Below are 116,343 nucleotides of genomic sequence, written 5' to 3'. Positions count from 1 at the left end.
CCTCCTGCAGTCGGAGGCCTCTAAACAGCAGTTTAGGAGGCACTGCAGCTCAGCGGTTTCTACGCAGAATGTTTCTGTCTCAGTATATAAGTCTGTCTCTTTTGAGCAGTCTGAATCCAGGAGCGCGATCTGTGAAAAGTCAAGGCCTACTGAGATTCCGATTGCTGCTTTGCAGTTATCCCACCTTGTGAGTGGCGAACACTTGTCATCTTCATATCTGGTGGCCGGTTCAGAGCAAACAGCGGGGAAGAATGCTGCAGGTGAGTGGATAGACCGAGCATTGCTGGCGGCTGTGTATTAGATGATTAGCGTAAGTCAGGGCCGATTCTAAGATCTGACCTTTAGAGGTGCTTAGCCCCCTGCAGGGCTAAGGACCAAAGGGAGTTATTTGTTGGTGTATTTTTCTAAACATCACTGCTTATTTAGATACACTCACAAAAGAAATTAAATAGTTTAGTCCAACTAAAACTGTCAATAACCTCTTATAGATCTGGAAAAAATTTAGAGACCACTGCACTGAACCCCATTGAACTATTCCACCAAAAATTGATTTCTGAACTCTTCTTGAGTTAAAACATTTGTTTTGCTGTTTCTAAATGAATATAAACTTGAATAATAATAATAAATAAAAAAACAAGTCTGAAAGCACTGCATCTTTTTTGTTATTTTCACCTTTTCTCATTTTCTGGAAATAAATATCAAGTTTGTACTTGGAATTTCATGTTGTCAGTAGTTCAACAAACTTCATTTTACTTAAACAAGTACCTATAAAGAGTAAAATCAGAGGAATGCTAGTTTTTTCCAGAGCTGTATATATATGAAACAGAATCAGACTACATCATGCCTGCCAACATCTTCTAACATTAATGAGACACAAGCAGCTGTGGAGTGACACAGTCCTAATGCGGTCTGCTCACCTGGAAATTAAAATAAAATCTACTCAAAACTATGCATTTCCTGTCATTTTAAGAGCATTTTACTAAACCTTAAATCAGTTTATTATCAAGGTAGAAGGTCACTTTATTTGAAAATCATGCTTAGAATTTGCATTACCATTATTTTTATCTGAACATTATGCAGCTGTTGGTCTTTTTTCTTTAAACAAGAATGTTTGTCCATCTATGGAAAAGTGAACATTAAGAGTCAGGGTTTTACTATTTCAGTTCACAGTTCACAAGGTGTTTTTTTTTTTTTCATAATTTAAGTACAAAATACCTTTTTTCTTCACAAAGAAACAGCCACATTCTGTGCTGTTCTTTAATTTTACCTTATTTAAGTGACCCCAGAGAAGTTTCTGAAAGTAATTACAAAACAACACAACAGTCACTAATCAAACTTTAAAATGGAGCGACGAGAGTAATTAACAAGGCCAAGGACCAGGATCAGACTAACCCATTATTTATCCAAATATTTTGCACACTTGCAACATTTTGTACTGAACAACAACAAAATAATATTCAAATAAATAAAGCCAATGCTGTACACAATTTCTATTCATAAATATCACAAACATAATTCTGAATTAAGTACTGCATTGCCCATTGCAAAAAAATCACTAAGCATAATACTGTGCATTACAAGTTGCCATCTGAATAAAGGTGCTGATGATATACAAGTCTGGCCCTTATAGCTGGTTAAAATATTCTATACAATGTTCTTTACTGTTTTCTTTGGAGGCTGGTTCTTGACCAGATTTACCACAGGGGACATTGTAGTCAATGTGTTCTATGGGGAACACTTAAAAATAAGTTACACAAAAAACAAAAAGCATAGCAATATATGATGATATATACATATACTGAGTCAGTGAAAGAGCCACTTTTGTCTCCAGAGATTCAGGTTGCAGATTCCTGACCTACCAGATGGGAAATGTGATTCTATCTAGGGCTGTTGTAAAAGAATATTTTAGTAATCGAGTAATCTATTGATTATTCTTACGATTGAGTCATCGGATAAAGCAAACATTGGTAAATCTAACATAACAGCAGTATTACTATTGCATATCAATATCAGTCTAATTTTTCAAATTTGAATTTTCCTTACAATAACTTTTCTGTAGTTTAGAAAATTAACCTGTAACAATAATAGCTCACTTTCTTAGTTAACCTGAAGAGAAGATGTACAAAAATCTGAAATTATATTCAAGTTAATAATAAAGAGGCATCCTCACAAATACCCTCATGAAAACTAATAGTAAGAATAATCAATAGATTACTCAATTACTAAAATATTCGTTGACAACAGCCCTACACTTTTCATCCAGCTTTTAAAGCAGTTTGTTTTTTTATGGCAAGTAGGCGAACATTGACCCATGGTAACCCTGCTTCAGCATGCTCAAAAACTCACCGTTTTGTCCCACCGTTTCAGATGGAACATGCCTTATGAACAGACTGACTGAGTTTGAAGCCAAGCAATCAAAATCCCTAGGAGGAGTTTGATCAAACACGAAGGCTGTAAACGGCAAAAATGGGGTCAAAATCGGAACTTCAATCCAAAATGGCCGACATTCTGTGATACTTGCACTATAACATTAATTGTAACTCATTGTAGCTCAACAAGTGTACCAAATTCCATGTCTCTACGATAAAATAAGTGAATAGCAAAAGGTCCTTTGAAAATTGCTAGGTGGCATCGTTGAGCCGTTTCTTGTGCGATTTTTGCGATGACCTTAAGATACGAAATTGTTAAACTCCCTTGATGCGTGCGCCAAGTTTGGTGAGTTTTTGACTATGATAAAGCTCCCAAAAAGGCCCCTCTGCTGCTTGGGCCAAATAATGAGAAACAGTAATAGGCCTTCGCAGCGCTTTGTTGCTCGTGCCTAATAATAAGAAAATACAAAAACAATAGGCCTTCGCAGCGCTTTGCTGCTCAGGCCTAATAATAAGAAAATATCAAAACAATAGGCTTTCGCAGCGCTTTGCTGCTCGTGCCTAATAATAAGAAAATACAAAAACAATAGGCCTTTGCAGCGCTTTGCTGCTCAGGCCTAATAATAAGAAAATATCAAAACAATAGGCTTTCGCAGCGCTTTGCTGCTCGTGCCTAATAATAAGAAAATACAAAAACAATAGGCCTTCGCAGCGCTTTGCTGCTCAGGCCTAATAATAAGAAAATATCAAAACAATAGGCTTTCGCAGCGCTTTGCTGCTCGTGCCTAATAATAAGAAAATACAAAAACAATAGGCCTTCGCAGCGCTTTGCTGCTCAGGCCTAATAATAAGAAAATATCAAAACAATAGGCTTTCGCAGCGCTTTGCTGCTCGTGCCTAATAATAAGAAAATACAAAAACAATAGGCCTTTGCAGCGCTTTGCTGCTCAGGCCTAATAATAAGAAAATATCAAAACAATAGGCTTTCGCAGCGCTTTGCTGCTCGTGCCTAATAATAAGAAAATACAAAAACAATAGGCCTTCGCAGCGCTTTGCTGCTCAGGCCTAATAATAAGAAAATATCTAAACAATAGGCTTTCGCAGCGCTTTGCTGCTCGGGCCTAATAATAAGAAAATACAAAAACAATAGGCCTTCACAGCGCTTTGCTGCTATTGGAGAATCAAAAGGCGCAAAACTCTCAAATATATGGGTAAACAAATAAAACTCAGAGATGAATCCTTTACTGCCAGCCATAACGGGTCGGGAGATTTATTAATACGTCTACCACATATGCATCAATACAAAAACATTGTTCCAAAGTCTTTCCCCAAAATCCCACAAAATCGCTCCATTCTTTGTCAACAGGCACTTTTATAGCTTCTTAATGACATTAATGTGTATGTGGGGGTGTTTTGACCAATCCAGATAACTATGTTGGTTTGCATCAAGATTCTTGGCTGCCCATTGACTGAGTCTGAACATCTGCTCCACATCAGAACTGCTGAATAAGCCAATTAATCACAATTGTTGCTCTTATCTATCTAAACAGCTTACTTTCTAACCCGTGTTTTGGTCCAACTTTGTGCTTTGCAAGCAAAGTCAGGTTAGATCGACCTTACTGGCGCCAACAATCTTTCTGCAAAAACAACTCCTTAAAAAGTATTTCCGCGCTAACAGTGCTCGGGCCTAATGAGTACTTTACTTTAAATCTTATCTAATTACTCAAAATGTTTAGATTTCATTCTTTAAAACTTTCATGCTTTGAAACAAGGAATAGTCTCAGCTATTTTTATACATCTGCAAGCTGGAAACTCACTTCCTCTTTTTTCAGGAAACCTGCTCTTCCTGTCTCATCTCTCTCTCTCTGACTATGATTTCTTATGATTAGGTAGAAAAAATAAGTATAATTAAAGCTAAGTTTGCAGGAGACAAAACAACACACACAACCAGATTTATTTTATTGCAGCCTGGGTCTACTGTTGGATCTAGATGTCACCTGTGTGACTAATTTTAAAGGTAACTTTATTTATTGTAACTGTTAACTAAAATCTCCAGCATGGGGAAGTGGGATAATCTCGGATTTTCTTGACAAACTGCAGCCTCAGGAGATGCAAAGACAGTACCTTGAGAATGTGTATTCCGTTTGCCATTCCTTCTATGAAAATGTTTGTAATTAAGCTACGCCTCAATGTAATAAAATATGCAGTTGCAGAGGAGCACTTTAGAATTGGTCCCGAGACAGAGATAACAAGATGTCTTTGGGCAGAGTTCTACATTCAACTGGAAGATTGCATAAAAAAATTCAACCGCCTCCCTGTGTGCTTGTTAATGTCCAGCAAGAGTGTTGGGTACCCTAGTGTCACAACCTGATTGGGAATGAATGTGGAGCAAGGCTGGTGGTGATGCGGGCAACGTGCCTGTAAAGGGTGTTACAGGCAGCCAGTGAAGTGAAGCTAAGACCGGGGTTACATGCTCTCTCTTTCGAGTTCCTGTCAAAAGTCGTGCAACCACATTCTGAACCAGTTGCAGACGTGAAAGCAGTGACTGAGTGACTCCCAGATATAGAGAGTTACAATAATCCAGTCGAGTTGAAATAAAAGCGTGGATCACTGTTTCAAAATGCTACCTGGAAAGAAAAGATTTTACTGATGCCAATCGTCTTAACCCTCTCCAGGCAGGTGTTGCAGATTTGCAACAACTTAAACAGTCTTTTCAAGTAATTTGAGCCTGTGAGGGTTAAGTGATAAAAACTGGACTTAACCACAGCTCTAATTTGGCTGTCCAATTTAAAATCACTGTCCACCTTAAAACCAAGATCTGTAATAACAGGTTTAAAATACTCCTCCAAGGGTCCCAGGTCAACAGAGGAGGGCTCACAGGAGCCACTGGGTCCAAACACCTTCACCTCTGTTTTCTTTTCGCTAAAATTTAAAAAGTTCAAACCGACCAAGCTTTAATATCACCTCGACATGCCAGGAGATGTTTGATTGACTGGACATCTTTCTGCTTCTGGGGCAAGTAAATCTGGCAATCGTCAGCATAACAATGAAATGAAATCCCATATTTCCTGAGGATAGAACCTAGAGGCAGTAAATAAAGACAGAAAAGCAGTGGGCCCAGAATTGAGCCCTGTGGTACACCATATGGCATAGAAGCAGTAGATGATTCAGAGTCTCTAATATTTACTGAAAATGTTCTGTCCTTCAGGTAGGACCTGAACCAATTAAGAACAGTGTCACCAATACCTACAATATGCTGTAATCGCAATATTAAAATGTCGTGGTCGACTGTATCAAAGGCAGCAGTTTGGTGAAGTAAAATCAGAACAACATGATTACCAGAATCACATGCTAAAAGGATGTTATTAAAAACTCTTATTAAAGCAGATTCTGTGCTATGAAGAGTTTTAAAACTTGAATACCATCCTCATCTAAAAACTGTTTCAGCTGATGGTATACCATTTTTTCTAAAACCTTAGAAAGAAAAGGCAACTTCAAAATAGGCCGATAATTTGCCAGAACAGAAGGATCAATGTCAGGTTTTTTAAGCAGTGGCTGCACTGCTGCATGTTTGAAACTAGCAGGGACCACACCTGAGGACAGACTGCTATTTATAATTGCACAAACAGGCTGCACTATGCTAGATAAAATATCTTTAAAAAGTCGTGGAGGGACAGGATCACGGGGGGAACCTGCTGGCTTAATATGGCCAACCACATCCTCTAAAAGTGAGACAGTCACAGGCTCAACCTGAGTGAAAGCAGCAGAGCGAGGACCGAAACAGAGGGGTCAGAGTCAGGAGCTATGGTAAGAGCCCTGGCACTACCAACCTTCTGAATAAAGAAACACAGAAAATTCTCACACATGTCAGGAGAAGCTTCCAAACAGGCATTCTGTGGAGTATTAAGAATAGAGTCAATGGTGTTGAATAAGACACGTGGGTTATGGCTGTTTGAGGAGATAATATTAGCCAAATATTCCCTTTTTGCCTCTTTAACTGTGCTCTGCTAGAGTCGCCAACAGTCTTTTAAAATTTGAAAAGTAACCTGCAGTGTATCCTTCTTCCACCTGCGTTCAACACGGCAACATTCCTTTCTTACAGCACGAGTTCTGTCATTAAACCAAGGCTCAGGGTTAATCTTTGGTTGTCTAGTTTTTAATGGAGCAACCGAGTCCAGGATTGTTTGACAGGAGGAATAGAACCAGGACCAGAGCTCTTCAGTATCAAAGTGGAGGAAATCAGATGATCCATGAAGTTGAAGAAAAGCAGTAGAGAACTGAGTGGCCGTGGTGGGGTTAATAATCCGACAACGCCGAGCCGCAGCGCGGGTTTTAACTGCAGTAGGTGTCAAACTAACACTGAATAAAACAGGCAGGTGATCTGAGAACACAGAGTCACAGATTTCCAGGTGATCCTAAATATGTTCTTGGGGCATTGTGCGTGGGTGCAGGGCAGAACAAGGTATTGTTCAAAAAGGCAAACAGCCACATAATGTTCAGGTAAAAATAATGGTAATTGTGGAGGTTCCTCCATCTTTTCCTCAATGTTAGTATTTATTTTAATGTTTTTACATTGATCATTTCACTTTTTCTTTGGTGGTGGGTTTTGTATTGGGTTGTTTACTAATTTGGGTGTGCACATTTAGTAAACATCTTGTGTTCATCTGATATAATAGTTATATAAAACTGTTGTTTTGCTGAGTTTGAAGGACTTGCTGGGAGAAGACGATTGGTTTAAGTGTAACAGGTAATAGATACAGATGAAATTCTTGCTAAAATATGTTTTGTAATTACCATGTGATGAATGATTTTTGGTGCCCCCTACTGGTTGCCTATAAATAGGGAGATAAACTGTAAATTCCAAGCAGTCTGTTCAGCGCTCTACTATGGTAAGTCACCAAATCCAGTTCTTTTCTGAACAGTCATGGGTGTGCTCAAAGACTGACGTGGAGTTTTATTACAGTATGTGGAGAACTGGTGGACCAGTAGAGAAGCTCACTGTGCTAATTTGTGTTAACCATTTATTACAAGTAATTATGTTGTATTATTTATTAGTAATTTATGTTGTCAGTTATGTTTGTCAGTTTTTCTTCAGTTGAGTTTGTCGGTTTGTCTATTATATTGTCGGTTTGCTGTATTTACCAGCTTGTCAGTTTGTTTGTTCCCTGTTTCAGTTACAGGTTACTGTTAAATAGTTTATTAGTTAAATTTGACTGCTGTCTGTTTATTTATTTATTTATTTTTTTTATTTATTTATAAGAGATAGACCAGATTGTGTTAAATTAATTTGAAAGAAGTATCAGTAATCAAATATCTGTTAGAAAAATATGTTGTTAAGCCAGATTGTAATAATTGTTTGTGACGCAGTCTGTTCAGCGCTCTACTGTGTATGCGGAGAACTGGTGGACCAGTAGAGAAGCTCACTCTGCTAATTTGTGTTGACCATTTATTACAGAAAATTCAACCAACTGGCCTCCTCTGTGTGTATGACGGGACGGGCATAAGGGGAAGCTGTCACATAAGCAGGAAATGGAACAAACCATCAGGCTGCTGGAAGCAGGGGACTTGATAATTAAGATTCTTCCTCTCGCTCTACTAATAGCATAACTGCTAAAACATTGATAGCATTAGGTTGTTTTGTTTTTATGGTTGTGTTAATGTTTTGATTTGAATTCGTTATTTATGTTTATGTACCTGTAAATTTATGTCTTTGTCTTCTCCCCCAACCCTCCTCGTTTGTGTAGGCTAGCCTTTGTGCATAAATTCCCCTGTGTGTTCATTGTGTGAGGTCAGTTTCTGGTTTGTCATATTAAGTTGGTATGCTTTAGTTGATTTCTTATAGGCCTATTTTTCTTATATTTTTGAGATTTGTTGTAGAAAGTCTTTTGTAAGATCTTTTGGGAAAATTATTTAGAAATTATTTTTTTATATATGCCTTTGTCCTTGTTCTTTGCTGGTTGGACTGTTACAGTAATGCAATTTCTAAGTATGATTTTCAAATAAAGTTTGTGTTAAGAACTAGTAAGAACTAGTCATTAATTTTACCTTTTACCTTGATAATAAACTGGTTTTAGGTTTATTAATCCCATGGTTTGAATAAAATGTTCGTCAAATGAAATGCATAGTATTGAGTAGATTTTATTTTAATTTGTGGGGCAGGAGACCCTACCAGGAGTGTGTGACTCTAGAGCTGCATGTATCTCATTAATTGTAGCAGATGTTGGGAGATATGATATAGTCTGATTCTGTTTCATATATTTACAGCTCTGGAAAAAGCTATCATTCCTCTGATTTGACTCTATACATGTTTAAGTAAAATGAAGATTGTTGAACTACTGAGAACATGTTTCTGATATTCCAAGCAAAAACTTAGTACTTATTTACAGAAAATAAGACAAGGTCAAAATAATGAAAAAAAGATGCAATGCTTTCAGACCTTGAATAATGCAAAGAAAACAAGTTAATAAGACAAAAACTGTACTAATGTTTTAACTCAGAAGAGTTCAGAAATCAATATTTGGAGGAATAAGTAGGAGATTTTCAATGGGGTTCAATGCAGTGGTCTCTTAATTTTTTCCAGACCTGCATATAGATGTTAAATTTTAGTTGGACAAAACTATTTAATTTCTAATGTGAATGTATGTAAATAAGCAGTGACTTTTAGAAAAATGCACTGACAAATAACTTCTCTCAGGCCTTAGTCCTACTGCACTCCTAAAAGTCAGATCCTAGTGTGGCAGGGGCATCTTGTCCCAGAAGTATGGTGCTGCGCACACTTCCTCTTTCCCATATAAGAAAGACGGTGTGTTGGAGCGCAGCTGGTTTATTAGGGAGACAGGTAATCGGCATTTACAATTAAAAGATCAGTAGATCGCTGAAGGGATCAGAGCCCAGGCTGATTCAGCTGGAGGTATATTGAACATTAAGCGTGAGGCGGGTTAGAATTATTTCTGATGCCTCCACTTGATTATTTACTCTTAGAGAGATGTACAGAGTTCCATTGACTCTTTCAGTTTAGAGAAGGTAAAGGCAGTTTATTATTATTATCTGGCTACTTATGGTGCTTGTCTAACTCTGTCTCTTTTGTGTGCAGGTTGGCCTGCTACTGTTTTAGTTTTGTTTCAATTTCAGTGTTATATTAGTTTAGAATTTCTTTTCTGGATAGTTATTATTGATCAAAGCATTTTCTTTATTTTGGGGGGTTTTTGTCTAGGGAAGGGGAGTTTTTATCGTCCAGCGCTCTGGCTTGTTTGTAAAATAAAAGGACCTATGCTGTCCCTGGGTGCCAGGCTGTTCTCTTCCACTAGTCAGAAGACTAGTGGAAGACTTTTCTTTGCTTCATTCATCAGGGATTTTTGTGTGAGTGTGTTTTTGTTGGGGAACACTCAAGTGCATTTAGTTATATTTGTGTTTTCTTTATTATTATTCCTCCCCCTAGCAGTCAAACTTTATTTAATTGGATTTTAATTATGGGATGGACCAACATCATATTGAATCCTATGGATTAGGAATGGGATGTCACTTAAGCTCATATGTGAGTCAAGGCAGGTGTGCAAATACTTTTGGCATTATAGTGTATGTATGTAGAGAGAGAAAAGTGAATAAATAAACAGCAGCACTTTGCTTTATTCTGCTTTTATTAAGGTAACAGCTGAGGTCTGTCCTACTTTCACAACACAAACTTGCTCAATGTTGCAAATTTAAATGCACATATACTGAGCATCAGACATAGCAATCCCTCACACATCTTTTTGAAACAGTTTTAAATTAACAAAATGGTAGTCTTGTATCATAAGTTCATAGGGTGAATGCAGTCACAATAACAGAGGGAGGGAAAAGCCACCAGCACCCAAAGAGAACCACCACAGTACATATTGACTCAGCACTCAGCTGAATCTCCAAATCATATCTGATTGTCACAACATGAGTGAATCTCATAGCAACCCTTAAAACATGTTCACTCAGTTAAACATGGAACACTTTTTGAAAAAAGTAACTTAAAGGACCAGAATGTTTAACTGACAATTGACTCTCATTTGGACTACATCAATCAGAGTTCCAGCATTTTTTAAGTTCTCCTAAATAAAACTTCTGCAAACGAGAACTGCCAAAAGTAACTGCTCATTTTGATATCCTTATGAAAAACTCACTGAGAGGATCCAATGCAGAGAGGATTTGTCAGGTTTTACCTGAAACAAACAAAATTTACTTTAATTATGCCACACTAACAGTTTTCTCTTCTACGAATCATGTTTTTGGAAGAAAATGCATTCATTAGTTGGAGAACAACAAATAAATGTTTGTTTTATATCTATATCAGAATACAGGTATTCTGATATAAAGACATAAATAGATATAGATATTACATTATACTCCATACAGCGCTCTATAACCTAAGACCAGGGGAATGCATTGTAATCCTCAACGTTACCCATGAGGTACTGTTCTTCCCCCTATGTGGCAGGGGGGTGGAATGGTATCTGACAGCTAAAAATCATCCATCAGATACTGTCCATCAGATGATTTTTGATCATCAGAGACCGTTCCCCCTGTGAGAGCAACCCTAAAGTCTGCAGAGTGTCAGGCTTGCTCATGCTAACTGAACTTTTAAAGTTTCACCATAAAAGTAAAGAACAAAATGCTTCTTTGCTTTCTATTCTGATTTTCCCTTAATGACTTTCCAAAGAGCTGACTTTTTCATCTTGAAAATGAAATAAAATAAAATGAGTGAGAAGTCATGCACTGAAGGAATGGATGGGAGAGTCGATCACTCATAAAATGTCTCTGGTATTTATTACAGAGAATTAAACTCTTAAGAAAAGTATGAGGAGAAACTCCCTGACATCTCTCCAGGTATTCCAGCTTCATCCCACAGTTCAAAAACATGACTGTGAGGTTAATAGGGTTCTCTAAATTCTCCTTTGGTGTGAGTGCTTGGATGCATTGTGGTTTGTCAGTGGACTGTGACCTGTCCAGGATGTACCCCACCTCTCATCTGAAATGTCTCGCTGGAAATAGGCACCAGCACCCCTCCCAACCCCACTAGGGATAAGAGTGTAAGAAAATGCATGGATGGATGGATGAAAACCATGGTACGATAGAACCCCGCCTATTCAGTATTTGAGGATTCACCTATTTGCAGATTTTCCAATACCAAAAATCTAAAATATGCAAAAGAAACTATAGTTTGAGAAATTAAAAAAACGGTACCTAAAAGCAATGTCACTTAAACTAATGATATAGTCCATGAAATATACGTTTTAGTGGGGGTCTCAAGTCTTTGCTGATTTCAATAATTTACAGGCGACCCCCATGTATACCCACTCCATGAGGCCTGTAACACATGGTGTACAGTGGTTCATCCCTGTCAATTGTTAGGAAAGAGATAAGTGTGATGATTAGATTTATTACATAAAACATTTAACATCTTTATAACCTTCTCCAAAAATTGTGCACTGACCACACTCTGAAGGTCAGGTTACATCATGCGATAAATCTTTAACAGTAGAAATCCAGTTCTACTGCTGAGCTAAAATTCAGCAGTAGAACTTTGTGTTCTACTGCTATAGTTATTTGTGTCTTCATAGCCATGAATTCAAAATCTGGATACTACACAATTTCATTCTGACTTTCACTTCTTTCTGTAAGAAAGCAGAAACCGGGGGAATATATGATTTAAAAGACAAAAAACACTGGTTCCTTGAAGAACCTTCCACTTTTTGAAAAAAATTTTAAAGAAAAAAATTCCAAACTCTCATCTCAGTTTAATTGAAATGATGCCTTGATTATTATTACTTTAATGCAAGCAGGAAAAAATGCAACTTGTTGGTTCTATGCATTCAGCTGAGCTGCAGCTAAAACCTGGGGCCTGGATAAAAACCAGTTCCTTCTACTATACTTTGCTTTGTACAGCATAGTACTGTTGAAATGTTGAAATGAGTTTTTCATTTCTCAACAGCTTGGTTGAGAAATGATTACTTGTTGGAGGCGTGGACGGTGCTAAGGTTTTAAATTTCATCTAAACGCTAACGTTTGTGTATGTAATCCTCTCAGTTTGACACTAAGAAGCTAACCGGAAATTGCCAACAACTGTGAAGAGAGATTTGCCGATCCGAATGATTTGGCTGTTAATATTGATTCAATATTTGGAATTGTGGCCAATATAGACTGAATGACTATATTCAAAAATCAAAAATATGCAAAAGAAACTGTAGTTTGAGAAATTAAAAAACCGGTACCTAAAAGCAATGTCACTTAAACTAACGATATAGTCCATGAAATATATGTTTTTGAGACCCCCACTATCGTCAGTCACCGAAAATTGACGTCAATAAAATTGACATTATTGATTTTGTGGTGAACTTCTTCTGTTCTACCCTAGTCAAAAATTGAGCAGGTTCAACTCAAGGGGAGCAAGACTAGAAAGAGTGAGTGCTGGAAGTGAAAACTTTTTTGAGCGGAAATGCAGAGGAAGGCTAGCTGAAACCATGACATGGCCATCTAAAAATAACCTACTCTGGTTTATAATGGTGGCGCCTGACACCAGGGCAAAGGGAAGAAAACACTAATGTCTGATTCAAAATGAGAGGAAACCCCTCCAGAGATTTCTGAATTATTGGGACGTATTTCCTGCTTTGCTTCATCTGGCCTTCTATCAATTAATCTGTGGTGGTTTCTTCAGCTCCTCTTTTTTCACAGCTCTTCCTAAGCTCTGTCCTGAAGGAAAGATACACTCACTCACAATATCATTTTACAGCCACAAAATATGTCAGTGGTCTTAGAAATGTGATAAGACATTAATTCTCTCCTCTTCTTTCCGAGTTCATGATGAACTGCACAGTTGGCCCACACAGTCTGTCACCACAAAAGAGCAATCCTCAATAATCATCACTTCTACTCACACATAATCATAAAATATGTCAAGGTTGCTCAGACTAAAATCTTCTTTTAAAGTTTCAGGTTCTCAAGTCTCACAAAATCCAAAGGGCCCCATTTAAGTAATTCAATTGTGTGTTTAACTTTCCTACCCCATGAATATTTTCCTACCCCATGAACTGGAGTAGTTCTTCTTCAGAGGAGTTTGAGCCTGGAGTGCTGACTAGCTGTTATTTTCAACTGTCATGTACTTCAGAGCAGCAAAGCCAAAGCGACGAGACATGTTCTGCTGGAACTCCTCCTTCAAGGTTTTAAGGCAGACCCGGTACTGCTTATTGGAGCGAAACTTTGTGATGTCAAAGCTGGGAGCATGGGGCATATGAATCATATAGGCATTTGGCAGGACCACAAACTCATACTCCTGGAGACAGAGAGAGAGAGAAAGAACATTGCAGTTACTGTAAATATCGCTGGCAAAACCTGGTTGAGTCAAAACATTTGAAAATTAAATGGTACATGAACTGAACAAAACAATAAAATTCTTGAAAGATTTATTGGATATAAAGACCTCACTCTCAAACACTGTATCAAACACTGCTCACAAAATTAAAGGGATCATTAAAATAACATCTTAGATCTCAATAAATTAAATATTTTCATTAAAAACTTTAAGACAGTGTAAATGATCAAGAGAAAAGCAACACAAAAATAATCAACATAAATCAAAATTATTACACTAGGACTTCATACTCAGTATGAAAATGGAAACTAATAGTGAATGTTCTTCAAGACTAGAGGAGGCTAAGTAGAGTATATGGCCTCCAAATTGCGTTGTCAAGCATGCTCCTACAACATCTGGGCATGCTCCTGATGAGACAGCAGATGTTCTCCTTACGGATCTCTTCCCAGATCTGATCAGAGAATATCAGGTAGTTTCTGGGTAGTCTATGATGTGATGAAGATGGGGATTGACCGAAACATAATGTTCTAGATGTGCTGAATTAGATTCAGGTCTGGGGAACAGGCAAGCCAATTCATCATACAAGAACTGCTGACATGCACATGAGGTTTAGCATTGTGATGCATAAAAAGGAACACTGCACCTACATATGGTCTTGCAATGTGTTTGAGAATCTCATCCTGATACCTTATGGCATCCAGGGAACCTCTGACTTGCTAGGAGGGCTGTGCAGCTACCAAAAGAAATGCAAACCCATATCACGACTGACCCATCACAAAACTAGCCATGCTGGAGTATGTTGCATTTTGGTGTTCCCTAGTACATGGCAATCATCCTGCACGGTACTGGGCTGTAAGCACAGGCCCTACATATGCATGAGCTTACAGGCGAAGGCACATATAGGGTGGTGTGAGGGATTTCTCCATGGGCTCCAACAACACCTCATAGAGACTGTTTCTGACAATTTGGGTTGGAACTTTAGTGGCCTGCTGGAGGTCATTTTGAGGTCATTGTGCAAGGAGACCTCCCATTCCTCCTTGCTCAATTTGGTACCTTAAGGCAGTCAGGACACCTCTGGCTAGCACTTTGAGGGCGAGGAGGACCAAAGAAATGCCTTCCAACACCATAGGGACAAGGTAGCTACTGTAGCCCTCTATTTGCTCACACTCCAAAGCATCTGAGGAGAGTATTTGTCATCAGCAATGGCTGAAATAAATGGAACTTTGACCAACATAATTGATCTTTGGAGTATGATAAAGTTAGGTAAGCAATCCTATATTGAGATTTCAATCACTAGAAGTAAAACTGACAAGAATTTAAAAGAACTATATGCAAGATTAGAGGAGTTGTATAGAAAGTGGGTAATGCCAAAGGAAAAAAAATATGCATGAGGTTGGTGAAATAATCATTTCAGAACAATACTTGAGAATGCTGTCTCCTGCATGATGTGATATGTTTGTGGCTGCACAGAAAAAGGAACAACCATGGAGTCATACACAGCATGGAAAATGAGGGGTGTTTCAAAACCTGTTCCCCACTACCAAAAGGTAGGGGGGAGTAAACCTCCAAAGAGTGTCTAAATGTGCCATCAAGATCCCCAGCGAAGACTGTGATTTGTGTGGGATGGAGGGTCACACAAAATCAATGTGCCCGAAGAATTTTATAAAAATAACCCAGACAAAGTGTGGAATCTGAAATGGAGTTTGAGACAACCTCAACTGAAGTTGAGGGCCTTTTGTTATCAACCTTATTGCAGTCGGGGCACCACTAGCTTGCATAAGCTCCTCAATACACAATAAAAGGCCCTCATTAATTCAGAAAGTACTAATTCAGGAAGTACTTAATTCAGAAAGTTCTCTGCACTGTTGTGCAGAGAAATTTTGTTCCAGCAAACAAGGTTAATATAAAAACAATCTCTGTCTGTGCCATTCAAGGATATGAGCTACCATGTCCAACAGCAGACATGGACATTAAAAGTACATGGACATCTTGTCATCTTTGTGTTGCTCAGAATCTACCATTTCCAGCAGTGCTGGGTTAAGATCTGCTTGTGTTTTGTGACTTGTTGAACTGCAGCATTGCATTAACCAGATCTCGGACGAGAAAGAGAGGGATTTTTGCAACCACTTTGCCTTGACCTTTTATGATCCGGACCAGGAGACTGAGCTGTAAACTGCTGTCTCTTATGTTGTTCAGATGCAGGAATGACCGGAAAGAATGACAGCATTGGGCCAAGCTTATAAGGAAGTTTGTAAGCTTCATTAAAAAGCCTGGTACGATCAGTTACCTTGCCAGAGATCTTTCATTCCTTGCCAGACAGCATTGGATAGGACTGCTCACTGTCCAAGTGCTGACAGTATGCTGTTAACAAAATGGCAAGGGTCATATGAAATCCAGAACAAATTGGGATAAACAATCTGAAAGATTGCCATTCCAGATCAACCTCAGACCAGAAAGCAAATGATTTTCTTATTCAGGAAGTTACAGAGGAGGAGGAACAGGATAATCAACACCTGCCAAAACCCCCACCTCTGTTTCTGGATTTGAACCAAGTTTATGAAGAAAAACCAGCTCTGGTGAGAAATGTGTGCAAATCAAATATGTTCCAGAAAAACTCTGGTGAAACAGACATTGTAGAACATGACATTGTGTTAAAAGATTGAACCTTTGAGAGAAGAATGAGTTACATAATACCTGAGTGCTTGCTGGTTGTGGTAAAGTCAAGTCAAAGAGTTATGTCAAAGAAGGCATGTCTTTGTGACACAATTTTAAAGGCTTGCAACTGCCTTGGTTTCTTTGGCCCAATACTGATACTAGCACCGTATTCACTGCTGGTGAATTTTGCATGCAACAGTCCACATACAGCATGCAAATAGGTTGCTTACACTTTTTAAAATTAGTTTTAGCTTATTGAAATGTCTCTCTCCACCAGCAAGTTACAGGCAATGTGCAAAATATACATGAAGCAATTCAGACTTCTCAAAAAATGCTATTGTTGCATTTTGTTCAAGCTGCAGAATATAACTTTAATTAAAAATATGTTTTTTCCACATTTGTTAAAGTTGTCACCATGTTGTGACAGTTTGCTATGAAACAGATGAAAAGATCAATCTCCTCCACCTCCTCTCTGATTTGCTACTGCTTTCTAAAGAAATGCATCGTTCTGACCAAAAAAACCAAAAACAATCAGAACCAGGAGGAGGGTCTTAGCGTTGTCAATCAACTCATTCACTCACTGCTAAGTGTGCTAATGGAAAATTTTTAAAAAATTGTTTGAATTTTTGAGTAATAAATACATTGTTTTTTTGTGTGTGTAACTGTAAAAAGAATGGAGAAACAGAAAAAAATCCACAGACTCCTGTAATGATACTAACTATATTGTCACTGGACATAGAGTTCCTCACCTTTTTTACTGGGACAGAGGGGAGGGGTTATGCTGGTATGCTGTTGTTAAGTGTGGTAAGAGGTACAGGGACAAGTGAAATATGTTGTTAAATTCTTCCCTGAATTAATTTAATGTTAGTGAAATGGAGGCAAACTGTAGTCTGAAACCAAGCTAATTATGCGAAATGATTGCTAATCTCACACAGTCTACCCACCTCTTTCGGAGAAAAACTGGGCTATAAATTGACACTCTTGTCTTTTTCCCTTTCTCTTTTTGAAAACCTGACTATTATTTTTCTAGGCAACATAGTAACTGCCATAGCCATTCTGACTTATTCTGACTGCTGGTGGTCACTGTCAAGCACGCTAGGCAGGAATTAACTATTTCATGTGGCTCCAGGAGGGTTTTCAGGGCAAATATAAATGTGTGCTTTTTGGTCGGGGAGGGATAAAATTATTCTTTTTTCTGCTAAAACAATAAAAAAACCCACTATGATTAATTTTGTAATTGATGGGGCCCCTGATATTTTTCTATTTCTGTAAGATATAGAAACAATTTTTTGTGAGAGCAACCCCTGTGGGTCAGGGGCCCTTGGAATTGTCCTAACTCCCCCCTATCCTATTTACAGCGATCCTGTTTACACATAAAGGTCACCTTTCTGGAACAAACCAGGTTGTAAGCTTGGGTTAGACTTGAGTAGAAGGTGGTTCAGTGTTAAAGCTTCCAGATCATTTGGATTGGTGGATTTGAGTGTAATAGGTCTACTGTTAAAGATTGACTCCACTTCACAGAAAGCAGTTTGAAGTCCCTCCTTGTCCAAATGAGGGAGGAATCAAGGGCTTTTCTGATGGACAAGTCCATGTTTCACTTAAATAGAACAAATTGAGCCACAACCAGGGATAGCTATAGATTACAACACATTGTGTGCACTGCTGAGAAAGTCATCGTCTGAAACCTCTGACTTGTAAAAAGGACCTGTTCTCCTCAAGGACTCTAGGTCGTGCAGGTTGGATTGTGGATGACCTTTCTCACACCAGACACAGCCCATTTAAACTCGCCCCCTTAGGCAAGAGACTATGGTTCATCCTGACCAGAACTTCCCACCACAAAAACTGTTTCTTTTCCTCATCCATCACACTGACGAACAATTGTTAAATTACTCTAATATAGCAGTCACTTTATCCACCTGCTACTCAGAATATGTATACATCAGAATGTGTATACATATTGTGTATTTTTCCTTTTTCATATTTTAGTTTATTGTTTTTAATAATAATATTTTTTATTCATTTTTGGATAAAATACTTAGCCAGTGAACTTGTTTACTGGCAATAGGAAAAAAGTGATTCCGATTAACATTATTCCAAGAGAAATTAGTAGTAGCTTCAAAGTATTCAAGCTGTGCAGAAGAAAAAATAACTGAGAAAAACTTCCTCAAACGGAACTATTTATAACAAAAGAATTACATTTTTTTAGCTTAATCATTTCATTTTATGTAAAAAAAAGAAAGTGATGAATAACCTGTGCATCAAGCTCCATGATATGAGCCACCTTGTTCCAGCCAAAGCCCACAAAACGGCGGTCATACTTAGGACTGTCTCTCTTCACCATCACATAGGGCTCAAAATCGGCCTCCCACAGCACTTTGTAAGGTGTGGTGGCTGTCCGCCATTTGGCAAAGTTAGTTGGCGCATGGCCTTTGGTCCACACATGGTATCTACAAGGATCAGAGAATGAAAAGAGGAGAAATTAGACAATGCAATGAGCTGCAAAAAACAATTTTTTTATAAACCAAATTATATTTGATAACTGCTTTATGACAATGCTTTTACTATATCACTATGAACAAGAAAATAACAGGTAAGGACCCCTACATTGCAAAATTTATTTAGTTTCATATTTAACATAACTGCTGTTTTGATTACAAAGTTGGCACATCCATAAGCCAAATAACATAAGCCAGTTTTCATTATTTTTAACCACAATCGTTTTATAAGCAAACTGTTGTGTCACTTTGAGCTCATGTTATGGTAAATAACAATAAATAGTTGTTTACATGCAGTACCTTGCGGATCACTAAGGTGTGCCAGCGAACCGCCAGTGTTCCAGGGACCAAAGTTTGAGAGACTGCTGTAAATGGACTATCAGTCTGGGTCAGTAGGACACAATCATGGGGAAGACTGCTGACTGGACAGATGTGCCGAAGACAATAACACCACCCATAATCAGTGGTAGCCACTGGTTATTCAGAGTGCTGAATCCAATCATATTCATATAAAATTAAGTGGAAAGAAAAAAATCACTTTGCTTTGGGTGCTATCCTTAGAAGAAGTGGTCTTCTAAGGATAATTTGCTCTTCTAAGGATAATTTTTTGATGCGAATGGAGTGTACCCTGGTGAAAATATAGTATACATTAGTATATGAAATTATTTTTTAAATATACTGTATTTTTTGAAGAACACTTTAAATATGTTATCAAGTGGGTATACTTATGCAGATTATATTAAAAGTGTGAACTAATACACTTTTAGAAACATGCTTCTAGTACTTTTTAAAAAATATATATATTTTTGATACACTTTAAAAAAGTATATTTAAAGTGACAGAGGTGTAATTTGGAGTTAAGTGTAGATTACTTTAAACAAGGAACTGTGATGGATGAATGTGAAGAATTAGATGACTCAGAGTAATATCTGGAGTATCAAATGATGTGGAAGAGATTAAAGGAAATGTGAAAGGGGCTCGGGTGATTAAGGTGAAACGCTTGTTTGTTACAAGAGAAGGAGCTAAAAGTCCTAGTAAGTCAGTTACATTAGTCCTAGAAGAGGACAGATTATCCGAAAAGGTGATGATTAGGTATGTCGGTTGTACAATAAGGCATTACATTCCTCCATCAACCAGATGCTATAAATGTCAAAGGTTTGGACATACTGCTGCTGTTTGCAGAGCTAAAGCCAGGTGTGCAAAGTGTGGAGGGGAGCATGAGTGTGGGAAATGTTCTGAAGGAACTAAGTTAAAGTGTTGTAATTGTGGCGGGGAACATAGTGCTGCATTTAAATGATGTGAAGCTCACAAAAGAGCAGTGCAGGTACAAAATATACACACAAAGGAAAAGTTACATATGCATGTAAGTAATTTAAATGTTAATTCTAAAAGTATTTCTGTGCACCAAACTCCATCTCAAAAAACAGAGCAACTGAAGAGTCAAAATACAATGATTGTGGAGAAGAAGACATTTGTTGCATTTATTGTGGAAGTAATAAATTGTTCAGCACAGACAGATAGCCGAACAGAGCAAATTAAAATAATAAAGCAGCAGAAAAATACCTTGAGATGGAAGACTTGTCTTTTCAGTCAATCAGTGAAGTTTTAACAACTGGGATAAATGAAAGTCAGCAATCCAGTAATGGTGAAATTTGATGGTTTTATCCATATCACAGTGGAATGAATGCAAGAAGCTTACTTGCTAATGGCCAAGATTTTAAATATTTTATTGAAAGACAGAATGTTAAACCAAATATAGTCTGCATTCCAGAAACCTGGTTAAAACCATCACTTGATTTTATTCTTAATGGATACACAGCACAACGTAAAGACGGAGATCCAAATGCAGGAGGAGGTGTTGCTATATTTGTTCAGCAGGGTATCAGTTATAGAATTTTGAATATAAATGAAGAAATAGAAGTTATAGGGGTTGAGGTATGGATTAGTAAATCAAAATTCACAGAATATTTTTATACCACTTGTAAAAAAAATGTAGTGAAAATCTTGATAGTATTTATGTGAAGGAAAATGGAAGAAATATTTTAAATATTTTAATGCTCATAATACCTTTTGGGGAAGTAAAGAACTGATAAAAATGGGAACATAATTGAGGAGCTTTTGGATGGTTATAGTTAATTTGTCTAAATGACAGAAGAGGTACTTGATGTAATGGAGCAGAATCTGCAATCGATCTTCCTATAGTGTCAGATCAGATAGCAAGAATTAGTCAATGGGAAGTAATTAATGATAACTCCCTTGAAAGGGAGCATTATCCTATTCTGCTTAAGTTGCATCATTTTAAGGTAGTAGTTTACCCTCTGGTGCATAGTGGCCACTACAGTGGACAGCTGTTTAGAAGGCATTGTTTTCTAAATGCAGTTGTTTCTATGGTGAAATTGCATATCAGTCCTTAGAATACTCTTTACTGTCCCCCTCTACTGAGGTCAATTCAGTGGCAATGTGTTGTAACTACAAGTTAATGTCATCGGAGTCCAAGTTGGCCGGCAGACAGACACACTAGATGACCACTCCAGGAATATCCTCTCAAATATCCTCTCAACCGTCTATTCTCGGAGTAAAAAATATATGCTGACATGCATAGGGAGTATCTAGGTAACAATATTATAAACTTAGTTTGGAAAATTTTGTTTCATGTAAGTAGAAAATTGTGATTAATTATGAGTCCATCACAGTGGACATTATGCATTGCTGACTATATTTTTTCACATAAGTCATGTAGTTGATTTATCTTTCATTATCACTGGTTTGCTTGCAATTAAATTCATTTTGAGTATATCTGTTAGTTTTAAAAATATAATTTTTTATGCAGATCAATTGTAGTTTGTGTTAGTAAATGATAATTTTCTCAAACTTTTAGAGCACCAAGTGCAGCAAAGAAAAAGGATCATTATAGAATAGTCGAGAAAATTTCCTCTGATGACAAGTGTAATGACAGCAGTGATGAGGAGTGGCTGCCAGGGAACACTACAGATATTAGAGATATGGATGATGAAGGAGATGCAGATAGTCAGGAGGCTGAAAGTAGAGATGACAAGGGCCAGGTTGATGAAGGACAGGATGCAGAGGGACGTCAGCAAGATGAGGGAGCTGAGAAAAATGTCCACATGGTACATGCTCAGAGAAAAGTTCACAAGGGCAATGCCTGCACTCAACCCCGCAAATATGTCTGGAAAGTCTAAGACAATAACTTTGATGGAGACTTGATACCTTTTCTAGGAGAAAGAAGAGTAAATGTTGATGGAAGAGAATCAATTTATTTTTTTAGGTATTTGTTTTTCTTAGATCTCATTGATCAGATCGTGAAGATCAAAGACATCTGCATGCAGTGCCATGTGCCCCGGATGCTTTGCCAATTTACATGTAGCCTAGGAGTTAGGAAAATGAGTTAGGAGAGAAGTTAGAAGAGGAGTTCTGGAGATGCAGCTGTTTGATGAAGATTGTTCTCTTGGTTTGGATTAACTGAAGGGCTATAGAATATTAGAGTGTATGTAAGCATGTTCAAGTGCTTTTCAAAGCCCACAATGAAATATGTGGTCATGGATTCATGATAAAACTCAGATGAAATTATTCTTCAGTTAAGTTCATACTTTTCAGTGTTGAGTGCTGAAGCGCATGTAGTCCACTCTAGTGGACATTTCTGTAACTTCCTGGAAAAATACAATTTTTGAAAAAGAAGTTCATATTTGTTTTTTTCATGCCCTAAGAAGAGTAAAAACACATTTTTAAAAAAAATCTTGACCCAAGGATTCATAATTCATGCATCAGAGGGTTTGGTATCCTAAATGGAGAATGAGGGGGGCTAATTTGGTCATGTATAATAAGATAGCGAGTGACAAACTTATGGAGATTGTCAAATTTAAGCAATGATATTGAAGAATTAAATTCAATTATTATATATATAATATGTGAATCTGCAGAAAAGGCCAATGGCAAATCTACTGGATTAAAAAAAGAAAAAGAAAATGGTTTCTTGGTGGAACAATGAATGTAAAGAAGCTATTAATATTAGGATTAAAACATTTAGAAGGTTGAAATTAAATAATTCATTTGATAATTCAACATTATACAAAAAGCACAGTCTAAAATTAAGAGAATAGTTAAATTATATAAAAAGAATTATTGGAGGGGTTTTTGTAGTACAATTGTAACAGATGTTAAATGAGATCTGGGGAACGATTAGAAAGATGGGAGGAATCAGAAGGGATTTTTCTTTACCTATAATAAAAGATAATCAGTGTGAAGTTATAAAAAACAAGGAAAAGCAGAGATTTTTGCTAGGTCCTTTGTGAAACTGCATAGTTGTCAAAATTTATCAAATGAAGAATTATCATGGAGATTGAAAATCATTGAAGATAATAGAGAGATTTTAAATAGGAAAGAGAGAGATGGAGGTGTTTTAAATTAAGATTTTACATTATTTGAAATGAATAGAGCTTTGATTGGAGTTAAGAATACATCTTCAGGTAAAGATGGCGTATGCTACAGGATGATTGAGCAGTTATCAGATGCTGTTAAAGAAGTTGTTCTAAAGTTATACCATAAAATATGAGAACATGTTGAATTGCCCTCCAGTTGGAAACATTCAGTTATTGTACCAATAGTAAAGCCAAGTAAGAATAAAGTAGAGATGAAAAGTTATAGGCCTACAGCTCTTACATCTAATTGATGTAAATTGATGGAGAGAATGAGAACTAAGAGATTAATCTATGAAAAGGAAAAAAATAGGTTTTTTATCTCCTTAGAGTGGTTTTAGGAGTGAACGGACAGCTGTGGATCCAATTGTTTGTTTAGAAAACGAAATAAAGGCTCAGGTAAATAAAGAAATTCTCTTAGTTACATTTGTTGATATTGAAAACTTATATGCTTTGGAATAAATTTATTAATTAAGATGGATAAAATGGGTATAAAAGGGAAAATGTTTCATTGAATTCAGGATTTTTAAAAAAAGAATAGAACAACAGAAGAAAGAATTGTAAATTATTCAAATATTTATGCTATACAAAATGAAACTCCACAACGTAGTGTATGTAGCCTGTTGCTTTTAATATAACGATTAATTATATTTTTGATAAAATATATTTAAGAATTAGTAAAGCATTATATGCAGTTGATGGGGTATTATGGGTAAGAGGAGGCAATATTAGTAATTTCCAATGTCTCTGTGACTCAACTTCATGTTCATTTTAAATTCTACAAAGACTGCATAGTTGTCACTCAACACTAAAACATGCAAAGGAAACATTATTTGCAGATTCTTAAGCAAAAACATTAACAATGCTTAAACTTTATTAGCAACAGCTGACAATGAAGTTACCACCTCAATTTTCCTCTCCTGGTATTTACTATTTCAAGCCAATCTTCTTCCAGGTGGTGTAGGAGAGTTACTCAGCCAGGCTCTCCTTTGGCTTTATCAAGTGAACAGGCAAACCACCCTCGATCATGTCCTTCGTCACCTCTGCTGCTGTCTTGTGGAGAACAAATGTAGGTTCCCTGCTAAGCTACAGTTGTAGTTTAGCAGGGAAGGTCTGGAAGCAAATCTCTGCTTCAGGACCCATTTAATTTCAGAGTATTCCTTGCACTATGGGAAGGGTAGTCATGATCAAAATATATCAGTTTCCCATGTAAAAGTACTTCTTTCTCCCCCCATGCTTTTCATACAACAGCTTCCTTGGTTCTGCTGCGGAGGAATTTAACAACAATACAGTCATGGCCAAAAGTATTGAGAATGACACAAATATTATATTTTCACATGATCTGCTGCCCTCTGGTTTTCATGTGTGTATGTCAGATGTTGTCATCACATACAGAAATACAATTGCAATCATATTATGAGAAACAAAAGCTTTTATTGACAGTTAGAATGAGTTAATGCAGCAAGTCAATATTTGCAGTGTTGAACCCTCTTCTTCAGGACCTCTGCAATTCTCCCTGGTATGCTCTCAATCAACTTCTGGACCAAATCCTGACTGATAGCAGTCCATTCTTGCACAATCAATGCTTTGCATTTTGTCAGAAATCCTAGGTTTTTGTTTGTCCACCCCTCTCTTGATGATTGACCACAAGTTTTCAATGGGATAAGATCTGGGGAGTTTCCAGGCCATGGACCCAAAATCTCTATGTTTTGTTCCCTGAGCCAGTTAGATATCACCTTTGCTTTATGGCAAGGTGCTCCATCATGCTGGAAAAGGCATTGTTCATCACCAAACTGCTCTTGGACGGTTGGGAGAAGTTGCTCTCGGAGGACATTCTGGTACCATTCTTTATTCATGGCTGTGTTTTTAGGTAAGACTGTAAGAGAGCCGACTCCCTTGGCTGAGAAGCAACCCCACACATGAATGGTTTCAGGATGCTTTACAGTTGGCATGAGACAAGACTGGTGGTAGCGCTCACCTCGTCTTCTCCGAACAAGCTGTTTTCCAGATGTCCCAAACAATCGGAAAGGGGATTCATCAGAGAAAATGACTTTACCCCCAGTCCTCAGCAGTCCACTCCCTGTACCTTTTGCAGAATATCAGTCTGTCCCTGATGTTTTTCCTGGAGAGAAGTGGCTTCTTCTTTGCTGCCCTCCTTAAAACCAGGCCTTGCTCCGAGAGTCTCCGCCTCACAGTGCGTGCAGATGCACTCACACCTGCCTGCTGCCATTCCTGAGTAAGCTATGCACTGCTGGTAGCCCGATCCCGCAGCTGAAACACTTTTAAGAGACGGTCCTGGCGCTTGCTGGTCTTTCTTGGGCACCCTGGAGCCTTTTTGGCAACAATGGAACCTCTCTCCTTGAAGTTCTTGATGATACAATAGATTGTTGACTGAGGTGCAATCTTTCTAGCTGTGATTCTCTTTCCTATTGGGCCAATTTTGTGCATTGCAATGATGACTGCACGTGTTTCTTTACTCTAAAGAAACACATGCATGGTTCACAGAAGAGAAACAATGATGCCAAGCACCAGCCTCTTTTCAAAGTGTCCTTCTTACTTAATCATGACAGATTGATCTCCAGTCCTGTCCTCATCACCACCTACACCTGTGTTAATGGAGCAATCACTGAAACGATGTTAGCTGGTCCTTTTAAGGCAGGGCTGCAATGAAGTTGAAATGTGTTTTGGGGGATAAAGTTCATTTTCTAGGCAAATATTGACTTTGCAATTAATTGCTGTTACGCTGATCACTCTTTATAACATTGTGGAGTATATGCAAATTGCCATTATAAAAACTGAAGCAGTAGACTTTGTAAATATTAACATTTGAATCATTCTCAAAACTTTTGGCCATGACTGTAAATTTTCATAATCTCTAAACTATTATCAAAATAAGAAATATCTATGAATCTGAGTTTCACTAAGACAAAAATGTTTAATCTCTATTATATCTCTATTATAGAATGTTTAAAAAGCTATATTCTTAACTCAGAGAAGTTACTTTAGACTATTATAAGAATACTATATTTTTAATAAAAGTAAAGCCAGTTGAAGTAACACTTAAACATGACAAGAAATAGTATAAGTGTTTCTATTTCGCACCTAAAGGTGAAGAGTGTGCCCATATCCAGCTGGGAGAGTAATTCTGCCTTAGACTTTGGGAAGGAAAGTCGATATCGCAGAGTCTCAAAGGCTGGAACTACTAGGGCTTTTTTAGTGTTGGCCATGTCAAGCTGTACCACTGATTTCCTGCAAGCAAAGACAATGAATGCAATGAAAGTAATAAAATTGAAAAAATTAATTCAAAAACTTGTCTTTCTTACCTGAGATACTCATAAAGGCCATACATTGGGAGGAAATCAATGTCTGATAGGAACATATAGTTTGTGTTGACTTGCTGCATGGCCACGTTTCGCAGGAGATTGACCGGATAGAATTGCCCCTCTTTGTAGACTACATGGTAACCTACATTTCCGCGGCCCATCAGTACCTCAGATCCCTGTGCGTATCGCAGGAATTGCTGTGCCTCAGCATCTGAAAGGTATAGGGCCAAACTGATGGGGCCTTCCCAGTGCTTACAGATAGCCTCTAACATCTGGAGCCTACAGAGGGGGAAGGACAAGTATGGTGACCTCATAAAATATGAATCACTATAATCAATTATACTTTCCTAACACTGGCGTTTTATTGGCTTAAAGTGGAATATATACCCTAACAGCTAAAACCTCAAAATCCTTGAGACGTCCACCAAAAACACTAATAGCTGCCTACTATAATAGGGTAAAAACCAAATATACATAAAAAGGCACAGTGGAAATTGTCTTGGCACTAACACAGAAGGTAAACTCCACAGTCTTCCTTTTTGCCACTCTTGGTGAGTCAACCAACCAGTGCCAAGGAAAATACATGACGCTCCTGTATTAGCGACTGTCCAAACAGAAGACAATAGTGTATCAAGTAGAAATGTGTCGAAGTATTTTAGCTTCCCAAGCTGCATTTTTTTCTTTAAGTATTTTAGATCTTGTCACCTTCCTAGAATAATGGCATAAGTCATTTTTGACAAAAGTGATTTTGCAGGGAATGACTTTCCAAATGAAAAAAAAACAATGAAGGCCATTATTTTATGTTTAAAAAAATCTGCAAATAGGTTCATTTTTCACAAATAATTTGGTATTAGGTTCTGCAGAAAAATACTGAACTACCAATGGACGGGGTCCACTGCAAGACAAGTTTTAAGCAAGCAAAAGTGGTGGTTTCATAACAATGAACTTTTCCTTAGACTAGAGCATACTGCAAATGACATAGCACAAAGAAAGTGCATTTAGTACTAGAAAGAATTTTCTGGCACAACATAATGTCTTAGCAGGTCCTTCAAGTCTCCAATCGCTGTTATTTTAGAACTATTTAAAAAACTGTGTTGCCTTTATACATACTAATTCTGGACTGGAATTGTGCCATTCCAATTGTGTAGGACAGAATTATCACAAGAGACCATATTGATAAAATTCTCAAAATATGGAGTTGAACAGTCAGAACAACAGAACAAATGAACACAATTTGGAGTCATAGAAAATCTTCCTCATGTAATCGGTGCTATATATAAAGACGACTGTGGCTGTGTGGCAGAGTTATCGTCTTGCAATTGGAAGGTGGTAGGTTCGATTCCAGCTTCATCCTGCCACATGGCAATGCGCCTCTGGACAAGGCACCTAGCCCCAAATTGCCTACCGGTCTGCATATCGGTGTATGAATATTGGTGTGTGTGTTTGTGAGTGCGAATGGGTGAATGTGACTCTGGTGTAAAGCGCTTTGAGTTGTCAAAATGACCGGAAAAGTTCGATATAAGTTCAGTCCATTTACCATTACCATTTACATATATATCCACTTTAACAGATGTACCAAAAATGTTTAGTGTACATCTCTGAAATGCAAAGATTACATGTCTCAGGTGTACTGCGGTACCTGTCCATAGATAGCTGGGCAACAAGAGTGACATCACTTTGGTCAGAACTGGGCTCATATTCATAGTGGAGAAAGTAAAGATGCGTTCGATGAACTGTAAATCTCTCTCGCCGAAACTCATAACAGGGGTCATCTTCATCAAGCTCTGACAGAGTCTTTTGCAGCTGCAAGCAAAAGAAAAACACAGAAACAATGTAGAGAAATCACCCCGGCACTACATGTTTACATTCTCCATCTTGTTATAAAATGACTGATAGCTAACCATAAATCCTCAATGATCACATTTTGAGAATAACTTTTGCAATTCAGTATATCAGCTTACTAATTTTTTTAAGTTGCTGACTTTGACTGTCAAATAATGGGAAATACATTAAGGAATCTAAATGTATGAAAAAATGTATGCACTATAAGATGGTATATAAATTTCATTTCATTCAATTCCAGCTTCATCAATGGGTTAGGGTTACCAATAACCAAGAGCTTTGTGAAGCAAACATATGCTGTTAGGATTTCATGAGAACACTGAAAAGAAATGTCAAAATTAACACATAGCACATAAGTGCTATGAAGAGTTGGTTTATTCATTTCTTAACGGTCCATAGCTCTAAAGTGTTGCAAAAAGTTTCACCTACATTTTCACTGTTGGGGTCAGTCTCACTTGGGCAGCCAAACAGCTCTCGTCGCAGCAGGTTACCATCGTATTCCAGAAAAGTAAGATAAAGATTTCGAAAGAACTCGACATGCTTATTTTTGACTCGTAGCTTCTTGGGGGAGTTCCAGTGGATCACCTGTTTAGGAGAATCATACAGAAAAGATAAAGCAACTTCCTCCAGCTCAGAAAACACTTAGCCACTGGCTGGTAGTCAGCCTCTTCAACATTTGTTTTATTTCCTACTGTACCACACCTCATCTGATGGATAAGCAAAACGTTAAGTCACATATGTTCCAAGTCATATTATTTTCGTGGTCATTGTTTGGTTACTTGTTTCAAGTAAGAGAAACTATACTGTTCCATAAACAAGCTAATGAACTTCATTATGTTCATTAGCTTGGCTTTTAACCGACATGTTTCTGTTCCACAATGCTCTTGTGCATCAGTTGGTAAAAAATATTTACAATAATTCACACAAAGTCTAATGTACAGTGAAGTTTACTTTCTCTTTGAGCAAATATCAAAACAATTATTCAGTGTTGCACAGTATTCCACAAATAATGGTAAAAAAAACTGCATGGAACCAAGCTAACTATATTACATCAATTTTCCTTTCTGATCTGCTGTCACACAGCACATTTGTATTATTTTTCAAGTCACAAAAATGTGTATGTTTTTGTGTAGTATGTTTTACACAAAAACATACTAATTGAACATACTGCTAAGGAAATATCAAAATGTACAACATTTATACAATAAACATACACAATCATAAGCAATGTAACAAAATTACATTTTTGTTTTTTACAGTCACCTTAAATATTGGCAAAGACTGATTGCAGAAACACCTGATCTCACCTTCAGGTCTGATACATCTTTGTAGCATTTTTCAGAGCGAGTGTGGTCCGATAGTTGAACGTTCCAATAGCAGGGGAGCTGGTGAACAAGGAATGGGTTCTGCTTGATCACTGCATTAAAGATGTCCTAAGGACCAAATGGCATACATGACAGTGACAGATTTGACAAATTTGAATAAAAAACAAACATTTAGTTGTCTACTATCTTCTATTCTTTAAATCAAATAAATTTAGCAAGTTTTAGCTTTTGAACCTTAATGTGAATTTGAAATATAAACTTACAGTAATAATACAGTAATTTGAAGATGATGTCCTGATCACACTAAATGTTTTTAAACATAATTTATTGTGATGTTTAATAAAATTCATTATCAAATTCGAAATTTTGTTTCTGTAATTTGAAACAAGAATTTTAATCATTTTAAAGTAAAAATAAATTGTTATTATTAACTTGATATAATGAGTGAAAATAATAGAGATTGTGTGCTCTTCAACTAGGTGAGGGCAGTTTTTTCTTACATATTTTGAAATAATTGATTCAAAATTCAGCATTAAGTTAAAACTCACAATTCAAAATCAATGAACTTGTTTTTAAACCAACCTTATGAACTTTAATTTCTGAGTTAAAACCAACACAATTTTCTTGTTGGGCAGCAGGTGGACTTTCATTTTTAGGTTAAAATGTTTTACAGTGTCTCTTTAGGATCAATAGAGCATAATTCAATTTACAATGAAATTATAAACACTTCCAACATTTGTTAGATTAGCTATGCATTTTATAAAACATTTGAAAAGTAATAATCAAGTTTGTGCATGTTCAGAAAAGAATATCTATTAATGTAACAACCTGGTCTGCCAATGAGGTGGACAGCATGCTCATTAGTTCTCTTTCTGCTGTCAGTCTCCACATCTGCTCCCATCTGACCTTCCGTAACCGATCCAGGAGAAGTAAAATAACCCCTGAAAAAAATGCAAAAACATACAGGATTATGTTAGTTTCAAATAATGTGCTCCCTGAAGTTCACGCAAAAAGTGGACTTATGAACGAAATGAAAAAATTGGGCAAAACGGTGAGAATAAAAATGTATACACATCAATTGATTTATTTAGATAGATTAGAGCACTATCAACAGTCTTTCATTGACTGCAATATTTTATAACCATTAGGAAAATTAAAAACTCCATAGAACTGAGATTGACAACTATTTTTCCAGAACTTTTTTTGGTAACACTTCATTTGACAGGTGTGAGGACTATCATGACTCTGTGATAAACATGACATAACACCTGTCATAAACATGAGTAAGTCTTCATAAATATTTATGACTGTTGTCATAAAGTGTCATTCGGTAAATCTTGACACTTTTAATACAAAGTTGACATTATTCAAAATGTGTTCGTTATGACACTTGACATTAACCAAGAAAACATGATCTCACATAAATTTGTTAGAAAAGTATCACAGGGGAACTTCCGGTTGGGATGCGTGAGGAGTTCCTTGGACTGCTGCTGCATTTGTGCCTTACATACTTCCTTGTAACCCCTTCTCCTTTGCAAAAGACTGCAGTATTTTATTTTATTTTTGTTGTTATTATTTACCGTAAATTTACTTTATCACGTCTAAGGCCAAAGAAAAATCGTCTGAACGAGAAAAAGACGCGCCTCTGACTGCTGCTAGCATAACAATGGCGGACATTAGCTTGCTCTTTAGTAGTCATAAAGAGGCTCTGTCCGCGGAGTTCAAGTTGTCTTTTGAGTCTCTGAACTGCAAACTGGACAACATCAACTCTACTATGACAGATCACGGTCATAGTAGAGTTTGCCATTTGGAGGATTGTGCAACCGCTTCTGATGCGCGCTTGGGGCAGGTGGAGAAGGTGTGTGTTCATTTTCAAAAGGAAAATGAAATGCTGAGAGCTAAAGTAGTGGATCTGGAGGGGCGCAGCAGGCGCCAGAATATTCGCATTGTCGGTTTACCAGAGGATATAGAAGGTCCCCGGCCATCCTCGTTTTTTTGTCAGCTTTTGCCTGAAGTCTTCGGTAAAGACATGCTCCCTTCCCTTCCTGAGATAGATCGAGCGCACCGCACCCTCGCCCCCAAGCCCACCCCGGGATCCCGTCCTCGCCCTGTCATCCTGCGCTATCACAGATTCCAAGAGAAAGATGTGATTATCCGCGAAGCCCGCAAGAGAGGTGCACTGTTTTATCAGGGGCATAAGATCCGCTTCTATGATGACTACAGTCCAGAGGGAAGCTGACAAAAAGATGACTAATAACAACATCATTAATTCACCAGTCAGGGTCAGTGTCACTGCACCAATGACAAAGAGATCGACAGAGAAACACATGCGGTCATCTCTAAATCATGTATTTATCATCGGATTTCCACGTAACTTTTTATGATTGACCCGTAAATCTCTAAGGAGTCCAATAGCATTGAATTGTAATCTGACTCCACTTTGCCCCCAGGTTAATCGATCAGCTACATCTCCTCACTACATTGACTGATCTGCACCAGATTTTTTGTGTGTCGCCGGGGAGCGCTGCTGAACACATTGATGCATATCACCTGGCCAATGGGCACGGGAACGTGCACGAGTGTGTCTGCGGTGGCAAGCAAGTGGCAGTGCCGGAACTCTGGGGTTGCCAATAGGCCGGAGCGGCACTGAGCTGTGAGGGCTGGTGCAGCCTTTAATTAACTTTACATTTTCTTTGAGAAAATAACATTGACTATGTTCTCATTCTTTGTAATGTTAGCTATGAGCAATTCAACCAATCCTACCTTCCTTTAAGTTAATATTAGCTGAAGTTCTTAAACTCTGAAAGGTTAGCCCATAATCTTAAACAAATTTATAAGGCAGTGTTGGTTATTACGCAATAGCCAGCCCCGCCCTAACCCTCACAACTCCTCTGGGCTGACTACTGACCAGCTCTCTGCCTAACGGTCCGGAAAGTCCCTAAAACCTGGGTATTACCCTACAGAAGGACTGAGAGGGACTATCTGTCTAAGCTGGTGTCGAGAGAGACTCATCTAGCTCTGACTACCTACAATTCAAAAGTTGTGACCCTTTTCATTTCAGAAGCAATGAATTGAGTAGCCCACAACTGCATAATCCCAATAACCACTTCTGTTAATGGTAGCCCTCTCTCTAAGAATAACAAGCACTTGTTAACAGCTAGATTAGTTTTGGTGACTTTGTGAGTCACCGGGTCATTATTTTAATATGTTAACTAAAGGAAAGTCCGAAGCCATCACTTTTCTAGAACCACGAACATGGGTTTTACATTAAATAGGAGAACCATAACTAATAAAATGACTTAATTAATTTCAGTGCCCACAAACTTCATTGGAATTTTAATACATATATTTATTTAAGCAAGCTTTAAGTAGGTGTAATGGCAAACAGATTAATTATCAATGATTACAAGTTTTTAAGAATAAAATTTAAATCCAAGTTAAATCAACAATACCTCTCCTAGCTCCTTTCCCTAAACTGCGCCATCAATTTAATAAGTAAGGCTTTTCGGGGTGCAGGCAACTCAAACCCAGGTGATAGAGGATCTCGGCAACAGAAGGCATGAATCTCCTTGGGCAGAGCCTTGTCTTGGCACGACAAATCCTCCTTTGAACAGGAACAAAGCAGACTGGTACTTATCCTTGAAATGTCCCGAATCTTCATCACTCTCGTGATCTTTGTCCAGTCCCCAAGTCCGTTGTAGCAATTCTTAAGATCTTTGGGTTGAGTGTGGAGCCTCGGTCGAATTAGGAGCGAGAGCTGCTGGGCATCGGGTCCCATTGCTCTTCCAGCGGAGTGTAGGCTTGTCTTCCCTCTGGGTCCGGGGCGAGGCTCCTTGTTGATTTCTTGGCCCGCTGTTGCCTGGTCACTTGCTGAAGACGGAGAACCCAAGCTCTCTGTTTCTCCGCTTATTTATACTCTTTTTCCCCTTGCTGTTGTGTATGGGGAGCAGATTACATAATTTCTCAAGTATTTGATTACTTCATACCAGGCCTCATGCGCTTCCATATTTGGTCACCAGTTGTCCCCTTCTGCTTTTGCTTGATTACATTAGCCTCCCTGGTCTGTTTCCCAGGTTTCTGTTTTTAGCATTCAGGCCAGGCATGTCCACACCCATTACCAGAACATGTCCAGGCTTGCCTTTGCACCCAAAAACTGTCACTATGATTTTTATTATTTGATTTCAGTTACTTATATGTTATACAACTTATAATTCATTAACACAATCACTTCTTAATACATTTCTTCAATCATAACTTAATACTTATTTTTAATCAACTTATGATTTGTCGTTTAACTGATTTATACAATCATCAATAATCAACTTCAGAATTTACTTAAGCATAATCATTAATACCAGTGTTGTATAGTAACAAAGTAAAAATACTTCACTACTTTACTTAAGTATATTTTGGAGTACTTCATACTTTCCTGGAGTAAGAAAATTTTTGATAACTTTCACTTTTACTTCACTACATTTCCGAACTTAATTGCATACTTTTACTCCGATACATTTTCAATGTGGTTTAGTTACTCGTTACAAAAAAGCGAGAGAAAAACGCAAATATTTTGATCCCACCTACTGATCGACTGCAACAAAGCCTGCTTGCCTGGGCTTGTTCATCACCACCAATAGGATGTACAAGTTTCGCACCTCTCCACCTACGTCACAAAGTCCAGGAAACACTCTGATTGGTTAGTGCTCCGTTAGTGCAGGTTTGTGCCATTAAAATGTTCATTTGTGCAGCTTTGGTTTCCGAGATATTAAAATGATTTTTTAGGTCATCCAGAGTTACCATCTCCGCATTTTGCTCCAAAACAAACCAGTGGGCTGGTTCGTTAATGCTCCGCTTGTGCAGGTTTGTGCCGTTAAAAAAAAAATGCAGCAAAGTTGTTTTCAATGTGGATTTTGGCTATTCCAATATCCGTTGTGAGCGGTGCCTAACTCGAGGTTGATCCGATTCATGAACGCTAATTTCGGCCAGTCGTTCTCTAGGTCTCCCCCTTCCTCAAGGTGTCGGAGTTTCACTCAGGGAGAGTCAACAAATTTTACATCCAAACTCTCCTGAAAAACTAATGGAAATAGATTTCTTGCCTTGTGACCAACTGACACAAAATATTGAGTATGAAGTAGTAGTAGTAGTAGTAATTGTAATCTTAAAAAGTATATATTTTGGATGGCCTAAAAAAATATTTTTAATACCTCGGAAACCAAAGCTGCACAAACAAAAATTCTAACGATACAAACGGAGCACTAACCAATTAGAGTATTTGCTGGATCATTTGAGTAGGTGGGGTGTCAGCTTCACGGAGGTCTGTTTCACTTTTCCCATTAAACACCAAGTTAACTAAAAGCTCTCCCTCTTCAGATGTCAATAAGCTGCATTTCCCTCCCAATTCTTTTTCCTTTTGCATAATGACCAGTTGTTGCACCTATAGTTTGTGAAGTAGAGGAATCGTAACGGCTTTTTCTCTTCATGTTGGCCGCATTTTCTGTACTGACTATTTTTCTCATTGTCAGCACTGACCTTACTGAAAGGGAAAACTTGAGGCTTATAGAAACTTTGTATTTTCTGTCCTGGAGGGTTTACTAAGAAGCTGGTTCAGTTGTAAAGCAGGTTAAGTTAACCTGGTAGGTAAAGCATCTAATTTTCTTAACTAAATGATGCCTGCAGGTATACCTATTAGCAGGTTTTATTTTGCCTGCACTTGGTTGTGTACATTATTTTACGTGTATTTAACAAGTTTACCAAAATATAAAAATGTCATTCAAACTGCATTTGCCTTGTTTTACTTTTTACTTGTACTTTTCATTACCTTACTGAGTACATTCATTGTTACAGTAATTTTCAACTTAAGTACAAGACATTTCAGATACTTTAATACTTTAACTCAAGTAACATTTCAATCAGTGACTTTTACTTTTACCAAAGTCATATTTTGGAGCAGTACCTATACTTTTACTTGACTCCGAGATTTCAGTACTTTATACAACACTGATTAATACTTCAACATAATATATATTTCATAATCAACATTTAAATCAGCATGCAAGAATACTTCAGTCTCTCAGGCTCATTATGATCTGTTTTCTGCGTGAACCTGGACAGATCTCACCTCCTCATACCAGTTTTCACGACAGCAGGCAAAGATTTTTTTCCCTCCAATTTTAATCTAGCAAATTAAAAGCTAAAATGTTAGTCAAAGACATCCTTTATGTGCATTATTTAGCAACTTGGCTGATGTGACATGATGCTTGTGTTCTTTGCTTTGCTGACTTTAGCCACATGAAGAACAATTTTAGCCTAAGGAGTGGTGAGGGCAAATGTGATTAATGAAGACATGCTATGGGTGTGGAGGACCAGGCACCACAGAAAGAAGTCCCTATTTGACCACAGAGAAAGCAGATTAAATATTCCCCAAGAAATTTAGGTAAGTCATTTTGTGTTACTATTTTCTCCAGGTAAAGAAGGGTGTGAAGGGACAGGTAAGAGGGGGAAAGGGAGCAGGAATCAACATCCACCAGCTGAGTTAATAAGTTACGTTTTAGACAACTAATTGTTGTCAATTGTATTTATTTATTAATAAACTCCTTGCAAACATCCATAAGCCAGAATATTCAGTTGGAAATAATTATCAACAGTAGTAGTCTGTATGAACTTCTGCCAAACAAATATTTGATTAGAATAACTTTGTTCAGCTCTAGCTACTTGTATTAAGAAATAATTTTATTGCAACCAGTCATGTTAACTCGACATTTGTCTGCCAGTTTACCATTCTAACAGTGTGCAGCAAGGGACATTTCTGGAATCATTTCAAATAAATGCTGAATTAAGATCACATTGTTTCTTGTTTATTTATTTTTGCTCTTTTTAGGCGACCACAATGAATTGAGTCATCACCCACTGTGAGAATGTCCTGAAGAGATTCACCAAGTTTGAATTCATGAAAAGATTTTCACCATGATTAACATTGACCACAAGTATTGCAAGAACAGCAATAATTTCTGAACATTGCGGTTAAAGTTGATATTAATGACACTTAATGACTGTCAAGTGTCTTATAATTTTTTCATGGCTTCCTACACTTGAAAAGGAGGACTTGAAGACATCAGGAATTCACTCAATCTTTTTTATTTTCACCAATGAGTGAGAACCAATGAACAGACCAGGTGAAAAACCTACAAAACACATACAAAATATTTTAACATACATTTTAGACATTTGGTTCAAAGTTAATAATTTATCTTAATGATTAAATTCATTTTTAACCTTAAATTCACAATGTTAAATTATTAAATTTCATGTCTGGTTGAATTTAAATCAAACAAATCACACTTCAGAATTACAGTTTTTTTTCTTAGGACATAAGGTTTTTTACATTAGATATCTTAACATACATTTAGTGGAACCAAACTATAAACTAGCAGTGCAAACTGTTACTTCAATAAATTCTTCATTTAATTTCTCAAATGTAAAACTACAGTCAAATTACATTCAATTGAGCCCAGTTAGTGGCTTACAGGTAGTCCTTATAAGTCCTTTTTCATGAAATGCTGCTTTGGAGGCTGTGTTTGCCTTCCTCAGCTCTGTTGCAAAACCAGTAAAGTGGTTAGTGGATTGCTTATATACCTGAGTTCATGGTGCTGCTTATTGGGCCAGATTTCCTTCACCTGCTGAGAAGTGCTGCAGAGTGGCATACCAATGTGTGTATGTGTGTGTGCACACACAAATGTCTATTCATGCACCCACATCTGAACTAATGAGCAGATCTGCGCAACACCTCCCACTCGATCTTGCAAGGTTTTACCTGGGAAGATCGCATTTTTTTTCTTTAAGCGAGCTGGTTCCCTCTACTTGGTCTTCTGCTGGGATGAGAACTACAAGGCGCCGGACGTCCCGATGGAGTATGATGCCCTGAACCTCCTTAACCAATCCAGAACATTTCTCAGGAGGTTTTGGTGTATTTCCCGAACTATACCCACTTGGAGACACTTTCACATAAACATCCCGGACTATGCCCTTGCAATCAGGATTCACAGCAACAACTCTACCCATCTTGAATTGCCCCCTTAGCGCGTTTTGGTCGGTAAGGTAAGGTAACGCTCTTTTAATGATCTTGACAGCAGCTTCAGCTGCGCCGTTGCGATGTGGTGAATCGGCTGGAAGAATTTTCCATGTCCAGTGAGTCCCATTTTTTGCAGCATACTCTTCAAGTGAGAATTTGTCTTGCTGACTCAGGTAAGCATACATTTCTTGCAGAATGGGTTTTGCCCCAATAAAGTTCGTACCTGGGTCAGACCACACCTTCTGGGGATGACCTCTGATGGACGTAAACCGCTGGTAGGCAAGTATGAAGCTCTCTGTAGATAGTGTGTTTGCCAGTTCAATATGAATGGCTACTTGACATACAGCAGAACAACACACCCCAAACTTTCATGCTTACTCTTTTCTTGACGTCATCTTTCACTTGGTAAGGGCCAAACAAATCAACAGATATGAACTGAAATGGTGCACTTGGACTAGACCTTTCTTCAGGCAGATCCCCATTATTTGCTGACAAGTTTTCCCTCTCACCTTTTTGCACAATACACACTCATCGACAACTTTTCTGGCAATGATTCGTCCTCTGATGACCCATACTTTCTTCCGCATACACAACAAAGTTCCTGCCACTCCATGTCCTTCACTGTGTGCTGCTCGAGCTAGAAGGGTGGAGATCCAAGATTGGAAAGGCAACAGAGGAACAGCTCTGTGGTCCTCCTTAAAAGTCTGAACTCTGCCACCACACATCAAGAGCCCGCTTTTTCCATCTTTGTAGACAACCAGTCTATCAGTCGTTGTGGTTGGAAATTGTACACCTTGTGCTGCTAGGCATACATCTCTGAACACATCTTCTCTTTCGCCAACTGTAATGACACCAGATAAAGGGACCACCTACCACTTTCTTTATCTGTGGCCTTGACATGCAGGAACTTTTTTGCTGCTCTCCAAATCCATGCAACTACTCCTATCAGCTTCCTCAAACTGCTCAAGTCCCTCACGTCCACTAGTTGCTGGACGACTGCAGCTGCAGGTGGCCTCCTCGAGATGATCAATTTATGCTGCACTCTGATTGGATTTTGTTCTTTCTGCTGACTTCGGGTAAGTACAGCAACAAATGTTTTTCTGTATTTTTAAACATTGTCTCTTGCTTGCACAGCGACATCATTTGCAGATTTCTTTGGCCACTCACTTTCAGGAAGTTGAAGGAAACTTGCACCCAACTGCCACTCTGAGTCTTCGGTTAAGTAAACAGGACTTGCTCCTGCTTACTTGACCGAAGAATCTTCTATTTTAGCATCCTCACTATCACGCCACAAAAACCTGTGCAGATGAACCTCTTTCTCTTCTAACCACACAGAGTTGTACATTTTTTGGATGTCACCAAGGGCAGCGAAGACACCAGCTCGGAACCTCAGGAGGACGGCTCTCATCGGATTTAAGACATCAGGACCTTTAATCAACATGTCATTCAAACTCAGACCTTTGTACTTCTGGCTGCTGTTCCACAGTAGCCTCACTGGAGTGGATATGGAATGTGGATTTAGTGCAATCAGATGACTTATATACCACACTGGCCCGGTCCAGCTTTGTAGAACTTCTTTAGACAGTTTCACTGCAGCTTTGCGATCGACCATTTCATGGACTTGTGAAGCATAGGCCAATTTCCACTCTGGATCCTTTGCCAACTGTTTTTTCAGTCCTGAGGAATGTAGTTTCTACTGCTTTCCTATTGTCGGGGAGAGAAGTCAAATCTTCAGTCCATGGATATTTGGCGTGCCAGTGTGATTCAGGAGTGTGGTGGTCACCATTCACATATGTCAAGCCACTTCTCACCGTCTCCATCTCTTTCTCCTCAGCCAAAGACATTTCCTTCCCTCCGGGTTGGCAATTCCCGCAGCGACATCCTCCACATTTTGGTACGCAGGCTGCTCCGATGCTTTCCCATTCCCACCACTTCAGATAATCTTTGCTGGTAGTGGCTGCATTGGATCGGATGAAAGGATGCCTAGGAGACTGACAGGAAACTGAAGATTTGCAGGTGAGTTCACTGTACTTGACAGCTGCAGTCCTCATTGATCTTGCAAAATGTGTCTCTGATGTATGGGCCATTAAGGTAACTTCTTCAAAGAGGTCTGGATGTGTGCCTCCAACCGTCTTGCCGAGTGGTCCATCCCATAGCACCAGGTCCCCGACAGAGCGAACTTTTTGAGGTACAAGTTGACCTTCTTTGTGGCTAATCAGGAGCTGTATCTTTTCAGGTCTTGTAAGGTCTTTTAAGGAGACATCTGGAAAAATCCTCTGTAGCTTTGTGGCAGGGACATGTCTATGAACTTCTGCAATCTTGTCAAGCCCATAGCAGATCAGCTGATGCGATTTGAGAGTCCCTCTTGGAGTATTGACACGTATCTTAAGGAGATAGCGCTTTGTTTCAACAGACACCTGCATTCCTCACATGATGACAACAGTCAAATATATATGAAGACTTACTCATTTTATGACAGGTGTCATGTCATGTTTATGTCAGTGTCATGACAGTCTTGACATGCATATTTATGCAACCAGGTTATTTTAAGTTTTTTATTTTATATTTTTCCACTTTACAGATTTCAATTTGTTTTTCAATTCAATTGTACAAGTCACAATAAAGGTTAAAAAAGGTTAGAAATTATTTGTCTTGTTAATATTTTTTACATCAAGGATATCTGGAACTTGAACATGGTTGTTCGAGTGTCTCTGGATATAAACGTTTTACATCCACTTTAAATTTCAGACATGAAATTGGTTAATGACTCGACCTGCGTAAAGTTGGTCTTTACACAACTTTACATAAAGACCAACTTTACGTAAAGTTGGTCTTTACGTTGGTCTTTACTTTACCAGTTCATTCTAAATAAGAGAATGAACTGGTGCAACACCTTCCAAAACACACTTGGTGACCTGTGTTTGTCCATTTGTCTTTGATGTCCTTCTATCAGATTAGCTGCGGCTGCAGGCATTTTGCTTCTCACAACGACCTGCCACCTGCTGCTCAAATATTTTACACAAAGCACACACATTCCAAGAAGAAAATAAACAGTCAACCAGATCATAAGGATAATGATTATTGTTTATATAGAGTATTAATTTAAACCTATCACCACTCTAGTAAATTTGGTCTAGAACCAGCTGACAAAGAAAACAGGAAAGGCCATTTATATATTTCTTAACCAGCTATATGGGGCAGACTTGTATCATCAGCACCTTTATTCACATGAAAATTTGCAATGCAAAATGTTATGTTTAGTGATCTTTTGCAATGGAAAATTTTAAGTGCAATGCTCTACTTAATTTAGAATTATTTTTATATTTATGAATAAAAATTGTGCACAGCATTGGCTTTATTTATTTGAAGATTGTTTTGTAGTCCAGTACAAAATAGTGCATATGTGCAAAATATTTCGATAAATAATGAGTTAGCGTGATTCCAGTCCTTATGCCTTGTTACTTTTGTTGCTCCTTTTTGAAGTTTGTTTAGTGACTGTTGTGTTTTGTAATTAATTTCACAAACCTCTCTGGAGTCACTTAAATAATATCAAACTATAGAACAGTACCTGCTAGGCTTTTCTGTGTGTGTGAACATACACTATAATAGACTCACTTCATGAACTGTGAACTGAAAAAGTGAAACCCTGACTCGTAATGTCTACTTTCCCATCGATGGACATTCATTCTCATTTAAAGAAAAAGGCCAATAGCCACATAACATTCAGATAAAAATAATGCAATTTCTTTCTTTCTTTTTCTCTCCTCCGAGGATTTGGTTGGCTTGAATGGCCAGTATTTTTTGAAAGTACGCTGATAGGAAAGAGGGGATGGGGAGAGAGGGGAAGACATGTGGCAAATGTCGCCAGGGCCAGGAGTCAAACCCACAACAGCCGTGTCGAGGACTAAGGCCTCCATACGTGGGTTGTGCTAACCCCCTACGTTCTTCAAATGACTGGAGTGCAGTTTTGTGTCATGATTTCAGCCTTTCAGCCCCACCTTGACTGTGCTGATTACTAATTAACTCACCCTAACCTGCATTGTGCTGCTCCCTATTTAAACAGCTGCTCATCACCAGCTCAGTGTGAGATTGTCTGTTGCCCCACTCACAGCTTTCAAGCCTTGTTTCATGTTTCACAGAGTTTTCTGATCTTGCCTGTTTTTTGACCACATATTTTGCCTTGTCCTTCTGCTGCTGGAAGAATTCTGACCTCCTGTTGAAGAACCCTGCCTGTTGCTGACCTTGTCTCCAGCTTGCTAATTACTGGATTGTCTTTACCTGTGGCCCTCCCATGCGGATCGTTTCACGACTCAGTCTCTGGTTGGTGGATTTTGTCCCTGTCTTCTGTTTGTCCCCTAAGCCCCCAAGACCTCCCGTTGTCCATTCATCCTACTACATCTTAAATGTGTGTTTTAGATAGCATATGTAGATATAGTTTTGACTCGTGAAAATGTAATATTTTAAAAGCAAATAATGACTAGGCAAAACTAAAGCTATCTTGAATTATTTATTTAGCTTCCACCACCAACTTTTCATCATGTTATTTCATGGAGGGGTAGAAATTCGCACCCACCACTGGCCAAATGCAGAAAACAATATAAGATTATGAGTAAAAAGAAATAACAAAAAAAAACAGTGGCTGATCAAATGTCTGGGTAAGACTTTATTTGACGGGTTGTGAATAAGACTTTTATGACACCGTCATAAACATGACATAACACCTGTCTTGAACACAACTAAGTCTTCATGAATATTTATGACTGCTGTCATAAAGTGTCATTCAGTAAATTGTGACACTTTTAATACAAAGTTAACATTATTCAAAATGTCTTCATTCTGACAACTTGATATTAATCAAGAAATCATGATCTGACATAAATTTGTTATAAAAAACTTTAAACTTTAGCTTTAATAAAATAAAGCAAAATATTTCTTTTTAAATATGAAGAGACTCAGGGAATTAGAACAGATGATCCAAAGATATCAAGATAATTGATAGAGGAAGATCAAGCAGAATTTGTGTGAAGACGTCAAAAACATGATAATATTAGCAGAGTCCTGCAGAGCAGAACCTTACTGAACTTGCAAATTTGAGATGTTCAGCCAATTCATTCCAGAAGATTTATTTACAGGCGATTTTTTAATTGCTTGATAGATCTCATGAGTTTTGATGGTTTCTACAATACTAACCTTTTCAACTGTGTTGAAGTTGTCTGTACACAGACAACTTGCTGTTGTGGTGTTGCCAAAAATCTATAATCAGATTCGCCCCAGAAGCGCCATCAACAGTACAAGGGAGAGAGCATTTACTAATATTACACAGAATACAAATTATTAATAGTTTTTTACCTCTTTCCAAAAGGATTTTGTATCCTTTTTTATGAGAATTTTCCCCATGAATCAGCCCTCATTGGTGCTCATTCTTGCCAATTAAACATAGTGCATATTTGTAATTTGCAATTGGCAACTTTTTATGTTCAAATACAGTATCCTCAATAGGTTTACTTGTGAGAGCCCAGGAAGTAGTGGCTTCACAGCGTTCACTATGAAGTCACAACTTCACTGTGAAGTCTCATTTGTCTCAAATACTGACACAGATATGTGTCTAATTTTAGTCTTTGGATTAATTTTACTATAAGATGGGCCAGCACCCATTAGTGCTTCAATAATGTCAGAATATTATCCAGGAATATTGGTTCTATGCTCGATATTAGGGCAGTTACAGTTTGTACATGTAGCTGCCTCTCTTGGTAATTTAATGGGACATAACCATTGATCAGTTTGGGTATAGTAACAAGCTATTTGTTCAGTAGTTAAAGAAGACCAGTCGATACGTATCTGATTTGGATTTCTGTTCACATTTACAGTTGTGTCCATGTGATCAAATCTAATTGACACCACTATGTGGATGTAATCAACAGAGGACACTTTGTCTAGAACCCCAGGTCAGTGCAGGAGTGAGTTAAGTGAAGATCTCAAAGTTGAGAAAAACCAGGAAGCACAGGTAACACGACACAGACTGGACAATAGCAGGGAGGACAAAACCACGACAAGGATCCGGTGGGAAGCAGGGAATACGAGTGAGGTTAAATACACAAGGGATAATCAGGGGAATAGCTGGGCTCAAACAGTGGGAGGATACGACAACACAAGGACTAAATTAATATAAGAACATACACAAAAATCCCAGTTCCAACACACTTGAAACCAACAGTTGAATCACCTCCTAAGTGCAGTCAAGTTCTCCAGAGTCCTGCTAATGACCTCATTATTTGACTCAGGTGTGTTGAAGATGCATCTAAAAGTTACAGGAGACCAGCTCTCAAGGCCTGGAGTTCCCCACCCCTAGGATAAGGTCTCCTTCAACATCAATGCTCTATTGAAAACATCATCTTTTAATTGTGTCTGTGTGTGGTTCTCCAGCAGTCCAGCAGCATGGAGAAAGACTCTCCAGAGAATCATAAAATCTGTCCAGAAGACTATCAGCTGTTCTGTTAAACGTGTTGTTTTGATTAGGCATCAGAATATGAGTGGCCTAAAACCCCCATCACCCTCAAAAGACTTACATATCAGACAATGGTTCCAAGAAGACACCGGTGTCCTCAGAACAGTTAAGAGGTTAAAATCCTAAACGTTACCTTGAATGACGGATTTACTCTATTTTACGCCACAGTCACCTGTAAACATAGGCTTTGAAATAAATCAGTTAACCGATAGTACTCACCAGTGTTGAAACCTCTCCCTTGTGCTGGCCAGGGTCGATGGTTCTTCCAGAGATTCCCCAGATACCAGTCACTCTGGTTTTCTACTAGACCGAGAACCTGCTGACCTGAACAAAGCACAAACAGCAGTTTTTCTGTAGAGACAGTCAAGGTAAATTAATTTCTTAGAAATTTAATGTTGCTATTTAATATTAGTATGTCTATTTTTGGCTGAAATTGTCTGAAACCACCACCCAATTTTCCAACAGTTTTGTGTTTAAGTTTCAAGGAGTCTCTGGCTGTAATAATGAAATGCTTTGAGAAAATGGTCATGCAGTTTCTAGATCCAGATTTCATGAAAAAAAATGTATTCCAAACTTTCAGAGCTTTACTCGGTAAACTCCTTCCTATATTTCTATACAACTTAAATAAATACCTCTTCCTGTAGTCTTATGGTTTACATTCGAAGTCTGTGTTGAGGCACGTTGAGGATTGTTGTGGCTTGTTTTGAGTGTCTTGTGTGGTGAGATTTGAACTGTTTGGAGTATTTTGAGGATTTGAGGTGTGAAGAGCAACCAGTGCGTCAAATGGAAAACAATAGCTAGAGCTGACAAGTCTGACATGCCTTCGGCACGCCTCCACATAGACTTTTAACATAAACCAGACACGCGACACGATAGATGTAGAGCAAGAGGTCAAGGGTCTGCATTTAAAGGGCACTCGCATAGCATGACTCTGGCCTCGTAGCGACTGTGGCAACTCCACCCACTCGCCACCATCGATGCTCTCATGCAGTTCCTGCACCCCACGCAAGGCAATATGAAGTGGAGTCGAATTATAATTTAATGGTCTTGGGCTCTTCAGAGGTTCAAAAAGCCAAATTGGAAGTTGCATGTATAACTTATCCCTCGCTTTATGTATGCGTAAAGCGAGGGATTAAAATTTGCCATTCGGCCACAACCACACAGTTCAGCCAGCAGCCAGCATTGACAGAATTCATCATCTTGTCATTTTATGAATGAGAAAGTAAAGTAAGTAAAGTAAGACATCCAGCAGAAAATACACGTGATTTCCTGTTGGAAGTGTTTGACGCTAAGATGATGTCTTCAATTGCCCATTGAATGTGATGAGGGCTGATCTGACATCAGACATAGAAAGTCTGATGCATCTCTAACTTTGTTTGTGGACATTATTGCACCTTGATGTTTCATAGCAACAAGGTGGCTAAGTGTTAGCCACCTTGTCGAAAAATTGCGCACGCATGTCTACTCACTGGATGTATGCTATTCTTATAGCATATGCTGACAGCATTTCAGTTTGTCCCGATATTTTCATTTATGATGTTTAATTTTTCTCGCACTTCGATTAACTGAAATGGTGCTATTTATAATCTTAGAGGGGAGGGGCAGGGCAAAGAGGATTGAGGGATTTCATTGGATAAGCCCAAAGTTCATCAATGAAATCAACCAATGGGCTTTCGTGGTCACTAAAAATGATAATTTAACAAAAAAAAAGTATATTAAATTTGACAGCATAAGACCACCAGATACAGACAGTAAATGTATAAACCAGACGGTCATTCCTCCTCTGGACAGAAGTACAAACAAAAAATCCAGTTTTTTTTTCTGTTCAAATTGTCAACTGCGGCGGGTGCGCTAATTTCCACCCCTGGAATCTTCCACCCAGGGATCCTTCCCATAGTTCTAAAAGTGGTCGTTTGGAGTAAAAAAAAGTTTTTAAAAAAAAAGCTCACCTGAGCTTTTTTTTTTTTTTTACTGTTTATACAGTTCTGGCTGGGTTGTTGGTTCATGAGCTTTTTTTGTGTGGTGACATCTGACATCTGTCGCACTTTTCCTGAGCTAAGGACTGCAGGTGAAACAGTTAAATCTAGTTGAATCATTTGCCAAAAAAGTAGAAATGAATTAAACATTGATGCTTCACCTTCTCCTGTGGAAGTCTCAGACACACCACCTGAACCTTGGAATCTTCATCCTCCACCTCCTGTGCTTTGCTTTATTTATAATTTGTAAAAAAAAAAAAAAAGGATCAGCTGTCTTAGGGCCATGCACACAATGCGCGTGTACCATATTTGGGTGGTTTAGGTATTTGCCGGTGTTCTGTTTATCTGTGCTTTCCGTAAATCCATCCTGTTTCGTCACATACTGCTTACTCAGCAGATTTCTTACAGATACATCCTACCTGTGGAAATATTGTTTCATGTGTTTTATTTCATCGACGATTACGGTAAGTTTGATTTAATTTATTCTGTGCCTGACTTTCATTAAGCTAATGAAAGTCAGGCTTCATTACTTCATGTTTCTGCTTTACATGACAGGAAGCTTGTAAATGGCTTCAGTTTTTTCTTTCTGCAGTCATTACTACTATAAGCAAGTCATTGTTTGGCAGTTGATCAGGACAAAATACTGTTTTGTGGGCTATTTTGTCCATACATTCAAAAAATATTGTGTACAGTGATAGTTTTGTGCATACGTACACTTCGATAATATCTTGCAGGGTCAATGTGCGTTTTTTTTTTTTTTTCTTACCCCCTATGGTGCGGAGCAGATGCTCCATCAACCTACCTTTAAAGTTGTGAAAGACAGCCCAGAGCTCAGCAATGTCAGTGGCAAAAGTGATATCTGTGTCAAGAACAATGACCCTGTGCAGATTCATGGGCAGCGTCTTGGTGAGCACCAGTTTCATTAGTCCGTAGATACCAGAGTAGTGTTTATTAGGTATCCATGACACTTCAGACTGAAACAACAGAGCAAAGACCATCACTTCCATAAGGTCCAAAGAGTACAGAGCTCAAACAAAAAACACAAATATAAAAGTGATAGTGCTCCATTGAGAATTTCTGAAGAAAGTAAGGAATTGCTTAAGTAAGAGGATGATTTTTTTTCTCACCTTAAGCTCATCTGCATCATAGAAGTTCACCCTGACAGCAGGGACCATCCAAGAATGAAACAAATAGGAGAGAATCTTCTTTGCAATAGAGTCTGTGATGAAGTGGAAATGAAGCGCATTCCGTCTGAAGACACAAAAATACAACAAAATGCTAATAGTCATTTTCTGCAGAAGAGTAAAAAACAAACCAGACAAAAAAAAGTCAAGAGTCTTAGATTTTAAAGTCTTAATAATATCCCAATCCCACATCTTCACACCTCATCACAGAGGGATTTGAGTCGCATCTATTTAAAGCAGTAGCTTGGTCTACAAAGGCTTGGAATCAGGCCAATCAGTATACCCAGCCAACCCTCCATACCTCTCCCTAGCCCAGAAGGGTGCCCTGGATCTCGGGTCTGACAGAGGTTGATATCTGAGATCTTTGATATCAGACTGTCCTCAAAACAAGTCATGACTCTTTAAGTTGTAGTAACTATATTGAGAAGCATAAATGTGAATCTTTTTTAGATTAAAAAGTGGAATTCATAGGGGCTTAAAGTAAATGAATGTTGACATACCTGTGGAAAAGAACAGATTTCACCAATGTTACAACATCTCGACTTGCGTTGTAACCTGCACATACGATGGCCACATGGATAGTCTGGGGAGAAAATAGAGAAAACTGTGAAAAAAACTGATTGGATTTATACACTGATTGGATTTATTCCGATATCACGTTCTTTCCCTTTAAACCTTTTGCCTCACATTCTTCCCTGTCTTTTCATCTGTGTCTATTTGAAATAAACCCAAAGCAATTTCAGTTAGGCTTTTTTTGGACCAGGACACTGCCTGGCCAAAAAAAAGTCGCCACCTGGATTTAACTAAGCAAATAGGTACCAGCCTTGATAATTGCTGCATAGATGATTATGTATCAGCTGGCAACAAGTTATTTAAAACTCAACAGGTGCAAAGGTTGCGGAAAAGATGTCAGTCTGTTTGAGAAGGGTCCAAAGCATTGGCATGGATCAAGCAAAGAAAATATCAAAGGAGAATGCAAAAACTTTTAAAATGTTAAGAACTGTCCAACACATTAAAAACTAGATTAGTGGGGATCCATCATCTTTGAGGAAGAAATGTGGCTAGAAGAAAATTCTCAATGATCGTGATTGGCAGTCACTTAAACGTTTGGGAAATTTTTTTTTTTTTTTTTTTAAAACCCAGTAGAACTCCGGGCTATGTTTAATAATGACAGTAAGGGCTTTCAGTTATTTGAAGGGAACTTAACGAATTGGGATTGGAACTGAACAGCTGTGTACCCTTAAGAAAACCATCAATCACTGAGGCTACCCAGAAAAAAGGCTTCAATTTGCTAGGGAGCATAAAGGTTTAACTTTGGAGCATGTGCTCTGATGAATCCAGATTCACCCTGTTCCAAAGTGATGGGTGCATTAGGGTAAGAAGAGAGGCCAGGGAAGTGATGAACCCATCATGCTAAGTATCTATTGTACAAGTCTGTGCGTTCAGTGCTATGATTTGGGCTTTCTGCATATGGTCAGGTCTATGTTCGGCAACAGTATGTGCTCAAAGAATGAGAACAACTAACTACCAGAATATATTGAATGACCATGTTACTCTTTTTTTTTCTTCCCTGATGGCCCGGGTGTATTACAAGATGACAATGCCAACATTTTTGGGATGTTCTGGAGAAGGATTTGTGCAGTAGTCAGACTGTACCATAATCAATCCAAGCTCTTGGTAAAACATTAATGCAGCACTGAATGGAAATAATGCTTGTGATATTGCAGAAGCAAGCGTTATTTATTAATATATTCATATATATATATATATATATATATATATATATATATATATATATATACACCGTTATAAACAATGACACAGCAAATTTATGCCATAATGAAAGCTAAAAGCGGTCCAACAAAATATTAGAGTTCGGCAAGTTTTTTTTTTTTTTTTTTTTTTTTTTTTTATAGCCAGGTACCCTCACCTTGACAAAAAAAAAAAAACGCCAGGCCATGTTAAAAAAAAAAAAAAGACAAAAAAACTCATACATGTGTTTTTTAACTTACAGAATCATGAAGGCAGTGATTTTGTGTTGGGGAAAACAGCCTGAATAGATAATCATTCCACAGTTTTCGTATTTTATTAAATAAATATAAAATGAATTTAGGATTTTTGTTCCACTTGTAGTTTGCCCTGGTCTGTCACAAAAAATTTTCCAATACACAGACATTTATGCAAACCTGAAAAGGTTCAACTCGTATGAAGAGAAAGGTTAACCACCCACTCAACACCTTAATGACCAACGATTGTTGGGCCAAGTACAATATAAATTATATCATTAAGTATGCAGATCACACAACAGTGGTAGGTCTCATCCAGGATGGTGAGAAGTACTGCAGAGAGGAGGTGAAACCTTTTGTAGAATAGTACAGCAACAACAACCTGTTTCTGAATGTGGGAAAAACCAAAGAACTGGTGATTGACTTCAGGAGGAAACGGTATGTGCACACTCTTTTCAAAATCCAGAACACTGCTGTGAAGATTGTCACACACCTAATGTTCCTCAGGGTCCACATAGCAGACACTCTCACCTGGTTGCTGCACACCAACTTCATATTCAAAAGGGCCCACCATTACCAGCACTACCTTATGGAGGCACTTAAGAGTGCACACTTCAGCCCATAAATCTTTTACAGAGGTACCATTGAGAGTGTGCTTACCAGCAGCAGCTTTCCAAGGCATGAGAGCAGCAGTGCCTGACACAGGAAGACACTGGGGAGAGTGATGAGGCCAGGTGAAAAAGTGATTGGGATCCCACTGCCACCCACTGTGGGTAGCAACACTACCTGATGAGGACAAGAATCCCTTTCACCAAGTCATGGACTGTTCTCTCTCCTACTCTGGCAGCAGATCCTGCAGCCAGTCATGCAGAACAGTAAGATTCTGCAACATTGTTTTGCACATATTATTCCTGACACATTTCTTGCACAAATTGCAAACATCATCATCATCCCCCTTTTTTTTTATTTAGGTTTTATTCTATATTATTCTTCTATTCTTCTACAGTTTCTGTTTGTGTCTTAGTATTCACTATAATTTCATTTTGCAGTGCATTTCTGATGTCATGTTGAATGTCAATAAAGATAATTTGACTCTGAATATATTTCTTAATGTCGTAATTTTATTCCTGCTTCAATAACCACTTGTGACTTAATGTAGACATGTTTAGAGTGATGGACCTGAGGCAAACCAAAGACTTACCTCACATTTATCCACTAACTGATGTTGTAAACAGTTGGAGTTGTTCCCCACAGCAGCATTCTTTTGTCCATCATTGTTACTGGTGCCTTCTTCTAAATGAGTTCGACTTTGGTTTCCTTTGCTTGTGAAGTTTGTATAGGAAGAAGACGAGTTCCTGAGAGGACGACTGAGCTCCTGGCGCAGGGCCTTGTTTTCCTCTTCCACCACTCGGATCCTCAGCTCCAAGGCCAGCCGTGCATTAGCATCAACCAGTGGTGGAGGTGACTGTGCTTCCAATGAAGATAGACGTAGGGGCTTCACTGTTGGATTATAGGATGGATCATTTTATTTTACAGGAGGCCCTTAAACTAAACAAGAATGACTTTACGAAAAAAGAGTCTTAGATAAGGGAAACAGTAAAGCTTTTGTAAACCAAAATCTTGACCATTTTTACTGATATACCAAAACACACTACGATAATAAAGCTTTTTTTGATGACCATTTAAAACAGTTGTCACTGCATAGATTTTAAACTCACATAAATGGAAGATGTCTTGTCAGATCATTTGGAAGAGTATTTACAATGTTTCAATCATTTCTTGCTCAATAAAGCTTGGTGAAACGTTCTTTCCTCCAGCAATAATAATGACAAACAGATTGTTCAATAGATTATTTTGAAAATATATAAAGAAAAAATATAAACATTAGCATTTAATGTAAAAGGGTAACTGGTAGCATGTGGAGTAGCGCCCCAAACTGTTCCAAAGAAAAGTATTGTAAAATGTGAATTACAGATGCTTTCTTAAAAATACAAAGAGCACTTTTAGTGCTGAAAAAGAGAGGCTTTCAGATAAACAGAACATTTGCAGAATAAACTTCAAATGAACAAAAAAGGATGCAGACAGCAGAGCTGAACAAAGAGGCCAGAGAAGAGAGATTTAGAGAGATTTGAAATAATTGCAAGAGCAATTATTGCTAAAAATAGATGAAACAAGAAGGAAACCTTTCCAGCCTGACATTTGTTTATTGTTTTTTCTTTTCTTTACTAGTTGACATAATGGACAAAGTAGATACAACTTAACTAGAAAATATCACAGTAACAACTTTAGGCTGCTTTGTACAATAGCGATACTTTTTGTACAATACAATAGCATGACCACACATCTTATTTGTAAAATTTTCATTCAATCGACACTCTTATCATTTATCCATTCTCTACACTTTCTTATCCTTGCAGGGATAAAAGGGGTATGGAAGAGGAAGGGCATAAATATTCACTCTTACCTTGAAAATTTCCAATTGACAGGTAAAGCCAGGTGAGTGTGGGGATGAAAAGCAAGACAAGAGAGGCTGCCAGGAACTTCCTTCGTCCACGAAATATTCCCAGCATCTTTTGAATTGAAGTCAGTGTTGAGAGGTAATTTGACCTCTGTGGAGCATTTTTGTCTCACAATTTTTCTCCAATTGTAACATTTTTACTGAAAGAAAACAAGTCAATGCGTTGAGGTGCCAGAACTATTTCCAGCTCAACAGAAACAAAACTGAAGTAATTATCTTTGGCTCTAAAGAGGAACGATCTAGAGTCTGTTCACCGCTTCAGTTATTACAGCTAGATACTAGCCTGATATCTGGGTGAAGTGATGGTCAGACCTGAAGCCACATAAAGACAACTATATAGTCAGCCTTCTGTCACCAGGAGAACATTACAAGAGCTTGCTGGAAGTGATGCCCCAGCAAGCTCTAGAAAAACTTATCCATGTGTTTAGTTGTATTAATTACTGCAACAGTGTCTCCTAAAAAAGTCAATTGGACAGCTCCAACTTATCCAGAACGCTTATGATTGCATTCTCACTAAAACTAGGAAGACAGAGCACATCCTCCCACTTCTAAAGTTCTTACACATGTTCTCAGATGATACATATCATTGTATCAACCTTCCAGACCCCTGAGATTTTCTTCTTGTGATCTACTCTGCATCCCCAGAACAGAACCAAATATGGAGAAGGAGCATTCAGTTTTTATGCTCCTCTCATCTGGAATTGCAAAACTGCTGAAACAGAGTTCCTTTAAATCAAGGTTAAAAACCCACCTGCTTAGAACTGCCATTGATGAATAACTGGAAAATATATATATTTGATTATAATTATTCTTGATGGCATTTGACAAAATGCAATATTTATGCATATTTCATAACTGATTACTCTGTTTTGTGTTGTTATTAAATGAAGATCATTGAACTGCTCTATCGCTGAAATGTGCTTTAGAAATAAACTTGACTCGAATTCCAAAAACTGGACAAATGTTATAAAAATGTATTCTGAAACAGAATAAGAAGTACTATATTAACCCCGACATTACAAAACTGGAATCTCATTAAAGCTATGAAAATTAACAGTAACAAAAAAAAATTGAGGATTTGAAAAAATTTCAACGAAAGGAATATATTTAAATTATATTTTAAGGCAACCTGTAGAAAAATTAAACTATTCTAACATATTCTGATAGGTGGGTGTCGGAATACTAACTTAGGTTCTGTTTTCATCCTCAACACAACACTCCTTTCTTCCTGATAAATATATTAGATTGTTGGACAAATAAAACCTGTTAAATTTTGTTTTGAAACCGCATCTTGCTACTGCTACATTTGCAATTAAGCCCATGATCCTGATATATTTTAAAAATATTGCATCGTTCTTTTATACGAGACAGTTTATTGTGACAAACTAACAGTTTTGTGAAAATGTTGATCATATTCCCGGTGTTTGAAATGCACCATCTGTGCCCGCCTCAGCAGCAAACTCACTTCTATGTGACACATTTGCGCAATGCTTACGTTTTCAAACTGCTATTTGTAGTGTAAGAGCTACTCGAATTACAAGCTCACCTGATGCAGAGGGTTGAACGGGTTGATTTTAGAAAAAAAACGGAAATCTAAAAGCCGTTATGCAGTTTCAGCACCGGATCTGTTTTCAAGCAGGCGACATGGTGGCTCCACTCTGTGCTGCTCCATGTATCAGTGTTTCCTAGGTTCGACAGCCTCAGGTTACCGGAACCAAAAGCTGGATCGGATAAAGAGCTAAGATAAGCTTCCGTCTGTGTCGCCGCTCGGCCCCATCATGCCTGGTTAAAGCAGCAGCAGGTTTGGAACACAGTGGCGAGAAACAGCGGCCTGTCTGGTCTGACCGCAGGGATCCTGCACCCCAATATTTATTCACAAATCACCCAATATTGTAGAATTATTGCTTGTGATCCTGTTTTCGGACTCATCACAACGCTCCTTTCTTCCTGGCAAGCAGTCAGCATCCAATCACGGCGTTGGAACCGCGGAGGGATTAGGGATAAAAAGGACTGGATCATTGTGGAGCGGAGTGTGGTCGGGTCAAGCTTACGTGGGGGAGGCGTCTTTAGGACCCCCAGTTATCGGAAGGTTATTCTTCTCCTTCTCTGTTTTGATGGTTGGCAAACGAAAAAAAACCGTAAAGTAGCATTCTTCTTCTTCTTTTCCTTTCGGCTTTTTCCCTTTAGGGGTCGCCACAGCGAGTCATCCGTCTCCATGTAACCCTGTCTTCCGCATCGTCTTCTCTCACACCAACTACCTTCACGTCCTCCTTCACTCCATCCAGAAATCTCCTCTTTGGTCCTCTCGTGTCTTTCCTGTCAGGTCCTGGATTCTACATCCTTCCACCGATGTATTCAGTCTCTCTCCTCTGAAATGAACTGTTCCTCTGATGTATTTATTTCTGATTTTATTCATCCTTGTCACTCCCAAAGAGAACCTCAACATCTTCATCACTGCTACATCCAGCGGTGCCTCCTGCCTCTTTGTCATTGCCACTGCCTCTAAACCAAACAGCATAGATGGGTTCTTCACAGGCCTGTCCAACAAATCAATCCTCCAGCTGCAGCTGATCCAGAAGCTGCTGCTCCTGTTCTCACTACAAGCAGGAAGATAGAGACATAACAGCAGTTTTAAAGTCCCTCCACTGGCTCCCTGTAGCTCAAGAATAGATTTTAAAATACTGTTGTTGGTTTACAAATCACTGAACGGTTTAGCACCACAATACATCAAAGATCTGCTGTTGTTGTATCAACCTTCCACTCTCAGGTTCTGGTTCTGGTTCTGGTTCTGGTTCTGCTCTGCTCTGCATCCCCAGAACCAGAACCAAGAGAGGAAAAGCAGCTTTCAGCATCTATGCACCAAAAATTTGGAACAAACTTCCAGAAAACTGTAAAACAGCAGAAACCCTGACTTCCTTTAAATCTTGACTAAAAACACACCTGTTTAGAGTTGTATTTGAAATGTAATCAATTCAAAATGTAGTGATGGAACTTGACTTAATGTATTGTTTATTCTGTTGCATGACTTTGTGTTTTTGTGTTTTATGATGTGAAGCACTTTGAATGCCTTGCTGCTGAAATGTGCTATACTAATAAAATTTGATTTGAATACTGTCTCTTGTACCTCTGCATTCTTACTGATACTCTTTTATCAGACATCACCACTGACATTTTTCTCCACCTGGTCCAACCTGTTTGGACATGTTTCTTCACTTCTTTTCCACACTTGCCATTAATCTGGACTATTGACCACTTACTTACTTGCTTGCTTACTGCCAGCCAGCCTGTTAGTTTATTCTTGTATTCCCCTTCCTCAATATTAACTTCATTTTGTTTCTTATGATCTCCTATCTTTAGGCTCAAAACCAGAAGCAAAGTCACCCTAAATTCTAATAGGCAATAATTGTATGGCGGTTATGTATGTGTATGTATGTTGTAAATACTACCATATTTATGTTTGTATTGTATATACATTGCATTTCTTACACTGCGTTGTTTCTGGAACTAATTATTTTTAACATTAATCTCATTGCACATGAGAATGGTGACAAATAAATAAATTCTTTTTTGTCATGCTCTTACCATATTCTGCTAAGTTTCCTCAATTTTAATTATTGTTTGAAAAGCTTTTGCCACATAGGCTTATTCCTTTGAATTCAGTTTCTTCTTTTATTTTGTTCTTGGTACATTGAGGTTTCTTTAGACATGTTGGCTTTTCTTGATTTGGTGTGTCCTCTATAGCAGTGGTCCCCAACCACCGAGCCGCGGACCGGTACCGGTTCGTGGACCAATTGGTACCGGGCCACGCAAGAAATAAATATTTCCGTTTTATGTAGTATTTGAGTCTGGAGGACCTTTTACTTTGAAAATCCTTTGACCGAATTCTCTCGGTTACGTCTTGCGCGCCGACTTTGAGCTACAAGCAGCTCAAGAATCAGATCAGATTCTTTGGAAAGTTTCTTTGCGAAGGGAGGCCCAAAAAAGAGACAGGAGAATACATTTATCCCGGTAGGTGATTCCCACATTCCAAGCTGCTCTGCATGATATGATGACCGGATGTTAATGAGGCAATGAAGTTTCAAACTGCTTCTCCACTACAGACCAAGTAGCTCCCTGAGCATCAGCAACACTTCAGGAGTCATTGTCTTTCATCACTCCCAGATGGGAGAAACAACCTCAGGGCTCCCATTAAAAACATTTGGTATCAGACATAAAATCAATTCAGCCGACAGAAAATAAAATAAAAACTCCTTTATCCGCACCGGCAGATCATCTGTCTGAGGCACTGAGCGAGAAATCCGTGCTTTGCACCCGGAAGTCACAGACATTACGTTATGGAGAGTTAAAATTTTCATGAAAGTAAAATGTGCGTTTTTATGGCACATCTGTATCTTATTTTGAAGGGATATGTAAACTTGACCATAACGACCAGAGTCAGAGTGCGTTAGCAGTGGTCGGAAAGAGATGAGAGGAGTAGAGCTTGTGAGTTTTAGGTCTGGTTCACACGACACGATTGAAGGATTATCGGCCGATTTTCCAAACTTCTGTGACCACAGAGCCGATAAAAGTCCCAACAGATTCGGTCGGTTCGTGTGTCCAGTCACACGAACCAATTCCACTCACAACATCCAGAAGAAATTCAGTGAAACCACCGATATACCATCCGCGAATTTAGAATAATCAAACACAGATGATGTAGAAGTAGTAGTGATAATTTGTGGACTCATTTTAAGCGATAACAAAAAGAAAAGGCGTTTGATAAAAGATGGCGGGAGCGGCCGCTCTATTTGCTGCTCTGTGATTTGGAGGTGAGTTTTTTAGTAGTTAACATTTTTAAATGAATAAACATAACGACATATAGTAAATGTATATAATAATGACCTTTACATATAGTAATGAACATTTCCACATCCACCGGACTCAGTGGTCATGCCACCTATTTGGGATTCCCTCAGGTCTTACGTCACCGCTCTTTCTGATTGGCTACCTGTCACATTCAACAAGCTGAGTTCTCGCTCCCAGTCGGGAAAAACCCCACAGGCTGCGAAAGAATGACCAAGACAATCAAACATGTCAAATATGTCCAATTTTATATGGGGCAAATTTAACGGACCACACCACCACCACACACTGCAGGACATTGTAAGATAAATCCACCTCCTCGCTGCTGAGGCATCATAGGGCCAGGCATCAGAATGAAGTCCCAGATATACACCTAGGATGAACTCAGATCATCCCAGATGATCAGATCAGCCATTCTATAAATTACTCAGTTGCTTTTTCTACAGCAGGAGAAGCTGTGTCAAAAAAGCATAACAGACTAAATGTCAAAATGTTGGAAAACGGTTTTTTTTTTTTAAATGAAAATTTGTGAGAAAAAAAAAAAGTCCACAAGCATTGTCATTCCAAACACGTCCACTTAAATTTTCACTTTATGGTATGTGTTCACATTATTTATTGACTATATCGAAGAATATCAAATATATTCGGAATTTAATTGAAGATATGACAAAATACAATGCATAATATACAATAAAATATTTTATAGACAGAGTCTGTCAACTACGCTGTCTGTAGGGATTTTTAATGTCCAGCAGGGGTCAGCATTCAGTGACACAGTATCAGATACAGTTTTGCAATGGGTCAATTACTCATCACTATTCAAGACAAAAGGGACACAAATCAAGTTGTACGTTCATGCATGTCTTTAATATATCAGTTTTTCATATTCACAACTAATACATAAAGCCTTCCCCCTATATTTACAACTTTAAATATTTTTTACACTACTATCTCATCAAAATGTCTTAGATTAGAGCATCAATGAATTTGTTACATTTAAATTCTCCATGCCTTCTAGCAAACTGACGGTATATTCTTTTTACAACTATTTACAGATGAAAAAATAGCTGTAAAGGTCACACTTGAAATTAACTAAAGGTGCAAGCTAGAAGGACAGTCGGGAGTTCTTTAAGAAAAACAACACAAGATATGGAAAAGACCAAACTGAAAGTGGGTCAGAGTCAATCTTTACTCCCAGAATGATGTATCCATTCATTTTCTCCCACTTATCTCATTTTGGGTGCTTGTATCTTGTTCTCTTGGTCATTACACAAAGCTTATGATAATAGATGAGGGTAGGAACGTAGATTGACATGTAATTTGAAAGCTTTGCCGATATCCATTATATTTGCAAAAAAAAAGTAACATGACAGAAATTAAAACAGCTCTTGCTTCCTCAGGTCTCATAGTATGTAAGCAGCTGTAGAAAATACAAACACTGAAGGATGCTTCCAAAACCTCGGGACAAGAACAAAAGCTATACTCGGACAAAGGTCAACTAGGAGCTCATAGTTTTACCGCAGTTATGATCTTAAATTGGGTCAAACACTTTACGAGGTAAAGAGCAAAACACACACGTTTGTGAAGTGTATACAAGATGTGATATATCTTTCTGTTTAGACTGTTCTAATTGGATGTGTGTATCTCAATTCAGCTCAACACAATTGTGCTTCACAGAGATTAGCTGCTCAGTGACACAGAAAGCTATTTTCACTTATTTGACTTCACTTTGACTGCAAAAGAAGGATGGTAATGGACAGTGATAAAAAAAGCCAATGTTTTGAGTTTAATTTTCCTCCACAATTTCAAAATGGTTATTTAAAAACCATACCTTCAGTCTTGAACTTAGAACTTGAACTTGTAGAAAAGCTTGGTCAGAAAAGTGATCTGAAGCATCTGAGGAGTAACAAAATAAAACTACACTTAGACAATAACCAGCCAATATGACAGTAATAACTTAGTCTTTATATTGTATGAAGAAACAAAAACTTGAATGAGATTCAGTAGCTTGAAGATCTAACCGACAGACACCCTACCCACTAAATTAAATATGCGCTACTGTAAACCAAGTCTGCCTGTATTTCCTGTAGCAGCAAATGACTGTGTCAAAAACTACTATTGAAAATAATAACATTCTGGCAGCATTCACTAGAAAGTAATTACTATTCTGGTTTTGACCAGTAATGTTTTTCTGATGTGCATGGATCTATGCAAGCACATTCATCCAATAACAGTTACCTGAAACATCCTGCTTCATATGAAGAAGTAACAATACTTTCTTAAAGTCTTCCCTCTTTCATTCTGATTCAAGATTCAGACCATCATAAGTATGTTTTTCTTATGATGGTTCAACTTGGCAACATTAAAATATGTAAACAGTTTAAGGATACTGACACCCTGCCCTAACTATCAACAGTTTTGTTTTTCATCAGAACATAATTTGGTCCTGAATGCCACTTCAAGCTAATGGCGCAGGTGGTAGGGAACTTAAAACCGTGATGAACATAGATAATCAGTCCCTCGTTCATTTTGATCAAAGACTTTGGGTCGGAATAGATGCTGATGCATCTAATTGTCAGGTGAAATATTGATACTGTGTTTTACATATTTGTTGTATGGACAGATACTCTGAAAAAAATAAGCTCATGTGCCTTAGTAGAAGGCAGATGAGCTACAGCTAGTTCTACACTACAATTAGTTCACTACCACAGAGCCTGCCATGAATGCTCAGGATAGTTAGCATAGCCAATGACAACAAAGAGAAGAAGCTTGAACAGGACAAATTTTTCCTCTTCATTCACTTTCATAAAGATCACTCATGTTTCTGAGGATCTTTGGGTTTAGTGAGAGAGCTCAGTAAGTCCTTGTCCTGCATAGCCAGAGAGCATGTCGTGTTTTCTGTCAGACAACAGTGCCCCTGTGGGCCCACATGACATTACCAAGGTATAGACCTGCATATCGGTTCCAAAGGCTCTGACTGTGTAGGAAGTAGATTTTCAGTTCTATATCTGCTTTGAATAATATGCATGATTTACTTCCACTGCTTCTATTCTTTCAAGATTTCCTAGCTTAAAATATATTTAGCTTCCACCATCAACCTTTCATAATGTTATTTCATGGAGGTCATCTACACCTGAAACATTCTCAGTCATATCCCACAGCTGGATGATGACAGACAAATTAAAAAGCTTTTTTGTATTTTTGAAAGTTGGTCAGACTCGTTAATCAGTGTTCTCTCTGAGGATGCTGTTCATGTTAGGGTGATTCAAACACTGATATGTGATTTTTGCAATGGGAATAAGTTGGAAATTTTTTTTCTAGTTATAGATCTCTAGTCAGAGAGTATCACATGATCCTTTTTATAAAAGATGTTGCTTTTTTAGCTTTGTTGCTCCATTTGCCCCTCAATTCTGTGGCTCAGACTGCTAGCTGTTCCATTTAGTATCTACACCAATCACAGTTCTGGACTCTGCTGGGTAGTTTGCAACGAAAGATAGCAGCACTGCGTAGACAAGAGCATATAGCATTAATCCTGTAGATGTTTTATAGTCCTGTGGTGGCTTAATGGAGTTTATTCCAATTCAGCCAGAAAAACTATAAACATTTGATGAGGGAACGAGAACCAAAGCTCAGAGGAAAGTAACAAAAAGAAAAGTGCAAGTAACGGGTAAGATGGATCAAGATCAAGGTTGAAAGCTTTTTGTGCTATGTTAGACTTCACTTTTTGAAACACCATTTCTGAGTGTGTGCAACTCAATATTCACCACACTTCTGTTTCTGTAGATGACTAAGTGGCACTTAAATCAAGATTCATCTGCTTTTCAGATTGTAACTCATTCTTCAGGTAAGAGGAAAAACAAAGGCCAATTGCTTAGTCGCTCTACAAAGTGCAAATACACAGGTCACAATGACTAAAACAAGCATTAAAAGAAAGACTGAACTATTGTGAGTATAAAGCTATCAAAAAACAAAGAAAAAACTATTATAAATATGTCAAAATCTGCAGGCCTGCCTGTATAGTAGAAGGAAAACAATAAAAACAAAATTCAAGGAACCAATATTAACGCCTTCAATCCTTCAACACACAATGACATGAATGATGGAGCATTGTATAGAGAAAATAAAAAAGAAGGTTAGAGACCTGGATTATTATGCAGATAACACTCTTAGCCATCAATCATAGGCAACAAAAAGCTGGGTCCGAAATTTAAAGAGTGTAAATTTCCACTGAATGAACTTTTTCATTCAGTGGAGGAAGGAAGAGATGGTGACTACCTGGGGAAACAATCTGGAAGCCCAAAGAGGCCATCAGCACTGTACACGAGACTTGCATTCAGTGTTCATTCATTCACTCTCTACATAAACCCTCCCGCTTTTAATTTGGGATACTATAACTTGGTGTACTGATACGACTTAACAAAATATTTGAATTTTCCTGCCTTTTTTTCCCTTCATCAATCTTACGAACATTCTCATTCAAAGTAAACAGGAGTCATCGAGAATGAATGAATGGAAAGTTTGAATCGAGGGATAGTGTGGAGGAGCTTCTGCAGTGTAGATACTTCAAAAATGTCTCATCCAGAATGATGAATGGTTCAGTTAGTTGGAGGGCTTCTGACTGCTTTGGGAAACGAGGCTAGATAATCCCAAAGTCGGATAAAAGGTAGAAGGAAATTATCTGCACGAGAACTTTGACTAATAGAATCTGCTGCGAGAAACTGACCAGCAAGTTTACAGAGGAGTTGGAAATTCTTTCAAAAATAACAAAAACTCTAGATTTGAGTTTCTGTTTCTTATCACTGGCATAGTCCAAACGTGAGGGCAAAACAGTATTTTTTCTGTTGCAGAATTAAGATCACAAAGAGTCAAAGAAACACCAGACAGCCTGTGGCACAATTCCGAGCAATTTTTCCTCTAAAATGGCTTTTCAGATGGACAGTGCTCTAAGCAAAAGGTAGCGATAATATGAAAGGGTGAGAAGTGAAAAACAATGTTCATGTTAACATCCTTCAAGAAAATCACACTGGTTTCATTTGGGGGACTAGTGGCAGACAAGAGGTGTCTTCATCTGGCACGGCTGTGCTGTCCATCAGTTCAGCTGCCAGAACAATTTCAGCTTTGCTTCAAAGTTACAAACTGATCTATGGAGTTCAGGGCTTTTCATCGAAAACCAATTTTGTCCAAAAATCTTGCATCTTGTTTTTCTTCAATCCCTTATCTGTCTGGTTTTGTTGTGAAAGAACCTTTAGTGGATGCATCTCCTTTATGGCAGGCCAAGGAAGAAAGTTGCACATTCTTCAAGACCGTTTTTTTTAATATTATTATTTTCCAGGAATAGATGAATCCATTGCAAGAGGACAAGACATTTGAAAGGTGATGAGAGATGGACTATTGTGCTGGCTGTAATTACTTGAATGCAGAAAATTCCCCTGAAAAGACAACAATAGCAATGTTATTACATGTATAACCCATGACATCCTCTGATGAAGTAAGGCACAAAGTAGGAAATGTATGGAGAAAGGATATTAAGTTATTGAAAAATAGAGCTATACTAAAGGTGATTTTTCTACTAGTAGAGGAGAGGTAGACACCTTGGGTTCATCTAAAAGTGTTCTAGAAATGAACCAGAATATTGATTTATCTTTAACTGCAATCTCACTGTTTACCATATATGTTAATGTATTAAGAGAATGACTAGAAGGAAGCACATTTAGAGAATAGTCAAGCCCTGGCACATCTTTGAAGTGTGTTTATTGATTTCATATGGGACTTTTTGCATAGTACGTGGGTATTAGGATGAACAATGTTGTATTGCACCAGCATGCTTTAATATCAATGTCTTTCAGTTTTCTTCACTTTTTAAGGATCAACAAACAATCTGGGGATGAAGGTGATGAAAAGTAGTCAAATATTTATAAGTTGATAAATATTTTTCAACTGTGCATGAATGACTCCAGCACAGTCCTTTTTGATAATAAAGGAGGCTGCCTTGTAGAATTCATTCATGAGTAGCTATCCACGGCTAAGTATTTTCACTGTATCATAATTTATATACTTATTTTCCAACTCCAAGCTGCATAAACTTGAATGCTTAATCGACTGGAGCCTATTATTTAATAAGCATTTGTGTAGTGAGATACTGTTTAAATACAATCTGTGTTATTTGTTTATTTATTGGTCTCCGCCATAGTGGATCCTATTCTTCCTAGGGTCTGCACCAGTTAAACTTCTTAACTCTCATAAATAAAGTTTTTATTTAAGTTCTGCTACTTTTCTTTGTATTTGTAAGTAAAGTTAGATCATATGCTGCCATAATATGATCAGTTGGACTGCAGTATTCAGTCCAACTGGCTGAATATCGCAGTAACATAAAAAATGCTACTTTATAACTTTTAGGAGATCAGTCAACAACAAGCATGCTGGGTGTTCTGCTGTCTGAAGATGGGTTCATGTTATTGTTCATGTTTAATACAAATTCCAAATGTTGGTGAACATATAGATACACCTGCAGTGATACAAAGTTGAGTTCTACAATTAGAATGTGATGATGTGAAATGAGCAGATAACTTTGCCTTTCAGTTTTTAAAGGAGAAAATATGTATTCATTATAACATAAAAATATTGAAATATAACTTGGACAATTTGAAATGTCTTTTTTTTTACTACATCATGATTCCCATGTTTGCTTGAAGTGCTATAAAGTTAGATTTATAGCACTAACATTTTCAGCTTAGTGTCAGTTAAGAGTTCTAGTTTGAAGAAAAATGTGTGTGAAGTTACCATAACCTCCGGCTTGAATAGGAGTTTTAGGTGAGGCGCAGGAGTACAGGCTGAAGTCTTCCGTCTGAAAGCCTGCTCGATTTAAGGAAGGTTCAGAGGCGCTGCGGTGGATTTTGGGTAATGAACGAGCCAGCAGTTCAATGGATGCCAAAATCTGAGAGATGGATGGAGGAACAGTTGTCAGAATCACCATCAACTATTTATCATAATTAATATTCAGTCGATCGCATGGCAACAGAGACATACCAGAAAAACAAACATAAGCACACACAGATACACACACCTAAGGGCAATTTGGAGAGACCAATTCGCCCAATAATCATATTTTTGGAAAGAGGGAAGGAGCTGGATTACCTGGAGACAACCCACACATACACAGGGAAAATATGCTAGCTCCAGGATTTTAACCACAAGATTTGTTTCTGCAAGGCAATAGTCCTACAAACTGTGCAAAATGTAAAACATAAAAAAATAACATAAGAAAGAGTAGACACTAATAATGGGTAAATGTAGCACCCACCTGGGGGAAGAGAGGTCGCTCTTCTCTCTTTTTCTTCAAGCAATCTGCCATTAGTCTCTTCATGGCCTTAGGACAGTTGCTGCGGACCTTGCTCAGGTCTGGAGAAAGGTAACCTCGACCCACCATGAAGATAATCTCCGGGAAAGAAAGGTTACAATAATGTTGAGTAAAAAGTAGGGGTGCACTGACTGCACTAATTCTTGTCAATCCCCAAATGTTTGAAAGACCCAACTCGCTTATTCTAATTTTAGTCAACACCAAGAATTTTTACTTGGCGTTGTAAAAATCCTTTGTGCTTATTAGTGCTTGTTAGTGGTACAAACTTCAAACTCAAGTCTCAGGTCAGGAAGTCTGATAAATAATTGATGGAGTTCTCTATGTTATATATGTGGGATAAAAAAAGTAACATCTAGCTGAATGAAGTGCAGCTTGAGTTCAGCAGTCCAACAGCTGCAGGGAAGAAACTGTTTCTCAGCTTGGTGGTTGTTGGAGTTCATTCATTTTGTCTCTGTTCTCCACCAAGTCCGTAAAGCAGTTTCAGAACCCAACCAGAAGCCCTCAGTGTAAATTACCTTGAGTGTTTTGATTTGGCTTTAATGCCGAAAAATGATCAATGACATATGTGTCATTTATATGGCTATAAATGTCATACAAATGGAACAGATACAGAGTAACATTCACCATCTGGCGTTGCGGCCACACTTAGCAAAACTTATGGATGTAACCAAGTGAGGCAAAGATTATAACGCAAGTTTAGCTTTTTATTCGTCTCTGCTATCTGTACCTTCTTTAAAGGGTAGTCTAATCAGTTTCAGTTTGTCTCAGACTGTTGGCAATCACACATAAACACGATTATGTAAACTGCAGTGTCTATGTGTAAACAGTTAAACGAGGCTAAAAGAGATGGAGGAAAAGATAGAATCTACAACATGGTCTTTCTCTGGATGCTCCTCAGCCTCCTGCCTGAAGAAAGGGGTTGAAATAGACTGTGCAGGATGGGTTAGGCAGCATTAAGGCTTTCTCTGTGTATGTGTTGTGTCTTATGAAATGGACCACAGAATTCTGAGCAACAAATAATCAATAATTTTGACCCGACCCAGACTGAATTTTGGGTCAGGCTACAGATCTAAATTTCAACAAAAAAATATGTCTTTTAATGAGTAATTTGATAAAATATTTGAATACGAAGCAATGTGTATTGCTCCATTTGTAATTTGCTAAAATTACAAATGGATGTGAGCGCATATACAAATTGCTAAAACTGTAGGCTTAAAATGAAGAGCCACCCTGTTCTAAATAAATTTGTGTCCAAAAGGTATTGTGTGAAATATAAGTAATTTGTTAACTACTTGGTATTAGTATTGGCAAGTACCTAAACTGAAGTACTCTTACTAGGTCAGAAAAAAAACTGGTATCGTGATGCCCCTACATAATGATGCATATTATCTGGAAGCCTTTACCTGGTCTCTGTTGTTAATGTTGGAATAGGGCAGAGCTCCTGACATGAGCTCATAGAGCACAATGCCAAAAGCATACACATCTGACTGGAAGCTGTAGGGATTCTTGTCCTGCAACCTGATCACTTCTGGAGCCTGAAAACACCGAGAAACATACACGGCATTTCATTCACTTTATTAGAGACTATGATTGAATTGAATGATAATTATAAGACACTGACCATCCAAAGTATTGACCCAGACAATTGCTCAAACTGGTGGGAGCCGCTCCAGCGAGATTTGACTGTGGCTAGACCAAAGTCGCCAATCTTCACAGTCAGATCCTCATGCAGGAAAATATCTTGGGAGGACATTAGGTTAAGGAATCCCTGGTTCTGAAATGCTTTAAAGCTTACATTCTTTCACTGTCTTTCTGTCTGAACACATCCACGTTAAAGCGGACGGAAACAAGGATACTGTTGCTCTTCAGGTCTCTGTGAATAATGGACTTGGCATGTAGGTAACTGAGAATAAGAAAAAAAGTAATAACACTGCTAAAGAAACGTGACAGTTTTTCTCTATGTTTAGGCGTTACTTACTCCATGCCCTGAGCAGTCTGCCGGGCGATGTCAATCAGCTTGATCATCTCAAATTTGGTTTCAATGATGTGAAGATGGTGGTACAGACTGGAGCCTTCACACCATTGGGTCACAATGGCCAGCTGGGGCTTGGTTGTGTAACCCATGAACAGCAAGATATTCACGTGACGCGTTTTTCTGATGGAAACCACACACTGTAGTTAAACTACAAATCAACTGCAGCTGTATACAAAACTACAGACTTTGATAAAAATGTTTCTGTCAACTCCAAAGTAATTAGCTAGCTTTTTCAATAATTGTTTACTTCTACTTTCTTCTAGTGACTCTGCCTCATCACAGGTGAAGTAAGTGACCCTGCTCGGGTTCCTTAGATAAACTTTTTTACCCATCTGAGGTAAAAAAGTTTGACTGGAGTGTTTAACAACAAGGATCAAATCTGAATGGATGTAAATAGCTTGGACTCTGTCCATAGACTTGAATGGACTTTTTTTTAGATAATATATGGAAAAGTTAAGGCCTGACCATCTGAAAGTTATTACCATTACTCTGACACAAAGCTAAACACCCTCACTTTTCTTCCAAAACTGTACTTCCACTATAACCCTTCTGTTGATGACTGAGCCATTATATTTATGCCAATGCAGTGAGACAGATGTGAGCGCATATATCTAAGTGAACCAATAATTCAAAATCCTAATTCAAATTCCCTAGGGGTTTAATTAATAAAGTATTCATTTAGCCTTTAACACATATGTACTTAAACTTAGATTTTCTCTTATGTCATTGTGCGTGCATGATTGATTGTTCGGTTTGTCTCTGTGTCGTCCTGTGATGGACTGGTGACCTGTGACACCAATTCTCACCCTTTAACTGCTGGAGATAGGCACCAACAACCCTCATGACAACATTAGGGATAAATGTGTAAGATAATGGATGGATTTAGGGATTTTATCTAGGGGCATTTTTTAAGTTTAACCTTCATCTCATTGAAGCACTTTAAACACTTTCATTAAGTTACCCATCTTATGTTACTGTGCTCAAATAGATGATTTATGAATCATTTAAGAATAAATATTGCCTTATTGATTTAAAAGCAATGTTCAATTTGATGCACTCGAAAATTGTGCGCACTTGAGCTGGTTCAAATGAGAGAAAAAAGTTAGACTTACTAGTGCAAAGGTCAGGGTGGATCCCTGTTATATATTTAGTACATTTAGTTGTACTACATGTACCGTAGTTTTAGAAGAAGTCTCTAAGCTGACAAAATGTAAAAAAAAAAAAAAAGTGAAGGGTTGTGAATACTTTCTGGGTGTATTGCTTGTACTGGACTGGATGTCATACAGGCATCCCAGAGGTGTGCCGAATGTCCACCAATCATAATCAGCCAATAACCTTGAAAAAGTGTATGATCAGTGATTGCCGATCACAGTCTCTTGTTGCCGATCACCAACCTGTATCTCACCTGTATTGATGCCATGGTTACCTAGACGCTTTCTGTGTGTTTGAGTTTCTGTGTCTCCAAGTTGTCCTGTATCCCCTTCATGGTTCCCAGGTGTGTCTCGTTTCCGTGATTACCCTCAGTGTATTTAACCCTCAGTGTATTTAACCCTCAGTGTATTTGCCCTCAGTGTATTTAACCTGAGCTGTCGATTCAGTCATTTGTCGTCGTGTGCTGTCTATTCTGTCCAACTGTAAACCCTGTCGCTACCAGTGCTGAGCCTTTGCTTTCCGCTCTGCTGTGCTGCCAGGATTTTGGACTGTTTGAAGCACCCAACCACAAGTACTACGGTGAGAAATGCTAGAGAAAGGTATACAATCATGGACCCAGATGGTTTAAAGGATCTAACACAAACTATTAAGGTCTATGTTTTGCCATTCACATGGTTCTGGCGTTGGAAAATTGAATTCCGCGCCTTCTGCATCTGGGGTTGGTGGAGTTATGGCAGGAGGCAGAGTGGGAACGCCAGACAGCTCTAATCCCCATGGCTGGCGATCCTCTGCCTCCTCGGCTGGACATCCCATTCTTTCGCTCCACCTACACCTCTCCGTTCCAGCACTGCCTCCGGTACCAGCTCCTGCGCTGATAGGGCCCGCGCCTCTTCAAGCTTCAGCGTCTCTGAGGCTGGTGTCACCTCCGCCTCCAGCTTCTGTGCCCACCACATCTCCAGTTACCTCCGCAGCGGTCTTTCACCCCTTGCCACAGCTACTGCCTCCACATATCCAGCCACAGTTCCCATGGCCATCAGGTTCCAGGTGGCCAGGCTGGCTCCTGGTTGACAGGCGGCGAGGCTGATGGCATGGCCCACATCCATAAGTGAGCATTCGGCCCCACCCACTAACTGGGTTATCGATCCCAGTTAGTGGGTGTCTTCCCTGTGTCTCTCTAGAGCCCAAGTTTCCTAGTGTCTCCTCCGAGTTTCCTAGTGCCTCCTCCGTGTTCCAAGTGTTCCCTCGACGCCCCCTTGTAGTCCCAGTGTTGGCTTGTCACCTTCTAGTTCCCCCACTAGTCCCCGTCTCCTAGTCATCATCCTGAATCCCCACCTCCTAGTGCAGGGGTGGGCAAACTTTTTGACTTGCGGGCCAGAATGGGTTCTAAAATTTGACAGAGGGGCCGAGCCAGGAGCATTTGGACATGCAATGTAATTTATTAAACCTGGGTATTGAAATGTATGGAAAACACACAATTGAAGGTGCAAATTTAAAGAAATCAACATTTAGTGGAAAAATCAATGGAATCACTTTCAACATTCAGAACATATTATAATGATGCTAACACTGCAGCTGTAGTCCTGTCAAACAGGATTTATTAGAAATAAGAATAGGAGCTGCTATTATTATGGCTGCAGCTCCTAACAAACTGGTTCACTGCCTGACAGCTTAACTGACAACGGAACTCTTACTGCTCCTCCCCCACATGACAGACCAACCAATCACGTGTGAATGGGAGTCAGCAGAGTCAGACAGGAAAAGTACATAACGCTACATGTAACAATAAGCAACACAATGTAACTTTTAACACATAACCATGTGGACCCCAGCAGAACTAAAACACAGAATCGTTACAATATTATCACCCAATGAAAGAAAGGGGTATTTTAAATGAGAGCGATGTGCGGCATGTTAATTAAGCTACTGTACCGCTGCCGCGTAAATGCTAAAGTTGCTATTTTTTCGTCAGACAGTAAAGAAACTCATATCTCAGTGGGAACAGTGTTGTTGTTCTCCCTTTTTTGCCAGTGCATCAAAGTCTGGAGTTAGTTTCGTTGTGGCAATTCTCAGAATCGATCTGAGGTGTTGGTCAGTTAACCGGATCTGTGACGGGATTTGTTGATTGATGTTCATGTCGCTGAAAGTTGCTCGCACACGTAGGTGCAGCCAAACAATACCAGCATCTTCTGTGCCGTCCTCCGTAGGTTTGGAAATGTGGCTTTGTTAAGAGAAGCATAAAAGTCATTCAGTTTAAGATATCTGAACTTCTCTTTTGAGACGGAGTCAGACTGGAGATCGATCAGCTCCAACTGCAACTCATCAATCTCATAAATCTTCGTCAATCAGTTCCACACGCCGAGTCACTGTCCTGCGTGACAAACTGACTTTTTCAAGCTTGCCTTTGCTTTCTGGACACAAGAGATCTGCTGTCTCTGCATTCTTTCAAAATTCGCCTTTGGAGAAAGGCTTGCTAGCCTTTGCTAACTTGAATGTCAGCAGAAAACTTGTCTTGGTACTTGACTCTTGAATCGCAGATTGTTGCTGAGTCTGTAAATTAGCTGCCAACCTCTGAGCAGTAGCCGCCCGTTCTTGTGTTGACAGCTTGCTAGCGTAATTAGCATGCTTTGTGGCAAAGTGACGGCTGATATTGCACTCTTTGAAAACTGCAACCGTTTCTTGGCATATCAGACATACAGGCGTTGATCGGACATCAGTAAATTGTCCTCTCCTTTTTAAACACTCGGCACTCAGCGTCCACTTTTCTTTTCTTTGGTCCACTCATTTTTACCGAAGGGGGAAACGGCAGCTGGAAAGTTACTCTCCAACAAAGATCAATGACTAGTGCGCCATCTATCGGGGAACGATGGTATTGCAAGGGAAAGGGAAATGAATGAGATTTTTACACATCCCTGGGTTTTTACTATAATTTGGACAAGTTTGGCGGGGCCGGATTAAAAAGACTAACTGGCCGTATATGGCCCGGGGGCCGTAGTTTGCCCATGTTTGTCCTAGTGCCTCTTCCGAGTCCCCCCCTCCAAGTGTTCCTCCCGAGTCCCCGCCTCCTAGTGCCTCTTCCAGCCTCCCAGCGGCCCCAATTCCATGCCTCCACCTCCTGGTGGCCCCAGAGACTCCTCGTCGCCGCCTCTTGGTGGCCTAGGAGCTTCATTGTCACCTCCGAGTGTCTGGCCCCCGTGCCAAAGTCGTCCGCCGGACCTTCCCCATGGGTTTCGCGTTCATGGACGCCCGCCAGACCTCCCACTACCTGCCTCCTGCGCCTCTGCCCACCCAGGTTGGGTAGTGTTTTCTGTTTTGAACTCTTGACCCTTCTTCCGATGCCCCTCCACCTACCCTGATTTATTTGTGGTTTTTTTGTGGACATTTTTTGGGGGCATCTGGTAGCCACCTTTGAGGGGTGGGATACTGTCAGGATTTGAGTTTTCTGTGTGTTTATTTTGAGTTTCTGTGTCTCAGAGTCTCCATGTTGTCCTGTCTCCTCTTGATTATTCCCAGGTGTGTCTCGTTTCTGTGACTGCCCTCTGTGTTTAACCCCACCTGTGTTCTTTGTTCCTCATCGGGTCCTTGTCTCAGGTATCGATAGTCGTTTGTTGTCGTGTGCTGTCTGTTCTGTCTAGTTGTAAACCCTGGTGCTGAGCCTTTGCTTTCTGCTATGCTGTGCCGCCAGGATTTTGGACTGTTTGGATCTGTATTGTACCTTCATTGTTCATTAAACCATCATTTTTCATCTCATCCTGCGTCTACAATGCCTGTCTCACCACCACTCACCACATTCAATGACAGCAGCATGTAATGCTCTTTTACCAGACATTATTTGATATAGACAGTGTTGTGAGATTTATTTGACTCATGTATAATTCAGGGTACAGAGAACCTTACTGTTAAATGTTGTTTAACTGGTTGAAGATTTTTCAGTTATTCTTTTGACTGATTACCTGCTGTATTGTGCCTGCAAATATGTTGCATGTGTGAAGTATTTTTCTTTAAAGAGAAAATCTTTTATTTGCATCATACAGTAGCATAGTAGAGATGTTTTTTCATGCAGCTGCAGAGGGTGTACAAAGTAATTGAACAAGATGTGTATGTTGAAGTTTCCCAGACGGGTTATCTGGGAACTTGCTGTTTTTACCGTGGTCTTCCCCGCATGGAGATAGAGTGTTTAGTTTTCGCATCCCGTAGACAGGATAGTGAATGAGCGTATAAGGTTTAACTGTTCCGTCTGTTTTCCTTTGTTTCCTTTGTTTGGTCCTTGAAGATTGAGTCTCCGCCTCTGTTAGCAGAGAGAGGTGAATAAAGCAACTATGCAACTCTGAGTTCGTTTAAGCAGAATGATTTTCGCCTAATGCATTGTATTTTTGCTCTCCATCTGCAGATGTATTAAAGATTGTTTTTCCTCCTTGACTTTTGTCTGGACCTCAGTCTCTGAATTATGTACTTCACACATGTTTACGTCAATTAAACATGGTGGGTGGGTCTGTGAATTTATTACCAGATAATTTTTTAATTTTGCCAGATCACATAGTAGCATATATAACTAACACAAAAAATAAACAGTCAATTCAGGCGATCAGCAAAGATTGGTGATGGGCAGAGAACGGCTTCATGGGTGATCGGTATTGGAATCGGCAGCAAAAAACCTGATCGGAGCATCCCTACTATGAGCAGATCAAGAATACAATCTTTAAAAAGCCTGACTAGCTATTTCCAAATTTGGTTGATACTGGTTGTTTCTTGTCTGAAAATTCACTAAAGCTGGAAAAGTTGAGCTAACTTTTAACAGCTTTTATGATGTGACCTGGTGGGTGGGTCTGTTAGTCAGCTGTCTCTCATGGAGGAGCAAAAAAGGGATTTTCAGACTTTGGTGGAGGTAGATAAGATTGGATTCTCATGTAAACATCAGCCAGTCACATATGTAGGGTGGTCCAGAGGTGCAAACCGCTTCAACAAATTTAAAAATGCAACATTAACAAAACGGAAAGGGTATGTCCCAATTGGAGGCCTGAGAAATCGCTGATTGGACAATAGGCATGAATACGTATACGCTGAGTCCTACTTACGTCCCGCCATCTTGAAAGTGGCAGTGGAGAAAACGTGCTGCATGGAATAGTTACAACGGTTTTGCAGTACAAAGTGGAGCCACTGCCTTCACAGGTTAATTCTAACCTTTCACAGGTAAGAATTACAGATAATAATAATGTAAATTTATGAGCAGAATTTCTTAACTTTGTGGCCAGTACTGTGCTTTTCTGTGGTGAAACAAACTTCTAAACAACCAATAAATGTTTCCTTTGTAATTACATTGACCCAATTAACTACTCTGATCATTTTCTTGGTTAAGCTAACTTTTTTTATACTGTGATGTTTTTCTAAAGAGGGAGAAGAAATGAGAAACCTGTAACGGGCACTTTTGCCATTTGTTTATTGTTGCCATAGTTATCTGATGTTTGCAAGACAAGTTGTTGTTTGTCTGTGGTCAAACATGGTTACTTTAACGTACGATAGTTGTCTGTAAGATGTTTCTTATAATTTATGTAGATTAAAATAATTTGTTTGATATAACAGCGAATCTGAAGTGGACTGAAAGTCCATTAATTCAGAGAGCAGCACGGAGACTGAACTGGGGGATTTCATCAGGACAGGTCCATAAAGATCAGAGCTGGAGCTGGTTTTCTTCAGACTTCTGTTTCACAGCTAATCTCCACAATGTCTGTGTTTAGACGCTAAGTCAATGCCCACATATGGTGAAGATGTGTTTTTTTTTCCTGAATGTGAAAGAATCAGGGATATAGTTTCTATTACACTGTCAGATAATTTTTATCACTCGCTTTATTTAACCTGTGGCAAGCCAGATGTCTCAGAAGGCCAAGTCACCGAACTGCTCCCAGCTTGACCAGCAGACTGAAGCCCTGCCTGTGTTTTGTGTTGCCTGTATAATATAAATAAATTTGAATTTCCCAAATACACATTTATTTATTGTACTGTACATTTTTTTCTTTCACTTGTTGAGTATTTTAAGTGAAATATCTGAATTTGAAGTACTAGTGTATTATGACAGTTTATGTAAAGAAAATTAAAATTATTTAGATTTTGTTCCCGCTGCTGTCTATGGCACAATTGACATATTACACTGTAATAAATATTTTTTAAAGTAAAAATATGTAGCTAGAGTTTGATAACTATTATCAAACTTTGTCTTTTCAATAAAATGCCTAACAATTTAAATGAAGTTACGTTTCTTTATTTGTACCTTTAAATAGCAAATGCACATTGAATTATGGAATTGTGTTAATATGTTAGTGAATACATCACTGTAAAGGTGTGTGTGTGTGTTCATCAATAAAGACGATCAGAATCAACTGTATCAAATGTAATGATTGTGCCCTCAAACAATTAAATAATCACATCAAAAAGTTTGAAACGTTGTCCTTAGTTTATTATTATTCCTATAAATAATAGTGTGTGAGAGATGGTGTCAGTGACCTTCAACAACTTAATATACTTTGCAGAATGGCACCTTACGAAGCTCGGTCCACTTATTTGTATTAGCTAGCTGGCAGATAAGCCACTTTCAATATGGTGAACACTATAACATATCACAACAAGTGGCCGACTCGCTCAAGTGATGACTTCCGGATCAAAACTACTGCAATCCAATCAACAATTTCTCAGGTCTCCAACTAGGACACACCCTTTCTGTTTTGTTAAGGTTGTTGTGTTTTTGAATTTGTAATTGTGCTCCATTAATGTTGTAGTAGTTTTGTAATTTGTAGTTGTGCTCCATTAATGTTGTAGTAGTTTTGTAATCTGTAGTTGTGCTCCATTAATGTTCTAGTAGTTTTGTAATTTGTAGTTGTGCTCCATTAATGTTCTAGTAGTTTTGTAATTTGTAGTTGTGCTCCATTAATGTTGTAGTAGTTTTGTAATTTGTAGTTGTGCTCCATTAATGTTGTAGTAGTTTTGTAATTTGTAGCCTACTGTGCGCAATTACACTTTATACTAGTAAGGCCAAAAAAAAGCCTGTTCCCCAGGATCACATGCGCCCCCCCAGGTATCGCACCGCGCCCCCAAAGGGGGCCCGCCCCACTATTTGAGAAGCACTGGTCTAACTGTTGATTTTGCATTTGAATGTGATGGCAGGTGAAGACAACCCGTCACCAAATATTGATCAAATAAATTTGATTAATAATGAGAAGCAGAAGTCACCTGAGGACGCCCACTTCATTCTTGAAGGCCTGAAGCTGCTGTGGAGTGGGAGCAGTGACATTCAGCATTTTCACAGCCACATCACCTGGGAGTAAAGGGAAGAGAAATCTTTCAAAACTAAAGACACTAGTTGCTATTTAATAAAGCAGAAATATAGGTCAATGCAGTTGGACCATAATACTATTATGTAAAAGGAATATGGAATTAATGTAAAAATGTACCTAGGTTTTTCTATTCATATTTCACTAAAATGTCATGTTGAAAATTATTTATACACTGTATAAATTAATGAAGAAAGTTATTTTCTAATTCTTGATCAGCTTTTTCAATATTTCCTCCGGTAATTTGTTGATTTATTGTTGATAATGTGTGCCAAGTGTTTGAGATTGGAAGGACTCCAACCATCACCCTAATCTTTGGCCCCATCCAAAAATTCTCTATTCATTTCATGCTTGCACTCTAGTAGAATAAGTGAACAAGATGTCTTGGAATTATTTTCATGAATATAAAAATTAGACAGATGTTCAGAACATTTCTCCTGCTGGTTGGACCGGGTGTTGTTTTGTTTGGTGTTTCTTTGCTACAAAAACTGAAGTGTCTATGCCAGAGTAGAGAACAGTTCCATACAGACCATAACCCAACCTTTCTACTTTGGCAAAGCAAAATGTTGTCTACTCTGATATTAACTAATGGCTACCGGTTTGTTCTAGCTTGTTAAGTGAGTTTTAAAAAGCAAACTTCAGCCAGAATCTTACCATGCCATTTTCCTTTAAAGACAGTTCCAAAGGATCCAGAGCCTATCCTCTGACCCAGAGTGATCTGACCTTCTGGAATCTCCCAGTCATCACTGGAGTCTCTTCTACCCAATGTTTTCTGTTCCACAGGACAAGGGGTTGACAAACAGCACACAGTACCGTGTTGTGCAACATTTAGATCTCTGATGGGCTCTCACCATTTTATTGCGATCTTCAGACGACGACGAAGACTTGCGTTCCCTTTGTTGGCATGGTGATTTCTGTGGTGCTTTGACATTGGTCAGTGAGCCAGGAAGAGATGCTGGAGGTGTGGCAGACAGCCCAGTGGTAGAACCTGGAGGAGAACAAGGAAAATGTAAAAAGGGTTGGAAAAAGGAATCAAATCTTCCGCATTCTGGATGAAGAACTGGAGAGAGCTCTGACTTTAGACTTTAAAGCCAGATTTTTTAAATTATGCTTAAAAGCATTTTCTTAATTCATTGTTATAATCCTTCTGATTTACAGAAGGTTTACACAACAACCAAGTAAATAAGTGCTTTAGAATTTATCCAGAAAAATTTATTTACTGGAAGCTAACTGCACTAAACATTTTCAAAGTTAGTAGAAGAACTAAAGAAAAAAATTGAACCACAACTGTAAATATGGATCATAACAGGGTAAAGTGAATACCGGTAATTTAATCACAGCTAACAGTGTGCATGACATAGATTTCTGATTCTTACCTGCATCTGACTTCTGCAAGCCCTGATCACGAATAAGATCCTGAGAAAAAAAAGAGAACTGTAAAAATGTGAAAAGGTGCAGAATATCTGTTACTGACAGGACACAAATTGACTGTCAAACAATGGACAATTATTGAAGCACTCTCATTATGACATAAATCTCATGTTAAAATAAGAAACTTGTTTTCACGAGTTATATCTTGTTACAATAAACTTTCTCTTTTTCACCAATTTTTTTTCATTAAAATATGGAAGTTTATCATTATAATGAGTTTAACATATTTTGTCTCTCGTAACAATAAACTTTCTTGTTTAAACGTGTTTTCTATGTCGTTAAAACGTGAGTGTTCTATTGTTACAACAATAAACATTATTGTTTTCATTAGTTTTGCATCTTGTTGAAACATAAAAGTTTTCCATTATAACACCTTGTTATATTATGAGACATTATAACAAAATATACTGCTTCTGATTTTATTTCCAAGCTCTTGCAGTTGAACTCTTCTGTACTTTAAGGTAGGAGGTTGTCTGAAGTTATTCAAAGTCCTTTGCTGTCCAAAGAACATGCAATCTCTTGTCTAAAGGCTTGTTGTTTATGTTTAAATCATGTGTTGCTCAATATTGCAGTACATACTTATCATTGGCAAAAAAGAAAAAAATGTGGGGTCAAAAAACAAAATGGAAGTGAATGTTGTCCAAAAAAAAACAACAAAAATCATAATCATAAAAAACAACCAACCAGTCAACTTGGAAAGATTTTAATTGCAGACACACAATCCAAAGCTCCAATCTGCCAGTAACTAAAATATGGTTTATTTTGTAATCTGTCAGTGATATTTCTGAGGTTTTACAAATATTTACTGAAGGGCAAGGGGCGCATAGCACATTGAACAAAATCTTAAAACACAGTACAACACATATCAACAACACATATTAATTAAGAATCTAATATTTAATCAAATTATACTGTATTGTTGTCATCATGTGGGGACAATGCAAAGCAAATTTTGTATATATTTTAACCAGCAGGTATAAAATTGCTGTTTCTGCAGCTGACAGATCTGGAGGTGTTATTAATTCTTCAAGTAGTTCAATATCTCATATCTATGCCTTTATTTTGAAGTGCTTCCTTTTATTTTGAAGAATGTTTGTTTGGTTTATTTTCTTTACGTTCGTCAGCTGATCTGTTTTGTGTTTACTGTTGAGATCGGTGACGCAGTCATTGATGACGTGAGTAGTGGTATTAGTCATGTGACATGAATAGGTAGATTCTAATAATCACTACTGACAGAGTTGATTAGCTTCTGGTATATTTCTATAGTTTGTTAATGTCTGTTTTAGTCTTAGTGTGTTTGATTTTATTAAAACTATCTAGCATTTAACCGTTGGTTTTGAGCTTTGATCAGATAGAGCTAGATTGATTCCAAGTTTTGCATCATTTAAATGTAAACAGCCCTTATCACAGAGCGAATTAAAACTGAAGTTTTTACTTGCTTGTGAATTGTTATATTTACATTTTTGCAATAGTAATTTCGAACCTTTATTTATTATTTTTATATTTTCGGAAACTGCTTCAATTTATTTGCCTTGTTGACATAATTCTACAGTAAACCTATTTAAACACCTGTTGACCACTGTGTTTTCTGACCAAAGCCCTGTGGTCAGTTAACAAAATCCATGAACAAAATCCTCTACAGGAGGGCTGTGTTGATCTGAGATTATAGTTGTTAAAGATATCATACGAGAGAAGGTCGCTGGTTATGAAGTACGTTGTAAACCTTAATAATATCTGACTATTTAACTTCCATAAATGCTCCCTAAATAAATTCTGGCAGAGGTCTACTGAAAGTCTAGGGCCCTAAAAATGCTTGAATTGTAACATAGACCAGGGATGTAAATATTTACCATTTGTTTAGTGAGAATGACAATACAATAAAATGTCATTTAATGGTTTCAGCAAAGATAAATTAAAAGATTAAATTGTACATTTAGGATTTAATTAGGAAGTCTACTTTGTAAAAGTGCAAAAAATTATCTTAATAGTTTGATTGTTGTGTTTGATAGCATCAAATAACAATTTGATGCTATCATCTTTTTGAGTTAGGTTTGTTCACAAATAGATCACAGTAAGTAACAGCCTATAATCATAGATTGTTTTTAAACTTGGTCAACTGATCTGGGCCTCCTCTGATGTTCTCAGTGAGAAGGGGTGGTGTTACGGCCCAAAGCTAGTCCTTTGGGGTATACCATCCTTGCTCCAGATATTCTCATTGGTGCTGATTGGAAGTGGAGGCAGCTGGCCAGTGTCTCCATGAATGACATCAGATCAGCTTAAAATGCACCACCTTTTTCTCATCAACCCAGCCCTTTTCTTTCTGTCTGTCCACTTCTCCTCTTTTTTCCCTTTCCTCTCCAACCAGCTATGATTTTTGTTAAATAAATTCTATTTTAAGTTATCCCACGCGTTGCTTCCTTTAATTTATTATGTCACCAGAGCCAGACCATAACAGTGGCTAAATCAGATTCTGAATGAGGTCACATATTGCCTTGGGCCAGCCCTGCATGAACAGCCAAGAGTAGCTCCGCTGCATGTCTCTGCTGGGTGCGAGATTTTATTAATGAGGCACTAGCAGGGACAGGCCTTCAGGTTTGGAAGTGCGTCGCAGTGACAGTTGTGATAGTGACAGTTTGTTTATATCAGAATATTTTATTCTATTCCACAGCGGTGGGGGACTGATTCAAGTTGCCTGTAGCAAAACCTAGCCTTTAGTTCAGCACTGGGGCAGCCTGATAAAATTTAAGTCAGCCAAACCATTTCTATGTTTGGGGACGAGGAGTTTTTTGTTTTTTTTTTGCTATCATGAGAATAATTACAAAAATAAAAAATTATCTTTCTAACTTCAACATCAGACCTATACTTTTATTCTCAAACAAGTGTATGTTGGAAAAAAAATATTCCTGCCCATAATCTAACAGGTAGAGGATGGAGTTTTGCACCCTTCTTCCAGGGCTTGGTGTCTTAACAACATGGAGGCAGAGGCACTGAGAATCCGTTCAGTCATTTTTAGACCATGGGCAGCCAGCCTAATTTATTATTGCTAAATTGCTTTTATTAGCTAAATACTATTGCTGAAGCCTGTATATGCCCCTCCAAATAAATACATAAAACAACAAATAAATAATTAAAAAATAAAAAGCAACTCAAAAAAGGGCATTTGGGACATTAAGGTTAATAGGGGCAGAGGCTCAAGCTTCCTCTGCTCCCGTCTGCTGCACGTGCCTGCTAAACAGTACTCATTACCTTGTGAAAGTTGGACATAGTTTATCACATTCAGCTTGTCCAGCAGACTCACATCAATGTTGACAGGCTCAATGGTGTTGATATGGACGTTGGGGGCGGAGGACGAACGATCTCGCTGACCAAACTGATTGCGGTGATCTTCCTCACTGGTCCGAAAACTATTTGGAATGGGGATGGACTTGGACGGGGACACTGTAGTGTGGTATATAGAGCTGAAGAAATGATGATGAGGAAAAAGATCAGCAGACTGGCATTAGGAGTACATTTGAAATTCTGACATTGCTCAAAAGTAAAGAGTGCTCTCATCAGGCAGGATATGATCATTGAAACACCAATAATATCCAATATAGCTGTTTGGAGAAAATTCCACAATTATATTTAGCAGATGGCAATAGAGTATCATGAAACTGTAACATTCCAATATTTACACTGTAAGTTTCAGACTATATGGGATCTAGAGGCAGCTGGTTAGAACAAATATTCAAGCGTCTCAGTTATGATAGGATTAATTTTGGGAGCAGTGTGAACTGAAGAAGTGCATACCCGGTGGAGTCCGATGGGGGGAGAGATGGACAGAGCTCAGACACGGGTGTAGTTCCCTCTGAGGAGACCTCTTCCTGGCTGAACGGATGATGCTCGAAGAACTTTGATACAAGCAGCAAGCTGCACAACACAAAAATAAAGACAAAATAATTTCTAAATTTGATTTAGACGATCTGAAGGTAAGTGAGCTCAAAAGCAGAGCCATATTGTCGTTCGGATTGACATTTACCGTTTACATAGGAGAACTAGCAGGAAAAGGGGAGCATATAGACCCACACACAGTTTGTAAATATAAGGCCACAACACCACCATGTGGTCAACATGATGGAAGTTTTGCAATATTGACACAAACAGTGCAGTTAATATTGTGTCATGACACAGATGTTTATGTGTAAAAAAATAACCATGAGAAAAAATATATTTATTATGAAATCCATTTTCAGACGATGTAAAAAGAAAGTTCACCCTCTTTAGCTTTTGTGCATAAAACATAAAATTAATATGGTTTTATACATGTTCTAAAATTATATGTACAGTGGCATAAAAAAGTATTTGCCCCTTGCTGATTTCCTAAACTTCTACAAGTTTGTCACACTTCAGTGCTTCAGAACATCAAACTAATTCAAATATTAGTCAGACAACATAAATGAGCCCTAACCCTAATACTGCATTCACTTTTAATACTGAATGCAGTATTGAACGAACATTTAAAAACGTTTAATAAAAAAATATTCAAAACCACGACAATGGAGACTAGCAATATTAAAGTAATTTATTGACGGTAAGATCATTCTCAGCTCTCAATGAGATATGTAAAGACAGATGGTATAAAGGCAGTGGAATAAGGTTTTCCAAAAATGCAAGTTTTTATTGAAAAAAATTAAAAAATAAAGAATTCATGTGAAGAACAAATGGAATCACTTCTTCCTAGTTTGATCACAATTTAAGGGAAAAATTAAGAAATGAAGCATTTATCAAGGCAGATGATAAACTAAGCCTTCAAAACTTAAAAATGCAGGTGGAATAGGAGGCAGTGTGAAGTACAGAGATGCTGTGCTACAAATAAAACCTCTGACAACTATAGATGCCAGATGCTGCAAATCTTTGCGTGGGAGTTGCACCGAGCAAAAAAAGGTGATCTGTGCTGACTGCAAGTTGTAAATTATTATATTAGGCTAATTATAAATATACTGCTCAAAAAAATAAAGGGAACACTCAAACAACACAATATAACTCCAAGTAAATCAAACTTCTGTGAAATCAAACTGTTCACTTAGAAAGCAACACTGATTGACAATCAATATCACCTGCTGTTGTGCAAATGGAATAGACAACAGGTGAAAATTATTTTCATATTTATTTCATTCATTCAGATCTAGGATGTGTTATTTGACTGTTCCCTTTATTTTTTTTTAGCAGTGTAGTTTAAATAGTTAGAATGATGTATTCTTGCCTGTGTTTTGAAATCAACACGCACATTACAGTGGCTGCTGACGCAACGTGGTGTCGACTGACGGTTAGAAAATGTTTTTGCACTGAGCGAGAACAGTAAGTCCAGCAGAGCCAACTAACATTAGTGAGAAGTAGGAATATGCAAAATAGCATGTAATTTATATCACAATATCTACTTTGATGGGTGGTGGTAACGATATATATTATAATATGTTTTTAGTATAGAAATGAAAAACAAAATCGGATACTAATTGAGTGAAATGTATATGTGAATGTGATAAAACTTTTATTTTGTCCAGTTTTCATGGATGTTATTTGCATTTAATGTTTGTGATAGTTAATTGTTTTTATGGTGTCATTGTCAGGTCTTCCTTAAAAAAAATCTAATGTTGAGGGAGACTTGACAATGAAAATAAAAAGATTGAAAAATATGTCTAGATAGAATCACTAACTTTAATGTATATCTGTGTTGAATCCTACTTTTTCTTTCGAATGTTGTGATTAGAACTTCTAGTCCACTGAAGTGCATGCTTCTTTTAAGGGGGAAAACTAAATTGCTTGTTTTACCGAGCAATTTGTAAAACAAATTGCTGTTGTTGCTGTGGAAATGTGATTTCGGAAAGTCAGACAAATACTCCCCACTTTCTGAATGTGACATTTGCCATGCTCCTTCCTGAGCATCGTGCCAAGACCACGGGAAGATTAAGAAAATTAGTCCATTGGACTTTGCGAGCTTCACTTTCTGTGTATTCCAGCAGAGGTTATACTGATCCCACATGTCCTTTATCCTCTCTTTTCTCCACTGTCTAACCATGGCATCTGCCGCACTCCTCTTGAGCGATGCACTAAGAAAGACTACTGCCGTTTTGGCACCAGCCTTTTTAACAAGCTCTTCCCTTGTGCTCTCTGCCACGCTGCTTCCCGTTTGCCCAGTTTTGATGCCAGTCAATTATGTAATCAACGAGCATTACCGTGGTTAGCCGGCAGAGTGCAGATCACTTTCATAGGCCAAATTTCTATCACTTCTACCATATACTGTATATATTGCACATTCCTCGTGAGAAGTGTATCAGGAATGATTAAAACACAAGCGTCGTGATCTGCTTAAGTAGAGAAAAAAAGTTCCAAGCTGGACAGCTGGATGAAGCCCTCATGTCCAGAACTTACTCTAGCTGGTCATAGTTGACACACATGAGAGGAACCTCTGTGCTGCAGCGCTGATGGAACTTGTAGCCACAGGTCTGACAGCGAAAACCCTGGAACAGCAGCTTTCTACAGAAATCACAGAAGGCCAATGTGAAGAAGGTCTTCCTCACCTGCCAAACACACATAAATACACAATCAGGAGCATGTGGAAGTTCAGTTCTAGCTCCACAGGGGCTAGCAGTGCAGAGTGTCTTTTAAACCAGGTGGCAGCACGGCACTTACAGTATCAGTTTTCGAACAGCAGTACACAGACTCCGTTAGGGACTAGTAATGACCCTGTCTCTGAGGGTTAGTGATTACAACTTTTGTTGAATCAGTTAAAAGTTAATCAGCAAGTATGCAAACCAAATTAAAAAAAAAAAACAATAAAAAGAAAGTTTTCCCTTGAAATAGTGCTGAAACAATAACTTGGATAAACGTGATGGCTCATTTATTTAAATAATCAACAAATTCAGGAATCATTTAATTGTTAACTGGAGTATACAGACTCAAAACATGTCATGTGCTGAAATAACACTGCAGTCAGAGCAGTAATTATTCCAAACTGTTTAAAAATATATACATTTGGTATTCAAGATAAAAAAACACCTTTGTTTGTTAATTTCTTTTACCCACAACTCTTCTCGTTGCAGTTTTAGCTTCATCTGCTTCAAATCTTGTAAAATACCTTCTATTAAGCATCTTTTTGCTATCCAGTTTGTACACTGTATTGACATTAAACCTACCAGAAAGGACTGAGCTTTTCACATATTCATATGAGGAATGTTTTACCTGCAGATGCATCCTTTGCTGCAAATGATTAAGAATTTACGAAAGGAATGCAGTTAATGCATTTTAGGCAATACAATGTCCATTGTCTAGTTCAAAAAAGAATAATTTTCGTCTATTAATGTATTTCTAACATTGTATGTAAAAGGCTTAAGAGGTGAAATGAAAAATCTGCTGAAAGTAAGTTCTCCCCTTATCTGATCAATCAACAGAGTAATCAATCCAATAATCGATTACTAAAATAATCACTAGTTGCAGCCTTGCTGTAAACTGAAACTTGTTTAACGTTTGTTACGTTTAATGGCTTTAATAGTCAAGTTTTAATGTAACACAAAATCCAGAGTTCAGTACACACTTCCCTTAAAGTCACAGTTTGTATGGATGGACGATAAAACTACTTATCAATAGTCAATGATGTTCCTTTCATCTTCTGCTGTTTATCCAGGGTCGTTTCAAGGGAGCAGCAGCCTAAGTAGGGAGGTCCAGACTTCTCTCTCTCCAGCTACTTGAGCCAGCCGAGAAACAGTCCCTACAGTATGTCCTTGGTCTTCCCCTGGCTCTCATCCTGGAGGGACATGTCCAGAATACCTCACCAGGGAGGCATCCTAACTACATGCTTGAGCCACCTCAACTGGCTCCTCTCAACGCGAAGGAGCAGCAGCTCTACTCTGAGACCCTCCTGAATAACTGAGCTCTCTAAGGAAGAGTCCAGATACCCTACGTAGAAAGCTCATTTTAACTGCTTGTGACCCCGTTCTTTTGGTCATGACCCAAAGCTCATAATCAGAAATTAGGGTAGGAATGTAAACCGACCAGTAAATTGAGAGCTTTGCTTTTTGATTGGCCTCTCTCTTCACCACAACAGACTGGTACAACACCCACTTCCCTGTAGATGCTGCGCCAAACTGTCTATTGATCTCCCATTTCATTTTTCCCTCATTTGTGAACAAGATCCCAAGATATTTAAACTCCTCCACTTGGGGCAGGACATCTTTCCTGAACCCGGAAAAGGCACGCAACCCTTTTCCTATTGAAAACCATGGCAGTGGATTTAGAGGCACTGATCCTCATTGTGGCCACTTCAAACCCGTCTGTGAACCACTCAGTCAAAGCTGTAGATCATGACTTGATGAAGCCAGTAGAACCTCATCATCCACAAAAAGTAGAGTTGTCAGGCCACCAAAACGGCCACCTCAACACCTTGGCTGCGCTTAACTTCTGTCCATAAAAGTAATGAACAGAATTGGTGACCACCGGCAGCCTTGGAAGGATCCAACTCTTACCAGAAAAAAAGCCCAACTTACTGCTAGCAATGTGGAGTCTGACAGTGGTCATACAGGGACCTATAACCAAGTATCACATGTCCCAGTACACAATACTCCTGGAGTACCCCTCACAAAGCTCCCTGAGGGTTATGGTCGAACTCCTTCTCCAAGTCCACAAAGAACATGTTGGGCAAATTCCTTTGGACCACTAGGTCCCTGGAGATTGCTCAAAATAAAGGGTGTAGAGCTCCATGACCAAGTTCCATGACCAAGATGAAAGCCACACTGCTCTTTCTGAATCAGAGGTTCAACTATCAACAGACCCTTCTCTACAGGACCCCTGAATAAAACTTCCCAGGAAGGCTAAAGAGTGTTACCCCTCTGGAGTTGGAGAACAAAAATGGTCCCTATTTGTGAATATGGGGACCACTACCCCAGCCTGTCAATCCAGGGGAACTGTCCGCGATGTCCATGCAAATTTGCAGAGTCGCATCAACCAACACAACCTTAAAACATTCAGAGGTACTCTGGGGAATCTCATCCACCCCCAGAGCCTTATCACTGAGGAACTTTTTGACCACTGTGGCCACTTCAAACTTGGCTGTGAACCACTCAGTAAAAGTGTTTCACAGCCTGCTTCCCCTTCCTGAGATATTGGATGGTATATGGGGGAATTTTTCTACCGTAATTTGCTAGAAGGAAAAAAACATACGCAGTACAACACCTTCATTCTATTGGCTGAGAGGTTGTCAGGCAACAGTGCATTTTTGTTTCTGAAGCATGCAGAGAATGTTTCATAAGAGAGCAGAGTTTTGCAAGAGCACGAGAAAAATGGTTTGTGTACACACGTTACAAGTTTTAAGAAGGACATTAACTCCTGCTTTCAAAACGAAAATATAAGCAAAAACATTAAAAGTTTTGAGAACAAAGTCATGGAATCCTGCTTTTAGACTGAAAATGAGTGCTCTCAAATTATGGCAGAAAAATTCCCCTAAAATGGTGGAGCAGAATTGTCTCGAAGCCATCCGAGCCACATGCTGCTTATACACATAAGCCACATTGCTGGCTGTCGAGAAACACAAAGTTCGAGTTTGGTCCACCATTCTTTCTTCACTATCGCTGAATGAGAAACCTTAATGTTCCCAAGTAGCAGAATTTAGTGATAGCTGAGAGTTTCTCTCTGTTTTTAAAGCTGCATAACAGAACATTGTATTGTGCAGTTAGTTCTTGACATAAAGATTCTGATGTGTTCAGATATAAAATAAGGCTCTAGTTAGCATTATTTAGACAGGAATACTTGTACCATGACACCCCTAATGTTTAGCATTTTCATTATAATAAATGCCTAATTGGAGACTTACAAAGTTATGTGTGGTAAGTGGCACATTCTCCAACACTTCCACGTGGAGCTCCTCTCCAGTCAGCCAGGAGATGTCTGTGTCCCAGCCAATAGGCTTCTTTTCTCTAAAACAGAAGTTGAGAGTACAACAGCTGCTGAAAAACAATGACTGCTTAACAGAAAGAAACTAAGCATCCTACTGCTTCAGTATTACTATTTACTTTCACTTCAAGCAATCATGTACTGGAAGACACAACTGATACAAGCAAACCAAATGTTGCTTGCATTAGTGGAATCAGGTTAGAGTTGTAATCCACTCTAACCTGTAATACTAGCTCCAAACACAAATCTGTATCTGATTTCAAATGTACACGTTTTTCATGGCTGCATGCAACACTGACAAAACCAACAACTGAACCCGTCTGCCTTCAGGTTTCTAGAAGTGCTTAGCTTTGCCACAGTTGAGACCAGAGTTCACTTCACACTGCCTTAGACCCTCTGCAGTGTTGTTGTTATCATGCTAAAATTATAAACTCATCACCAAAGACTGGAAGTAATGACATTTGATATTGTGTTTGACACTGCAACATTCTTTTTTGACTGCACAGGGTTACTTTTAATAAAGAGCAGAAACAAATTTGTGAAATTCCCCCCTCAATTAATGAAGTATATTCATTCAAGATCCACAGACTAAGTCATTAGAGCTCTACTTAAGTGTGAAAAAAGTTTATTTTAATTGCAGGACTATAGTTGGTGCTTAAATACTGTAAATAATTTCTTCCTATTGAATAGGAATGAATTACACATTTAATTAAATGTGCAATTAAATTTACACATTTAATTATGTGTGAATGAGGGCAGCCTGTGGCTTAGCTAGTTTTCTGGGAGAATACATCGGCCTTCATGACTGTCTGGTTTTCTTTTACATATTTTATCTAAAATTGAACATTTTCAAAAATAATTTGTTTGAGAAATGCCTCTTACAAATCATAGCCTGAGATCAAGCTATAATTTTGTACTCGACTCAATAATCACACTGCTGATGTTAGCATCCACACTTCAATGGTTGCCATTGACACAGTTAACAACATGCGCTCCAGAGCTCTTCTCACAACAATTGACATCAGTTTCCAATGCTGGAACTAAACTCAATCAGAACTAAAGGCAGGTTTGGGTTCTGACCAAAACCAAGTTGATAGGGACTGTAGCCATGTGCATGCTGTTTTTTGTCATCAAAGTCCAGTCTAGGGCCATTTTCCAGTCACATTTGTTGTCTCTCTTTACCTTGAGCAGTATTTCAGTGAGAATCTAATTGTGTCTTTCCAGCAGGCCATTGCTCCATGGACTGTATGCAGCAGTGATTTTAACCTCAATGTTAAAATGTTCAGCCATGTCTCTGATTTCTTCATTGTTAAATTTACCTCTATTATTAGTGAATAATTTGCGAGGTGAGCCATGAATGCTTATCCAGCAGTAAATAAAATGCTTCACTATCTCTTTGGGTCTTTTTGTGGTGATAATGCTCCCTTCTCTGAATCTTGTAAAATGGTCGACAGCATGTAGAAACCACAGACATTGCTCCAGCTCATATAGGTCCACAGCTACAGTCTCATTATATGTTGAAGCCATGGGTAAACCCACTGCAGGTTTAGACTTCACTCTACTGTACCAGATGCATACAGTTTTTTTACACTTTCTTTCAGGATTGTAATACTTTCATCATCAGTGTTGCCTGAGCAAGACAAGATATTTTGTAGTCTGTCAACCGAGTCATGTCCAAATTATTTATGCAGTGATAGCAGTACCATTTTTTTTCTTTTGTTGTCATGTTTTCTATCATACTGAGAATTTCATCTTCATCATTTGGTGTCTCACTTTATTCAAACTGGCTTTCATTATTGATCCTTTCCTTTCTTAAGTTTACACAATAATGTCCAGCAGATGTCAGCTCAAGTTTTATAGGTTGATCAAACATCATTGCTTTGTCTTTAATAATGTCCAAAACAACTCTCTTCAGTGATGTTTTGCACAAAATCTCCAAGCCATTTTTTACCACACAGTTCTTGTACAGGCAGTGTCAATCACAACATTGACACTGCCTGTACAAGTTTACAGCATGAAGATCTGCATGTCAGATGGGGATTTGTTTGAAAACAGAGTAATATTATCTATCAAATGTTGAAGCTATCAACTTTTGATAACTTCACATGTTCTTTTTTATCGGGGCAGTCTTTTGCCCAGTGATAAGTGCTCTGGCATATTGCACATTTCATTCTTGTCCCGTATTAGTCAAGTGGATTAGTCCCTGCAGGTGTTATGGGGATTGCTGTGAGTTTGAACTCCGTTTGTCTGTGTATTTGGTGAAAAAGGCCGAGTTGCCCTCTCGTGGCGGAAAGACATTATCGCCAAAGATTCTTTTCAAAGCTAATTTCTATTACCAAACGACACAGTGGAACAGGTGGTAAGAGCAAACTATTTGTCTTTAACGTTTAGTCCTGCGGTGTCTAAGCGCTTGAATGCCAACACTGCATCTGGTAGTTCCATTTTGAACCATGTTGTACAGTCATTCAAATTTGATAATGTAATCCAACATGGACACACCGCAACTGTCTCTTGATCCGATCAAACTCAGGCTAAGCTTCGTACTGTCGATCCTTTCTTTCTTTTAAAAATACAGAATCCAGATTGTTTAAAATAACAGTCATTCCTGTATCGTTGTTGAGATGTTCCTCTACGATTTCCAGCGCGCTTTCTCTTGATCTTCTTGATAGCGACAGGGCACCCCAGGGGTGGGCAATTATGGTCCTCGAGGACCGGTGTCCTGCAACTCTTAGATGTCTCCCTGGTCCAACACAGCCGATTCAAATAGCTGAATCACCTCCTAAAGGCAGTCAAGTTCTCCAGAGTTCTGCTAATGACCCCATTATTTGACTCAGGTGTGTTGAAGTAGAAACACATCTAAAATTTGCAGGAGACCAGCTCTCGAGGCCTGGAGTTGCCCACCCCTGGGGTAACCGCTAGGGCTTGCTTATTTTTGTTTAAGTCGGTAACAAGTCTCCATATTTCAATCTCATTTTTCAAACTTTCATAACATGTCTTCTCATCGAACAGAGAGGGAACTTTGTAATTTCCAGCAGCAGCCATACTCTGTTACCACTATTGACTCAATAATCACACTACTGATGTTAGCATCTACACTTCAATGGTCACCAATAACATGCGCTCTAGTGCTCCTCTGACTACAGAATGAAAAATAATAGTCTAGCACTGCCTCCCATTACCTCACATCCAACACATGCCCAGTAAGCTACTTACAACTTAACAGTACTTAGTCTGCAGCCCAGTATGTACACTAACGTACTAACAAAAGCAACCTAGTATCCAGGCTTGCAGACTAAATATTCAGTAAAAATGTAAGAAACTATATTTTCAAAAGGTTTTTTTTTAAAAAACCTATGGAGGGTTCAGGTTTTAATCGGTGAATCTAGACTTATTTTCCTTCTTGAAACATACATGTGATAAATTAAGATCACTTGAAATTTATTCTTGGATGTAGTCTTAAAGATCATACAGTGACATTTTTTTATGTCTACCAATGCAATTCAGCTAAGCATTTTAACAGAAAACTTACCCATCTTGTATTCTATAGACTGCACAGCACTCTGGAATGAGACCCCGCATCATCAGAGCTTTCTTCAGTGAGTCCCTCACAGTCATCCCACAGCGGGCTGGGACCTGAACACAAAACAGCAGCACTTATTGAACTGTCTCTAGGTAATAATCATGAGCTAAAGCAGCAGCAGAAACAATTTATTGTTGAAATTTTCAGGCTTGACTTTATCAGCTGCTTTCATGTCTAAAACTTTGACTCATCTTAGGAAGATGCACTCTGCATTTGGTCAATACAAAATATAATACAGAGCCACATTTGTACATGTATTAAACGTCCACCACTACAATTACTTGAACAAGCTAGGAAAGGTTTGTGAGTTAAACAAAACATGTTCATTACATTTATTACACAAAATTATTCTCAGATATTTAGGTATTACGCGATCATTTCTGCCTCTTTTGAGTGCACATAGGTATGCGCTGTTTTAGGGCTACTTCACGATTATGCAAATAAGCTGCTACTGGTCACACACCCAAAACTCAGTGTTTACATTGGCTCCTCAGATACATGAAAATGGCTACAACAGTGGTACAACTGCACAACCACTGGTCTTTGTACCTGAAGAAGACCTAGAAGCAGAAGTAGTCTACTGAACAACCATCAGCCACAACCATTCAATTATTGCATACTTCAGATCTGACACAAATTTGAATAAATTTTCCAAAAACATGGCTGAATGTTTTTGTTTGGTTGGTTTTTTTACACTTGCACTGTTTCTAGAATCAGTAAGTACTCATATGGAAATACATATCACGCAAAACATTAATGTACAATAGTGGACCTTTAATTATTGATTGAACTTGACTTTTTATTTGAGATAATTGCAGGGTCTGAAGTTAATTTAATAGCATTTTAATAGCAAAAAACACATTCCAACAAAATAAAATATTTGTCGTTTTTAATCTTAAGTTATTTAACCATGAGAAAAGTGCTATGCTAATCATTCAGCTTACTGTTTCAGGAACCCCTGATCATTGATGGAACCTCTTTAGAAATGTGGACTGCGGACGCTGACATAAGCGTTTGGGAAACTAGACCCTCCAAGTGGTGCTGCAACATGTTTAGATTTGAGACACCGTTTTAGGCTTCATAGCATTGTTAATAAGCTAACTCCACAATTCGAACAAAACAATAATATTTCCAGCAACTCATTACATTGTTTTTGAGGCAAAAATTAACCCTTGGTGGGCAATGAAAAACAAAGCCGTTCAGGGGTTGCGTTAATGGAGTATTTGACCTCTTTTTTTTTAATGACAGAAGAATTTGAAGCCCATCTGTCATTTGACAGGTTTTAATTAACCTGTCAAATGCACAGGTTAATCATAAATTATCATTTGAACCTGTCAAATGACAGGTTGATTACTGGCACACATGGGCAGACATTACGCAAGGAGTTCATCACAGAGACAACTACAATCAATTAATAAAAATATCCTTTCATCCTTTATCATCTCATGAACTCTGAACTAAATGTGTCTTGCTGACTGGGAACTGATAGCGTGTTGAAGAGCTATAGACAGGACGCTTTGGAGCATCTGGTTCAGAAGTGCATTCCAAATCTTTGGTTGAAATGGCACATTTAATGCCAGCCTCCACTATGTACTGGATGCTGAACAGAGAAAACCAAGTAGAATTAAATGTTTTGCTAATCTATTTGCAGTCTAAACAGAGGAGCCAGTGTGGTGGTTATAAAACTATTTTAGACAAATAAAAGGGAAAACGAGATCTAGTGATCTGCGATCGATTATTTTGGTCTTTCAAGTTCAGCGCTACAGACAGACACGGTAAAAGGTAGCCTAAATTCAATGAAGTTAAAAAAATTTATTTTTTGTTAATGTTACTTTTCTGGCTATTTTTGTTTATAATTCTTGAAAAGTTCAACCTTTTTAGATTGTAAGTTTTGAGAGTTTGTTAAGTGTTCAAGTCTCGATTGGTTTTGTCTGATCGAATGTAGGAAAACATAACGGTTCTGCTCCATTATAACACTGGACACGAAAATAGTAACATTGTGTCCATGTTTTCATTATTCCTCTTTACAAGGGCGTAACATTTTGGAGGCACCGCTGGGATTGAGTGAGGCAAAGTTTGACTTCTGCTAGGACCAGACGTCTCTAGCTCTCATTCAGTTCTCCTTTAACTTACTTACCCAGGCCGACAACATCTAAAGGACAACTGTGTAGCTGTCTGAGTTTCTGCAATCGAGGGCAAAAGTAATCTGAGGTTAACCTAAGGTGCCAGGAGTGCTGCAACCAAGGTTTAGCAGACAAATTACTATTACAACAGAACACTGATCAGCTACCACAACGAAGATGGGGTCAGCCGAGGTAGAGGCATTACAGCTGGAGATAATAGGACGCTGCCAGCAGAAAGCCTAACAGAACTGTGTGATTTTCTCACCATTGCTGGGTCAAAATTTGAACATGTGACAGGAAAGAATAGAACATCACTCATCTTAATGATTAGTAATCATCTACAGAGTGATGAGTTCCAAAAGTTAAAGGATTTGGGAATGTCAGAGCTTCTCTGCTTTAAAGACAAGATAACTGAGCTCCAATTTCAGGCTACAGCTATCCAAGTAAAGGAACTTAAAGTAGCACGACACGAACAGCAGAATGAATATGAGGTACTGGGCAGTATATAAACAGAAACCAGACCATCTCAGTCTCATGTACCATCCCAAATAAAACATGCTCATGAGGAGGATGTACATAAAGTTCCGATGTCCAGCCTTGGAATTCCAGCTTCAGTCCTACGTCAGACCCCTGCTGTATGGCACAAAAATTCAAAATATCTGGACAAATTGGAGACCCAGGACAAAAGGATCGCCTCACGTTTTCCAGTCTCGCCCAACAAATTGAGCATGGCCTCCAAAAAGGCTTTCCAGAGACTGAGATCGTTGATGCTGTCATAAGGGTAATTGTCCCAGGGATGCAATTACAGAGCTACCTAGAGGGAAAAAACAACCTTACACTGCCCACTCCTAGAAGAATACTGTGCTACCATTATCAGGAAAAAAGTCCAACAGAATTATATAAACAGCTGTCATCAGAAGCACAGGGCGTTAAGGAGACTCCTCAGAGTTTTCTCATCCTCACTACGACAGAAGATTCTGTTTGCATCACAAGAGTCAGAGTCAGGCTTACGTTATGATCCAGTGCTAGTGCAGAACATGTTTCTCTATACAGTTATGACTGGTTTGTTGAACAATAAGACATTCAGCCATCTCTAGAACAAGCTTGTGTTTCTGATTAACTTTTATTTGAAAAATTAAATATTGCATCTGCCTATGAAAGTGAGAGGCAGGACAAGAAAAAAATGCATGCACCACAGCGATCTGTGACTGTTTACTCTGCTCAGACTGACCACACCACCACTGAGAAGAAGAACAAAATAAGCCAGTCGAGTCACAGTAAGAGCCAAACAGATATTCTCTCAGAACTGCAGGAGATGAAAGCAAACATGACTCTGCTTAAAGATCTGAAAGCTGAAGTGTCTTCTATTAAAGAGTCTATGCAGCAGTCCTCTTATCTGCAGAGGCAGCACCCAAACCAGGTATCAGGACCAGATTGCAAACCAGCTCAATCAGCACCAGTTTACCACAACTCATCACAGACACACCAGCCTGCAGTACATCCTGGTTACCATCAAGCTACTCCAGTGCAATACAGCTACTTGCAACCCAGCCTGCAGTACATCCTGGTTACCATCAAGCTACTCCAGTGCAATACAGCTACTTGCAACCCCATTCAACACATCACAATTATTTACCACCACCCCAAGGACAACATGATCATCTCCCACCCAATCAAAGATATGGAAATCAACGCCCCCCTCTCCACCACTTCACTACAGTCTAGGAGGAGGTGCTACGCCTGCCAGCAGGAAAATTTGGAGGATTGCACTCACTGCTTCAGCTGTGGCAGCAGTGAACACTTCTCAGCTGGCTGCAGAATGAGGAGATCAGGCCAATTCAGAGGGAGTGCTTTAAATGAGCAAGGGTTACCCCAGCGGGGCAGGGAGTGACCGCGTCATCAGCAGTGCCCCAACTCTGTGCACACTGTGGTGCAAGTGGATTAAAGGTGAGACTGAGACAATGTTCATCTTGTAAGAGTGTGTTATACTGCTCCGAGGGATGTCAACATGAACACTGGGCTGAATATAAAAATCAATCCTCAACAACTTCCTGCAGTATTGTCCACGAAAGGAAAAGCAAGTTAAATTTGCCCCACTAGTAGGAAAAAAATATCTGGTTGACTGCTATATCCAAGGTCAGCAAATTAGAGCATTGTGGGACTCTGGCTCACAAGTGACTGTAGTCAGTGAACAATGGAAAGTGGAACACCTGCCACATGTGACTTTGAAAGACATTTCTGAGATCATTGAAAACAGTGATACTTTGAATCTCACAGCCAATGGTCATAACATGCTGTACTTGGGATGGATAGAAGTCACATTCAAACTAGCTGCAGATGGAGTCCCAGATGTTGTCCCTTGACTAGTAATTAAAGACAATAGTCTTGCTCGTCCTATTATTGGTTCAAATGTCATTGGCCTGATAGTGGATACTGAGCTGCAGCAAAGCAAAGACACCAATAAACAGCAGTTAATCAAAGCTGTCCAAGCAGCTTTTGCTGACTTTGAAATGGATGATGCTGAAGTGTTTGTGGCTAGAGTTGCTGCTGAACAGCAATTTTTGGAGTATGATGTCAAGACCACCAGAGGACAAGTACATGTCCCAAAAAATACATCAGTAAAAGCAGAGTGCCGTGTTATGATAACCCCTCTACAGGAGACCACTCTGATTTTCGAACCACGTGTCAATCCTCATAAAACTAGAGAAAGGTACAAAATCATCCATGATTGCGGATGTGCAAAACCCAACAGACCATGACATAACACTCTCTGGAAAGGCTGTTATTAGGACAGCACAGCCAGTCCAAGCAGTTTACCCGACAACAATCTTTGAACAGTCCTGCTCCATTTCCCCATTAACAGTAGTTAATGTGGAGATGAGAAAACAAAAAACCTCAGATTGTGACTGGGATCCCCCAGTTGATTTGGATCATCTCAGTCCCCCTGAAATAGATCTTATTAAACAGTTATTATTCTGTTTAACCAGAAGAGAGGAGTCAGATTCCTTTTCCTGTTTCACTTCAATTATATTGGGTGCATCGAGAACCTGCGACTGTCCATCTCACTGAAAGACACAGAACCCGTGGCTAAAACTTACCTCTCAGCTCCAAAACCATTATATCAAGAAATGAAGAGCTATCTACATGACCTGATCACACAAGGTTGGGTGCGCAAATCAAATTCCCCTTATTCTTCTCCAGTGGTGTGTGTTCAAAAAAAAGATAGCTCCCATCTGTGCAAGCTAATAACTGGTACAGTCTTGAACAATAAGACTGTACCAGACCAGCAAGCCCATTCCCACAGGACATTATGGATGGCCTGGTAAAGCTTACCATCCTTATCCTTATGGTAAGCTTTACCAGGCCATCCATAATGTTTTTTTATGGCAGAACACAGTCAGCCCCTCACTGCCTTTATGACCCCTTGGGGTTTATATGAATTGATTCGTATACCATTTGGTTTAATGAACGCACCAGCTGCTTTCCAGCGGTGCATGGAAGAATGTCTCGAGGGACTCAGGGATGATATTTGCATTCAGTACCTTGATGACATCCTTGTTTTCAGTAAGTCATTCAAAAGCCATGTTGAAAATGTCAGAACTGTGCTTAGAAGATTGAGAACGGATAGCATCAAGTTGAAGCCAGCAAAATGTGAAATGTTTCGGCATGAGGTTCACTATCTTGGGTGCGTTGTTTCATCAGAGGGGAGTAAAATCAACCCTGCTGATACCACCAATCCTCACCTTTCCTGATTTTAGTAAACCCTTTGAACTAACACAAATGCTTCCAAAAAGTAGCTTAAGTTTAATGTAGTTAAAAAAAATTTTTTTTTTTTGTTAATGTTGTTTTTCCGGCTGTTTGTTTATAATTCTTGAAAAGTTCAACCTTTTAGATTGTAATTTTTGAGAGTTTATGAATCGTTCGAGTCTCGATTGGTTTTGGCTGATCGAATGCAGGGGTTAGGGTTAGGTTAGGGTTAGGGTTCTGCTCCATTATAACACTGGACACAAAAATAGTAACATTGTGTCCGTGTTTTCATTATTCCCCTTTACAAATAAAGTTCTTACTCATAAGAGATGACTTTAAAACGATGTTTGTTTAATAAACAGAGAGTATTGTGGTGATTGTGATAACTTCAGTCTAAGAGCTACTATACTCACCTTCGCTTCCTGGTTAAGTGCGTACTGTGACTAGATTTGTTTTACTGTGTCAGCATAACCAGAATGTGTGTAATGTTCACACAATATGTAACAGAGTAATGTCTGAAACTGTTTTGAAATTTCATTATAACACTGGATACGACAGTAGTAACATTGTCTCAGTGTTTTCATTATTCCCCTTTACAGGGGCGTAACACCAGCAGTTTATCTTGAGGAAATAAATAAAAGTGAAGTTACTTAGGATGCAACATGTGTACTGCACTGCTGCACAACTAATATGAATGTGGCTCTGCCGCTGTGAAGAATTAAAGTTATCCCACCCTGAGGTTTTAAGAAATGGAGCTGGAAGACATTACCCTCCCGTGCCCAAAATGAGAGCGGCATTCAGATCTAAGATCTTATCCGTTTCGGGGAAGCGAAACTACACAAAAAAAATCCTCGTAAAAGTGAATGCCCAGACCGCAAACAGAGTAGAAGCCTTGCAGTGTTCAATTGATCGGTTTAGATGAGATAAGTCCAACAGACTGAAGAACTTGCTTAGATTTCTCTTTAGGTGCAGAAATTTGTGAGACACTTTGCTTTCAGACCTCAGCAGGTAAAGTGCTTGTAATTTAAGTGTAGTCGTTTAATTTAATGGGTAGCGCTGTTGCCTTGCAGCAAGAAACTTTTTCATTTTCTGACAAGACTTCCTCGTTTTGGTTTGTCTCAACTTTTTCATTTTCTGGTAATGAAAAAGTTCGATTCCCGGCCCGGGGTCTTTCTGCACGGAGTTTGCATGTTCTCCCTGTGCGTGCGTGGGTTCTCTCTGGGTTCTCCGGCTTCCTCCCACAGTCTAAAAACATGACTGTCAGGTTGATTGGCCTTCCCAAATTCTCCCTAGGTGTGAGTGTGTGTGTGCATGGTTGTTTGTCCTGTTTGTCTCTCTGTGTTGCCCTGCGACAGACTGGCGACCTGTCCAGGGTGACCCCCGCCTCTCGCCCGGAACGCAGCTGGAGAGGCACCAGCACCTCCCGACCCCGTTAGGGAGAAGGTTGCTCAGAAAATGGATGGTAAGTTATTGGGGGCACAGTTAGCGGTTTTGGTCACTATGGAGAAAAAAATAGATTTGTTCATCTGCTGTGATGGGCTCTGGAATAACGATGCAACAAGATGAATATTAACTAAACCGCATGAAAAATGTGTTTGAATAGCCTATCTTAATGTGATTATAATTTGACAGGTAAAAATAGTATGGATTATTTTAAATACTGCAACGTCTGTTGTCAATCATCACCTTTGTAGTTCACCCATTTTCCCCTCTGTGTGACATCTGGGTCCGTTTACCAGTTTCAGAACCTGACCAAAACCCCCATGTATCATTACCTCAAGAAATAATGAGATTTGGTGAAGTATAAAATAGGCTTTAATGCCGAAAAAGATCAAATGTTTCAAGTCATGCACGTCACACAAATGGAACAGATACATAGTGACGTTCACTGTCCAGCACTGGGCTAAATTACCCCTAAGTGTGACCTTTTTCGACCTGAAATGAAACTGTTAATCAGTTTCATTTTGTTTATGTGTGACTGTCATCAGGCTTATGTGATATGGCTATGTAAACATGCATCAATGTGCATCTGAGCACATACAAGAAATAGAGGAAAAACAAAGAATCACTTTGTCCATAACTTCACTGTTGTGTGTCAGATTTACCAGTGTATGAGAAATACAATACAAAGGTGCACATAAACAAAATGTGTTAAAATTTTAAATTGTTAAAATCTATGTAATTAACAAGTTAAAGTGCTGGTCCTAATATTTCAATATTAATCAAATGGGAATTAGCATTTCTCTAAACCCAGTGTATTTGCGGCAATTTTGTTTGATTATTGATAAAATAATCATTCTGAACAATGACCAGAACAACCAGTTTAACAATTACTTTTACAATATTTGTCCGAGAAGAAAGTAATGAAACTGCTAAAAGTCCTTCAATCCTAATTTATTCCTCCAATCAAGTATTGGTTTTGTGAAAAAAAGTATAAGGTATTTCACAATCTTGGTAAATTCAGGTTTGTGAATGCAAAATCCCTATTTCTAGCTCTTAAATCCATTGTTTGTGTAATTTCTCGGAGTGCAAAAAAGAAACATTTATTTTGACCCAGTGCTACATAGATATCTATGTTCTTTTGGGTTAGGTTTTCCAGTCAGTTAATTTTTCTCTATTCTCTGTAATGTTTTTCTTGTCTATGACGTCACAGGATTTGCACTTTCTTGTTTTACTTGTTTTTGTTTTGTTGCATGTAGGCAAGTCAAAATATTCAGTTCTAGCATGTATTAATACAAAATTCCTTATATCATCACCTGGCATCAGAGTTGGATGGGTTGATAGGGATGTACTGCATGTTTTAGATATAACTGTTTGGCATTTTTGTCTTGGGACTTGTCTTGGGGAAGCATTTGCATTCTGTGAAGTTCTAGACCCTCATATTATCTAGCTCCTTAATTATGTTGACGCCTTGTTTACTTCATTCATATTGTGGTAGAATTAATATTTTAATAGGCAAATGATATGCATGGACACTATACTTAAACTACACTAAGTAGTTCATATGGATGGAGAGGCTGTAGATACAGTAATAACTCTATTGCAATACATTCATTTCAACACAAGGTTCTGCAGGTTCATTCTACATTCTCCTACTCTGACTCCAACATGGAAGGTTGAATGAACAAGTCTTCTGTTGTTCACATCTTTAATCAACTTTGGAGTAAAAAGTTTATCTGCCAGTAGATAATTATATTATCAAACTACAAAAATAGTAGTGGAATTACTATTTTTGTAGTTTGATAAACTACAAAAATAGATAAAGGATGGGGGATGAAATGTCTCATTCACATTTAAAAGGACTACAGCAAAATGAGTTGCTCTAAAACGTGCCTCCGAACAGAGGTAAACGAGGCATTTGTGGAGCTGTAGTAACAAGGAATTTAGACCAAAGTATTGTAGTTCTATATAAACCATAAGTAAATGATTTACATGCAAAAAGGAAGGATTAAAAAAAAAAAAAAGATTTTAAAACTCTTCATCTCAACTTCCACAAAGCAGGTCATCAGACATACCACTGTTCTCTGTTTGTTTGGCAAGAACACACGAACAATAGGCTTCTGGGGGGAGCGTGGATTGGACCGCCCAGTATCGGTGGGTGTCTGCAGGACTGCTAATGAGTTGGGGACTGAGGGAAGGGCCTGAGCTCCACCTCCAACTCCATCACCTCCCATCTTGACCTCCAACAGGCTTGACATAGAGGAAGTGGTGCAGAAGAGGTCTGTGCCATTCCCCATGGCTTCCAGTAGCTGCTGCTCCCTCTGTTGCAGGGCATCCAGTTTACTGGTGTACTCTTCATATGCCTTAGACAACAAATTAAAAAAATAGCTAATTCTGGCACACTTATAGAATCTTCAATTAATGTGCATTGTCCCTGCCATATAAATTAAATAAAACGATACACACAATACTGACTGAATGACTTCAGAGCCTCCAGACATGTGTAAGAAGGCTCAGACATCTTCCATAGCACGGCATTCTTACCTCCAAATATATGGAGGGAGGATTGTGTTCGCCTCCAAATTTCTCCAGCAGAGCCTCTAAGTGTTCCTGTGTCAACTTTATCATCTGCTTGATGTTCCAGATCTGAGGAGAAAATACAAGAGCTGCAGAATTAAGTGCAAAATAATCCAAGCTTATTTTTATCAACATAATAATAACATTAATAATAATAAAAAAAAACATTTCTAAATAACAAATGTTACTGGCTTTTGGATCATGCATATCATGCTAACTTATTCAATTCACAGGCATCACAGATGTTCACTGGTCACAGCCAGGCACTAAAATCATATGGGCAAAAGATTAGCAAGTGCTAAAGCCGTCCAACCACTCCATTTTCATCTTCCTACGTCATTTTATGGCAGAATATTGAAAGCTGAACCAGTTCTAAGGGGAGCATCAGGGATAGGTGGTGAAAATAGAGAAGACATTATGGTGCACAAAATAAAATAAAAAAATAGAACAAACAAAATGGTTCCATATTAAATGTAATATGGAACTTATTACATTTAAACCTGGGTTCTCAGTCTTTTATTTTCTGGCAAATGTTGATGTTTTCAACCACAGTCTTGACAATGCCAAAAGGTGTCCTATTTAGAATGACCTTCAAATGATGTAAAATATCTGTGGATTAGCTCAGACAAGAATGTTGTATTCTAACGGAGTACACTCCCTGTTGATCTATGCAATGCTATGGTTCTGTGTGTGGCCAAACCTAAGTTTTGTCACAGAAAATGAATTTTTATATGTTTTTGGAAGGTGGGTGGGAGGGGAGTGCATTGAGCATTTTTTAACTATGCATACTTGATTTCTCCAGCTTCCAAACCAAATATATGGTTACTTCGGCTCTAATGTTTGAGAATGTTTTTTATCTTCCATCTCTTTGTCCTGTGATGGGCAAGTGGCCAGTGCCAAACTCATGAGAAAGCCCGTGTGTTATGTCATGGCATTTGTTTAAATATCAATGAAGTCTATCAAACTTGAATTTCAGATCATTTACCTGTTCTGTTCTCTATTGTCATTTCAACCACAGTGGTAAAAAATTAACAAGATCTATTACTTCTCGTAGGATTACGTCGACAACCATCTCTCAGCTCTCTACAGGAACTGGTAATATGTTACCTACCACCTGTGTCACACATCAGCAGCAATTTTGATTTTGATGATCTCATTACCCCATTTAATAACTTGTGCACAAACACTGTGAACTCTATAGCTCCTCTTACAACCATGAAGAAAAATTGATTTTCTGAGCTGTGGTTCAATTAAACCACCCGCGCTCTCAAGCGAGACTGCAGGCAAGGGGAGAGGTGGTGGAAAAAGGATACATTGCAGGTTTGTTTTGACATTCAGAAAAAATATTTACTTAATTATAAATCTACTTAATTATTTTTCAAATAAATCTGTAAAATCTGAAAAATCAAAATACTTGGTTGTTCTGGTTTTCTCAAACAAACATAGGTCTCAAGTTCTTTTTAAAGTGTTAGATAAAGTTATTAACCCTCAAAATGCACCTGCTTTTACAGCTTCTGTTGATCTTTGTATCAAATTCTTAACATTTTTCACAGGCAAAATCTCATTTAAGGGCTTTACTATTCTGCCCTTGTTGGATCCCCAGGAAACACCTCCAGGTGTTGCCAGATTTGAACAGTTTGAGCCAGTTTTTTTGTCCCATTTGTCCACTGTAGTTAAACATCTGCAGACAACAAATTGAACTGTCTCCCTGCTTGTTTATTTGAAGATATTTTTCCTGTCATTGGGCCATATGTCCTCAACTTGATAAATATCTCTGTTTCAACTGGATGTGTCCTGACTGCTTCTAAACATGCTGTGGAACCTCTACTTATTAAAAAAAACATACTTAGACGACAGTATTCTTGCTCATTTTTGACCTATTTCTCATCATATTTGAAAGACAGAGGAAGTTTTTCTGTTCATCTTGATCTCTGTTCCTCTCTGGCAGCACCCCTAAATTATAGAGTACCTCAAGGTTCAAGTTTCGGTCCCATTTTACCATACTTGATCCGAAGCGAAATCGGCTTTCAATGGCATAGTTGCAAGACGAAAATTGCGTCATCTTGTTCTACTTAGTACTAATTTCCTTCTTGACACCCCGCCCAGGTTGTGCAGCATAAAATAAACATAAAATTGGCTTCACCACATTAAAAATATTTTAACTGTATTTTTAGATTAGACATACACACTTCAACTAGAGAAAATGGAATATGAAATGTCTAAGTAAAACTAACTTAGTGATAGGTAGGATTGGATTTTTGATAAGTTAAAAAAATTCTTTTAATAAAGGAATTATAGATATCGAACATTTTTTCAAACTAGATGGCTTTTCTATTTCACATATCTTGATTTAACATTCTGACAAGTCAGAATGATGTTACTGATACCTTAAACAATTACTCTGTCTTGTGAAGATGACCCAGATTTATGAAGTACTTTGAAATCTGATCCATTGGTGGAACTTTTGTGCTTAAACATTTACTTGTGACAGCTTTTCGCACTGCTAAACTTAAGACATGAAATAAGCACAAGCACTGAGACCATGAGTCCAAGTCCACTGAATGCAAAAATCCCAGCAAAAACTCATCCCAGTTAAAAGAAATTTGCATGCCTAAGATTACTTCCATCTCTGTGTGAACGTGTGTCCAAATATGTTGAATCAATCAATGACCAAAAGAAATGAAAATGCTTTACTTACTAGAAGACGCCACAGATTCTCTAACAATGTTAAGTTTGAGCAGTAGTTATAAATTATCTACAAAAGACTTTCCAGTCAAAACATCTCCATGTATTTGAACAACTGATTTTCCACTGGTTTGCACATTGCTGAAACTATATACCATTAGCGGTTACAACATTTACTTCTCCCTCCAATTTTGTTTAATATAAGTTGTGTTTAGACTTTTAACCTCTTGGATAGCCTTATACAATCTTGAGATGTTTGCAAATCCTGAATCTGATTGGTGTACTTTAACGACAATATGTAGTAATTGGATACCCAATATAGCTTTGATGAATTAGTATTTGTAAACAATGTTTACCGAGTTAAAATATTTCAAAAGTGCAGACTCATTTGGCATCCCCAACATACTCCTTTCCTTAAGTTAAAAGATGTAGAAAGGGCTCCATTAAATTTTATTCTCGCTCTTGGGCTTTTAAAGAATTCTTGAATGACTGCGATAAATGATTGATGAAACCCAAATTGACCCAGAACTTTATATAAAACTTCCCATTTAACGTGGTCGAAAGTAGTTCTAGCATCAAGATTCGTAAGCACTACCTAAATGTTATTTTAATTTATATGATCTTTTATATAAAGTTCTATAAATGATATCTTGCATTTGTCTGTTTGATAAATCTAGTCTGATCTAAATCCATCATATCGGTGAGACTATTTTCAAATCTTTTGGAAAGGATGTGTGTAAATGTTTTCTAATCTTGGTTGTGGAACCTGATAGGACGAGAGTTCCCACAATCACACGTATTCTTTCTCCTTTTTGGCCATAAGGAAAATAGAGGGCTCATGCCATACAGTTAGGGCCAGAAATATTTGGACAGTAACACAATTTTCGTGAGTTGGGCTCTGCATGCCACCGCATTGGATTTGAAATGAAACCGCTACAACAGAATTCAAGTGCAGATTGTAACGTTTAATTTAAAGGGTTGAACAAAAATATGTGATAGAAAATGTAGGAATTGTACACATTTGTTTACAAACACTCCACATTTTAGGAGCTCAAAAGTAATTGGACATATAAACATAACCCAAACAAAAAAGTTTTTTCTCAATATTTTGTTGCGAATCCTTTGGAGGCAATCACTGCCTTAAGTCTGGAACCCATGGACATCACCAAACGCTGGGTTTCCTCCTTCTTAATGCTTTGTCAGGCCTTTACAGCCGCAGCCTTCAGGTCTTGCTTGTTAGTGGTCTTTCTGTCTGAAGTCTGGATTTGAGCAAGTGAAATGCATGCTCAATTGGGTTAAGATCTGGTGATTGACTTGGCTATTGCAGAATATTCCACCTTTTTGCTCTCATGAAACTCCTGGGTAGCTTTGGCTGTATGCTTGGGGTCATTATCCATCTGTACTGTGAAGCGCCGTCCGATCAACTTTGCAGCATTTGGCTGAATCTGGGCTGACAGTATATCCCGGTACACTTCAGAATTATCCGGCTACTCTTGTCTGCTGTTATGTCATCAATAAACACAAGTGACCCAGTGCCATTGAAAGCCATGCATGCCCATGCCATCACGTTGCCTCCACCATGTTTTACAGAGGATGTGGTGTGCCTTGGATCATGTGCCGTTCCCTTTCTTCTCCAAACTTTTTTCTTCCCATCATTCTGGTACAGGTTGATCTTTGTCTCATCTGTCCATAGAATACTTTTCCAGATGGCTGGCTTCTTGAGGTGTTTTGGGGCAAATTTAACTCTGGCCTGTCTATTTTTGGAATTGATGAATGGTTTGCATCTACATGTGAACCCTTTGTATTTGCTTTCATGGAGTCTTCTCTTTACTGTTGACTTAGAGACAGATACACCTACTTCTCTGAGAGTGTTCTGGACCTCAGTTGATGTTGTGAACGGGTTCTTCTTCACCAAAGAAAGTATGCGGCGATCATCCACCACCGTTGTCTTCCGTGGACGCCCAGGCCTTTTTGAGTTCCCAAGCTCACCAGTCAATTCCTTTTTCCTCAGAATGTACCAGACTGTTGATTTTGCTACTCCAAGCATGTCTGCTATCTCTCTGATGGATTTTTTCCTTTTTTTCAGCCTCAGGATGTTCTGCTTCACGTCAATTGAGAGCTCCTTTGACCGCATGTTGTCTGGTCACAGCAACAGCTTCCAAATGCAAAACCACACACCTGGAAACCCCAGACCTTTTAACTACTTACTTGATTACAGGTTAACGAGGGAAAGGCCTTTTGAGTTACTTGCAGCCTTTAGAGTCCATTGTCCAATTACTTTTGGTCCCTTGAAAAAGAGGAGGCTCTGCATTACAGAGCTATGATTCCTAAACCCTTTCTCCGATTTGGATGTGGAAACTCTCATATTGCAGCTGGGAGTGTGCACTTTCAGCCCATACTATATATAAATTGTATTTCTGAACATATTTTTGTCAACAGCTAAAATAACAAAACCTGTGTCATTGTCCAAATATTTCTGGCCCTAACTGAATGATGGGAGAATTACACCAGACTTTAAAATGTAATTGAATGTAGTTTTATTATTGGAATTAAAACATCTTTCATTTCCCTATGGATCCTTTGCATGTTATTGTTTACGTCCAAATATTTCAAGCATGCGCCCAATACTGGAGGGCAGAAGGTCTATTCTTATACTACCACTGCTGCAGTAGAAAAATTCTACTAATTAAATAAAACCTACAGATGTAGATACTAATTTAGCGCTATCCCCCATAGCAAAGGGAAAAACAATGTATAAAAACCATTGAAGAACAACTCAGCCACCTTTTTCTCACATTTTGTCAGCCATGCCACACACAGACTCATTGCTATAGCAACTGACAACTAATTCACTATGTCTTTCAGAATTCAACATCATAAAACACTCAACTAAGAACAGAACATTCAGTCCCTTGAAGTTTTTGTTTTGTTTTAGGCTTAATATTTATTTTGCTGCCACTGATATTATATAATCTAACTGTTGTAATTGATTAGCTAACTTAATCACCTACAACATTGCACATTTTTATTTTTTAATTGAACCAAAACACAAATGACACATCACATCTACTTGTTATGATTGTCAAAGTCGAACATTAATAACGGAACTACATCGCTCCCTCTATTTTTTTCTTAATTAAAACTTTTTCCTGGCCTTGTTAGATAACTATGTCAGGAATCAAAGTGTTGACAATTGGTAGCAAAGCACTGCTTTGCTACCAATTTAGTACTTTGCGCATTACATTAATAACTTGACAGCTAAAACCAATAATAGTTATCGTCAGCCAATAGCTTTTTACCCTCCAGCAGGAAAATGGGGCATCACACTGCAAGGGGTCCATACCACTCTGAGGGGAATTCGTTTGGCCTGGTGCTTTATTCAGTTATGAATTAGAAATAGTTATTTAAATTGCAAATTCAGATATTTCAGCTGACAGGCACAAGTTTCTTTCACATTTGGTCAATTTAATGCATGACACTATATGTGTGGCATATTAAATGTGCCAATAGGGAGTTAAGATGCTGAACAGCGCCTACTGCAGCAGGACAAAATCTACTCCAACATCAAGCATGCATTCGGACCACTGAGCTCCACCATTTGTCACATATCACTGCTTCTTATTCCAGCATATCAACCAGTGAAAAAGAGAGCACTCTAAAATAAGAATTGTGAAATCTTGGTTTGACAATACCTCTCAGCAATTGCGGGACTGTCTAATAATCACAGACTGGCACTTTTCATGGCACCTGGACCTGGAGGTATTCATCTCAGCAGTACTTGGCTACATCCATCACTGTGTTAACACCATCACAGTGGACAGGCATATCCAGATGTTTCCCAACCAGAAGCCCTGGATGAACAAGGAGACCAAGGAATTGCTAAGAGACAGAAATAGTGCTTTCAGACCTGGTAACAGGGTCCTGGACAGCTGAGCCTGTCAGAAGAGAGGCATCAGAGAAGCCAAAGTGAATTACAAGCAGAGGATTGAGGAGGAATTCAGCAGCAACAACATCCAGGGGATGTGGCAGAGGGTCCAGCACATCACTAACTTCAGATCCAGCAAAAACACCAAAATCTGTGGCAATGCTTCATTGGAAGCGCTTTGAGAGACTTATTCAGAGTCACATCACTTCCCATCTGTCAGCCAAACTCAACCCCCACCAATTTGCATACAGAACCAACCGGTCTACAGAGGATACCATCCTCTACCATGTAGAATAGCAAAGGAGCTGCGCGAGGCTACTCTTCCTGGACTTCAGCTTGGCTTTTAACACCATCATTCTGAGGAGACTAGTGAGGAAACTTTCATCGGATCTGCAGCTGTATGTCTTGGACACTCGGATGAAGAGAGGCGCGGAGTTGTCCACTGACCACTACCTGACCACTACTCAACTGGTGGTGAGTTGGCTAAGTTGGTGGGGGAGGATGGCGGTCAGACCTGGCAGGCCCAAACATGTTGTGAGGGTCTGCTGGGAACGTATGGCCGAGTCTCCTGTGAGTCGGAGCTTTAACTCCCATCTCCGGCAGAGCTTTGAACACGTCATGTGGGAGTTGGGGGACATTGAGTCTGAGTGGGCCATGTTCCGTGCCTCCATTGTCAAGGCAGCTTATCGGAGCTGTGGTCGCAAGGTTGTCGGTGCCTGTCGTGGCGGCAACCCTCGAACCCGTTGGTGAAAACTTTCGGTGAGGGATGCCATCAGGCTGAAGAAGGAGTCCTATCGGGCCTTTTTGGCCTGTGGGACTTCGGAAGCAGCTGATGGGTACCGGCAGGCAAAGAGGTGTGCGGCTCGGGTGGTTGCTGAGGCAAAAACGTGGGCATGGGAGGAGTTCGGAGAGGCCATGGAGAAAGACTTCTGCATGGCTTCGAAGTGAGGGGGAAGCGGTGTAGCACCAACACTGTTTACAGTGGGGGTGGTGTGCTGCTGACCTCGACTCGGGACGATGTGGGCCGGTGGGCGGAATACTTCAAAGACCCCCTTAACCCCACCGACATGGAAGCTGAGGAAGGTGAGCCTGGGGACTCTGGGTTGGGCTCCCCAATCTCTGGGGACGAGGTCGCCGAGGTGGTTAAAAAGCTCCTCAGTAGCCAAGCCCCGGGGGTGGATGAGATTTGCCCGGAGTTTCTTAAGGCTCTGGATGTTGTAGGGTTGTGTTGGTTAATGCGACTGTGCAGTATCGCATGGACATTGGGGGCAGTTCCCCTGGATTGGCAGACTGGGGTGGTGGTCCCCCTGTTTAAAAAGGGAGATCGGAGGGTGTGCTCCAACTATAGAGGGATCACACTCTTATGCCTCCATGGCAAGGTCTATTCGGGGTCCTGGAGAGGAGGGTCCGTCGGATAGTCAAACCTCGGATTTTGGAAGAGCAGTGTGGTTTTCGTCCTGGTGGTGGAACACTGGACCAGCTCTACACCTTCAGCAAGATCTTGGAGGGTGCATGGGAATTCACCCAACCAGTCCACATGTGTTTTGTGGACTTGGAGAAGGCATTCGACTGTGTCCCTCGGGGTGCCCTGTGGGGGGTTCTCAAGGAGTATGGGGTACCGGGCCCTTTGATGCAGGCTGTCAGGTCCCTGTATGACCGGTGTCAGAGTGAGATCCGCATTGCTGGCAAGAAGTCGGGCTCATTTCTGGTGGGAATTGGACTCCGCCAGGGCTGCCCATTGTCACGGATTCTGTTCATTACTTTTATGGACAGAATTTCTAGGTGCAGCCAAGGTGTTGAGGGGATCTGTTTAGGATTGCATCTCTGCTTTTTGCGGATGATGTGGTCCTGTTGGCTTCATCGGGACATGATCTCCACCTCTCGCTGGAGCGGTTCGCAGCCGAGTGTGAAGCGGCCAGGATGAGAATCAGTTCCTCCAAGTCCGAGGCCATGGTCTTGAGCCGGAAAGGGATTGAGTGCCTTCCCCGGGTCGAGGGGGACGTCCTGCCCCAAGTGGAAGAGTTCAAGTGTCTTTGGATCTTGTTCACGAATGAGGGCAGAAGGGAGCGGGAGATCGGCAAGCAGATTGGCGCAGCGTCCACCGTGAAGTGGGCGCTGTGCCAGTCCGTCATGGTGAAGAGAGAGCTGAGTCAAAAAGCGGTAAATCGTAGATCGATTTACTAGTCGATCTATGTTCCTACCCTCATCCATGGTCATGAGCTTTGGGTCATGATCGAAAGAACGAGATCTTGGATACAGGTAGCCGAAATGGGTTTCCTCCGTAGGGTGGCTGGGCTCTCCCTTAGAGATAGTGTGAGAAGCTCGGTCATCCGGGAGGGACTCAAAATAGAGCTGCTGCTCCTCCACATCGAGAGGAGCTAGTTGAGGTGGCTCGGACATCTGGTCAGGATGCCTCCTGGACGCCTCCCTGGTGAGGTGTTTCGGGCACGTTCCACCGGGAGGAGGCCCCGGGGAAGACCCAGGACACGCTGGAGGGACTATGTCTCTCGGCTGGCCTGGGAACGCCTTGGGATTCCCCCAAAGGAGCTGGAAGAAGTGGCTGGAGAGAGAGAAGTCTGGGCCTCCCGTCTTAAGCTTCTACCACTGCGACCCGACCCTGGATAAGCGGCAAACGATGGATGGATGGAGGTTTGGATCACCGAGAACATTTATGTTTTTAAAAATCAAGTTAAAGCCAGAATAACTTCCGGTTCAAAAGTAAAACGACCTGCAGTCCAATCAACAATTTCTTAGGTCTCCCACTGGGACATACCTCTTCCGTTTTCATTAATGTTGTAGTGTTTTTGCTAATGTTGTAGTGTTTTCGTTCATGTTGTATTGTTTTCGTTCATGTTGTAGCAGTTTTGTTATTTGTAATTGTGCTTTCAATTTGTTGTACCACTTTGCACTTCAGGGCCACCGTACAAAACTGATCAAAATAGCACAAAAAAAGAAATGTCATTTTGGACATGTTTATTTTTGAGGATGTACCAAAAAAACCATTGTACACTAAGGAATCCAAGTGGCACTCCAAAGTGTGCCATTTGGAGTCTCCATTTGGCGTCTCCAAATGACACACTTGGACAACACCTAATATACAAACTTCAAATGACTGTCACTCCTCAGTGCTTCAACATACAGACATCAATGAGGGCGCCAATGAAAGATAATGATCAGAGGACTCCTCTGATAGACATTATTACGGATAGTGAAAATTACTTTTAATTCTATAAATAAAATAGCATACATGGGGAGGTGGAGGGGGTTAGCACACAGTCAGACCTCATCCCCCTTCTTGCAATATACTATCGGTCCATCCTCCCCCTCCATTTGCACCCCCTCAGCACTCAACAATACATAAGCCCCCTCTTCCCCCATTATCTGCCCTTCTTTGCCCCCCCAGTCCACCCTCCACCCCTGCAATCTTCTACTACTCCCCCACCTTCTTCTCTTTTCTTCCTTCCATGCACCCCTCCTTCTTCGCCCCCTTTTAGGCCCCCTCAGTCCGCCAAATCCCCCCCACTTTCCTTCTTCACTCCTCTTAAGTTTAATGAAGTCCCAGCTATGTGTGTAGAAGGTATTCCAAAGATACTCCAAAGAAAATGTGGCTTAGAAAGCTGAAATACCAAGAAACAATAGCATTTGCAACACTATTGGCTGGGGTTTTAAAAAGCAGCCAATTCAGAAGCTTCATTTATGTCCCTTGGCACTGACATTTCCAGACCCTGAAAAGTGTGAAAATTAGGAAGACTGTAGATGTTAGTTTCTGCAATTGTGCTTAGACAGTTTCCACTGTGTGTAATGCATTAATGTATTGAAATGTATTAATGCATTTCAAGATGCATTAATACATTTCAAAATGCATTAATACATTTCAATACGTTAATGCATTACACACAGTGGAAATGCATTAATCACAATTGCAGAAAATTGCAGAAACTAACATCTAGTCTTCCTAATTCAGTGCTGTTTGAACTATTAAATAAGCACATATGAAGGGGTTTCAGGTATTCAGCTTTGAGTGGGTTAGTAGTAGTCACTAACCCCTACCTGAGGCCCTTTTATCTCTAGTAGTTGAAAACATAATACGGTAAGGGACAGCTGGAGTGTTCTCTTTGATTTTTTAATAAGGAGCTGATTTTATGGCCGTGAGAATTTTGAGTTCCAGTGATTTTTTTGCTTGAAAAAAAAACTGTTCATGCAGGACCAGTGATTTAGGAATAGACTGAGCTTCAGAGCACTCAAGACAACTTTTGAGTTTCTCAAAAAAAAAAAAAAAAAAAACTAGGACAGAGTTGGGACAGCAAAATCTAGGATAATAAAATAGAATGCTACATTCATAGATTTTATTATGAAATTGGTTGCATCCATGGTGTACTTCCATATATCACTGTCTTTGTAGTGGGAGCGATGAGTGCAGGCCTGGTTAACAGTGTATTTCTGTGTCAGCTGGGACAGGAAGGCTAGAGTTGGGGAAAACAATCGTTTTTGGAACGCAGCAAATGCTGCCAACCACAAATACCAGAAGCACGACTTCAGCTCCCCTCATCTTTATGAACATCATCATCCCCATCATCGGTCCTCCGGGATCCAAAGCCAGAGTTAATCTGTATGAAATTAAACTTTACTTACAATGTACAAAGCGCAGTAATTGCGTATATATGTTCCAACAACGGTGATAGGTGCTCGTTTTCTTGGCACCAGACTGGGGGTGCTGCAGTGAGCCTGGGAAAGCAAGCAAGCAGCGATTGGAAGACAACAGGCCCCTTCAAATAAAACCTCCCCTCCTCCTGCATCTTCCTGCTCAAAAAAATCCTAAACGGAACTGAAATGGACTGTCGAAGTTGGGTTCATTATCCCGCAACCAGCGTTGCATCCCCTTCCGCTGTCTCCCACACCCTCCCCCGGTGTGCGTTCCAGCCGGTGTTTTCTTAACGCTTCCATCCAATTAGCTCAGTTCGGAGCAAGCTAAGTCTCGCTGCCCCAGCCGCCGATGCAGCGCTTACCTCTTCCTCCTGCGGACCTCCGGGAATCCCCGAGGAGCACGAAGAGTCCAAGCCTGGGCCCAGCTCCTCCAGGCCGCTCTCCCTTCCCGGCTCCCGCTCCGTGGCGTCTCCGTTGAAGACGGGCGGTGGAGACTCGGCGCTGCTCAACGCCGCCATTTTAAACTGCGAGAAGCAGAGTGGAAAATAATAGAGGAAAAGGCAGGCTGGTGCTGAGGACAGGAGGGGGAGACAGAGACGCAAGAAGAGACGACGGGGTTCTCTCCGGTCCACCTGATCATCGGACAGTCAGTTAAACTGATCTCATATGGTTTATTTCATGACAACTTATTCAAATGATATGACACAACCAAAACAAAGTAGTTTAAAAAGTTTACTGAATGGAAACATCTCAAATGATTAAAAATCACCAAATCTTTTCAAACTTTTCAGGTTCAACAGATTAAAAATCTACAAAACAGCCCACATTTCTGTATTATATGCTTTATTAATGATTTAAAATTATAGTCCTACATGTCATAATTGCATTCACTGTCAAAATAAAATAACAATTGTCAGAAATAAAGGTTTGGAAACATCAGTCTGCATGGAACTATCTGTTTTACATTTAGATTACTTTAAAATATATATGTTTAAATACTATTCTATATATGTTAAAGACATTAAAGTTTTTTGAATATTCTATTTTATGGTATAAAATAGAATATTGTGGATTGCAGTCTAAGAACACTCTATCTGCATGGTACTTGATACTATGGATCAAGAACCAATATAATTCTGAAAAGTCACCTCACCTCCACTGTTAATGCAGAGCATTAAACAAATTAAGAATTAGGAAATATAGCAGGAATAACTTTTACAGAAAAAGCACAGATGTTTTCTTGTTCTTTTCAAACTTGACTCCATACTAACATTTTATTAGCTGTCCAACAGGGGGTCAATCCTAACTCATTCCATTTGATGTGAAAAAAGAAGGTTGCATGTCAACTAATTTGAAGCCAAATTCATCATTCCTAAAAACAAAGATAAAGTTGCTAATGCAAAACACAAATTTTAGCTTATTTGTTGCCTGTTTTAGAAATATACATTCATTAATTTTACGAGAATCCATTATTTATTTTTTCATTCTTGAACAATTTTATAAATTATTCCTGTAGTTGAGCTGAAAAGTAAACTGGTGAAGTTGCAAAAATGTCAATAATCCTTTTGAGAATACAGGATAGAATATAACATTCAAGTGTAATTGTAGCAAGTTAATGGAAACCAGTATATTACAAAAGATGTGCAATAGAGAATGGTTATTGGAAAAAGTTTACCAGGTGTGCATGCATATTCTTGCAGAAAAACAACTACTTAAGATAAATTAATAAACTTGAAGTCTTACAACTGCTGGGAGGAAAGATCTGCAATGATAGTCATTGTGCCTAGGATGCAGCAATCTGTTACTGAAGAAGCTCTCAAGTTCCTTTTAGGATTTCTTTTTTTCTAATAGTCAAAAATGTTTTCTTTCTTGGGTATTATTCTATTTTTAACCAAATAAATCATCTTAAGATGGAATAAAAAACTTGTAGAACATTCTCTAGAAATTTTTTATCATCATTCAAATCTTTTTATTCGTTTTAGAAATATAAGAACAACAAAACAAAACAACAACAGATGCTGAACATCATGTACTTAATAAGAAGGAAGGAGAGGAGGGAAGAATAGGGGGCAAGTGAGAGGGTATATATTCAGGAGGACTTTGTCTCAAAATACAAAATGATTGGCTGCCAGGTAATGTTGTATTGTTGAACTGAGTCATTAACTGTATGTTTCAGATGCACAAGCTTCAGATGAAACATAACATATTCCATCCATTTTTTATGAGACGGAATATTAGATGTCTTACAAGCAGTGTCACAAATGCTGTGGCATTGGCCTGCTGCGTTGTTATTTGTGTTGTTGGAGGGACAACCCCAAATAAGGAAGTTAGAGCACTTTGATCGATTTTCCTCTTGCAGGTAAATGATTGGAATCGTCCTGAAGATTGACTCCCAAAAGGGGAGGAGCCTGGGGCAAAGCCAGAACATATGACTGAGCAGGAGTGTGCCCACACCTAACACAAGATGAGTCTGTGCCAGAATACATTCTGGATAGTTTAATAGGGGACAGGTACAACCTGTGCAGCACCTCAAACTGTAGCAGACTGTGTCTAATGCAAATTGAAGAAGAGTGGATTCCTTTTTAGCTGTTCAAAATAAATAAATTGGCCTCTTTCAAAAAGGTCCTTTATGCAAGTTATGCCATGCTTATGCCACTTCTGAAAGGATGTATCTATCAAGGATGGGGTGGTCTGGACATTGCCTCGTACAGGAGATGCAGTTAGTGCATTTCTACACTTAAAATGAGTCCTAAATTGGGACCATATCTATAGAGTGCTCCCAACAACTGGATTGTTTGTCTTGTGACATTTACTCAATGGTAAAGGGCTACGTATTAAAGTACAGAAAACTGGGCCGAATCCAAATTTTTTGAGTGTATTGAACAAAAACTCATTTTCAATTCTGTCAAATGCCTTTTGGGCATCAAGGGATATTACCACTTCAAATTCGACCTCATGGCATTGATAGGTTACATTAAAGAGACATCGCAAATTACTGGATATCTGCCTGCCCCTAACGAAGCCTGTCTGGTCTGAGTGGATGAGTTTAGGAAGAACATCTTCAAGCCTGCCAGCAAAAGCCTTTGCTAAGATCTTATCACAACATAGCAAACTAATTGGATGATATGACTCACAGAGCAAGGGATCTTTAGACTTTTTAAGTATCAGTGAAATAATTGCCTGTGTCATAGTCACAGGTAGAGCCTTTTTATCTAATATCTCCCTAAAAACTCTTAGCAGTAAAGGGACCAATTTTGGTGCAAATTTTTTAAAAAAAACTATGGGAAACCCATCAAGGCCAGGTCCCTTTCCAGGTTTCATTTTTGTGATAGCCTGAGTTATTTCTGATATAGTGACATTGCCCTCCAACTTAGCTTTGTCCGAGTCATCCAGCGTGGATATAGTGAAATTGCCGAAAAAGTCTTCAGTCAAGGCAGTGTCTCTAGCCTTAGAAGCATACAAATTCTCATAAAATGACTTAAACTGGGTATTAATCTTGCTTTGGTTAGTAAGTATACTATCATGCTCCTACTTTATCACTGTAATGAAACCTGCAGTTGTTGACTGTTTAAGTTGATGGGACAACATTTTGCTGGCACGATCCCCAGACTCATAACAGGTGAGACGCGACCTCATATGCATGTCTATGGCTTTGATATTAGTGACTGAATCGAATTCTGTTTGAAGTAGGATTCTTTTTCCGTGTAAATCATCAGCAGATGAAACTGAATGTAGTTGATCTACGATTTTAATTCATTCAATAAGCTCTGAAGCCCGTTTAGTCCTCCTCTTATTTTCACCAGCAACGTAAGATATCATTTGGCCTCTCAAATATGCTTTTAGGCTTTCCCAAAGTGTAGCATTACTTATCTCATGTGATTCATTCAACTCGATAAAAATATCTGTTTGTGCATTGATAAAGTCAACAAACTTTTGTTCAGACAGTAATCTTGGAGTAAGCCGCCATGAAAAGGTAGGAGGCTTGTCTTCAAGAAAGCCCAATCCCAGAGTAACCGGGGTACTTGGGTAACCATGGGCAAGAGTTTCTGATCTACTAGATCAGAAACTCTTGATCAATTAGATCAGAAACTCTGATCAATTAGAAAGCAGTCAAGCCTTGAATAAGTTTGGTGAAGAGGGGAGGAAAAAGAGAACTGCTTGGATGTCGGCTGTTTGAATCTCCACGGGTCCACCATTCCATATGTTTCAATAAATGTGTTAATACAACGGGCTGAGTTACTAAGCGTGGCAGCTTTTGGGCTGGAACGATCTAGTTTTGGGTTCAAAGTGCAATTCAGGTTTCTTGGTAACATCAAGCTGTGCGACTCAAGAGCCGGTAAGAGGAAAACAAGATTGCTAAAAAAATCCACATTATCCCAGTTAGGGGCATAAACATTAGCTAGAACAACGGGCATATTAAACAATGTGCCTTGTGTAATGACATACCTGCCATTTTTGTCCCTAATTGTGTTAGACTCTTCATATTGCACATCTTTATGTATCGAGATAGCTGCTTCTCTGCTCTTACTTTTGAAATCTGAATGAAAATATTGTATAAAGCGTCCTCTGTGAAGTCTACACTGATCTTTATTTAGCAAATTGGTTTCTTGTAAATAAACAATGCGACTTTGCAATTTATGAAGATGAGAAAATACTTTGTTGCGTTTGACTGGATGGTTTAATCCCCTGACATTCCAACTCACCAAAGTGGTGTTGGTTAGTGCCTTTTTATTTTGCAGAGGTCATAAATAGAACACAGCAAAGGAGGCATCCAACATGTAGACCATAAGGGGAATAGGGAAGAGAAAAAAGGCCAGGGAGGGGAGAGGGGAAGGTGAGGGAGGATAATGAACACAAAATTAACAAAGCACCTATAATAGAACATCAAGAAAGAAATGAAAAGAAAAAAAAATTGCCTCAAAAGGAGACTGCTATGCTTCCAGTTCTCACAATATATCTCCTCACTATCCAGACTGATAAATGCTTACCACGTTAGCCCACACCAGAACTCAGTTATAAACGGTAATTAAACGCAACAGTGCAATTTCTATAGCAATATCCACACTTATTTCCAATATGGCATCACCAGGCCCCATTAACAACGGAGGTGTCAAAAAAATGTAAAAGTCAAAACTCAGAATCAGAATTTATTAGAGATTACGGTATGTCTCTTATAGTTCGGCACTAATGTTCCTTATTGTCTTGCAATGACGCCGTCCAGTCGTAATGACTCCAGCACACACTCTTTTGTGAAAAGTCATGTTCAGTAGGGCCCTTCAGAACAAACTCCTTTGCCTGCTTTGGATCCTTGACGGCAGTTTCTTGTCCATCCGGCATAGTGATCCTTAATGTTGCTGGGTATCTGAGGCCGTAGCGGACTCCAGCGCAGTTGAGGACCAGTTTTCTTACTTCGGTAAAAGCGGCGCGTTGTTTACTCGCAGCTTGGGTGAAGTGTGGCAGGACACGGATATTGTCACTATCAGCCACTGCTGCCTTTTAGAGAAGAAATTATTTTTCCGTGAAGTAGTGACATT

At 38.9% G+C, this 116,343-nt stretch overlaps 3 protein-coding genes and 1 long non-coding RNA gene across 5 annotated transcripts; 1 reads left to right on the top strand and 3 right to left on the bottom strand.

The window, feature by feature from the left end:
* Positions 1-9,988: 9,988 nt before the first annotated feature.
* large1 (LARGE xylosyl- and glucuronyltransferase 1) lies at positions 9,989-54,035 on the bottom strand. 2 transcript variants are annotated; one of them, XM_055024252.1, is made up of 16 exons: positions 53,578-54,035; positions 51,978-52,171; positions 50,715-51,013; positions 50,174-50,299; positions 48,008-48,090; positions 47,451-47,574; positions 47,126-47,297; positions 44,567-44,671; positions 30,606-30,718; positions 29,760-29,885; positions 28,882-29,037; positions 28,250-28,413; positions 26,611-26,889; positions 26,390-26,536; positions 18,611-18,806; positions 9,989-13,665 (listed from the first exon to the last, which is right to left on the bottom strand). In XM_055024252.1, exons 2-16 carry the CDS (start codon positions 52,081-52,083, stop codon positions 13,468-13,470), a joined length of 2,394 nt encoding a protein of 797 aa, XP_054880227.1. In that variant the 5' UTR covers positions 52,084-52,171; positions 53,578-54,035; the 3' UTR covers positions 9,989-13,467. The 2 variants fall into 2 exon arrangements, with proteins under 2 accessions (XP_054880227.1, XP_054880228.1); XM_055024253.1 differs by lacking the exon at positions 50,174-50,299.
* Positions 38,970-40,471, bottom strand: LOC129354770 (uncharacterized). The gene is made up of 2 exons (XM_055024258.1): positions 39,654-40,471; positions 38,970-39,546 (listed from the first exon to the last, which is right to left on the bottom strand). Exons 1-2 carry the CDS (start codon positions 40,263-40,265, stop codon positions 39,514-39,516), a joined length of 645 nt encoding a protein of 214 aa, XP_054880233.1. The 5' UTR covers positions 40,266-40,471; the 3' UTR covers positions 38,970-39,513.
* LOC129354772 (uncharacterized) lies at positions 53,747-54,758 on the top strand. The gene is made up of 3 exons (XR_008605193.1): positions 53,747-53,832; positions 53,990-54,120; positions 54,219-54,758. It is a non-coding gene; the product is annotated as an uncharacterized LOC129354772 (long non-coding RNA).
* Positions 54,759-57,718: 2,960 nt separating this feature from the next.
* Positions 57,719-111,398, bottom strand: braf (B-Raf proto-oncogene, serine/threonine kinase). The gene is made up of 19 exons (XM_055024233.1): positions 111,172-111,398; positions 99,523-99,624; positions 99,054-99,341; positions 89,618-89,721; positions 86,009-86,111; positions 82,576-82,724; positions 79,957-80,076; positions 79,466-79,625; positions 76,113-76,152; positions 75,588-75,724; positions 75,391-75,508; positions 74,636-74,720; positions 66,209-66,385; positions 66,087-66,133; positions 65,852-65,970; positions 65,634-65,765; positions 64,174-64,308; positions 63,654-63,807; positions 57,719-62,302 (listed from the first exon to the last, which is right to left on the bottom strand). Exons 1-19 carry the CDS (start codon positions 111,325-111,327, stop codon positions 62,280-62,282), a joined length of 2,349 nt encoding a protein of 782 aa, XP_054880208.1. The 5' UTR covers positions 111,328-111,398; the 3' UTR covers positions 57,719-62,279.
* Between the last annotated feature and the right edge of the window lie 4,945 nt (positions 111,399-116,343).

This window comes from Poeciliopsis prolifica, unplaced genomic scaffold (genome assembly GCF_027474105.1).
Source record: "Poeciliopsis prolifica strain line A6 unplaced genomic scaffold, Auburn_PproV2 SCAFFOLD117, whole genome shotgun sequence".
Classification (NCBI taxonomy): domain Eukaryota; kingdom Metazoa; phylum Chordata; class Actinopteri; order Cyprinodontiformes; family Poeciliidae; genus Poeciliopsis; species Poeciliopsis prolifica.
The sequence above is the reverse complement of the archived record's forward strand: the minus strand, read 5'-3'. Positions and strand labels throughout refer to the sequence as shown.

Excerpts from the sequence above, each read along its gene's own strand:
- LOC129354770 (XM_055024258.1), bottom strand. The coding sequence starts at position 40,265 with ATGCAGGTGTCTGTTGAAACAAAGCGCTATCTCCTTAAGATACGTGTC. Across the intron at positions 39,547-39,653 it reads AGGAGAAAGAGATGGAGACG|GAAAGCAGTAGAAACTACAT; the intron begins GTGAGAAGTGGC and ends CCCCGACAATAG.
- large1 (XM_055024252.1), bottom strand. The coding sequence starts at position 52,083 with ATGCTGGGAATATTTCGTGGACGAAGGAAGTTCCTGGCAGCCTCTCTT. Across the intron at positions 50,300-50,714 it reads AGTTAGTGGATAAATGTGAG|GTAGTGTTGCTACCCACAGT; the intron begins GTAAGTCTTTGG and ends TGTCCTCATCAG. Across the intron at positions 29,886-30,605 it reads CCACCTCATTGGCAGACCAG|GACATCTTTAATGCAGTGAT; the intron begins GTTGTTACATTA and ends TTTGGTCCTTAG.
- braf (XM_055024233.1), bottom strand. The coding sequence starts at position 111,327 with ATGGCGGCGTTGAGCAGCGCCGAGTCTCCACCGCCCGTCTTCAACGGA. Across the intron at positions 65,766-65,851 it reads CTGGGTCAATACTTTGGATG|GCTCCAGAAGTGATCAGGTT; the intron begins GTCAGTGTCTTA and ends CGGTGTTTTCAG. Across the intron at positions 64,309-65,633 it reads ACATTAACAACAGAGACCAG|ATTATCTTCATGGTGGGTCG; the intron begins GTAAAGGCTTCC and ends TCTTTCCCGGAG.